The following is a 124,784-nucleotide window of genomic DNA, read 5'->3' as shown; positions in this document are numbered from 1 at the left end:
TAATTGTTTCTTGTCTGGAATTCCCCTGTCTTTTGAGTGTTGTTCTTTATTTACTGTCCTGATTTTAGAGTTTTTTATACTGGTAGCCAGATTTTGTTCATTTTCATGGTTTCTTCCTTTCGGTTAAAATTGTCCACATGTTTGTGGATTTCAATGGCTTCCTGTGTAGTTTGACATGGTGGTTGTTAGAGTGGTTCACCATTTTTGTGTTCTCAAATAATATGCTGTGTCCAGGTTGGTTCATCAAGTGCTCTGCTATGAATGATTTCTCTGGTTGAGTTAGTCTGCAGTGCAACAAAGGATTCCCCCAGGCGAGAAACAGCCAGGCTTTGAAGCTGCCAAGCTATTCAGTACTAATCAATCTGGCCAATTGCTACATTCACACTTGCCTCAGGCAGACAAGAATTCTTTCTCTCACCCTGAACATGCCACAGATATATATAGAACCCCCACTTGCCTTGTTTCCAGCACCTCGCAACCTCTGAGAATGCCTGCCATAGACGTGGGCAAAACGTTAGGAGAGAATGCTTCTGGAACATGGCCATACAGCCCAGAAAACTCATAGCAACCCTATTATTATTATTATTATTATTATTATTATTATTATTATTATTATTTCAACACCACCTAACAACAGAAAACTTTTTCCAGGTGTTTTGGTTTTTAGGCCTGTTCTGGGGTTATTTGGGGCGATGATTCAGAAAATTGCATTGGATAGACTGCATTAGCTCTAGTTTTGTAGATATGGTGAATTTATAATTGAAAGTTTGTATCATAAATCTGAGAAATATATTGTTATTGATAATAATAATGATAAATAATAAACATTATTTATATACCTCCCTATCTCCCCAAAAGGACTCAGGACGGTCTCCAACATAAGCAAAACATTCAATTGCCAATAGGAACCATACAACAGAAGTAAACATCATTTTTAAAAAAACATACAATCCTGCTAAAACAATCACAAAAAATTAAAATCCAGTTTCAGGCTACTCAATCAGATGAGTTCAAAATACCAATGGCCAGAATTTCAGAATAGACATGGCCAACTATGAAGGGCTAGGCAAAGGCTAATGTGACAGAATTAACTAAATTTTTGTGTAGTACACTTTTAATGTTTAATATGCTTCCTTCATGCTTGAAAGATATTACTTTTAATATATGGCATCTGTTCTGTATCTCACAAACTAGAGCTGATAGAGGAAAACTGGTGCCATTTTTGGAATCAGCAGGTGAAATATACCCAGAAATAGGGCTAACATTTGAACCACCATAATGTGTGTTGGCTGCTATTCCACTTTATCTTTCTACAAAGGAACCCAAAGCAGCTAACAACACTAAAAACAGTACAAAATACAATTTTAAACCTAAAAAACATACAAATACTAAAATTAAATTAAACAATAAAACTAAAAAAATAAACAAACTAATTTGAAACCTATTAACATACCTACTTCCAGTGCTGCAAGGCAGAGGAGATAATAGCACACTAGTTTTGTGTTTTGAGGTGCATCTGCATTGTAGGATTAATGCAGCTTGATACCACTTTAACTGCTCTGTATCAGAGCTATGGGATCCTGGAAGCTGTAGTTTGATGAGACACCAGCAGTCATTGGTAGAAGAGGAAAAAGACATTATAAAACTACAAATTCTAGGATTCCATAGCATTAAACCATGGCAGTTGAGTTGCTGCCAAACTGCATTAATTCTACCGTGTAGATATAGTGCTACAAGAAATTATGGAGCAACAGGCAAGGCCATCCAAGAGTTATTGCAGAGCTTCCCTAGAATGCAATGAGGTGAATCAATCATTCAAGTGGAAGTCAGTAGGAGAGCCTAGGCCCAGTAAAGGGCTTAGATAGCAACTGTGGGCACATCCACGCTGACAATATAATACAGTTTCAAACCAATATTGATTCTCCATCATCAGAGCAATACATATATTGGATGGCAGGAGAAGGAAGATTACGTCTTGATACCAAAACGGAATTCAGATAGGTTTCAGATTTGGAAGTGTCCACTCTGACTAGTTTGATTTGTTCAAACATCCCTGGGATCATACTGAAGCATACAAAGGCTTAGTAAAAGGCTGAGATGTGAATGACTTTTTATGCTCTGCTGAATGGCTCTTGTTGGTGGGCAGGAAAAGAGATTTAAAGATGGGCGTAAAGCCAACCTTAAAAACTGTGGCATAGACACTGAGAACTGAGAAGCCTTGGCCCTTGAGCACTGTAACTGGAGGTCAACTGTGAATAGTAGTGCTGCAGAGTTCGAAGAGGCACGAATAGAGGGCTTAAGGGAGAAAGGTGCCAAGAGGAAGGAGTGTCAAGCCAACACTGACCAGGACCTCCTTCCACCTGGAAACCAATGTCCTCACTGCGGGAGAACATGCGGGTCAAGAATAGGTCTCTTCAGCCATCTACAGACCCCCCCCCCCCCGACCCCACAACTGGAAGGCCATCGTCCTCGGCCTACGAGGGATCACCTAAGTAAGTTGGTTGATCCCATAGTTCCTAACCATCATAGATTTTTCTGAGACTTAGGGGCCATCTACACTGACTCTTTAATGCAGTTTCAAATCGGAATTGAAGAAAGTGTTTTTGCCATGAAGATGACTACATAGGCAATTCAATTTGAAGCCCAGATGATGATTATACAAATTGCAGATTCACATTAAAGGCTTTATTTGATTGACTTGGTTATCTTTCAACTGGCCCTCAGAAAAATTACTTTTGTACTGTAATTCCCAGAATAGCCTTGCAATCATGAAATAATAGCCATGTTGGCTGGTGTTGTAATTTAAATTTTTTAAAAGCAATTTTCCAAGGTCTGCCCCATTTACATATGTTTCTCATCCATCTAAGTTCATTATTTTCATCCACTGACATCCATGGAAAGAAAACGATAGCAAGCTCTCTGAAACCATAAAAGTATTTTCCCACAGTGACAAAAATATTGCCTGTTTCTGTTTTTCTGTCCCTCCGAGCCTGTTCATTCCTCCCTTTCCTTTTGGAATAGTTTGCTCTTCTTAGCAACAAACTGCTTTCTTTGTCATCCTCATCTTTTGTTTTTCCTTTTATGTGCTGCAAATATTACCATCAGTATTGTTGTCCCAACCGTGTAAACATTAATCCTTCACTATTTGATGCAGTTTTGACTTGCAGCCAAAGGCTTACTTGGCTACAGTTCCATAGTGTTTTGCAGCCTGCAAGACAAAACTAACCCCAACTGAATTGTCCTGGATGAACATGTAAAAGTTGGCAGGACTTTGGCCCAGACCAGAAGAGGATTTTCAAATGGAATAATGTCACTTGTTCCAAAACGAAAAGAGAATGTGTTAGTTGCGTTGTTTGAGTCCTCTGTGTTACTGTTCAGTCCACTGGAAGTTACTGGCTGACCTTCATAAACCCTTGGTCATACTCTTTCATCCACCTGAAGAAGGGAGAACAGTGAATTGCAGCTCCCAGAATTCCTCACCACTGGCAATTTTGGCAAGATTGTTTGAAGTGTCAGTACCAACAACATCTGGAAGGTCACATTGTTTCTACCACTGATTTTATTGTACTCAGTGAGACTTACTTCTTAGTAGACACAAATAAAATTGTACAGTTAATGTTGATCATAGTAATCAAGGGATTACTGATCAGGCAACGGTGTAGTTAATGTGGTACAAACACAGATAAAGGAGAAGCCTGTGGTCAAAATTTCTTCCTGTATGTTTTGTTTACTTTTATCTAACCTTCAAGTGTTCTCCAAATTATGTCAACCCTAAGGTGCTTTGAATGTGATTTCCTGCTTTTTGGCAGGGGGGTGGACTGGATGGCCTACAAGATAGAATCATAGAATAGTAGAGTTGGCAGAGACCTCATGGGCCATCCAGTCCAGCCCCCCGCTAAGAAGCAGGAAAGCGCATTCAAAGCACCCCCGACATATGGCCATCCAGTCTCTGCATAAAAGCCTCCAAAGAAGGAGCCTCCTCCACAGCCCGGGGGAGAGAGTTCCACTGTCGAACAGCTCTCACAGTGAGGAAGTTCTTCCTGATGTTCAGGTGGAATCTCCTTTCCTGTAGTTTGAAGCCATTGTTCCGTGTCCTAGTCTGCAGGGCAGCAGAAAACAAGCTTGCTCCCTCCTCCCTATGACTTCCCCTCACATATTTGTACATGGCTATCATGTCTCCTCTCAGCCTTCTCTTTTGCAGGCTAAACATGCCCAGCTCTTTAAGCCGCTCCTCATAGGGCTTGTTCACCAGACCCTTAATCATTTTAGTCGCCCTCCTCTGGACGCTTTCCAGCTTGTCAACATCTCCCTTCAACTGCGGTGCCCAAAATTGGACACAGTATTCCAGGTGTGGTCTGACCAAGGCAGAATAGAGGGGTAGCATGACTTCCCTGGATCTAGACGCTATACCCCTATTTATGCATGTCAGAATCCCGTTGGCTTTTTTAGCTGCCGCATCACATTGTTGGCTCATGTTTAACTTGTTGTCCACGAGGACTCCAAGGTCTTTTTCGCACACACTGCTGTCAAGCCAGGCGTCCCCCATTCTGTATCTTTGATTTCCATTTTTTCTGCCAAAGTGAAGTATCTTGCATTTGTCCCTGTTGAACTTCATTTTGTTAGTTTCGGCCCATCTCTCTAGTCTGTCAAGATCATTTTGAATTCTGCTCCTGTCTTCTGGAGTGTTAGCTATCCCTCCCAGTTTGGTGTCGTCTGCAAACTTGATGATCGTGCCTTCTAACCCTTCGTCTAAGTCATTAATAAAGATGTTGAACAGAACCAGGCCCAGGACGGAGCCCTGCGGCACTCCACTTGTCACTTCTTTCCATGATGAAGACGACGCATTGGTGAGCACCCACGACGCATCTCTTCCAACTCTATGATTCTAAGGTTGACCTAAGATGGGGTTTTCTCAGCAAGATTTATTCAAATGAGGTTTTTCTTTCTCTGGGGTTAAGAGAATGCTGCTTACCCAACATCACTGCATAGGTTTCTGTGGATGAACAGAGACCTGAACCCTGATTTCCAGAGTCCTAGTCTATGCTTAAAGGTATGTAACTTTTTAAAAATGAGTAAATCTGTGTGGACAAGGGGACACAGATTAGCTACAACATGCCATTTGGTTGACTGGTAGTTTTCATAACTGCCTAGATTGTAGACTCTAGAAGTACCTAGAGTTATAGTCACAATTCATGCATTTATTTTTCTTAAGTACATTAAATTCTAAGTATTTCATAGAGCAGCCATTTTAAATGCAATAACCATAATTATGAAACAGTATCAGTCCTTAGCCCATAGGCTAGTTATCTACATTCAATAAAGAATGTTTCAAATCATTTTAGCCCATCTAGAGCAATGGCAGTATAAGTGTTCTGCACCACTGATATCAATGACAGTTTTGCCAGCAAATTAATGATACAGAGATTATCTTCTGAGAGTCCATCCTCATGTTGTTTAATTTGTGTTGAGCTGTGCGCATTTAGCACATTAGCTATGACATATTAGCTAACCAGAACGACAACATTAATATTGTAGGCTCTATACATGTAAGTGCATCTGTGCATAGATTTTATCACAGAATCCTAGAGTTGGAAGAAACCACACAGGCCATCCAGTCCAACACCCTGCCATGCATTAAACACAAATTATCCCCGACAGATAGCCATCCAACCTCTATTTAAAAGCCTCCAAAGAAGGAGCTTCCACCACATTCTGAGGCAGAGAGTTCCTCTGTTAAACAGCTCTTACGATCAGGAAGTTCTTCCTAATGTTCAGATGGAATCACCTTTCCTGTAATTTGAACCCATTACTCCAAGTTCTAATCTCCAGGGCAGCAGAAAACAAGCCTGCTCCCTCTTCCTTATGACAGCCTTTCAAAAACTTAAACATGTCTCTTCTCAACCTTCTCTTCTGCAGGCTAAACATCCCCAGCTCTTGATGCTGCTTCCTATAGGGATTTATAGTCTCCAGACCTTTGATCATTTTAGTCACCCTCCTCTGGACACTTTCCAGTAATTCAATATTTCTCTTGAATTATGGTGCCCAGAATTGGAATTTCAGGTGTGGTCTGACCAGTGCAAAACATGGGGTATCATTACATTATTTGATCTAGATACTATACTCCTTTTGATTCAAAAATAATAATAAATCCAATTGGCTTTTTTTACTGCTGCATTACATTGTTAGCTCATGTTAAACTTGTGGTCTACTAAAGTCCTCTTCACATGGCCCTTTCAGACAGTGCCATTTTCATTGCAAATCACTAGCAAAAAGGGAAGGCATGCAGGGCGGCTTGTGGCACCCTGTCCCTGGCCAAACCATATTGGAGAAAGGGGACCTCTGCCCCGCCGCCTATCCCCCATCATATGGGGAAAAGGGGAGGAAAGTGCGGGTAACCCTGTCAGAGCTACCCAAAACCCATTTTCCTCCCCATGGTGCTGGAGGAAGCTCCTTCTGGCGCTTCCCCTCTGATTTGGGAGGAATGTGGGCAGGGCCACCATGTGTCGTGTGATGGCGCTCGTCAGGCCCTGTCCAAGCCATGAATAAAAGCGGTAAAACGGGGCTATTTTGCCCCGTGTGAAGAAGTCCCATGACTCCAAGATACCTTTCACAATACACCATGATTTATTTCTCTATAATACAATTGCAAGTGAAAATCTCAGTATAATGGCAAGGATTCTGAGGATGCCAAAGAAGAAGAAAAGTGCCTGGCTAAAGACAGGTAGTAGGGTTGGAGGGAAAGAAGAGAAACAACATTCTTTTCTCCTATGTAATGCCATTTTAATATAGTTTATTTGCTTCTGCCGAGCAGAAGATGAGCCCTGTCATTATAACAACTGGGAGAGAAGGAGGAAGCTAACTAACTACATGAATAGAGTCATTGCAAGTTGCTGCAAAAGTAGTCTTTCATTGCTGAGCTGGAGATTTGCACACAGTCCTTTCTTCTTGCCTGGATCCCAGCCCAACAGAACTGGAGAATTTGTCCCCTTGTCTCCTGTCTAAAGATAACCCATGAAAACTCAAGATTCGGCTGTCTCTCATTTTCTCTCACAATGTATTATCCTTTAGGCAGAACACAGAGGAGGGCAGCATTTAAAACATGTTGATGATGATTATACATATAGCACAGCCTGTTAAAAGACCTTCTGAAGTAGCTATCAAACCGTCAAAGGTCTGGGTAAACAAAAAATATATATTTGCTCTAAAGTTGGTACCACAGACTTTAATACAGATTCACCACCATCATCCAACTGCCACTGAGACTGGGGAAAGAACGTCATAGATTTGAATCACTACAATGTCTTACTGTCACATCTAGGATTTCTTTGGAAATCTTTTAGGCAGCAACTCATGATTTCAGAGAAAACCCTGTGGAACTCAATGGAACTTGCTTTTGAGAAGGCATACACAGAACTGTGTGTATTATGCAACCACTGATTGTGTCTGCTTGTGTTTAAGTTGGCAGTTCAGGCACTTTGAAAAAAGGAGAAAGTGGGGCCAAAAATCTTCATTCTCCTTGTTTATTGCGACAGAAATAGTTCTGGCATGATGTATCTGGGATGAAGTAATCAGCGGAGAATTAATTGGCAATCAGTGGAAGCAATGTGGGGAACAAATCTACAGCAAGCTAGTTAGTGATTCTGTCTTCCCCAAAGGAAAAACTGTATAGTGGAAATTGATGGAAAGAAGAGGGGCTCTATCGCATGATGGCTGCAACTGCCAAAGAACTGTGAGGCTAGACAGGCAAGGAGCCATGGACCAGAAGGTGCTGCTGAACAGGAGAATCAGCTTTAAACAGGCACTCTGGGGTCAATGACTGACATTTGCAGTTCCATACGGCTCCCATGTGTTGTTGAGGGTGATGGAGAGGGGAGATGTTCAGCTTAAATGGATGGGGTGGGAGGGTGACAGGAGCAGCTGGAAGAACAAGCAAAGTTGGGGAAAACATATGGCACACAGAGAGGAGTAAAACACGTCACTCATGACAAGCTGAGGTCCAGAAGAGTGGTCATGACAGAGAAGGAGAAGCAACAGAGATTTGCTGGAAATTTCACTTCAGGAGGATTGACCCGTGGAGTCCAGGTAATATTTGTATATAAAGTGCCATGCATTTCTTGGCAAAGGATAGTTTGGTGATGGGCATTCCATGACACATCTAAGCTTTTTTTTTTAAAGATTCTTATGGGTAGCTTATGGAAAATGAATAGACCAGCAAGAAATATCTAGGCAGAAGATAGAGAAGATTCTTGGTAAACCTTTTGAACTTGAATATATGTGTAGTTCTTCACAAATGTGGCTAGACTATTTTTTTTCTTCCCCTGTGTTTTTTTCTGACTGTGAAGGTACAATTCCCAGAAAGATACAGACTGCCTAGCTGTATTATGAAGTAACTATAAGCTTCTGCTGCAGCGTGTCCACAGGACAAAGGCCAGGATATTTTTCTTGCTGTAGCAATGCGTGTATTTATTCAAAGATGACTTGTTGCTCCGCATGGGGCCTGTTTTTCTATAGAAAATAAGCTGCAGCAGTTCAGCTTAGATGTCAATCTCTCTTATTGCTTTTTCTATATATCAGGGCACTTTGTATGTTCTTTCATATAACCCATTTTGCTCTATTTAATGGTCCTATGAGTATCTTCTAAGAAATTAGTCCCTTTGAGCTCAATAGGCTCATAATGTCTTTTAAAAAGCATATCCCATAGAATTCCATGATCTTATAGGGACAATGCTTCATGAAATTCAGAGGCATTTTGGGTATGTTGGAACTGCAGTTCAGTAGTGGAGGAAGCCTGAAATACATTTTGCATCCCATGATCATTGAATGTAAAGTAATTACATGCATTGCTATGTAATCAGGGAACAGGGGACTCAGTATATAATTTTATTGCATCAAAATTCAATGGATTAAATTGTGGAGATCTTTTAAAGGTTAAAAGATATAAAGAGTTGCCTCTAGCTTTGTTGGAAATCCAAAAGCTACAATTTCCCAAGCAAATTGTGTGCACACTTAACTTCATATTTTGAGTACAAACACATACACCCTCATTAAATCTAGCAACTGAGCTAATTCTAATATATTTGCCATCAAATCTCAATTACTTTCATAAAGCAAGCTGCATGACAAGAATGCATTTTCTCTTTCACTCTTTAAATAAATGTGTGCATAAAGTATTTGTGTAGAAGCTCTTAGCTAACAGACTTCAACCATTTCTAGCCATTTAATTGTTACATTTCTTCATTGCCCAGGAGCTAATGCTATGTGAGTTTTTCATGAAATGAATAAAAATATAATAACACCTAAAAGGTTAAACACCAAACAAATATTTTTAAAGGACATATCACACCACACAGTTATAGACGTATGATTCCACTGTGCCTGTGATGGTTGTATCCTATAGAATCCTTGTAGCGTGGTAAGGCACTAGAACTAGTGGATGATCTGCGTAGGAATCTCGAAAAGGGGAGTGTGACCCTGTTGGTTCTCCTGGATCTCTCAGTGGCCTTCAATACCGCAGACCACAGTATCCTCCTGGGGCGCCTCGCGGGAATGGGTCTTGGAGGGACTGTTCTACAGTGGCTCCAGTCCTTCCTGGAGGTTTGTACCCAGAAGGTGTTGCTGGGGACACCTGCTTGGACCCGTAGTCATTGACTTGTGGGGTCCCACAGGGCTCAATACTGTCTCCCATGCTGTTTAACATATATATATGAAGCCGCTGGGAGAGATCATCCGGGGTTTTGGAGTTGGGTGTCATCTGTACACAGATGACGTCCAACTCTATCACTCCTTTCCACCTGCTGCTAAGGAGGCTGTTTAGGTCCTGAACCGGTGTTTGGCCGCTGTGACGGTCTGGATGAGAGTGAACAAATTGAAATTGAATCCAGACAAGACAGAGGTACTCCTGGTCAGTCGCAAGGCTTAACAGGGTGTGGGGTTACAACCTGTGTTGGATGGGGTTACACTCCCCTTGAAGGCACAGTTTCACAGTCTGGGAGTGATCCTGGACTCATCACTGAGCCTGGAGCCCCAGGTTTAAGCTGTGACCAGGGGAGCTTTTGCACAATTAATGCTTGTGCACCAGCTGCGCCTATACTTTGGGACTTGGCCACATAGTCCACTCTCTGGTTATATCCTGGATAGATTACTACAACACGCTCTACATGGGGTTGCCTCTGAAGACTGCTTGGAAGCTTCAACTGTCCAATGAATGGCTGCCAGACTACTAACTGGAGCAGGGTACAGGAAGCATACAACTCCTCTGTATACCAACTCCACTGGCTGCCAGTCTGCTTTGTTATCATTATTGCACTGCTTCAAATTACTGGTTGAATGCTTGGTCCCACAACCACGTCTTAAGTTTTTTTTTTCCTGATAGTCAAGAGGGAAGGGCCTGACCTGATTTCATTGGGGAGGGAGTTCCACAGATAAGGGGCCACCAATGAAAATGGCCTTTTTCTCATCCTCACCAATCACACTTGCGAAGGTGGTGGGACCAAGAGCAGGGTGTCCCCCGATAATCTTAACCTCCAAGGTGGGTCATAGATGGAGATACTTTCAGACAGGTAAGCTTGGCCAGAACCATTTAGGGCTTTTTAGGCTAAAGCCAGCACTTTGAATTGTGCTCGGTAGCAGATTGGCAGCAAGTGGCCTAACAGCGGGTTGTGTGCTCCATGTATGCCACTCCGGTGAGCAATCTGGCTGCCACCCGTTGGACCATTTGAAGTTTCCAAAAAGTCTTCAAAGGCAACCCTATGTAGAGCGCATTGCAGTAATCTATTCAGGATGTAACAAGAGCAGGGGTTGAATCTAATAGCTTAAGCATCTTTCCAAGCATCTATCCAAAAGCAATCTCTAAATAATGTAAATTCTACAGGAGAAGCTGAGGGAGGGAATGGGAGTCACAGTAAAACTCACAGCAGAATAAATAATGACAAGCAATTGTTTAGATGTCTATACACCAAGCATAGAGTTTGATGGGGAAAACAAGATGAGCTTGAAGTCCTAGTGCAGGAAAGTAAATATGACTTTATAGGTATAACAAACATTTGGTGGGATGACTTCCATAATTGGAATGTAACAATGGAGGGATATAAACTGTTCAAAAACAATAGAGGAGGAAATAAGGAAGGGGAATAGTATTGCATTTGAGAAGCACATTGACTTGTACAGAAATCCATAAACTGAACCAGTGGAGAGTATTTGGGTAAAACTAAATGGAAGAAGAAATAAAAACCAGCCACCAAACCAATATGAGGTGATGGATAATGCATTTGAGAAACAGATCACAGAAATCTTGAAGAACTGGTAGTTATGGGGAACTACCATTATCATGATATTTGATAAGAGACTAGATCTACCAAGCGTGGGCTGTTCAACAAATTATTGCGCATAATTTTCATTTGGAACAATGAGACCAGCAATCCTGGACTTTATTCTAATCACAATGGAGGATTTGGTCACTGCAATCACAGCATTTGGTACTTTTTTTTGGGGGGGGGGGGGGGGGAAGCAATTGTGAATGCTGGAATTCATGATTGTGGGACAGGCCAAAGAAAAACACAATCAAATGCAAATCTTGGATTTCAAGAAAGCTTATTTTAGCAAGCTGAAGGAAATACTGATAAGAATTCCATTGGTGGTGGAAAGGATATCCAGTATGGGTGGGGTTTCATGAAGAGGGAACTGCTAAATTCACAACCACAAACAATTCCACAGAAGAAGAAAAACCAAGAAACATCTGAAAAGATAATGTGGCTGCTTAGTATGCTCAAACAGTAAGTAAAATGTGTGATGCAAGGAAGGAAAAATCACCAAAGAAGACCATAGATGTGTAGCCCAAGTTTTGTTGTCCCTTACACTAATTGTTAGTCCTAGGCAAGCAAGAGATAAAGGAAATCGTGTGACCCATTGCTAAGCAAGGATAGTAAATTGCAAACAGATCACAATAAAAGACAGAACTGTACAATATTTTGCTTCAGTTTCTCACTCTATGCTTCCATGCATAAACAGAGACCTTGGTAAAGTATCCTGGTTGTACATACATCAAGACTAATAAGAAGCTAGATAGGAATCACACAGTTAATCTGCATGCATTCAGATCAGATGAACTACATCCCAGAGTACTGAATGAACTTGCTGACATACAGACCCATTTGCCATCATTTCTGAGAAATCTTGGAGAGCAGATGAAGTGTCAAAAGATTGGAGATGAGCAGACATCATCCATTTCTTCAGAAAAGGCCAAACATTGTGTTTTCAAACTATAGATCAGTCAGTCTGGCCTCAATACCAGTAAAACATATTGGAATGGATTATACAGAAATCTGTTTCCACGTAACTTGAGGAAGACAATGCAGTGATCAGTAGGGGCCAGCATGGACCCTGCCAAACCAAGCTTATAACTTTCTTTCTTTTTTTTTTAATCAGGGCACTAATCTAGTAGATGGTGGCAATGCTGTGGATGTTAATAATCTAGATTTCAACAAAGTTTCTGATAAATTGTTTTGTAAAGTGGAAAGTAAAGAGTTGTTTTTTAAAAATTGTAACTATAGCATCAATGAAATATCTTCAAGTCTCGTAACTCTCACCACTGTTAACTACTTATAAAAATAATTTCCTAGCCCTAGCCCTGAAGACACCAGATTCCATCGCATCTTTGAAGTCCTGGATCAGGGTTGGTTAGTATTTTGATAGGAGACCGCCAATGAACATCAGGTGCTGTAGACTTTATTTCAGAGGAAGGAACTGGCAAACCCACCTTTGAGTATTCCTTGTCTAAGCAAACCCAGTGGAATTCAAGAAGTCATCATAAATGAACAGGCAACTTGAAGATGGATGTGCACACACATCATAGTATGCTGATCTAGCAGTGCTTTCTCTTTCCTCATAAACAGAAGCAAATAAAAATCAAACTCACATCCTCATATTCTTGTGTTAAGTACAGCATGTTCTCATCAGGCTGCAGAAGGTAAAACCCTCATGGAAATGAAGGCCATATTTGGCAACAGGACAGAATAACCTTGAATATTTGCAGCTGTATTAGGAAAATATAAGTGTTCTATTGTAGAGCAAGTACAGAAATTGAGGAGGTGAGCATTTCCCCATTTTACATGCAGTTGCATACAAAATCTCTCTAGCTGTGCCTTTGCTTATCTGTCATATGCCAGATTAAAATTTATTAGATGAAGGGTACCTTGGGGAGAAAATGCTGAATCAAACAAAAAAGGACAAACTGGGAAAGAATGTGAGGCTGGAAACTGACCTCTTGGTATACTCATTTGCCACAAAATATAGAATTCTGGTGCTCTGACAGCATTGCATATACATGTGATAGTCTGAACACATATATTTTTTGTCATGTGAGGAAGAAAAGAACAGAAGTATTTGAGCAAAGGAGCTAGCAGTGAATTATTAGGACCAGAATAACTTCTAATTCCCCAGGGATCTTTTAGGGCTCATATTCACCATAGGTTTGCTGGAAAGTGTAAAGGGTTAATCATGGTGCTCACATCTGACTGTATTTAAGGTGTATTTGTGTGTGTGTGCTGGTGGAGATCAAACTTCTTGCTCACAGAATTCAAAAGACGTAACATATTCCAGGTATCCTGTAGCACTTTTGAAACTCTGACCCCATCTGCATTTCCATAGAGCGCAGTTTGAAACTATTATATGCTCGGTGTAAACTCATATAGTGCAGTTATATGAGTCTACACTGACTATTAAATGCCTCAGCACCAGGCGCTATGGGGAGTGTTCTACATCAGATTTGGGGGTTATCCAGTTGGCCAAAGCTGTATCAGATGGTCCGCAGCAGCTAACACAATTAATTATAACTACTGCCATCCAAAGGAGGATACAGCCAGCAAGAGAACATGAAAAATAGTCAAAAGTTCAACTGGAGTAAATAAGGTTACTCCTTCCCCGAATCCTTTTTTTTTTCTTTGCAGCTGCCTAACAAAATGTAAACAGAAAAACTAACGAAAGCCTATAGGGACTATTTTCAGATCTTTTTGTGCTATAGTTGAGAAAGGTCTGCCCTGTGTTTTCCATACCTAGTATTTTAAGCAAGACAAGAAAACTTCAGTAGGAAACAGGCAGTCCTTAAAATATCCTGGTCTCAAACAGTTAAATACAGCTATTAGTACCCTCTAGAGTACAAATGAATCAACTGCTGCATAAGGAAGTCAACACATTTGCTTCAACATAGACCTGCTTGTGCCTGGGTGGTAGGATGGGGAGAAAAGCCTCCCCTAAGAATCATAAGACCTGAGCAGGGTCATATGGGGAGATGTAAGCTTTCAATAAGTCTGGACCTATGCCATATAGACCTTTATAGGTCAAACCCAGCACTTTTAACTGTGTCCAGAAATGGACCAGTAGCTAATGAAGCTGTTTCAGAAAGGGAGTTATATGCTTCCTATAAACATCCTCCATCAATATTCCCGCTGTAGCACTTTGAATTGATTGACATTTCCAAAATCTATGTACAGGGAGATTAGGTTGGCTCCCTCTCTACCTTCCTTCAGGAAACAACTGAAGACTTGGATGTTTCGGCAGGCCTTTGAAGATACAGTCATTAATTAATCAGCCCCAGAGGGTTTTTAATAATCTATCCCGTTTTTATTATGATTTTACCATTTATGTGTTTTAAATGCAATTTTTTATCCTGTATTTTTGTTTTAATTGATATATTGTATTACTGTTTTTATCTTTTTATAGTGTGATTTGTATTATGTTGCCTATGTTTTGTTCTATGTTGTTTGGGCCTCTGCCCCATGTAAGCCGCCCCGAGTCCCCGCGGGGAGATGGTGGTGAGGTATAAATAAAGTTGTTGTTGTTATTATTATTATTATTATTATTATTATTATTATTATTATTATTATTACATTGGCGTCCACAGTTGGAAACACAGAGTGGATTGGGGAGTGGTGGTATCCATTGGCTTCACTCAGTTGTCTATAATATGAATGGTGCTTGCATGTAAGTATCTTATTCTGTTTTTCCTGTGGATTTGGCTTCAGATGCCTAAACTTCATTGCTAGATTTTCATACTGAACTTTTAAGTTACTGCAAGGCCAACAATTTGGAAACAAATAAATTTTATTTGTGGTGCAGAATTCTTATTTGGGATGTCAGTGCCCTAATTTTGCCCCTTTCCCATAGCTACATACATCCCTTCATGCCACTTGACACATTGAAAACTCTTATTCCTCTTTATTACACATATACAAGCAATTCTTATTTATAGAAGCCTCATGAAGGCTCACCAATTTCTGAAATTTTTCTCTGTCATCCAGCATATATTTATGAATAGTGTCAATACTGCATATTGTTTTTACATATTGTTTTGTATTGCATGTTTTATGGTAGTTGTACACTGCTTTGAAATCTTGGGTTGTAAGTGGTCTATAAATATTCATGATACATAAAATACATAAATCAGCACAGTATCTGAAGGACAAACACAAATGAAACAATTGTTTCTCCCAGTATTAAACTGTGAGTGGCTAGACACAGTGGAATAGCACTTTTTAAATAAATAATACTATTACCTAACCAGTATCAGAGGAGATTACATATCAAACAAAACAGGAATTTAAAGTATATAGAAAAGAGGGAAGAGGGGATTGGTCTCAGAGGGCCTTGAAAATACAACATCTGGGATTTGTGTTTGATTTTTTTTGTACAGGTGTATGTTTTATAGAGGTCGCAGTCAAGAAGACACATTTTCGAGCCCCAGATGTGAGGGAATTTATTGCTGTCTTTTATATCGTGAATGAAAATAAGATCAAAGCCACCTAGCCTCATAGGACTAGGACTACACTGAAGTGGGGATTTGTCTGGCATTCGCCTCTTTGGTATATTTGACCGAAGAGATTTGCTCTGCAGTTTCTACTTTTTGATATTACAGACTTTGGTCTCTTCTCTTCTGGGAATGGCCGATCTGAAGTCTTCATGACAGAATTAATTTTAAAGGGAAGAGCTGTTTATTTGGAAAGGAAAATGATTACTTATTAATAAGAATTGATAGCAGAAGTCAGTGAAGATATAACTACTCATGAAATATGTTACAACCAATACTTCAAAAGATTAGCAGATTGTAGAGAGCAAAAGTGTGTGTGTTTGGGGGAGAGAGCTACGTATGAGTAAAATAGTACCAGAGAACTAGAAAATAGATTATTGCATGAATGTGCATTTGCAGATTAATAGTAGAATCCAATGCATGCATATTAAGAAAAAAATCCAACTTTGGGACTTACTTCCTCTTCAGTATATTTAGGATTTCAGCCTTAATATGTATTGCTATCTTTAAATTTGGTTCTTTTGATCTTTTCCTGTTTGTCTAGCAACTACTTCTTAAACTGTGGTCCTCTTAGCTCAATGTTGGGGTCATGAAGAATTTGACAGTTGCCCCCGGTGATGCAGCAGGGCTGCTGAACTCGCTGACTGAAAGGTCGGCGGTTTGAATCCGGGGAGCGGGGTGAGCTCCTGCTGTTAGGCCCAGCTTCTGCTAGCAGTTTGAAAACCTGCAAATGTGAGTAGATCAATAGGTACTGTTCCAGCAGGAAGGTAATGGCACTCCATGCAGTCATGCCAGCCACATGACCTTGGAGGTGTCTATGGACAATGCCGGCTCTTCGGATTAGAAATGGAGATGAGCACCACCCCCCAGAGTCAGTCTCGACTAGATTTAACATCAAGGGGAAACCTTTATCCTTACCTAAATCTTTTAGCAACAAGGTGTGGTGTTCACAGTAGACTCTGCAGAAATGCTTCGTCTGTACTTCATAGAAAGAGGTAATCAAACCTTTTAGCAAGCCTTGCAAATGCTTTAAATCACACTGTTGTACTGGGATAATGTTGTTATTTTTCAAAAGGCTTTTTAAAAATACCACTGACATGCATGTGGAGCAAGGGGACAATTCAGATGGATGAGTTCCATAGATTTCAGCTGCACTTCTCAAATCAAAGTGCCTGTCTTTTAATTATAGTTGCATTAACCTGACCAATATGAGCAAATATAATACAAGAAGGGGACTATGTTTTATTAAATACTGAAATGCTTTCACCTTCATATTTGAGCCAACTCCCTATAAATTCTTTAGGATGCAAAGTGGCTGGCTTGGAACTGTTCCCAGATTCTTAGGAGATGGATGCCATGCTTCATTAAAAAAGTAATTTCGTTTTTTCAGGGTTTACCAGAAGGCCAAGCAGTGACACAGGAATTCTATTTCACAAACCATTTGTAATTCTTACTTTCTCATTGTCCCAGTAAAAAAACCTTTCAATTTTAACTAATAACGATATAGATCTTATGAATTATTTTTCCAGTAATCCTGGTTCATTGGTAGTTGGCCTTGTCAAAGCAAGAAAAGATATTCCACAGATTAGGAAAAAAAGCAAAATTAATTCAGCTCCTGACCAACTTAGAACCTCTTGTATTCATTTTATCTGCAATGCAACATAGAGGTAAACCACTCCCAAGGTGAAAATAGAAAATTTGCCTTTTGGATGATAGCTCACAGAATCCCCCAGAATTCCCATGGCCACTGGCTAGAAGAGTCAGGGAGTCATAATCCAAAAGTGCAATATTTCCAAGCTTGGATAAGTAGCCTTTTGTGCCAATTTGTGCCTCCCTGCCATCCTTTAAGAAACAATTGATAACCTGGATGTTTGGGCTGGCCTTTGGAGAGACAGCTATTGGATGACCAGCCTCATTATAATTCTATCCTGAATGTTATTAGGCTCCTTTCTTCGGGGTATTTTAATCTAATGATTTTATCTTATATTGCTGCTATAGTCCCCTGCCCCCCCCACCTTTGAAGTTGACGGATTTGCATTGGTGGTTGTTTGATATTATTACTGTTATATAAACTTTTGTTTTAACTTCTGTTTTATCATCTTCTTGGGTTTTAAAATGTGTATATTGTTTAATGTATTTGTGCTGTTACTTTTGTAACGTTGTGAGCCTCCCCGAGTCCCCACGGGGAGATGGTGGTGGGGTATAAATAAAGTTTTTATTATTATTATTATTATTATTATTATTATTATTATTATTATTATTTTCTATACCACCACCACCACCTCTGAAAAAAAGAGAAGTGGACACTGATTTGCATAAATTTACATGCACACATTTGGAAAGATATTTATTAAAGTTCTGTTTATTTGAGTTTATTAAAGTTCTGTTTATTAAAATCCAGATTATCTGCTTTGAACTGGATTATATGGCAGTTTAGACTCATATAATCCAGTTCAAAGAAGATAATTTGGATTATCTGCTTTGATAATCTGGATTATATAGCAGTGTAGAAGGGGCCTGGCTGTTCTCTCCAAAAGAGAAAACAGCCAGCTTTTTAATCACTCAGTTTAGCCTTGTCTCTTACAATATTTATTAATTTCACCCTTTTACCAAGTTCATACTGAAAGAGACCCGATATGTATAGTTTGTACACCACTAATCACAGTGCCCTGACATTCATAGTAGTTTCATGCTTCACATTTTTAAAGGACTTCCCTGATCAGCACTGCTTCTGTGATTCAAGATGTGATTGAAGCATCCCATGGCATATCTCCATTGACCTTGACCTGCATTAACCAAAGTTGTGGTATACTCTGAATTCTATTCCAAAATTCAGAGCAACCTGTAAACCAGTGGTTCTCTACCTTTGGGCCAACAGTGGGCTATGAGAACAAAAATCCGGTCCACTCTCCTTTCTACAGAGCTGACATTGCATTGGATAGACTACATCAGCTTTAGATTATTAAATATTAAATATGGCAAGCATACAACAACTACTGGATGACATATGTTCTATATCAGAAACTAGAGATGATGTGGTCTATCCAATGCAATTTTCTGAATCAGCACTTCAAATAACAAAACCAAATCTAAAGTTGACCAAAACCTGATTTGTAACCCTTTGATCCTAATGTTAGAGAGTGGTCCCTGGACAAGTGGTCCCCAGTCAAGTGGTCCCTGTTCAAAGTGGTGCCTCTTCAAGTGGGCCCTGGTCAAAGTAGTTGTCAGCGGTGATGACGGGGGGTGAGACCCTGGTGGCCGTGTAGAGTGGGTTCCAAAAACCATCATCCCGGTCTCACCTCCTTCTCCAGGCTGTTTTCCCATGCGGAGAATCAGCACTGGTCAACAAACACTCCAGCAGGCGAAATCCAACTGTTGTTTAACTTTATTTACATAACTATTTACAGTTGCAATTATTCACAATAAATCCCAGACACATGGCTGTGTCTCCTCGGCTACAGAGCATAGCAATCATAGTCCATCTCCAGAGAATGCTCAAGCCGAACACACACACTAACAGACGACACTCACCTGCATTCCACAGACCAAGAAGGAAGTCCCGGTCAAACAAACTTGACCCATTGGTCCTGTGATACATCAATCAAAGCAGGTTCTTATTAACTCCATAGTTACTGAAATGCCTTGCCAAGACTAACACAGAAGGCATTTCTAACAGCCTAGATTGATTTTAACATTTCACACAATTCACAATACCCTGACAATAGTCCCTGGTTAAGTAGGCCCTGGTAAAAGTGGTCCCTGGTTAAAAAAAAAAAAAGGTTGGAAACCACTGCTGTAAACAGTTGGGCTCCACTGCTGTAAACAGTTGAGCTAGTTCTGGGAAGGAATTGGTTGCAACTGTTTACACTGCCAGCCTGTGTTTCCTAGGCTCAGGCGGTCCAGGGATATGGGATGGCATTTATCGTCCCCGCTGGGCATGATACAGGTCCTGTCAGTCGACCGTCACCTGCAGTGTTGCCAGCCAGGATGATCCTGTTACCCCAGCCAACATCATTGCAGGTGACGGTCAACCAACAGGACCCATGTCATGTCTAGAGATCACCATGACACTAGGAATAGAAAGGAGACTGTAAGAGTGGTCTTCAGTAGCACCAAACTAGGTGCTACTGAGTAGTCAGGACTCCCTCCTGCCTCCTCAGCAGCCAGGGGAAGTGGCTATGAAAATCTTCTGGTGCCAATCCAACATACATGCATCAGAGCACCCCTGAAATAATGTGTCAGGCACCTCGACAGGTGCCTGCCCAGCCTCTGCTCAAATATCTCTGATGAAGGAGAATTACCACCTCAAGAAATCTGCTCTGCTCTCAAACTGCTGTGAAATTTTTTCAAGCTTCCTTGCCATTGGTTCTCGCCTTGCCCTCAGGATCAATTCTGTTGTCGTTTTGACAGCCTTTCCAGACCTTCAAGGATGCTGTCATGCCCCACTCATTCATCTTCTCTTCCCCAGGCTAAACATGCCCAGCTCTTTCAACCATACCTCACAGTACTTTTACCAGAAATAAAAAAGAAATGTTATAGGGGTGGGAGTAGAAAGGAGGAAGTATTTGTGAGCCTGGAGCTTACCCTGGCATCCCTTGGGGACATGTATAATTCAAAGGAACCTCTGTAAACGGCTAAAAGCAGGGGATTCCAAGCTCGACTGACATCCCACAGAAAGGAAAAGTAATTGTTCCTGATGCAATTGCCAGAAGGGGAGTCATGTTAGTCTATTTCCTCCAAACAACAGTCTGGTGGCATCATCAAGACCAACAAATTTATTATGGTTCTGCAGTTGAATAATTTAATTCCACATTCAAAAAGTGGGCTTTGAGAAGGATGGGAAGGGAAGAAATGAAATGAAATGTCCCACATCTTCAGTTCTCCAGCTCCAATACCTGCTCTCCAATTTGAATCCACTGCAACAAGCAGAATGAGCAAGAGGAATCAAGGAAAGTCAACTCTCGGATACCAAATTCTTCCTGGACTCTTGAGGTGCATCTACATTGTAAAATAAATGCAGCTTGATGCTGCTTTTATTGCCCTGGCTCAATTCTATGGCATCATAGGGTTTGTAGTTGTACAAAGTATTTAGCTGCAAAATAGTGCTGGTGTCTCATGAAACTACAACTCCCATGATTTCATAGCACTGAGGCAGGGCAATTAAAGTGTAGTCCTATAGTGTAGATTCACCTCTAATCTTATTACAGCATAACAGAAAGTTAGGATGGTGGTGCAGAATGTGGAACTAGAAGTGGTAGGAATGGGTTGGTGCTTTGCCTTCTTGTCCAAACACTATTGTGTTGGCAACTCTGGCACCCACATATCCAGAGTTACTATCTATATATGTTAGATGCTTTCCCGTTTGTTTGGTTTTCCACATCACTCACTGCCTATGTCATTCTAATCTACAGCCCTTCTTTTTCTCATCTCTTTCTTCTCCCACCTACATTAGTAAGAAAATCTACTTTTATATGTTTTACAAAGAAGACTAAGTGTATTTCTCTGCTAGACCCTATGCGTGAGGGACAGGCGTTTGTAAGGGGAACAAGAGATTGGTTGTTGTTCAGCTTTTGCCTTGCCAGTTTGATCACACTGCTCAAAAGATCCATTGTGATCTCTCACATTTCCTAATAGCCTGGGGCTGTGGCGCAGCCGGGAGAGCAATGAGTCACTGACCAGGAGGTCATAAGTTCGAGGCCCGCTCGGAGCTATGTTTGTTTGTCTTTGTCCTGTGTTAAAAAGGCATTGAATGTTTGCCTAATATGTGTAATGTGATCCGCCCTGAGTCCCCTTCGGGGTGAGAAGGGCAGAATATAAATGATGTAAATAAATAAATAAATAAATTGTACATGCTGAAAAGGGGAAAAAAGGAATTTCTGCTTCCTGAAATGTGGGTCCATGTATTTCTGTTGGTAAAAGGTAAACATAATATTTTATGGTAGCATTGTTGTGGCATAGAGCTATTCTTAATCAGCAATGCAATGAAATGGGCCATATACTGCTTGGCTGCCCAGAAGGCATTACACAGATGAGAAGAAGGACAAGCCATTGTAGTGTTAAGCATTGTTACATTGAGATTTCTATTCCATTCACACACATCTCCAATTGTTTTTTGTTCTGTTCTTAAAATTGGTCCACATTCCATAACTATTGAAGACATCTACAATTTCACTGGATGGATTTCCCTCAAATCAAATTGAAATTACTTCAAATGGTTGCACTTCTAAGATGTTTTTTATTTTTCATTTAAAGCATGCATGAGCATTCTCGCACGCATACAGATACACACACAGAGCAATAAATCAAATGTGTGGTGTGTTTTTTTTCTCAGTCAACAGACACTCTCAAATTGATTGATCCAATATATAAGGTTCCAGTGAACAGATAAATAGTTCCCCCATGACATATTAATAAATAATGCACATCATATCAATAAAACATGAATTTCCACTTTATAGTTAGGATTTAAATTGTTCAGAATTAAATGAATTGTACTACGTACCTTTCTGTTTAAAAAGGTTAAACAATAAACATTCTCTCTGCTTCCGACATTTTTTAAAATCAGTGAATGCACTTATATTATAAACAAGTATTTTTTAAATCAAATCTGATTTAAAGGAGAATCCATCTGCCTCCAATTTGTATCCATTACATCAGCCCAAGTAACCCTTTGCAGAACGGAATTATTCAAGAGAACGGGAGCACAGGATATTTTTATTATTACATCTACCACTCTAACAAGCTTGATCCAATGAGATCTAATTTCATCAAAACTGCTGAAATAGGTTCAAACTAACTTACATTAATGCCATCTCATCAGTTTGTGTGTGTGTGTGTGTGTGTGCAGCCGCCAAGAACAAATTCTGAATAGGTTAATCTTTCTCTTTACCCTGATCCTAAAGGTGCTGTCTTCATGCCAATAGAAATTTCCTTTGAAATGCAAACAGAACTTCCAAGGGGCAATTTTGTTGTACACAGGAAAAATGGGAAATTGTTTAAAGCTCTCTCTCCTTCCTTCCCTCCCTTCCTCTCTCTCTAGATCAGGGGTCCCCAATCTTTTTAAACAGGGGGCCAGTTCACGATCCTTCGGACCGTTGGAGGGCCGGACTATAGTTGGCCACCAAACAATAACAACAACAACAACAACAACAACAACAACAAAAGAGCGTTGGAAGAGACCCTTTGGGCCATTTAACCTGACCCCCTTTTGCCTTTGTGCACCAAAAGCACAAGCAAAGCACCCCTGACAAATAGCCTCCCAGCCTCAATGATGATGATAATAATAATAATAATAATAATAATAATAATAATAATAATAATAATAATAATAAAAAGAGGGTTGGAAGAGACCCTTTGGGCCATTGAATCCAATCCCCTTCTGCCTTTGTGCAACGAAAGCACATTCAAAGCACCCCTGACAGATGGCCACCCATCCTCAATGTTAATAGCAACAACAACAACAACAACAACAACAACAACAACAATAAAAGAGGGCTGGAAGAGACCATTTGGGCCATTGAGTCCAATTCCCTTCTGCCTTTGTGCAATGAAAGCACATTCAAAGCACCCCTGACAGATGGCCACCCAGCCTCAATGTTAATAACAATAATAATAAAAAAAAAAGAGGGCTGGAAGAGACCATTTGGGCCATTGAGTCCAATCCCCTCCTGCGTTTGTGCACCGAAAGCACAAGCAAAGCACCCCTGAAAGATGGCCACCCAGCCTCAATGTTAATAATGATGATGATGATGATGATGATGATGGTTGTAAGAGAAGGAGAGACCCCTTGGGTCATTTAGCCCAACCCCCTTCTGCCCTTGTGCTGTGGGGGCCGGATAAATGGCTTCGATGGGCCGCATCCGGCCCCTGGGCCTTAGTTTGGGGACCCCTGCTCTAGATGCATCTACACTATCAAATGAGTGCTGGGTTGCTGTGAGTTTTCCAGGCTGTGTGGCCATGTTCCAGAAGCATTTTCTCCTGACATTTCACCCACATCTATGGCAGGCATCCTCAGAGGTTGTGAAATTTGTTAGAAACTAGGTAAGGGGTGTTTATACATCAATAGAATGTCCCAACAAAGGATTCCCCTAGTCAGGAAACAGCCAAACTTTGAAGCTGCAAGGCTATTCAATGCTAATCAAAGTGATTGATTATAACATTCACACTTGCCTCAAATAGACAAGAGTTCTTTCTCCCACCCTGGACATTCTACAGATATATAAACCCCATTTGCCTAGTTTCCAACAAACCTCACAACCTCTGAGGATGCCTGCCATAGATATGGGTGAAATGTCAGGAGAGAATGCTTCTGGAACATGGCCATACAGTCCGGAAAACCCAGCAACCCAGTGATAACGGCCATGAAAGACTTCGACAACACATGCAATGGAATCCTGGGATTTGTAGTTCGGTGTGGCACTGGCACTCTTTAGCAGAAGGCCAAAAACCTTGTTAAAATGACAACTTCCAGGATTGAGCCATAACTTTATTTATCATTAAGATGTTTGCTGATTTTACTATACTCAAAAGTAAATTCAAATATTCATTATTAGTTACCATATTTGTCATGTATTTCTTCCAGTTACTTCAAGAAATTGTATGAAATTCTCTCATCCCTATTCTATATGCACAAAATTGCTTTTTCTATGCAGAATATGCATCCTATTTTTGCACAGAACATGCTGTTCCCCATGCAATCCCATGCAATTTTTATGCTGAATAAGTTTTGAATTACAAATAGCCTTTGAAAACTGCAAAATAAAGAAATTGCTGAAATTGCTCTTTGCTTCCTCTCAGAACAAATTAGTGAAGAATTATATCCATAAGAAGCATTTAGATAAGCGATTCCTCGCCTGCTCTGTAAAATGTTATAGCCTTAGTGTAGGTCATAGTAAGTGCAATTTGGAGCTATTGTATTGACTCTGAAATTATAAAAATTCAGATGTTTTTTAAAAAGCCTTTCTTGCAGCAGCAAGAAGAAAATGAATGTTCTGGTGACAGTCATCAGAGATGCCCTCCCATTTCTCCTCATTTGCTACCTGCTGCCTGTCGCCCGCGGCCAGAAAGAGTTTCTAAATCAGATTGAGGAATGGAACTACCGAGAAGGAGGTGAGACTTGTCATGTATACGTGTATTTTTCTAAGATGATACATAAGGATGTATTTGTTTACTCTATGCATTTTTTCTGCTTCTAGAATCCGGATTTTCAAAGAATGAGTCCTTTTCTGATAGAGAAGTCTCATATGACTCAATAAATACATAGTTAATTATTTCTTGCAGGGCAACTTCCCCCAACTAAGCATCCTCTAGATGTACTAGATTGCAACTTCCATTATTCCTATGATGGATCACATTTGATGGATACCAGAGGTTGCATTTCTTCCAGCAGAGATATCTGTCCTGGTCAGCTCTGACAGCAAGGACAAGTGGTTGGAACTGCAGACCAACAGCTTTCAGTAGCCTGCACAGCAGAGTGTAGTAGCTGCAGAAGAAGAACCCTTAACAGTAGCAGCCACCATGTCCCAGCAGGAGGACCAAGCAGAAGCCAAAACTACAGGGCAGGCTGCTAAAGAGTTAGCTGCTCCTTCTCATGTACAATTTCACAGAGAGCAAGTTCAATTACGCAGGTCTGCCTGGTTAGCTGAGAAACACACTATCCTATCCACAAGTGACACTTGTGGCCTTAGCATCAAAGACTCTCAAGTTCATAGTCTTGTTGCTGGAGGCAACGTCTTGTTGGATGGTATTATTGTGAATTCGTTGTGTGACTGCCTTTGTGAACCCTGGACTGGACTTTGATTTGGGTACTTTGAATTTTGTCTTTCACTTACTAGCTTGTTTGACCTCGAAACATTGGCACTGACTACTAGCACTCGTATTGTGGATTTAGGCTTTAATTCAAGAACTCTCTGCATATGAGCTCTGGACTTGGATATTAACTCTCTGTGTTTGAGCGTGACTGAGGCACATCACAGTTCTTTTTCCAGATGGTATACATTTCTCAATGCTTAGTGGAACATGATTGTGCCAGTCAGGGCTTTGTACATTATTTTATTGATGTAATTGGATAGCTTGGAAAGCGAGGGTGAGGAGATGCTGGTGGAGTCAAACTTGAGCCCAGCAGTGCCAGGCAGCTCCCTCAGCCAAGCTTTAAAGTAACACCCATAAAAAGAGCTACTACTTCTCATCCTGCAAAACAAGTGCAAACTGGTTCTTTTGAGCAGGTTGAGAAAGCGTTAACTGTTCCAGTTTTCGTGGACCTGTAAAGAGAGAGGTCTGAGCTGTTCAGGTCCTTGAAATTAGCTGAGATGCGAGCCAGCAACAGGTAACACCTGTGAATTTAGGATTTAAGGAATATCAAGGGTTGCACTTTGTTTCTAGTTGCAATAGACTCAGAGCCCTTTCTCCCAGCCATATAACCCAGAATATCAAGGCAGATAATCCACAATATCTGCTTTGAACTGGATTATCTGAGTTCACACTGCCATATAATCCAGTTCAATGTGGATTTTATACAGCTGTGTGGAAGGGGCCTCAGTCTCTTGCTATCTTGTGTTTCTGGACTCTGGACTTACCTTTGGACCTTGGCTTACAGACTTTGATTCAACCTTGTACTCTGGACACTTTGGTATTTGGTTTATAGTCCTGGAACAGATTCTTTATTGCATTTTCCTGCTAATGTTTGTATCACTATTGGCATTTTGGGGTCGAGGCTTCTCACAATTGAATGCAATTTTATTCATACATAACAGAGAATAATGAAGAATAACTTAATTGGAGTTATTGTTGTTGGGCAACAACTCCCAGCATTCCTAACCTGTGGACTGAAGCTTCAGGAATGTTTTTTCAACATCTGGGAAGTTTGAAATGGTCCCATTCCTGATGCCAAAGAGTTGTTGCCCATTCCCATCTAGGGCCATTCAAGTCTTGAATGCTCATGTAGTATTTTTGAAGAAGTGGCAAACAATATTCAGTCTGTCATTCAATATACACACACATGTACACTTTGCACTCTTTAAAGAATGTGAACTCTTATCTCCAAAAAGTAAGCACATTCCATCTTTATTGCATTTTTTAAAAAGCACTGAGCCCAAAACAGCTGTCATCCGTTGTAGCAAGCATATCTCACTAAAGCAGCTCTCCTTCATAGCTCTTATGTGAGGATGAGATAGGACCTAGAGCTGGAAAATGCATTGTAGTACTAAAGATAAAATCCTTATGCTTGGGTTTTGAAAAATTGTCTAAAAATACCTAAGAAATGCTTGCTTCTCCTCATGTCAACTTACCTCCCTCTATTTGTGCTATATTTATTATAAATATTTATTTTCCGCCATTGCATGAAACATGTCCAAGGCAGCTAAAAACAACAGCCAATGCAAAAATATCACAACAGTAGATACAAAAATGCCAATAAATATTTAAAACTCAGATGGAGAGGGGATCAAATGTCAGGGGCAATACTCAGTGAACAAAAATGGGTTTGAAAGATAGCAAACCACATAAGCATTAGTAGAACCATATAAATAGCAGCAGGAGCAACATTTGGAAAATAAAGTAATGGTTAAATTCTTTGCAAAGGTATTTGTAACTACAAGAAAGTTCTCAGGCAGCTGCAAAAGCCAACAATGAAATATGTATGCTAATTTCTTTGGCCATAATTTTTTTATTCCAAGTCTATCTAGCAAAAGAAAATTCTGTGGTTATTCTTTCCACACAGTGTAACTCAAAAATTAGAGAGATGTCCAACATAGTCTACATAGTCATAACCACACTGCACAGCTATAGCAATTTGATACCAATTTAACCACAGCTCCACCCTATGGAATTGTGAGATTTGTAGTATGGTGAAGTATCTTGTGCACTATCCATGAAGAGAAACCATTAGTTAGCACCTTTTGAATTGGTCAGTCAATTAATTACTACTATGACTAAAAGTATCATGGTCATTTTACTATTTATTTACTTACGACATTTTTACCCCACCTTTCTCAACCTCGGAGGGGACTCAAGGTAGTTTTACACATAGGCAACTATTTGATGCTTTAAAAACAATGTACAATTAAAATTAAAATGACCATTTAAGATAGAATTATAAAATACATTAAAACAATTAAACAATTTTCCATCAATATCTTACAATTAATTACGTGATCCACAAGTGTAGTCTGGGCCGGTCCAATAGTCATTGCAAATCATTCCATATCTATCTATTGCACAAGTTCTCCAAAGGCTTGATCACACAGCTACATTTTCATTCTCTTACAGAAGGTCAGGGGGGGGGGGGCAGATCTAATGTCCCTAGGAAGGGAAGTCCATAGCCGAGGGGCCACCACTGAGAAGGCCGTGTCTCTCGGCCCCGCCAATTGCACCTGCGAAAAAGATGGGACCAAGAGCAGGGCCTCCCCAGTTGTTCTTAAACTCCGAGATGATTCATAGAGAGAGATACGTTTGGACATGTAAGCTGGGCCAGAACTGTTTAAGGCTTTATAAGCTAAAGCCAGCACTTTGAATTGTGTTCGATAGCAGACTGGCAGTCAGTTGAAGTGACAAAACATGGGGATTGTACGCTCCATGTTCCCCACTCCATTAAGCAATCTGGCTCCCACCCGTTGGACAACTTGAAGCTTCTGAACAGCTTTCAAAGACAACCCACGTAGCACAAGTTGCAGTAGTCTATTCAGGATGTAACCAGAGTGTGGACTACCATGGCCAAGTCAAACTTCCCAAGGTATGGGTGCAACTGGTGCACAAGTTTTAATTGCGCAAATGCTCCCCTGGCCACCGCCAAAACTTGGGTTTCCAGGTTCAGTGATGAGTCCAGGAGAAATCCTAAGCTACAAATCTGCATCTTCAGGGGGAGGGTAACCCCATCCAACACAGGCTGTAACCCTATACCCTGTTCGGCAGTTGTTTGGATGAATATCATGGAGAACCTTATCAAAGCCCTTACAGAAATCTAAATGTGTTACATCCACAGCATTCCCTTCATATACCAAACTTGTTACTCTAAAAGAGATAGAGAGAGGGAGGGAGGGAGGGAGAGAGAGGGGGGAGAGAGCGGGAGGGAGGGAGGGAGATTAGTCTAGCATTGCTTGTTTTTGAGAACCCATATTGACTTTTATTGATCATGTCATTCCTTTCTAAGTACTTACAGTGTTCATTTCATGATCTGCTCTAAACTCTTTCGTGGTATTGATGTCAGGCTGACTGGACAACAATTGCTTGTGTTCTCTCCCCCCCCCCCCTCCTTTTTTAAAGATGGGGACAACATTTCCCATCCTCTAGTCTGCTGGGACTTTTTCTGCTCTCTGGCAATTCTCATATATAATTGTCAATAGTTCTGAGATTACTTCTGTCTGTTCTTTTAACACCTTTGGATAAAGATCATCTGACCTCAGAGAATTGAATTCTATACAACCTCTCTGCCTATTCTGTACTGTTTACCCCCTACTGCACCATCTGTTCCATTTCCCAAAGGCTGAGCACTATTCCTGTAGGAACAAAAGCAATTTTAATAGTATCAAAGTGCTATAACAGTGTAGTGTGGGCATATTCTACATTTCCCTAAGTGCTGGGAAACGTGATCCTTTAAAAAAGGAAGAAGAGGAGAGCTACTGTTTTCAGAATATTGAACATATTGAATTGTATGTTATAGCAATATCCACATCCATATCTAGAATCACCACTCAAAAACATTATTTTTGGACTGCAACTCCCAGTAATCCAAAAAGTATTTTTTCCAAGTTACCCACAACCATGGTTATAAACACAACATGCTTTAATCCATAAAAACAAAATGTATTGGTAACAGAAAAGAAAACAAGTTACTAAGTGATTTGTTACTTTTGATAGTCTCAATACAACCATTATGGTCATTTGATTTCTGATATTGCAGCTGATAAGGTCAATATTCAAGGCATAAAGAGTATTACCCGTGTGCTGGAGACCTGGGGAAACAGCATCTTCTGGCAACTGAAGTATACCTTGTTGAGTCACCCCAGTGCCTTGCTACCAGAGCTTTCCAGGTAAGAGTAAAAGACATATTCCCTGTCTTTTTTGGCTGTTTTCCATGTAATTTCTTGTTCTTCACTTATCACTTGAGCAGAAAGGAAAAACTGTTTGTTTTACCTATTTTCATGGCCAGCACAGCTAGTTGGCTCCAGACAGAGCCGGCCCTAGGTAATCTTCAAGTGTAGGCGAACAGAATTTTGCCCCCCCCCCCAAAACCAATCACTGAAAAATAAAAGTGTTGAATAAGTGAAAATGTTGGATAATAAGGAGGGATTAAGGAAAAGCCTATTAAACATCAAATTACATTATGAGTTTACAAATTAAGTACCAAAACATCATGTTTTACAACAAATCGACAGAAAAAGCAGTTCAATACATGGTAATGTTATGTAGGAATTACTATATTTACAAATTTAGCACCAAACATTGAACTGGGATATAGGGCAATGTGGACTCAGATAACCCAGTTCAAAGCAGATATTGTGGGTTATTCTGCCTTGATATTCTGGGTTATATAGCTGTGTGGAAGAGCCCTGAGAGTCCTTCCACCCAGCCATATAACCTAGAATATCAAGGCAGATAATCCACAAGTATTTCTCTGTCTACTTGGAATACATGAAGCGTGTTTAGGAACCGGTTCAAGAATCCAGAAGAGCCTTGACTCCCCATATGACCATCATCCCACTTTCTTTGCTAGATAACTTGAACTCAGTATACTTTATTATGCCAATTGTTTGCTTAGATCAGGCATGAGGCAAACTTTGGTCCTCTGGGTGTTTTGGACTTCAACTCTCACAATTCCTAAAAGCCTATTGGCTGTTAGGAATTGTGGGAGTTGCAGTCCAAACACCCGGAGGGCCAAAGTTTGCCCATGCCTGCCATAGATAGTTGAGCAAATAGTTTTCATGGTTGCCCCTCGCTGTTAGGAATTGTGGGAGTTGGAGTCCAAAACAACCAGAGGGCAGACGTTTGCCTATGCCTGCTGTAAAGTAAACAAATGCTTTAAAGTGAAGGCACCTCGGCGCCACTTTTAACTGCCTTGGTGGCCCAGCTGCTGCGGAGGCCAGGCCAGGCCATGGAAGAAGGAAGGCCACGCCTGGGCGGAGGTGCCTCAACGGTGCCCCTTAGGGGATGGCGCCTACCTCAACCGCCTACTTCGCCTAATGGTTGAACCGCCTCTGGCTCCAGATGACTCATTGCTGCTCTAAGAGGGAACTGAAATTAGTATTTAGGTTTCTAAGATTAAGATTCTCCGAATTTAGGATTAATGGTAACATTCTGTATCTCTGCTCTAAGAGCAACTACTCTGAATGTTTATAGTTATATAAAGGAAGAAAAACCCTTATGTTTATTGTTTTAGGAACTCAGTTCAAAGATTGTGCAGAACTTCTGAACTTGGTTACAGAAGCCCCTACAACTGGTTTTCAAGTATGCAAGTCTGTTCATTCAGCTGTTGTGGATACTTCATGTGCTGGCTGGCTGTTTTTAGCTAGTAGAAGTAAAATCAGGACATGATCTCAGATCCAGCAGAGTAATCTGCACATTGAATCAGAAAAAGCAAATGTCAAAATCCTTGTCCCCTGCCAGTGACCTCCACATACTAGTTCTGGTTACTAGGTGTAGTTTCAGTGCTTTAATTTCCAACAAATCAATGGTAGTAACATTTACCATTTGTTAAATGAACTGGTTGTCTGTATTGAACCTACTATATACCCTATTCCCCCCAAAATAAGACAGGGTCTTATATTAATTTTTGCTCCAAAAGATGCATTAGGGCTTGTTTTCAGAAGCAGTCTCATTTTTCCAAATTGACTTTTTAAATGAACTATATTAAGGGCTTATTTTTGAAATAGTGCTTATATTTCAAGCATCCTCAGAAATGCTGAAAAATCATGATAGGTCTTATTTTCAGTGTAGGTCTTGTTTTAGGGAAAACAGGGTAGCCCCTGGTAGCGCAATGGTGCTGGCAGGACTGATGACTTGAAGATTGGGTTGCTGACCTGAAGGTTGACGATTCGAATCAAACCCAGGGAGAACACGGATGAGCGATTTCTATCAGTTCCAGCTCCATGCAGTGACATGAAGGAAGCCTCCCACAAGGATGGTAAAACATCAAAACATCTGAGTGTCCCCTGGGTAACGTCTTTGCAGCCAGTTCTCTCACACCAGTTTCTCAAGTCGCTCCTGATATGAAAAGAAAACCCTACTGGTATATATACAGTGTGTGTGTGTGTGTGTGTGTGTGTGCGCGTATTTGTGTGTACACACATCACAGAATTCTATTACACTTGTCATGGAATCCCTTTTTTTTTTAAAAAAATGACCATTTGATCATGATGCCTTTTGAGCAAAATGCTCATTTGATCATAATGCCCATTTGATCAAGAGTCAAACCACTTTTTATAGGAGTTCAGTCCCAATATAAGTTCACTAGTAGTTTTTCACTTCAAAATATTGATTTCAACTACACTATACCAGTTTTGACTGGCTCAGAAATATTTCATACACAGTGATGTCCTAAACTTTTATAATTGCAGAATAACTCCTCCAGAGTGACTAGAAAGATTAATATTTAATTTAAGGAGAAAAATTGTGTCTTTAATTTGATATTTGCATGAGCCAAAATCTCATCCTGTTAGTGATAAGAAGACTCCCATCGGATCAGATCAAAGGCCTACCTAGACCTATATTCTTTTCCCATCATACACTGACTCACAAACTTTGTTCCTCCATAATTTTTGACTTTGGCTCCCAAAATTTCTGTCAGTCAATCTGACTGGTGCTTCCGGGATGTGAAGTCAAAAACAACTCAAGAAACAAAAGTTAGGAATCAATGGCCACAGTGTCTATCCAGGTCTGTGGGAAAGCTATAAACGGGCCATGAATGCAATAGCAATGTTCAACTCATTTTCCATAGTATTGCGAGGCATATTGTATCTAATATTGAAGGTCCCTTTGAGCTTTCAAATCACCTGCTGATTTATGGTGACCCCATGAATTTCAGAGGGTTTTTTTAAAGGTAAGGAATACTCAACGGTAGTTTATCGTTGCCTTCCCTCGAAATATAGTATCTGGCATTCAAGAGCTAACCACAGCTGGCCCTGCTTAGCTTCCAAGATCATAAGATGATCCATTGCCTTTGTGGTATTTGCACTGTCATCATGATGACTGATACCACCATCAATTATCAAATCTAGAGCAGTATTAAGAAAAAAGCACAAAGAACTAAAAGAAATTACCAATAAATTTAAACTAAGTGACAATGCAATCAGACACTTGTTTAATGAGAGATTCCTAGCAGAATAGAGAATGAGGAGCGTATGATGTAAAATTTAGGTGAGAATATTCCATATCAGAGATTTATTTTTATTTTTTTAAAAGGCAGGCTAGGTCAGTCCAAAAAAAAATAACTTTTCCAAGCCTGCTTCATTTTCAAGGTGTGGCCAGAGAAAAGTAACTCTCATGAGATGCCACTAAGTGACTTTTTTATTTCTTCAAATAGCCTATTCTCAAGCCAGTTAGGCCTTTAAAAGTCATAATTGTTATGAATTGATGATGATAAATGGAAGCTCTTACATGTGCCAGTGATCCAGAGTCACCCACAGAACAATAACATGCCACTCAGATTTGCAGAACAAAAAATACAGGAACTTTACTGATTCCAAGAGATCAAAAACAGTAGTATTTACAATGGTCCCTCTGATCACTTACAGAAGTCCACAGTCATAAATAGTCCTTTCTCAGTCCACAAGTTTGCTTCAGAGAAGAATACAGTCCTCGTTCTTCTCTCTCTTTTCTCAGCAGCAAAAGATACCGCAAAAATAGCAAGGCCTCTCCTGAGTACAAAAGTTCTATTCACGAACAGTACTCAGTCAGCAACTGAAAAACTTGTCCAAACTGCAGCAGCAGAACAGAAACAGTTTCAAATCAATCCCCAGGTTTTTGGAGGTTCAGCCAATCAGCTTCACGCACTTCATTTTCCAGTTAACACACACAGCAAAGTGCCATGACAACAATATGCCATAATGCTATCAACTGCACTCTTGTAAACTGGAAGCCAGTACACTTGATACAATGAAGTTGTCACATGGTGTAGCACTTTTAAATGGATCACCATCTGTGTATCTCATCTTTTAATGCAGTCTCTCGGCTAATTAGACACAGGGTGAAGAATTACCTCCTTCCCTTTGTCTCAAACCTCTTGCTGCTTCCAGCTTCAACTGGATAACCCTGTTGTTGTACTACTCTGGGAGATAGAGATCTCTATAGAGCAGGGTGGAAATGATGCAGCTCTCCCAAAAGTCCTTATTGTTTGCTATGCTGTCTAAGGCAGTTTGGGAAGATGGCTTTATTTCTGTTTCAGAGTATGAAATTCTCATGCATAATTCAAATTCAAATTCACATTCCCTAAAGAAGCAGCTGCCCAGAAATTCTGGGAAAAGTAGAAATGGAGCTGGTTAGCTTGAGTACAAGGGCAGGGAGTGATGACGGGGAAAAAACAAAAATCGATCCTGCTTAGGAAAAGGAACTTCATGGAATTAGCCAATGTTTTGCAAAACAATAAAGAGATTTGAATACGGAAAACTATCAAAATGTTTCCTGTTTGCTTATACTCTAAAGCATTTATAGCACTGCCTGTGAACATGAAATACTCTCATGTGAGAAAATTATGCTCTTAAATGAGTGCAAAGCTGAGCATAAGTGCTAGTTAAGTGTACAGGAGTTTCTAATGGGTTGTTTACATAGGAGGAAATGTCGTGCTAAATATATAATGAATGCCCGCACTAATATGTCTCCTGAAGATTACAAACTAAAAGTTTGTTTCTTTCACATTTGAAATGTTGTCAGATGCTGTTTATATTTGCATATGTTTTAAAGCACATGGGAATTATACATGGAAATATATCAGAAAGATTTACTTTTGTGGAAATATGGCTAGGATGGTACTGAAAGAGTGCTGTGTGCCAGAAATTATTTGGGTCAAATTTCCCCACAGACTGGTGACTTTATGCAAGCTAATGCTCTCTGCCTATTTCAGTAAAATGAGGTTTGTAATCCTATCATTTCCCAGCTGGCCCAAGCTATCTTGCTGTCTGAATCACAACAGCAAATGTACACAAGAGCACACACATCAATTAAAGTTACACATCACCCACAGTGAGCCAAACTATTTTGGCTTATTATTATTATTACTCCGCTTTATGTCCCCAAAGGAGACTCAAAGCTATGTTATGAAGTTGACAGACCCACAACACCTCTCCCTCATGCCTCAACCATAAAAACACTACACTAAAAATACTAAAAGTATAATAAGGTAAAGGTAAAGGTTTTCCCCTGATATTAAGTCTAGCCATATCCGACTCTGGGGGTTGATGCTCATATCCACTTCTAAGCGGAAGAGCCAGCGTTGCCCACAGGCACCTCTGAGGTCATGTGGCCAACATGACTGTATGGAGCACCATTACCTTCCCGCCGGAGTGGTACCTATTGATCTACTCACGTTTGCATGTTTTCGAACTGCCACATTGGCATAAGCTGGGCCTAACAGTGGGAGCTCACACCGCTTCCTGGATTCGAACCGCTGACCTTTCGGTCAGCAAGGCCAGCAGCTCAGTGGTTTAATCTGCTGCGCCATCAGGGGCTCCAAAAGTATAACAACATTAACCTAAATATCTAACTGAATAATATACTCCTCTTCATGAGAACCAACATGCATTGTTGAGTGGCAAGGCTGCCCCAAGGACAGTTGATGGCTTTGAAGTCAATGGAGCAGTGAATTAACTCTAGGTTTAATTCTAAATCTTAAGAGATCTTCAGAACACTGAACTTTCTTTTGAAGATAGAATTCAGCACATTGGACAGCTCCTTTAAAATCTGGGTTGCATTTCCATCCCCACTTTTGAACCCTGGACCACAAAATAGTTATAGTGCTATGGTGCCACTAAAACTGCCACAACTACATCCTATGAAATCCTGAGATTTACAATTTGAGGAAGCCCTTTAGCTCTCTGGCTGAGAATTTCCCCAGAATTGTATAGGAGAGCTCTTTCACATTATACAATTATAGTGGTATAATTTAACTGCCATAGTTTCATCTTAAGGAATTTTAGCATTTACAGTTTAGAGAGGGGGTTTTTTGGGCGGTTTTTTTTTAGAATTTTCATCAACAGAGCTCATAGGATTCTCCAGGATGTGGTTGACACTGCCACTCCAGTTAAATTGGAAGCATAACCCTAAGACTGAATAATGTGAAAAAGCCTCTCAAAAGGATTGTTGTGATGCAGGGCTAAGGCTGCTTTTCTAGCCCAAGGACCAGATTGTTATCCAGAAGACTTCCTAGGACTCACAACAAGCCACCGTATTCTTTCCCACCCCATTCACACAAATATGAAAATATATAGGGAAATATTGTTCAGCTTTTCTTCAGGGAAAATGTCTTTTATCTCTTCAGCTGCTAATCAGAGATAAAGAGTGCTTTCCTAGCTTGAGTGGAGAAAGGTCAAGATTAGGGCTTAGGGTAAAGCATCTAGAGCAAAAACTGTTTGGCTAGTTGAACAGCCGTCTTCCACTGTATCTGGCCATGGACATAAAGTTCTCAATGCTTGATGTAAGAGTGGTTGAGATAACATAAATTGAGCACATTAGCACTCTGGCATTGCCACATGAATCACTACTACTCCTATGTTGGAATGCTTTATTATCTCATCAACATCTGAGCTGGCTCAATGAGCATTATTTGTCATAATGAACTTTTACCCATCATAATTAGCACTCAAGTATCTGCCTGCTATACACTTGTGATAATGAGGATTTTCTATCCAACATTTCTTGTAGGAATAATACTTCACAAAATACCCCCATGTGGTCAGAGCTGTGTTTTGCCAAGGCATTTTAAAAAAATAACATTTTTTAGAAATGGTTGAGTTTTTAAAAAAACTTTATTGTATGAGAGTATTCAACGCTGTAGTAAATATCACACTTCACCATATCAGTGCATAAGTAGAAGAAATCTTTTTCAGAATAAACATGAGGCTAAGGCCATGCTATAGCAACCTTATGGCATTAAAACTATAATGTTATCATATATTAGCTACTTGAAAGAGAGGGAAGGAGGGAGAACTCTTAACATGTCAGAACATATGTGTGTGTGTGTCATAATATTTATATTAATATAAATACTTGTAATATTTCCATCTTTCTGTTTAGAAAAATTGCCTGCTCAGGAGCCTCCTTTGCCCATTGTCTGTGTTCAGGTTATCGTTACAAGAGTTATATTCCACCATTCTGTCAGACAAATTGTACTCAGAATGCTAATAACAATACTATTTAAATAAAACTGAGTACAGTTAAGACATAAAAACTGTTGGAATTCAACCCCACGCTTTCCAAGTCTGCAGTCCTCAGTGAGGAAGAGTTAGTTAACTTAGAATAGCCTGAGGGAAATCCCTTCTCCCTTGACTCCTGGATAACAGTTGGAATGAATCTATTTCTTCTCTCCTCTCTGTTTCTGCTCTCATTTTGATTGGTTAAGTAGAATGGATATGTTGCAGGTGCATGCCTTTTGTCTTTGACTTCTACTTTTACATCTTAGTGTGTGCTGTGTGTTCTGAGACCTCTCTCTGCCTGTGTGTCAGGAGAGATGTAATGTATGGAGATTTCAAAACCCTAGAGAGATGGTTAGACAGAAGCTCAGATCCAGTTCTTTACTACTAAGAAATGTAATTATTATTTTTGTAAATAACCCTTTTGTAATCTTAAAGATTGAATTCTGCATGTTTGCCTCCTAAGCTCTAAATTCTTTTACAGCCACATGACAGTTCACACTCTGCTTGCTGTGAGCTGAATGCTCAATTATAAGTATCCTGTTTTTGCATATTTTGGATGCCATCCCATCGCCTTCAGTAGAAAACTTGATATCCCAGAAACATCTTATGATTCCTACCCAAACATGTCCTTAAAATGCTTCTTAGATCATGGCATAACAAAAGGGAACAATTCACAGCATTCTAAAAAATATTATTTCATTAACACTTGTGACCAGTTGCTTCCTATCAACTGCATGAAGCATGACAAAACCTTGCTTGATGTCATGGTTTCCATCATTTTAGGTGTGAGCTCTCATGCCTCAGAACATTTTAAACTATGGTTTAAAGCAAGACAATTCTTGGCCTATTCCTCAAGTTTAATCTTTCCAAGACATCAGGCAGATATTTCAGAGAGAGGATGATTACATTGGAAATGTCCTATCTCTCAACCGCTCTCTTAAAATGTATACATAAAGTGTCAGAAAAGGGAAGTTACAAGTGGCAGAAACCTATCTAAGATTGAAACACCACAGGGCTATTGACAAAAGCAAAAGTATATGCTTGCTTATTCTGTATGGGACCAACATTTTCTGTCTGTGACTAAAGTTGGGATGGAAATGATCTCACAGGGACTTCCCCAGTGACAAATTATTTGTATGAGCCATATGACAACAATTCTCATGACATAAAACTGAATTCATATGTGCAACCTGGGGTCCGCCAAATATTGCTGACTTCTAACTCTCATCATATTTGTCTATACTAATAAGGGCTATTGGGAGCTGCAATCCTACAATATCTAGAGTTTCACAAATCACCCAGGCCTAGTCGGGGTAACACTTTATAGTTGAGGTATTCTGGTTGTGTAAAAAGAAACCTTTTTTTCAAATCTTGCCTCTAACTGAGCCTCAACCCTCCACCTTGAAATAATAACATGCTCTTTCCCTTGCTATATCTTGCATTGCCATTTACTGCCTCCTCCTTCCTTTGCTGTCCTGCATTCTGGATTATAAATTCATTAAGGCAGGTCCCTTTGCACTCCATAAAGCATTCTGAACACCAAAAACGCTATAAATCCTTACTCTCATTCTCTTTGGATTTTAACCTTCTCACAGTTAATATAAATCATATTTCAGTTTTAGATGCTCTTCTATGCAAGTATATGGTTTGTATTTTGGCATTAAATATTTGGGCATGTTGTATTTTCAAAGCCTATTATTACAGCTCAGGGCATTTTATAGGTGATATACCCTTCATGGGAGTAAGTGATCCTGTTTTTGTCTCAGTATTCATTTTTAAAGTAACACAGATCAAAGGAATAAGGTGGGAATGAGATTTGTTGGACCACTGGGGAAACATTAGTGCTAACCAAGAGTCTTATAACTGGCCCGGAGCATCTTTCCACGAGCACCCTCGAACCACACTGGTGGTTTATCTTCCTCAAAACTGTGGCACTGATTGAAATCTGCTGTCAGCCAATAATTTCCTGAAAATACAGTTTCCTGAAAATGTAATCCTTCAAGTCTTCAAAACAGTGAGAATCCTGGTGGGCACTCGCCTCCATGATCATATTATACCCTATCCTGTAAGAGCTGTGGTGATTATCAATTTGCTTCTTGGAACAATTCAAAATGACCTTGGTAGTGAGCTTTAATGCCCACAACTACATAAATCCAAGATACCTTGAGGAAATCTCCTCTCATGCCGTACAGCCCCTCACTAATACCCTGGAGAACTTTTTAGGTTTATTTTTTTACTATTCCAAAGACCAGTTGTAGGGCACATCAGGCTCAGAAATGCCTTACAATTTTCCAAAAAAATTAAAACCAGAAGTGATCAGAAGCTATCTCTGACAGGTAGAGAAACCAGCTTTTACTCCTGGCAATTGGGGATCCCAAAAAAATCATGCAGGGGGTGCATGGGACCCAAACTCAAACATTGGTGGAAGCATATGGTTATGGACTATGGTTTAGAACAGGGGTGTCAAGGTCACTTTCATCAAGGGCCACATCAGCTTTATGGTTGCCTTCAAACTGCCATTGAATCCATGGATAAATTATTTACATAGTGATTGGTGCTTTTAAGTTTTTATTTAGTTTGGGTCCCCAGATGTTACTGAATGACAACTTCCATCACTTTTGATTATTCATCATATGGACTAGGGATAATGGGAATTGCAACCCAATGGCACTTGTGGCTCTGAAGTTGAAACAAGGTTAAAGGACCTTTTAAAGTCAGGTATCATATCCACAAGTCTTGTAACTAAATTCAAACTCTGAATTTAGGGTTATAAACAGAACAAACTACAGCCTTCCAGATGTCATTGTATCACAACTCTCATCAGCTCTAGTCATGATGACTAATGGAGAGGAATACAGGAGTTGTAGTCTAGCATCTGGAGAGCCATATAAAATGACATGGAGGATTAGATTCAGTCCATGGGATTTGAGTTTGACATATGTGATTTAGATGCTGCCCCAATATGGGAATGAGGAACCCTTCTCTGGGTCCTTGCTTTAATGGAGACATGACTGATTCTCAAGATAAGGCCAACTATACCTTTAGGCAATGTGATGCAAATCAACAAAATAGCAATCGCAGCAAAGATCTCTACCCAGGTGGTACCATCCTGTTCTTTGTCTCAAGTTGGGAGATGACATGTCAATCTCTGGCACAAGCAATACTGCCTTCCCAGGAGACACACCTAAACTTAAAGTATTGTATTCTTCCCCCAAGAGACTAGCTTGGTACTCTCTTCAGCAACATTTCACCACACGAGGAAGACTTTAATTTGGCAGGTGTTTGCTTCACAAGTTTTATTCTTTCATGTTTCATCTGCAGCACTTGTGTTTATGATATGGTTGCCATTTTGAAAGCTATTATATTCATTATCAACTTGCCATGCTCTAAGTCATTCTGAGAGATGTTTAGGTATCAGGAAGGTGAAACATAATTTTATTCCTACAAATAACAAATCGCCCCTCAACAATATACATTCCCCAGTACTGACTCCTTTTTGTTTACAGTCTCCAGCCTGTATCCGAGGCAGTTGACAACCTCCTGAAGCAAGTACATTCAATAAAGAAGAGGTTGGTGGAGCTGAATGAACGACTGAATGTCATGAGCAGGATCCTTTTCCCCATCCGATACAAAGCCTTAAGGAGTCGGAGGCCCAGCAGCATCCGCTGGAGGAGACGACCAGTCAGGCGGGATAGGATGTATGCGCAGATGAATTAGCTTCTTTTCTGAGAAGAAAGAAATGCTGCTTTTTTCTATTGCCAAAGTTCTTAAAGTACAATAAAAGACTGACTAAAAGAAAATGTATATATAATTTATTTATTGGAAACACTGTTTGTTTGTTTGTTTTAATATTAACAATCTTGGTCAAAGTAATAAACATTCAGGGGAAACAGGAGGAAAGAAGTGGGAAAAAGAAAAGACTACATGTATTGTGTGACCCTCATATCTTGCCTCTTTCTCAGAGTTTTATTCAAAGAGAATTTGCCATCGCTTTCATCTTAAGAGTACGGCTTCTCCAAGATCACCCAATAGGTTTCCATAGTGGAATAAGGATTTGAATATCTTGGAAGCCTGGTCCAACACTCAAACCACTATTCCAGGCTGACTGGGGGAAGCAGCTGTGTTGAGAGAATAACAATCAGTAATATTTCACTTTTCAAGTATCCAACAAGCCCTTCGAAGCAATGTTTCCACTGAGAAAAAAAAAATTTCAAAAATGCATGGGGTCTTGGTGGATCGCAAAAAAAGGCTGCACATGACTGGTGTGCAACATGTTTCTTTCCCCCATGATTCAAGTAACACTCACCACCCAAAGAAATAATAAATAATTACAGGGCTATTATTTGTTGGTTGTTCAGATATGGAGAGGACTGACAGAAAGCTTACTGCTCCTACTTTCAGAATACTTTGCCCTTAATCAAAAATGACTAGAACAGAATTTGTCAAGTGATTGACAAGCTCTGTTCTAGTCATCTTTCTTCACCAGCATCTTGCATCCTCAAAACTATAATTACTGCAAATACGCCATCATCCGAACTCCCATGAAACAGGACAGTTGAAGTCCCATTTATGTACTGAGTTAGTGTTTCCCTGGCATGACTGGCATTCTGGTCTGTCTTATCGTTTTTGATGTCACTGCCTTGATTCCTCTGGTGGATTTAAAATTATGCTTGTAAGAGTGTCCCAGATTTTATTTCCATGCCCTAACCTTTCACCTGATCCTTTCACCTGATCACAAGGCTTGATCTAAATCCAAGATGTCATTGTATTTATTGTTGCCACTGGTTCTTTTGTTCTGATGTCACAGGTCTTCCAATATGGAAAGGGTATAGAATCAGCATTCTGTAGCAAGGTCCCCATGACCTTCTGGAGAACAAATTAGTCAAATGTGGTCTAGGCAAAACTACAGTTATGTGGATCTGTAATTGGTTAAGTGAATGAACCTGAAGGGTACTCACCAATGCTTTCTCTTCATCCTGGAAATAAGTGATGGGTGGAGTGCCATAAGCAGGGTTCTGTCCTGGGCCCGGTTCCATTCAACATCTTTATCAATGACTTATGTAGATGAAGGGCTAGAAGGCATGAGCATCAAGTTTGCAGATGACACCAAACTGGGATAGCCAACACTCCAGAAGACAGGAGCAGAATTCAAAACAATCTTAACGGATTAGAGAGATGGGCCAAAACTAACAAAATGAAGTTCAATAGGGACAAATGCAAGATACTCCACTTAGGCAGAAAAAATGAAATTCAAAGATACAGAATGGGGGACGATGCCTGGCTCGATAGCAGTACGTGTGAAAAAGATTTTGGAGTCCTTGTGGACAACAAGTTAAACATGAACCAACAATGTCATGTGGTGGCTAAAAAAATCAATGGGATTTTGGCCTGCATAAATAGGAGTATAGCGTCAAAATTCAGGAAGGTCATGCAACACTTTTATTCTGCCTTGGTCAGACCACACCTGGAATACTGCATCCAATTCTGGGCACCGCAGTTGAAGGGAGATATTGACAAGCTGGAATGTGTCCAGAGGAGGGCAACTAAAATGATCAAGGGTCTGGAGAACAATCCCTATGAGGAGCAGCTTAAAGAGCTGGGTATGTTTAGCCTGCAGAAGAGAAGGCTGAGAGGAGACATGATGACCATCTATATATATAAAAGAGTAATGGCATCAGGGCGACACGCAAAACAACAAAAGTAAAGGCCCTCCAACCTTGAAATTTGGCAACATAACCCATCATCCACGGCTCCAGTAAGATACAGCACAATTAGATGCCAAACACAATCACAGGGCCAACAAAAGCCCAAAAACCGCAACAGGCGATCTGCGCCTGCGCGCACACCGCCCTCTCCTCCCTTCACGCGCGTGCACACACACACATATCATCCTCACCCAGGAGGCCTCACAAACACCTCGCCTCAGAGCTGGGCCTGGGCTGAAGGAAGGAAGGAAGGCAGGAAGGTGGATTAATCTGCCCTCTCCCCCTCAATCTCCTCCCCCCTCAGGCCCCATGGAGGGTCGCCGAGCAGCCCCCTCCTCCCGCCCCTCTCCCCTCCCCTCAGCGCCAGGAAGGCCCCGCGGACCCCTGCCTCACCCTCTCTCCTCCTCCCGGCCTCGGCCTCGGCCTTCCTCCTACCGGGCCCTCCGCAGCGCCGTCTGCACCCTGGCCCGCCTCAAGGACTTCTTCCCCGGTTCTTCTCTGAGGACTTCAAGGTGAGGGAGGAAGAGGACGGCATGGCTCTCGAGCAGGCCTGGACCTCCCCTCCAGTTGTTTTGGGCGCCAACCCCCGCCCTTCCCGACCTCAGGCCCCTTCCTTTCCCCCCTCACCTGGTTAAACGGCTGACGGGGGAAAAGTAAACAGCCTCAGACCAGGAAGGGTGGAAGTTGGCGCCCAAAACAACTCGAGGGAAGGCCCAAGTTGGCCCAGGCTGAGCCCCCCCCTTTTCTGTTGTTATTGTGGTTGTTGTTGTTCTCACCCACAAATGACAACCCCTCCAATGCCTCAGCAGCCCCCCTTTTTTCCCTCTCAAGCCTTCACCTTTCCCTTCCCTGTCAGTAATAATTATTATTAATATAATAATAACTGGTCATCCTTTAAGAATGTAATAGTAACCAATAATAATAGTCATTTATTATTGTTATTATAACAGTAATAATCATTCAACAATGCAATAATAACTAATCATAACAAGTTATTATTATTACAACTATAATAAACATTCAAGGCTGTCATAATAATTATTATTATAACACTGATAATCATCCAACAATGTATTAACAATTCAAAATAAGAGTAAATTATTATTATTATTATTATTATTATTATTATTATTATTATTACAGTGATAATCATTCACAAATTGAATAATAATTATTAGAACATTGATAATCATTCAACAATATAATAATAACTAATAATAGTAACTTATTATTTTTATAACACTCTGAAATCAGGAAAATTGGGAATGCCACAAAACAAACTATCACAGCCAGCTAACACCTCCCAAGAAAGGATTCTTCCAGAAAGGAAGCTCACAATGCAGTGAAGCAGTGTGTATTACCAGACTCATTATTATTATTATTATTATTATTATTATTATTATTATTATTATTATTATTATGTTGCTGTGAACTGTAAAAATGAATACAATCTGACTCCAAATATTCAAAAACAATAAAATCAATATATAAAAATTACTCTGTTATAACAAAACAGAACAATACAATCTCTAAAATCAAAACACTACATAAAGAACAACAATCTGAAAACAGGGCCATTCCACACAGGAAACAATCAGGGCCAGCTAACACCTCCCAACAAAGTATTCCCATCATCAAAGTCTGGCAGATCCTCTCTTTTCTGAGACCCACACACAATAGAAGCACATAAAATATCGCAAACAACACCACTCTCAAAACAAGGGAATTCCAGACAGGAAACAATCAGAGCCAGCTAACACCTCCCAACAAAAAATTCACTCAGCCAGAAAACAGCCAGGCTTTAAAGCTGCAAGCCCATTACATGGTAATCATTTTCCCTAATTCCAACATTCATACTTCCCTCCAACAGACAAAAAACAATCAGAAATATTGTATATTCACAACCTTGAGAAAATAATCTCCCCTGATGGCGCAGCATGTTAAACCGCTGAGCTGCTGAACTTCTGCACCCAAAGGTCGCAGATGAACACAGCCCCCACTATTAGCCCCGCCTTCTCCCAACCCAGAAGTTCAAAAACATACAAATGAGAGTAGATGAATAGGTGCCTCTGTGGCGGGAAGGTAATGACGCTCCATGCAGTCATGCTGACCACATGACCTTGGAGGAGTCTTCGGACAACGCCGGCTCTTCGGCTTAGAAATGGAGATGAGCACCAACCCCCAGAGTCAGACACGACTGGACTTAATGTCAGGGGAAAACCTTTACCCTTTACCTTAACTACCACCAATTCCTCAATACTTTATTCCCCATACCACCAGACTTCGCCACAGCAACGCGTGGCCGGGCACAGCTAGTGTATATATATATGTGAGGGAAAGTCATAGGGAGGAGGGAGGAGGTTCGTTTTCTGCTGGCCTGGAGACTAGGACACAGAACAACGGCTTCAACCTACAGGAAAGGGGATTACACTTGAATATTAGGGAGAACTTCCTCACTTTGAGAGCTGTTCAGCAGTGGAACTCTCTCCCCCAGACTGTGGTGGAGGCTCCTTCTTTGGAGGCTTTTAAGCAGAGGCTGGATGGCCATCTGTCGGGGATTCTTTGAATGCAATTTTCCTGCTTCTTGGCAGGGGGTTGGACTGGATGGCCCACGAGGTCTCTTCCAACTCTAGGATTCTATGATTCTATGATTCTTTTCAAAGCTATCACTATTACATTTACTAAACCCTATAGTGCAATTAACAGTGTTATTCCATCACATTCAAGTGATACCTTCTTCCTTCTGAAACTCAATTCTATTTTACAGTAAAAACAAGGCTGTGTAAAATAGAGCATGATTTATATTCACACAGAACAGATTCCTCAGCCCAGAGATCTTTCTTTCTAACCGTATGTTTTGAGTCCTGCTTTGACCCTGCAACCCAGAAGTCTGCCATCCTTGACATGAACAGTGCTGAACTGGACAGGCTTCCATGTGCATCTTCTATGTACATCTTCTGTGGTTAGAAGAATGACCTTATTAATTTAATCTACTTAAACTTTGTTGCTATAAACATTTCCAACAGTTGAGTTCATGACCGATTAGGAATGTGGAAGTCAAACAAGCTGGATATCTCCAGGCAATATTAGAATGGATCTTGTGTATGGGGATAGATGATTCAGAGTGTTTTTCAAATTGTTCATGCCAAAATATTTCAGAAATACACTGAAAACGTAGTCTATATATGTGTGTTAGCACAAAAAGCACTTGTTTATCACATGGAAGATTCATAATCATGCAACCAAAACTGGCCTCTGATCCTATCATGCATTTCTCAGCCTCTGGATATCAGCAACATATGTACAGCAACATATATACCTGTTCTTGCCACGTATGATCTATTCCTACACAGAGTTGACTGCATGCCAGTTACTACACAGGATTTTATCAGAACTTTGAAAGGTTACATCTTCTGAACTTCCGTTTCTAGAATCCTAAAGCCAGCAATGTCAGCAGTCTTGATCATGAGAGTGGTTGTCCAAAAATCAACAAACAAGTTGCAACATCTCAAGTCACTTTCATTTAAAATCTATCACTTTTTCCACTTATGTGTTTAAAATTGGATCGAAGGGGATGAAAGGGAAGATACATCTCCCAAGTGCTGAATTGTGGCTTATTATTGTTTTTATTTTCAAAAAAAGCCCAATGCATGTTGGCCTATATATACGCGTGAATTGCCTTCTTCAAGGTCAGTATACAATCCAGGAGAAGAATTTTCTGGAGCGCAAAATCTCATTTCATTTGTTGGGCTGAAGGGAAAAAGAACATGAATGGGAAAATGGGAAAAGATTTTCAGCTCTGCACATTTCTGCTGCTATACTACATGCTACCCATGCAGATGGTGACTGGAATTTATACATAGGCAGAAACACACTGGGCTTGTTTCAAACTAATAACAACACCAATGTGCACTTGGAGACATATAACCCCTTTTTCCCAGTGTATTCTTTGAGGTGTTCTCCAGTCATGTTAAAAAATAGGATCTTTTAATTTAATACCCTGGGATTGAAGCTCTCCTCCTTATTTCTTCGGAGTATGTGCACCAGGAACAGCATTGGAGGGTGTATCTACACCAGGCATGGGCAAATTTGGGCCCTCCAGGTGTTTTGGACATCAATTCCCACAATTCCCAACAGCCTATGGAGAGGACCGGTGGCTCAGTGTGTTAAAGCGCTGAGCTGCTGAACTTGCAGACCGAAAGGTCCCAGGTTCAAACCCGGGGAGCGGAGTGAGCGCCCACTGTTAGCTCCAGCTTCTGCCAACCTAGCAGTTCAAAAACATGCCAATGTGAGTAGATCAATAGGTACCGCTCCGGCGGGAAGATAACGGTGCTCCATGCAGTCATGCCGGCCACATGACCTTGGAGGTGTCTACGGACAACGCCAGCTCTCCAGCTTAGAAATGGAAATGAGCACCAACCCCCAGAGTTGGACACGACTGGACTTAACGTCAGGGGAAACCTTTACCTTTACTTTATAATTGCCATTTATTTCCAAAGGGATGTGTGCACTGCCCAGAGACTGGGTGCAGTTGTTTCCAATATGGTGCCTCAAGAAACCACAGATCCCAGAATACCGAGGCATGTCATTGACATTCATTTTATGGCGTAGATCAGGGGTCTCCAAACTAAGGCCCGGGGGCCGGATGCGGCCCTCCAAGGTCATTTACCTGGCCCCCACCCTCAGTTTTAATAATATAATATATTGTATATACATATAATATTGATAATAATATTATGTTATACAATATAATACTAATAATAATAATACCATATAATAATATTAATTATATGTTATATATTACTAATAATATTACAGTGTACTGGTATAGTTCAATATAGTAATATATAATGCTAATATTGTGCTATGCTAATAATATAATATATTGTATGTACATACAGTTGCTCTGAGTCCCCTTTGTGGTGAGAAGGGTGGGATATAAATGTAGTAAATAAATGCAGTAAATAAATAATTCATTTTAGACTTAGGCTCGGCCAAAGTCTGAAATGACTTGAAGACACACAACAACAACAGCCCTAATTAACTTGACTATCTCATTGGCCAGAAGCAGGCCCACACTTCCCATTGAAATCCTGATAGGTTTATGTTGGTTAAAATTGTTTTCATTTTAAAATATCGTATTGTTCTTTCATTGTTGTTGTTGCTGTTTTGCACTACAAAAAATAAGACATGTGCAGTGTGCATCGGAATTTGATCGTATTTTTTTTCAAATGATAATCCGGCCCCTCAACAGTCTGAAGGATTGTGGACCGGCCCTCGGCTTCAAAAGTTTGAGGACCCCTGGCGTAGATGCACCCCAAGGCTTTCCTCCGCTTGACTGGCACAAGAGCACGACCAGGGCAGGGAAAGGCCCCCTTGGGCGACTCTCTCCCCGCCTGGGCCGGCCTGTGGCTCCTCCAGCGGTGTTGTGCAAAGGCTGCCTCCTGCCTCCTCCTCCTCGGCGCCTGGGCTGAGCCTGCAGCTGCCCAACCTCTGGGTTCACCGGGGCGGAGTCCTTCCTCCTCCCTCTCCCTGCCCACTCCCTTTCCCTTCGTGCCAGCGCCAAGAGGAGCGACAGCCCAGCTGCGGCCAACCTCGCCCCGCTGCACCATGTTTGGCATGATCAAGAATTCCCTGTTTGGCTCGGCGGAGGTCTGGCCCTGCCGAGTGCTGAGCCAAGGGGAGAAGGTAGGAGCCGCAAGGGAGCGAAGGAGGCAGGGAGGGAAAGAGCCAGCCCACACGATTGGGATCTAGGAGGGAGCTCTGCACACCAGCCCCTTAAGGGTGCATCTACGCCAGGCATGGGCAAACTTCGGCCCTCCAGGTGTGTTGACTTCAGTTCCAACCATTCCTAACCACCATGTCAGACTACACAGAGATGCCATTCAAAGCATGTGGACAGTTTCAACAGAAAGGAGGAAACCATGAAAATAAACAACATCTGGCTACCAGTATAAAATATTATAGAATCAGGACAGTAAATAAAGAGCAACACAAAAAACGGGAATTGCAGACAAGAAACAATCAGAGCCAGCTCACACCTCCCAACAAGGGATTCCGCCCCCCCCCCAAGACAGGAAGCAATCAGGCTTTGAAGCTGCAAGGCTTTTCAATGTTAATCAAGGTAGCCAGTTGACACATTCACACCTGCCTCAAACAGACAAGAGTTCTTTCTCCCTCCCTGGACATTCTGCAGATAAATAAACCCCACGTGCCTAGTTTCCAACAGACCTCACAACCTCTGAGAATGCCTGCCACACAAGGTCAAAATGTTCCCCCCATTTCCAACAATCACTAGAGCTACTTCTCTACATCTTAGGGCCCTTCCAGACAGGCCTATATCCCAGAACTTGTCTCGGTTTTACCTGAGGCATCCAAATGATGCCTCAGGTAAAACCAAATTAATCTGGAGAAAACTGGGACTTCTCAGTTTGTTCCTGATTAATAAAACACCTGGAAAGATCCAGACCTTAACCTAAGGTCTGGATTTTTCCAGGTGTGACCCTTTGGTGATTGATCCTCTGGATTGCTTCTGCAGTCCCAGGGGTCAGTCCCCACAGCCAGCCTGGTTTTTCAGGCTTCCCCATCCCACCCCCTAAATGTACCCAAAATTCCCCTCCCCATCTCCTGACACGCAGAGGGGTCTATGCTGTCAACAGGTCCATTAGGTAAGTTTTTAGTGGGGAAATGGGTTGGGTGTCATCTATTTTCTGTATTTATTTATTTGCCATATTTGTACCCCGCCCTTCTCACCCCGAAGGGGACTCAGAGTGGCTCACATATGAATCGGCAACAATTTGATGCCATACAAACATACAACAGCAAATAACTCAAAATATTAAAAATCAATTGCTAAAAACATATCATTCATTAAAATCAATTTTAAGATCACACCATCCAATATCATAGTCCAAGGTCATTCCAGTTATCAATTGCACCATTTTGTATTCGCATTACTGCACTGAAGATTTTTATCCAAAAGCTTGGTCCCACATCCATGTCTTCACTTTATTCCTAGCTACCCCCTGAGGGAAAGCCTAGGGTTTTGGTTGGGGGTAAGGACAGAAATCCTTTGGTTGGGGGTAAGGACAGAAAGTGAGTTAAAATAGCCCAGTTCCTCCCAGATTTCTGGCCTGTGTGAAAAGGCCCTTAGAAAGCCTTTCTGGTGTCAAATACCATCTATACATCATCTTATAAAAGTTTCCTTTCAAGTCATTGCTGAATGAAAAATTCAGGCTCTTTGTCCAGACCCTTTTCATCTGTATTTGTTTACCAATGTTTTGTGACCCCCATTAGGTTTCTATGGCTGACTGGAGATTTGAGCCCTAGTCCGCCACATAAACCACTGCACCTTTTAGGGACACCTAAGCAGTTCTGGGTCTTGTTGGGCCTTGGAGGGGAAACCACTCAACCAATAATATTTAAATTGTGAGAGCTGTGTATCATTGACAGCCTTAGTACAGACTCCAGAGGTGGTTTTTAAACATCGTTTCATAATTGCAATAAGATTATCATTTAAGTAGCAAGAAATGTTCTCCATGGCCTCTCCTACTGGACTATGTGCTGCCATAATCTGAGGTTACATAACATCTGGGGCCAATTATGTTCAAAATTAACAAACCTTCCCTCTCATAAATATCAACACTTCTAACTTCCAGAGGTAGACTAAAGTCCAGATGTGCCTTTTGTACTCTGTAGTTTTCTTCATTCATGCAGCATTTGTACAAGCCACTCCCAAGTTCTCTAGCTGTCTCACAATGTGTTTTTTTAAAAAATAAAATAAAATATAAAGCCAAACATGCCCCTTTAGTAATGTATTATATCATAGCCTTAAAATATCCCATGCAGAACTGGGTTTAGACTGTTAGCCAAATCACACAGATAAAATACAGTGGATCAAAACATGCCACAACTTCTACTGGCCTAGGAATATGAGAAAGGTTTCCCTCACCTGACACTGAAATGGCTATCAAGAAAGTGCAAGATGAACTTCTGGAAAAGGGCATGGCATAAGCAGGGTACTAACACTGAAGGTCAACATCATGCCTCACTGCCATTAGTGCCTAAGGGGTCCAGGCGGGGATGTGTGTGTCATCTTCCCATTGCACTGTGAGACTCTACCCAATTTGGGCTGGGTGTGCCGTCGCGCCTGGGGCTGTAAACTCTTAGTGAAAGAAGCATGGACGTGACATCTTTCCCCAGGGGATTGCTTCTTGCCCTCCTTTAGGGAAACTGGAACTCCCAAGGACCAAAACACTGTAGTTAACTCAAAAACTGGGTTTATTCTTCACAAAGGGGGTAAAAGAAAATATACATTACAGTCTTTGATTGTTTAAGTCCATGAAGCTTGTCCAGATCCCTCTTTCTCTGGCTGTGAATGCCGGAGCAAACTCAGCCTCAGTCCAATGACCTATATCTGAAGACAAGAGTCTTCCTCTGTTGCCAAAGGACTGATGTGAAGGTGCTTGAGACTCCTCAACGTTGTTCAGGTTGGCCCTGAACATGAAGTGTGAGTCCCAAGGGTAAGAACCTCAGAATTGGTGCTGAGAGGTAACTTTTAAAGGGCTTTTTGAGCCAAGCCTCTCTTTCACGTCCATCCGATACAGAACTTGCTGATGGAATGAAAAGGAGGAAACACAGTCCTACTCCAGGAAGAGGTGGAGCCAAACAGTTTTGCTGAGTGAGCAATGTAACAGGTACAAACAACATTGATTGACAGATATAAATAACCAATCCAACTACATTTACGGGGTAAGGGCAAAATCAGGCATGATACAGCAATTCAGATCTTAAAACTTATAGTTTGACATATAGATGGCGCCACTCGCGCCGTCACACTCTTGGCCTAGATTTCCGGACTTTCGGAAATCTAAACAAAATGGAGTTAAATACCTTTAACTCTAATAACTTTAAGACTGTATGTCTTCTGAAAATAACACAACCATGTCGCTAATAGGCCTGTCAAATAAAGAAACCTTTTCGTTAGAGACCTTAACCTGGGCCTTATGCACTCTATTGTCAGAGCTAGGATATAATTTTGACACAATACCCTTAGCCCATTGGTATCTAGGAGCATCTTTGTTTAAGTAACACCAAATCCCCAACCTTTACGTTGGCACCTAACAATCCAAAACCCATAGTTTCTTAGGGCAGACTGAGTAATTGACCTTCCTTGGTGTTTGACTTTTGTGTGGAAATGCTGTGTCAACAGCAGAGCTATGTGGCTATGGTGTGGCAAAATAAAAGGATTTTTAACACAGGATCTAATCTTTGCTCTTTTTAGTCTACCTCCAACCCTAAGGAGACCCTCATTGTCCAGGAAGGGGTTCAAGTCCTTTAAACAACTATTTTTGGGCAAGGATGCTTTTCTTTCTAGACAAGCTATTTCTTCTAAAAAAAACACTGTCTTTGAGTGGATCTCAGGATGACTGTTGAGGCTTTTGAAAGATCTTGGGGCTGAATTGCACCACTGTTTTTTGTAGTGATGTAATGTATGAGCCTGGCAATGGCTGCCTGAAGTCTAGTCCATTTTGAAAATCTTTCAAACTTGGCTGGATTTAAACCTTGCCTTGATAAGTCTTGGCCATCGATGGTAGATTTGCAGGACTGAATTTCTGGCAACTCAGTGTCTTTGAGCACGGAAATGCTTTCTGGAAAGGAAGGATTTTGAAGACATTTGGGTCCAGTGATCCAGGATGACTTGGACAACTTTGCGGCTGATGTTCCTCGGGATGTCACATCTGCCGGATTTTCTGAAGTGGATATGTAATGCCACTGTTCTTCTCCCTCCGCACACACGCTGGCTGGTTCAGCGTAGTTGCTTCTGAAGAGGTCTTCCACGAACTGGGTGATCTGGGTCTTTACCTTCGGATCCTTTAGCATCCTTCTTCTTAAGGACAGGAGACGATGAAGGGCAACATCTCTGTTGTTGGGTAGAAATGGTCTTACCGGCTTGAAAGGTAAAGGTGCTATCCAATTATCTTCAGAGTCTTGAGTGACTTGGCTGTTCATCATCTCAAGGAACTTCTGTTCATTTTTAGAGAAGGCTGTTTGCTCATCTCTCTCTGTGACTTCGATGATGGAAGAGTAATTGGGCATTACTCCCTGGCAGCAAACTGAGATGTGGCTGGCACATCCTTGCATTAGTGAAGGCCTTTTAGTGACAGGCTGGAACATCTTGTTCAGGCAGACTGGGCCTAACACCGTCCATCCTAAAGGCAACTGCTGGGCCATGGGTGATCCCTTAGGACCTTCAATCTGGTTGCTAACACGGAACAGTGTGGGACAATCTGCACCGATAAGCATTACGATGTCTGTTTCTAAGTCCAAAGCTGGAATTAGATCTTGAATACCTTTGAGATGAGGATGGGCTTGTACCACCTCTTTCGTGGCTATCTGTTCTTTGTTCCTGGGAATCAGGCTGCATTCTATAAGGTCAGGAAGATCGTATCTGACCTTTTGTCCGACAGGCGAGATTTTGAACTTTGTTGCAACTCTGCCATTCATCTTATTCTTTCCAGAACAAGTGGATATGGTGTAATCTATTGTCTCGGTATGAAGGTTGAACATGTTGAAGAACTCTGGGGTTGCAAGAGATGCGTCACTTTGGGCATCCAAGGCGACATAGACCCTTTTCTTATTCCACGGCTGCTTGTCTGGATACACCTCTGCCAGGCAGATTGGGTGGCAAATCCTGGGCTTGTGGCTATTTTGACAAAGCTTGGTGCAGGCAACCGCAGGAGCCTTGAGGGCTACCTGAGGTTCTGTAGGCTTTTGGTCTTCTTTGGTTTCTTCTTTGGTAGGAGAATTTAACTTTGCTTTGAATTGAGGGGAATCGAAGTTGTGCATTGCAGAGCAATGCTTGATGCTGTTGCAGTGTTGGCATTTAACCTTTTCTTTGCAGTCTTTGGAGAAGTGAATAGTGGCGCCGCAGCATCTAAAGCACACCTTGGCCTTTTGAACTATTTGGAGTAGTTCTTTGTAAGGCTTCTTTGCGAACTCTCTGCATTCAGCTAGGCTGTGTGGCCTTTGATGAATGGGACAGGATATGGTGTTGTTGCTGACTGGTTGAGCAGAAGCTGCAGGAGTTGTGTCTGTCATCTTGACACTTAGGTTCCTTCTAAGATCTTTGCCCTGGGCTTTGTCTTCTTTGGAGGTCTTTTCAGGCTTTAGGTCTTGGTACAAAGCGAGAAGACCTGTTTGATTGCCCGGGATTGTTTGAGTTGGTTTTGGGGTTTTTGGGGGGCATGGTTCTGTGGTAAAGAAAATGCTGGACTTGATGAGCTTCTGGGGTCCCCGGCCACAGCCAGTCTAGCTTTGAGTTTATATCGAGCTGTCTCCAACCTGGTGTCCTTCTGATATGTTGAACTACAATTCTTTTCCACCCATATATATGGGGCAGACAAAGAAAAAGTGGGAGATGGAGTTTCCCTTTACCTACCCCACACCTTTCTAGAAGCATTTCTGTTCAGGGTACCAGCCAGCCATGGCCTTCTCTAAAATTCCCATTCTGTTCTACGCCACCTGTTTTCTAATCCAATTGACATTCATTGCCAGTCAGCCTTTGTATTCCTCATTGAGCTGCTACAGGGATTGTCCCATCACCTGATTTCTCATGGTTCTCCCAGACTGGCCGAAAGAGTTCTCTTTGTAGCTCCTTGGAATTTGCAGTTTATTATCACTTCCTCATCTTCTCCTCATCTTCTGTTAGCTGGCCCTGATTGATTCATGTCTGGAATTCTTCTGTTTTCTGAGTGGTGTTTTTTATTTACTGTCCTGATTTTAGAATTTTTTAAATACTTGTAGCCATATTTTGTTCATTTTCATGGTTTCCTCCTTTCTGTTTAATTGTCCACATGCTTGTGCATTTCAATGGCTTCTCTGTGAAGTCTGACATGGTTGTTGTGAGAGTGGTCCAGCATTGGACCAGCTAATACCTCCAAACAAAGGATTCCACCAGGCAGTAAGCAGCCAGACCTTGAAGTTGAAAAACTATTCAATGCTAATCAAGGTGGCCAATTGAAACATTCACATCTGCCTCAAACAGACAAGAGTTCTTTCTCCCATCCTGAACTTTCCACAGATATATAAATCCCACTGACTAGTTTCCAACATACCTCACAACCTCTGAAGATGCCTGCCATAGATGCATGCAAAACATCAGGAAAGAGTGCTTCTGGAACATTGGCCATACAGCCCGGACAACTCACAGCAGTCCAGTGATTCTGGCCATGAAAGCCTTTGACAACACATTGTGTTGACATGCCTCCCAATTAAAAAGGAACTCATTTGAGAGTGGGGATAAAATGTTACACCTGGTTCTTGGAATTGCCAGAAAATTGTCCAAGAGACCAAAAAAGCTGTGAAAGATGGCTTTAAAAAATAATTCCTCCCCCAACACCAAGAATGAAAACATACATCACAACATCTCAACCAATTGTCCCATCTGAAGGAGCCCTCAGTTATCTGTAACATTAAGAACACAAGCTGAGTTTACTATTAGAGGGAATAATTGGGTCTGATTCTCTCTGCCGCTTAACCGGTATGTGGGTCATTCCTCTCACGGGCTGCTCTAGTGACGAAATCCACCAAAAAGGTGAAGGGCGGGTATACATTTGCATTCTCCTCTTTGTACTTGAACACCTGTTTCCCCCAAGCTTCTCGAAGAGGAAAAGGAAGTTTGCAGAGGATGGCACTCTGCGACGTGTGCTGGTCCAGACATGCTAAACCTGGCAGCTCTGGATTTCCTTTGGCTGAAGCTAGCTCTAGTAAAAGATCACTAAAGTCCCAAAGCTGTTTGCAATCTTTCATCTTCAGTGATGGGAACCTGTTGAGTCGATCCATGAGGGATGCTTCTATCTCAGTGCTCGCACCGAAGCGCTGGTCCAAGCGAGACCACGCTGTGGACAAAGCTCTTTGGGGGTCTGCTACATGAGCAGCATAAAGTCTTTTTACTTGCTCGGCTGAGCTGGGTCCAAGCCACGCCATGAGAAGGGACAGTTCTTCATCTGCTTCTAGCTTGAAATCTCGAATGGCCCTCATGAAGGTGATTTTCCACAGAAGGTAGTCATCCGGTCGGTCAGTGAATTTCTGGACGCCTTTGTCTCTGATGTCTCTTCTTGGATTTCTCAAGAGGGAACCCAATTGAGACTCCAGTGTGTAAGGGTACATCTGAGTAGTGTGATGTGGCGTGACAAACTCAATGTTCTTCGGTTGAACACATCTTGTCGCGATGGTAGGCGATGCTGGGTTCAGCAGATTGCTGGCAGGCAGCACCTCTGAAGCCTTCATCTTCAGCGATGGGAGAATTGACTTGGTATGCAGGGATGAATGTGGTGGTTCACTCCCGGCCATGCCTTGCCAATCTGAATGGACATCTGGATGTTGTTGAAAGACGTCATCCTTTCGTTCCCAAGTAGACAGGTGGTATCTCTGAGGCCTAAGTAGAGGGATGGACTCTGACAGAGATGATGGCACTCTCCCGGCCGTGCTTTGCTGTACTTCTGAGGAATGGGCTAACCTTGAAGTTGCGAACACTGGAACAGGTGAGCGATCTTCAAGGTGGCGAAAGGAGATATGACTCTGCACTACAGGTGATTCCAGTTGCAGATGTGCTGAAACCTTTGCTGTAGGCTCTTGTGTTGGTAGGAAACTAAGGTTTTCTTGGGTTAGTTCCTGTGATAAGGCTTTGGATAGAACGTTAGCTCTGACTATCTTTTGTGCTGTGTCTCTTTTTACTTGAAGCAGATCTAGATCCCGTTGCAGCTCATCTTGCTTGGCTTCAGCCATTGCAAGCTCTATTTCTCTCTGGGCCCTGGCCTGTGCTAGAAGCAGTTTCTGCTTGGTTTTAGCCTGTTGAAGGAGGAGTTCCTCTTCATTGAAGGAAAGGTCTTGCTTAGCCATTTCTGCAGACGCCTGTGCTTCTAAAACCTCTTTTCTAATTTTCAAACGGACAGCCTCTCTGTTGTAGTGGGCTGCTTTGGAAGAAGTACTGATGAATGAATGTATGGATTGGGAGGAACTGCTATGCCTAGATGAATGCTTGGATTTATGGCTAGCATCATTAGATGGAATCTTGAGCAGACTAGATCTAAGGCTTACACATGGGGAGCCTTGAACCCTTTCTTCTGCACCTTTGAATAAGGAACTGGGCTCTGGTTCAGATAGAACCGCGCTGTAGCGCCTCCTCTCTTCTTGTAGGCTAAAAGAAATTTCCTTAGCCCTATCTAAAGACTCTGGAGTGTTAATTTTGTTCAGTACATAGATTATTTCTTCTGCAATAGCACTCCCATTATTGAAGGCCTTTACAAATTCTTGCCTAAGAATTTCCTTTTCCTTTGGGCAAAAGGATGCCTTTATTGCATCAGCTATGGTTGGCAGGTTTTGCCAAGCTCTGTTAAACCTCTGCCTAAGCTGGCCTTCCTGCTGCAAAAGGCAGAGCATTGTTTTCTCTGTGGGGTGCCTTTCTCTGACTGGGCGGGGGGATTTGACCCTTGTTTGCAAAATCTCATTGCTATGACTTGACATTCTGTAATTCAAAAGGAAACTTATCCCAAGTTTCAAACAGTACAAAAATGCAATACTATATAACTATACAATTAAAGGCACACAAAAGGGCAATGCAATATTTTAAACAAGACAATAAAAACAGCTGCTTAACTGAGAAGTTAAGCCTGGGCCTTCATAAACTTGCAGCAGGCTCTGAAGAAATGGCAGGAACTGCAGAAGGTTGGAAATTTATTGCTTTGCAAACAGAGTTCTGGAAGAGGCTTGGTTGAGCTGTAAAGGCTGGCTTCTGGAGAAATGTATCTACTTTGCAAAAAGCTTGATCTTGTGCAGTTGCAAGAGCTGGATGTAGCGATTAGCTGGCTAGCTTGAGATGCAAAAAGAGCGGGAAAGCTTGCAAATGTCTCAATTTTGCAAAGGCTAGGCTTCTAGCAAAATGTATCCACTTTGCAGAAGGCTTGAACTTGCTGCAGCTGCAAGAGCTGGATGTATCAATTTGCTGGGGGCTTGAGATGCAAAAAAAGGCGGGAAACCTAGCAAATGTCTCAATTTTGCAAAGGCTAGGCTTCTAGCAAATGTATCCACTTTGCAGAAGGCTTGAACTTGCTGCTGCTGCAAGAGCTGGATGTAGGGATTTGCTGGTGGCTTGAGATGCAAAAGAGCAGGAAAGCTTGTAAATGTCTCAAGTTTTTGAAGGCTGGGCTTCCTTTGACTTCTTTATCTTTAGGAGACTATGGGCTTGGCAAATTTAAGGCCCTTTCACTCCTTCTTTTCCCTTCTTAGCACTTCTGGAAGGCTTCTTTCAGCAGTTCTGGAAAAGAAGGCTCCTCTCTCAGTACTTCTGGAAAAGAAGGCTTCTCTCAGCACTGTGCCGTCGCGCCTGGGGCTGTAAACTCTTAGTGAAAGAAGCATGGACGTGACATCTTTCCCCAGGGGATTGCTTCTTGCCCTCCTTTAGGGAAACTGGAACTCCCAAGGACCAAAACACTGTAGTTAACTCAAAAACTGGGTTTATTCTTCACAAAGGGGGTAAAAGAAAATATACATTACAGTCTTTGGTTGTTTTGTAGCGGAACCTTCGTGCTACGGTTCTTGTTGGCGCAGTGGAGGAATTTGAAGACGGACAACTGAAGGAATTTCCCAGAAAGCAGTTTTATTTCGCTAATGGCCACTAGGGGTCCCCCTAGCACAAAGTAAGTGCTTCTCCAGGGGAACCGCCCAGTGGCATGCTGAGTGAACATTTATACACACTACAGGGTTCGGGTTATGCCCGCCCACAAGCAAATTCATTGGCTTAGAGTTGTGACGCTGCCCAATCGGTGCTGACTAGCAGGCCGGCTGCACCCTTTTTGTGCCGTGCTCACAAATCTTTCAGAGCGCCTGCGTACGCATGCTCTGTTTGTTTTTCTTTAGCTTTCATTTCTTCAGAAACACATGATTTCCCAGAAGTCACATGTTTCTGTGAGTTTATGCACCCGGGTCGCTAGCTGTCGCCATCTCTGCCCATATATGGTATTTCCTGGGGTTCCTTAACCCCCCCCGCCTCACTCCCCCATTTTCTTTTTGCGAAGCGCATGTACAAAAGCTGAAGCAAAGCATTATGGTTCCATCCAATCCCGCTTGGCTTGGAGTATGGCTATCTTTTTTTCAGGTAAAGATTGTGTGACACACCTAGTACACATTTGCATCATTATTGGAGTGCAACACATAACTATGAGAACAATGAACAATCCTAAAATCCCTACCAACAATATGTTCTTCAACCATTCTATTGAGGGTAACCAGCTAGTCACCCAGGAGAAGGGAGACCAACCTTCTATCTCCTGGACATTATTGTAAATTAACTTTTGTAATGACTCGATGTCATCTTCAATAGTATTATTCAAGTTATGAAATTTCACTACACAACGTCCTCTAACCATGGCGCATAACCCCCCCCTGGCCGCCAGTAGGTAGTCAAGGGCCAACTTATGCTGTAGGGCCATCTGGCTGATTTCTTCTACTTCAGACTGGATTTCCCGGAAAATTTTACCAGTGGCATTTATGGACTTTTCAAGGCGGCAAGTCAGGCCTAGAACACTTCTACGGTTTGCTTGAGCTACAATCCCTGGGTAAGCACCCAGTGTCAACAAGCCTGTGATCAGGCCTCCTCCTACACGGGAGGCTTCTGAACCTGACAGGGCCTTGTTGATAATGACCTCATCCGAGCATTCTGGTCCTAGAGGGCCTGTTTGCACAATGTCCCGTTTCAGGCGCTGATGCCCTTTGTGTAAGACCTGAACTGGGAATGTCAAATAACCCACACCGACACACTGGTAGTTGCCGGGGTGATAATTTGTGGCCCATTTATCAAAGAAAAACCATAGATTTGGATCCCTAATTTGCCATAACGGACAGAGGCTTTTACCTAGGCTCAGTTGGGTTAATTGTTGCAGTATGTTCATATAAGATTTTAGGCCCTCAATAGAATCATTCACACTAAATGTGGGATAATCTGGATACATGCTAGCCCACTCGGTTGCGGTTAGATTTAATCGTGAGACATAAGATGTATTAAATCGTCCATGTAGATAGAACCGGTCTCGACAATGGGAATAATTGCCTAATCGGGAAAAGAACGCCTGCCTAGTTCCCCAGTGTTTCCACTCAGAATTCCATATTCCCGATCCTCCACAACAGAAGCACAAACCCCTGGTGGAGGTATGGTATCTAAACCGTCGAAACCGAGTTTTATTTATCCTTTGCGGTATGCTAGAAAACACGGTAGGTGGACCCTCCTGAGCCTTGGACAATCCCTCCAACACAATCTGTGGTTCATCAATTAAATCGGGAAGAAATGAAAAATCTCCTACGGTGAGGGGGTGTTCATATATTAATGCTACCTCTTTCCCGTGCTGCTCAAACATATAATTGGCATGTTCTTTTATCCAATTCCCATGTGCTCTTTTTCCAAAAGAGAGAATAAAACTCAGCACAAATAATATACCAAACACAGTGCGCTTTCCTCCCCTCCTCATAGCTTGTCTCCCACTTTTTCCTCTCAAAATGTCTAGCCACCATCTCCCGGAGAGCGCCTTTGTTGGGCCATGCTGCGACATACTTGACCACCGACGCTCCGTTGCACCCGAAGGGATCAGCTTCATGGCCTTGTTGACCCCTTAGGGAGTTGCCGGATGATCCTGAGTCTCAGGTCCTCACCAGGAACTCGCTCCGTCCGCCACTCCTCAGGTGCTAGTTTTACACGGGTGTAATGTATCCACGGCTTAATCTCCTTCACCTTCACTGCAGTGGGGGTAGACAGGAGCACAACATAGGGTCCTCGCCACTTGGGTCCCAATGGCTCAATCTTCCAATCCTTGACCAGAACCTCGTCACCTGGTGAAAAACAATGTAGAGGTGTGGTAGGGAATGGTGGGTTCAATTCAGAAATGTATTTTTCTAACTGCTGCATTTGTCTGCCCAAAGCCTGAACCTGGGCCAATGTCTGTTTCTCTCCTATGAGGTGCTGCTCAGCTCCTGTCTCTAAGGCTCCCTTCAAGTTCAAAGGGGGTCGTCCATAGAGTCTTTCAAAAGGGGAGAGTCCTGTCCGTTTGTGTGGTGTACATCTGATTCCTAATAATGCCATGGGCAAAACCACCGTCCACGGCAATCCTGTCTCTTGGCAAAGTTTCCCAAGCTGAGCCTTTAATGTCCTATTCATTCTTTCCACTTTTCCAGAAGATTGGGGTCTATATGCACAATGTAACTTCCATTTTATGCCCAAAATTCTACATAATCCTTGCACAGCCTGTTGAATATATGCGGGGCCATTATCTGATCCAATTTCTAAGGGTATGCCAAATCTGGGAATAACATCTTTCATTAGAGCTCTTGACACCTCTACAGCCTTCTCAGTTCTTGTAGGGTAAGCTTCCACCCATCCTGTGTATGTGTCCACGAACACCAGTAAATATTTGTATCCTTTGTATGGGGGCATTTCTGTAAAGTCAGTGACTAAAGCTTCAAAGGGTACCCCACCCACATGTTGGACTCCTGGTGGCTTGAGGGGTCCTTCTCTGGGGTTATTTTTGATACATGTCCAGCATCTTCGGGCTGCTGCTGCCGTTAGGCTATGTAATCCATCGATATACAACTGTCGTCCTAGCAGATTTGCCAATGCCATTTTTCCTAAATGTGTGTTTTGGTGCATGTGTTGGACTAAGTGCCATGCCAAGTCCTTAGGGACGTAGACACGGGCGTCTGGCATCACTATGAGTTTTCCTGACCACTGACCCTTCTCCTTTAAGGCCCATTCTTCTTCCTCTGGTGTATATGTAATGTTATGTTCAGTTAATTCTACCTGTAGGGCCATTACCTGATGTTCAATATAGGGCAGCCTAGCTGCCTCTTTGGCTGCCAGATCAGCCTGCCTATTTCCTTGCACTACGGGATCGTCTCCACGTTGGTGCCCTTTACAATGCATCACAGCCACCTGCCTTGGCTTCCAAACCGCCTCCAGGAGATCCACAATCTCTCCAGCATGTTTCACGCACTTTCCTCCAGACGTGAGGAGCCCGCGCTCCTTGTACAGTGCTCCATGTGCGTGGAGGGTGGTGAAGGCATATTTTGAGTCTGTGTAGACGTTAACCCGCTTTCCGCTTGACAATTCCAACGCTCGGGTCAGGGCAATCAATTCGGCCTTCTGGGCAGACGTCCCCGGGGGCAGTGACTCTGCTTCCAGCGTCTCTCCCCCCCACCGAACAACCGCATAACCTGAGTGTCTTTGATTATTTTCCATAAAGGAGCTTCCATCTGTGAACAGAGTGTCGTCCACCTTAGTTAGTGGCACATCCTTCAAATCCGGTCGACTGGAGAATACCTCATCCATCACCTGGGCACACTGATGGATCATGGTGTCTCCTGGAGTCGGGAGCAAGGTGGCCGGATTCAGAGTGGAGCAAGTCTCCAGGGTCACCAGTGGGTTGTCACACAACAATCCCTCATATTTCATTAACCTCTCACTTGTGAGCCAGCGCGGTCCCTTAATGTCTAACAGTGCCTTAACGCTATGGGGCACCTTAACTGTCAGTGGCTGTCCTAGGGTCAATTTATTCGCTTCTTTGATTAAATCTACTGATGCTGCCACAGCCCTCAGGCAAGGTGGCAATCCACGAGCCACTGTGTCCAATTGCTTTGACAAGTAGGCAATCGGCCTTTGCCATGAACCTAGTGGTTGGGTCAATACTCCAACCGCTGTTCCTTCCCGCTCTGCAGCGAACAGAGTGAATGGTTTTTCCAAATCGGGCAGTCCTAATGCTGGAGATGACATCAATGCTTCTTTTAATGCCTTAAATGCCTGTTGACATTCTTCTGTCCACTCAAATGGATCTTCTCTTCCACCTCTCGTAGCCTGGTACAGTGGCTTAGCCAACACGGCGTAGTTGGGGATCCACTGTCTACAATATCCTGCTGATCCCAAAAATTCCCGCACCTGTCGCCGGGTACTGGGAGTGGGGATGGCACAAACAACTTCCTTTCTTTCAGCTCCTAACATCTTCTTTCCTTCGGTCAGATGGAACCCCAAATATTTCACCGTGGGACAGCACAACTGGGCCTTTTTCTTTGACACTTTGTAACCCTTTTCTTCCAATGTCTTGAGAAATCTCAAAGTATGCTCTTTACAGCCCCCTAGTGTCCGGCAAGCGATAAGCAGGTCATCTGCATATTGAAGCCAAATTCCCTCTTCCTTAGGTATTACAAAATCCTGTAAGTCTTTGGCCAGGGCTTGACCAAAAATGGTCGGGCTGTCCCGGAACCCCTGAGGAAGGCGTGTCCAAACATACTGGGTCCTTTGCCCTGACTGCTGAGATTCCCACTGGAAAGCAAAGATCGGTTGGGATACAGGGGCCAATCGAATGCAAAAGAATGCATCCTTTAAATCCAATACAGTAAACCATTTGGCAAATGCTGGTACTAGACTCATCATGATGTATGGATTTGGCACTACCGGGGTTAGGGGAACGGTGACTTGATTTACAGCCCGCAAATCTTGGACTGGGCGATATTCTCCTTGTCCTCCTGGTTTCTTGACTGGGAGCAGGGGCGTGTTCCATGGGGAACTGCATGGTACCAATATCCCATGCTGCAGAAGTCGCTCTAGATGCTTTCTGATCCCCTGCACTGCCTCTCGACTGACGGGATACTGTGGCTTGCATATGGGCCCCATTCCTCTTTTCACTTCCACCACCACCGGTGGAACATATTTAGCTAATCCTGGAGGATTATCTTCTGCCCACACTAAAGGAGTCTCATGCCATGGCCATTGTATTTCTTCAGTAAAAATCCTAACTTGAAACAGTCTCCATTCCTCTTCCATGGGAAATGATAGCTCCACTTGTCCATTCTTCATGAACTGGAGTTGTGCTTGTAATTTTGATAAAATGTCCCTTCCCAATAAAGGGACTGGGCAGTCTGGGAGATATAACATCTTATGCTTGACCTGATGTCCGGCCAGATTGCAGGTGCGTTCCTTAAGGAAGGGGCACTTCTGGGTCTTCCCAGACACCCCTATTACTTTCGTAGTTTCCCGAGTTGGTGGACTAATTTTTGTATTTACTACTGATTTTTCGGCACCTGTGTCCACTAAAAAGTCCAATTGTTGGTCCCCGATTTCAAGTGTGACCATCGGCTCCCCGGGGTCCAACAAAACAAGAGCCTGGCTTCCTCATTCCTCTCCTCCATCCATATCTTCCCATTCTTCTTCCATCACAGCTGCTGCAGCTATCACCTCTCTTGCAGGAAAAGGTACGTAGTTCCCACGTCCTCTTCCCCTTCCTGGGTTTCTTCCTCTCTCAGGCCTTCCTCTTTCTCTCGGTCCTTCCTGACTTCCTTCTCTTCCTTCTGGGCATTCACCTTTCCAGTGTCCAAACTTCTTACATTTAGCACATTGGTCTCGACCTAACCTCCGAGGGGGCCCCCTTCTTCCTCCTTGTCCCCCTCTGGCATATCCTCCTCTTCCTCTCTGTCCACTTGCACTTTGTTCCATCATGGTAACTAATGCTTGGTATTCCTGCTTCTTCTTCCTGTCCTTCTTCTCTTCTTCTACCTGGTCCCTCGCCATATAAACTTGATCTGCGAGTGCCAACAATTCATTCATAGTCTTTCCTAGAAATCCTGGTTGCTTTTGAATCTTTCTCCGGATGTCAGGAGCCGCTTGACTGATAAAAGACTGTTGAATCGCCCTCCTACCGTTTTCATCCTCCAAATTATACGGGCTATACTTTCTATATGCTGCCTCCAGCCTTTCCAAAAAGGCTGTTGGTGACTCAGATTTTTCCTGTACCACTCCCTGAATTTTTACAATGTTGACGGGTCGCGGCGGGCCCCTCTTTACCGCTTCTACCAATATACGCTGGAATCCTTTCAGTCTCTGCAAATGTCCTTCTTCTGCGGTGTCCCATTGGGGATCTATTTCCACAGGAAACCTCTGTGCTCCCCACTCGGCTGCATCACCATCTTGTGGGGCACCAACCTGGGCTATGGCTACCCCATTATTCAACACTGCTCTTCTCTCCTCTGATGTGAACAACATATTCAACAATTGTCTGCAATCTTGCCAGGTGGGATTATGGGTTGCCATAATCCCTTCCAATAGCCTAGCCATAGCTTGGGGTTCTTCACTATAAGGTGGAGTATTATTTTTCCAATTCAAAATGTCACTACTACTGAAAGGCACTACCTGGTATGCTTGAACTATCTCATTCCTGTTGTTTATCACAGGCACCGTTCTCAAGGGCATCTGGAGGGCCGGTCCGGTCGGTGAATCACCAGACCACACCGGAGCTCCATGTCTCCGAGTTTGTGCCGGAGAAGCATCACTGGGCATCCGTTGTGACTTCTTCTTTTCCTTTGTTTCCTCCTGATATTTTTCTAGGCTAGGATAGTGTTTCTTGGACGCTTCGGTTGACTCCGAAGAGTAGGGTGGGGGTCTCGTTCCTAGTGTGGGGGCTGTTCCCTGGGGTGGGGGGGGCGGTGGCAAGGGTGGCGGCAATAATTCCTGTTGTCTAGCCTGTACACTCAACTGTAAATCTGGGTAGTCCTCCTCATTGGATTGGAAAACTTCCTTCTTTTTCCCCTCCTTCTTCACCACCATACATTTGCCATTCCTGCACTGTCGAACCCAACCTGGATCTTCTCTAACTACCCGTTCCCACGTAGCAATATAGACCCACTGGTTCGGATGATTCACAGCACAATATTCTTCCACTGTTCGGATCAGTTTCAGATCCCACGTTCCTTCTACTTGCCAACCTAAACCAAAATCTGGCCATTCTCCCTGACACAAATTTCTCAGCCTATAATCTCTTAGGTCCCTTGGATTCCCTGCTACGGCTCTGCTAGCAAAAGAGCCAAAATTATCTAAGATGCATTGTAAGGGAGTGGAGCTCTTTGAATTTTTCCCTCCCATCCTGCCTAATAGAGGGGACTGTCCTGGCCTGGGCACCCGGCCACTCACGGCATGCGTCAGGAAACACAAGACAGAACCCCTTTCTACCTCCCTGGGAACTTTTTTTTGTCCCTCCCAGCGCTGGCGTTCCCTTAATATCTCATGCAAACCCCTATACTTGCCAGATTTCTGTAGACGTCGGACCAACCTTCGCCCCTGGGCTTTTTCCCCTGGATCCTTTTCCTCCTAGCCGGTTTCTGTGGAACCTCGCTGATGTTGCAGCTCTCACCGTCAGTCGGCGTTGGCATTCAGAGGCAAGCACCGCAGCCGGTCGTGTAGTATTCAGGGGCCCCTTCTCGTCTCACGGTAGTTGCCTCAGGCCCCCACCGCTGAGTTGAGGCCGTCCCGCCAACGGGATCCGTCTCCAAATCTCCTGGCCCGTCTTATAGGAAAAAAAATCACGTCGGGGTCACCAGAAAATGTAGCGGAACCTTCGTGCTACGGTTCTTGTTGGCGCAGTGGAGGAATTTGAAGACGGACAACTGAAGGAATTTCCCAGAAAGCAGTTTTATTTCGCTAATGGCCACTAGGGGTCCCCCTAGCACAAAGTAAGTGCTTCTCCAGGGGAACCGCCCAGTGGCATGCTGAGTGAACATTTATACACACTACAGGGTTCGGGTTATGCCCGCCCACAAGCAAATTCATTGGCTTAGAGTTGTGACGCTGCCCAATCGGTGCTGACTAGCAGGCCGGCTGCACCCTTTTTGTGCCGTGCTCACAAATCTTTCAGAGCGCCTGCGTACGCATGCTCTGTTTGTTTTTCTTTAGCTTTCATTTCTTCAGAAACACATGATTTCCCAGAAGTCACATGTTTCTGTGAGTTTATGCACCCGGGTCGCTAGCTGTCGCCATCTCTGCCCATATATGGTATTTCCTGGGGTTCCTTAACCCCCCCCCCGCCTCAGTTTAAGTCCATGAAGCTTGTCCAGATCCCTCTTTCTCTGGCTGTGAATGCCGGAGCAAACTCAGCCTCAGTCCAATGACCTATATCTGAAGACAAGAGTCTTCCTCTGTTGCCAAAGGACTGATGTGAAGGCGCTTGAGACTCCTCAACGTTGTTCAGGTTGGCCCTGAACATGAAGTGTGAGTCCCAAGGGTAAGAACCTCAGAATTGGTGCTGAGAGGTAACTTTTGAAGGGCTTTTTGAGCCAAGCCTCTCTTTCACGCCCATCCGATACAGAACTTGCTGATGGAATGAAAAGGAGGAAACACAGTCCTACTCCAGGAAGAGGTGGAGCCAAACAGTTTTGCTGAGTGAGCAATGTAACAGGTACAAACAACATTGATTGACAGATATAAATAACCAATCCAACTACATTTACGGGGTAAGGGCAAAATCAGGCATGATACAGCAATTCAGATCTTAAAACTTATAGTTTGACATATAGATGGCGCCACTCGCGCCGTCACACTGGGTCACTAGCATTTGCTTTACTTGGCAGGTGCCCTGCACAAAATCTTGTAGAAAAAAAATCCCCAGAGTTGGACAAGAGAGAAGCTGACTCATATATATATTCTTACTGCACAGTCTAATCCCACAGTAATTTGGCACTAGGTTTGCTAACATTTTTATGGCAGGCCACCAACTCTCAGCTGGGAGATGATGACCTGAACAGCACCTGCTGAATGTTGCCTGGGGTGCAGATGGGAAAGCACAAAATATCCCCAGGAAACACGGAGGGCAGCATGCCAGTTATGTTTGTGGTAGAGGTAATTATTCACAATTATCTGCAGAGAAACCATGTGGTTTGCCATAGCATTTTACACATCAAGACGTATAGCAAAAAGCATCTCATAAATCCTGCACAGCTCCCTTGGGTAGTCTTGTGGCTACAACCATTCAATAAAAATAAAATGACATGTTATATAATGTCTTCATTTTCTCCTCCCTGTATAAAACTAATTTCAGACCAAAAAGTCATAAATGAAGAGCTCAGTGCCATGGCCAAGTGGCGTATGATATTAGCTTAAGCAGTGTTATGGCTACCAAAAGTCATAACTCTTCCTTCCACAAAGAGAAGCATGCAAGTTGCTTGCTGTTCCACAGTTGGAAGCGTCCCCTTCTGACCAATATGCATATTTTCCTCTGAAACTTCTCATTTATAATCATATCCCCTTCCTTCTAGGGAGCAAGATGCAAAGATGAATATAATGTACAATGACAATTGTTGGAACTGTTCAAGCCCATAGAACAGCAGTGGACAACTTGTATCCCTGGAGTCACATGTGGCACCAAGGCTGCTTTGAGCCCTCCCAATACCCTCTTGAGCTCCTCAAACCATCTTTCACATAGCACATTGCAGTGCTATCATTCCCATGGATCCATCCTGTGGAATCATAGGATTTGTAGTTTAGAAATGGGTGTTTGGTATTTTCTGTCACAGAGTTCTCGTGCCTCACTAATCTAAAAATCCCAAGTTTCCATAGATTTTTGCCATGATGGTTAAAGTGGAATCACGGCACTATAATTGTGTGCTGTGGAAACCTCTCCTTTGCCCCTCAAAATTAAGATGAATTGTCTTTTCTTGAAGGATGCAGGAACATTTTAAATAGATAGCATGAGTTGTCTTGTGTTGTTTAACATTTTAAAATAAATCAATTCTTCAAAACAAGCAGTGCATTGCTAGGCCACACTGGATCTCCTCTCAAATTTTGGCACTTTTGATGGTCTGTTTTTTTGAAATCCAGGGATTTGTAGTTGTTGAACTCTCTGACAGAGAAGGCCAAATACCTTACAAAACTGCTATAATTGTTTGAGTATAGATACAGCCACCTACAGATTAAAAAGCCAAGGGACTCATTGACCTGAAGGTTGCTGGTTCAAATCCACGAAACAGGGTGAGCTCTCATCTGTCAGCTCTAGCTTGTGGGGACATGAGAGAAGCCTCCTGGGCATCCCCTGGGTAACGTCTCTGTAGATGCCCCATTTTCTCACACCAGAAGCAACTTGCAGTATGTTATCAAGTTACCTCTGACACAATTAAAAGAATTATAGATTTGGGGGGGGGGGATATTCTCATGGCCTGTTCACAGGCTTCCCAAAAGTGTTCAGTGGGCTCCTGGTAAATACCAGGATTTGGAATTAGATAGGCTGTCTGGTCTAATCCAACACAACACTTCTAACCATATGTTACCTGTGGTCCTGCCTTATGAACTTCAACTTCAGTGGGATTCTAGCATAAAAGCCAGTGTGCACGCTAGAATACCATGCCAGCCCTGTGTTTTGAATTTCTCCTTTTTATTTCGCTCAGCAACTTTTTTATTTTTAAAAAACAATTTTAGTCCTGATATATCATCCTACAGAAACAGTGGACCAAAGTCTATATCTTGTGTTTGAGTCTTGTGTCTTTTCAGAATAACCAGCAACCCCACAGCAGCATCACATCATGTGCTAAGATTATATGATCTTTGCCTGTCCTTTATCGTCTCTTCTCTCTTCTCAATAGCTTGTCAAATCCACACTCACACAGCTCTCAGGAGGCCCAGCTGAAAGAACCTGTTTATCAACTACTATTGCCTCAATCTTTTCTTGTTGAAACAATGACCATGAGTACTTATAGACAGACTGGTGGCAGGTCAAGCAGTATTTGATTACCTTATGCATTGATATGTAAATAATGAAAGCAAATACAAATTTATAACCAGCATACTCCTGACATGTTTTAAAAGCAGCTGATTTTTGCAATCTGAAATGTATGCAATAGCTTGAACATTTTTGTCTGGCTTGCTATAGCAGCTATGACAAACCTTAGACTGTCATTGTGGTTTAAGAGTCTGATGAAAACATTTGCTTGATTTGCCAGCAGCAATGAAAAGGGTAAAATCAATGCAAGAAGCTATTACAAAAGAGACTAAACATAAAGCTGTGATATTATAATGAGAAATATATGTAACAGTAAACTGCCCAGGCACCCTCCAGCTATGTTGGACTATGTTTTCTGTCATCTCTGGCCAGGATGACCATTGTGGTCTAAAGTATCTGGAGGGCACTGACTTTAGGAAAACTGTGACAGAGATTTGAAAAATGGTGTAGTAGAGAATGTGGACATGGATACGTTTATTCGTCTCTCATGCAGCACTCATCTTGGGGTAATCCTACAGAAATAAATTTGCCTGTGGAACCAGGACAGATTAAAGAAGTTCTTCATCCAGTTCATAATAGATTGAATTCACTACCACAAGATGCAGCGATTAGCTAAAAATAAGTTGTTTTTTGTGGCCCGGGATTGTTTGAGTTGGTTTTGGGGTTTTTGGGGGGCATGGTTCTGTGGTAAAGAAAATGCTGGACTTGATGAGCTTCTGGGGTCCCCGGCCACAGCCAGTCTAGCTTTGAGTTTATATCGAGCTGTCTCCAACCTGGTGTCCTTCTGATATGTTGAACTACAATTCTTTTCCACCCATATATATGGGGCAGACAAAGAAAAAGTGGGAGATGGAGTTTCCCTTTACCTACCCCACACCTTTCTAGAAGCATTTCTGTTCAGGGTACCAGCCAGCCATGGCCTTCTCTAAAATTCCCATTCTGTTCTTCGCCACCTGTTTTCTAATCCAATTGACATTCATTGCCAGTCAGCCTTTGTATTCCTCATTGAGCTGCTACAGGGATTGTCCCATCACCTGATTTCTCATGGTTCTCCCAGACTGGCCGAAAGAGTTCTCTTTGTAGCTCCTTGGAATTTGCAGTTTATTATCACTTCCTCATCTTCTCCTCATCTTCTGTTAGCTGGCCCTGATTGATTCATGTCTGGAATTCTTCTGTTTTCTGAGTGGTGTTTTTTATTTACTGTCCTGATTTTAGAATTTTTTAAATACTTGTAGCCATATTTTGTTCATTTTCATGGTTTCCTCCTTTCTGTTTAATTGTCCACATGCTTGTGCATTTCAATGGCTTCTCTGTGAAGTCTGACATGGTTGTTGTGAGAGTGGTCCAGCATTGGACCAGCTAATACCTCCAAACAAAGGATTCCACCAGGCAGTAAGCAGCCAGACCTTGAAGTTGAAAAACTATTCAATGCTAATCAAGGTGGCCAATTGAAACATTCACATCTGCCTCAAACAGACAAGAGTTCTTTCTCCCATCCTGAACTTTCCACAGATATATAAATCCCACTGACTAGTTTCCAACATACCTCATAACCTCTGAAGATGCCTGCCATAGATGCATGCAAAACATCAGGAAAGAGTGCTTCTGGAACATTGGCCATACAGCCCGGACAACTCACAGCAGTCCAGTGATTCTGGCCATGAAAGCCTTTGACAACACATTGTGTTGACATGCCTCCCAATTAAAAAGGAACTCATTTGAGAGTGGGGATAAAATGTTACACCTGGTTCTTGGAATTGCCAGAAAATTGTCCAAGAGACCAAAAAAGCTGTGAAAGATGGCTTTAAAAAATAATTCCTCCCCCAACACCAAGAATGAAAACATACATCACAACATCTCAACCAATTTGTCCCATCTGAAGGAGCCCTCAGTTATCTGTAACATTAAGAACACAAGCTGAGTTTACTATTAGAGGGAATAATTGGGTCTGATTCTCTCTGCCGCTTAACCGGTATGTGGAGACGTGCATTTTCTTTCCCCTGAATGATACTAAATGTGGGAGAAAGTGAAATGTGTAGAACAATTGTGCCATTGATTGGTAATTTCTATCTCTCCAAAATTATATATTGAATATAGTAGCCATACTTGTATTATGTCTTTGAACAGCAGGGTTTCCTATATAACATAGTGTTTGTTGTGAAGATTGACTTTTTTCTTTCAAGACATACAGTATCGTGCTTGTGTCTGTTAGGGGATTTATTTGTCTGATGATTGTGTTTTACCAGGATGAGGTATCCTATGAAGAAAGGACATACGAAGGTGGAAAGTTTGCCACAGTCGAGCTCACTGAAAAACCATTTGACGAGGCCAGAAATGAAGCTGTGCTGAAACTTCTCAAATACGTTGGAGGGAGCAATGACCAGGGTGAGGAGCTCTCCTGGGAGAGATCACAAATAACACAGAGATTCTTCGTCCCATGCTCAGCTACCCGCCCCCCCCCCCCCCCTCGCAACAGATAAGCTCTGTCTGACTTTCTGGGATGGTGGAATATTATTTTAGGCTGGGCTTTGGAGAAGTGGCAGGGACTCCTTCAAACCTTCTATGACCACATTAAGTTCATGGACCAAAATTCCTCCCTCCTCTGCCCATTCCTTCCTACCTCAGCCATTTAATCATATATTTGCTAGGCTTGGGGAAAACACCACTACCTCCACCACAAGTCTTTGTACATACAGAGTTACTATATTACAGTCCAATACCACTTAAAATGCCATGGCCCCATGATAAGTGAGTCTTGGAATTTATAGTTTGGTGAGAATTCTCTACTACCAATCTGTAGCCACTCTTAAATTTCATTACTAGAGCTCTCTAGCAGAGAATTCTAAGTACCTCACTATGCTACAACTCCCCAAGATTCGTAGATACAGGTGTACCAAGACACACCCAGAATCTGTGATTCATGTTTTTCTTTTAGGAGCTGGGATGGGGATAATGGCACCAATCTGTACGACTGTATTTCCTGAAGACGATGGGTCCTTGCAGCGTAAGGTGAAAGTCTTGCTACGGATTCCAAGTCAGTTCCAGACCAGTCCTCCTTCCCCTACTGATGAAAGCATTCGAATGGAAGAATTGGAGGAAATAAGTGTTTACTCCACGTAGGTATCCTAAGCCAGTTCTGAGAAAAACTTGGTATAGTCATCCACTTTTTAGATTTCATGAGGATCTCTAGCATGATTTATAGGTCACTGTTTTAGATATACAGGAGGCAGGAGAGTATCTCCCTCCATCATAGCTTCTTTTGTCCCATATATCTGGAATGTGAATTCATGGGGGGGCAGGGATGTAGAGGGCATTTGTATGAGCCAAAATCCTGGTTTTCAAGTGTTCAAGATCATTAGACCAGTGGTTCTCAACCTGTGGATCCCCAGATATTTTGGCCTTCAACTCCCAGAAATCCTAACAGCTGGTAAACTGTCTGGGATTTCTGAGAGTTGTAGGCCAAAACACCTGAGGACCCACAAATTGAGAACTACTGCTATAGACTGTGAAAGTTATCTTTTTCTTAAAGTTACAGTTTGAAATATGGTGAAGACAACACTCTCCCCTTCCTCACAGTTTTACACTTCCCAATATCCTTGAAAATCTGCACTTCTGGAGGCATAGGTTCATTATGACAATATTCATGGCTATCATAATGTAAACTGGAAACATTTCATTGTTGGCTTGTTGTTTTTTACCTGGTGTCAAGTCAGCTTCAATTTATGGCAGGCCTATCAATGAGGGTTTTCCAAGTCACTCTGTTACCAACAGCTCTGCTCAGGTCTTGCAGACCTATGACTGTGTTTTCCTTCATTGAGTCTATCCATTTGTGATGTGGTCTTCAACTTTTCCTACTGCCTTCTACCTTACCAAGCACTGTTGTCTTTTCCAGTGAGTCATGTCTTCTCATGATATATCCAAGGCGCAACAGTCTCAGTTTACTCATCTTGACATATGCCATTATAAAGTGCCACATGCTCTGAAGGCACAGGTTAAGTTAATAGGTATTCATTTGTTTCTTCTCTGCACATACAGCCAAGACTCAGTTGAACCCCATTCTGTAACTAGAGTTCAAAACTCCACTGTGAAAGATATAATGGAATGCTGCTGAACCTGTTCAACATACTCATGTCTTTAGAATCCCCCAAGAGTCTATCTTTGGAAGGAAAAATAACTCTTGAGCATAAATGAATTCAAAGAGCAGAGCTTTGTGTGATAAGTACGTATTCTGTATTGTGCTTTTGACCTGGGGGTCACTATTGTTTAATATAAAAACACAACAGTATCCAGGTTCCGATACACGTCTCTGTGTGATTTTGGTCTCTTTCACATTATACATGTTCCACTTTAGTTGCCATGACAACCTACTATGAAATGCTGAGGTTTGCAGTTCAGAGGGATATGTAACTTTCTCCGCCAGAGAATTTGAGTATTTCCATTTACAAACCCCAGCATTCTATAGGATGTTGCAATGGCAACTAAAATGGTTTATAGCACTGTAATTGTGTAGTGTGAAAGGGTCCTAGGTTAGCCATCCTAGAGCCCTTAAATCTTTAGATCTGCCCTGCGGAGGATTTGTGCACTCTTTGTAGATAAGGTTTGAACACTCTTTTCAGGACACAGACACTGTTCAGAATACAGATGTATAGAGAAAGGGATGTATCTTTGCTTTGCCACCTGTTCCAGTTAAATATGTACACAGATGTTAGGTTTGTTAATTGAAAATCAGTTTCTGTCTTACTTTACAACCTAGAGATCTCTATATCTGTAGTGGCATATTCCTGACATCCTGTGGCTATGCTAAATGTGGTTTATGGAAGTTGTAGTACAAAATATCAGGACAGAAGCAAGCTGAAAACCACTTTACAATGACTCTTATGCTCTGGGAAATTTATTTACTTATTTACCATACTTATATCCCACCTTTCTCAACTCTGACTGGCAGCCAATGGAGCTGACGCAACAAGGGAGTTCTATGTTCCCTGTACGCTGCTCTCATGAGCAATCTGGCAGCCGCCCATTAGACCATTTGAAGCTTCCGAACAGTCTTCAAAGGCAACCCCACATAGAGTGCTTTGCAGTAGTCTATCCGGGATTTAACCAGAGCATGGACTACTGTAACCAAGTTTGACTTACCAAGTTACTGGCACAACTGGCACACAAGTTTTAATTGTGCAAAAGCTCCCCTAGCCACTGCCGAAACCTGGGGTTCCAGGCTCAGCGATGAGCCCAGGATCACTCCCAAGCTGTGAATATAATAATATAATAATAATAATTTTATTTTTGTACCCTGCCTCCATCTTCCCGAAGGGACTCGGGGTGGCTTACATGGGGCCAAGCCCGAACGACACAGTTTAAAATGTAATGCGTTAAAATGCATAACAACAATATAAGACAAAATAAAGCAACAACATTATAACAATATATAAAAAGGCATCAAACCAACAACCAATAACAATTTCACTAGTGCAACAATAATTTAAAGGATAGCCTAATGAGTAAAGTGGCAGCAGTGAGGATAAGAGCAATAGTAAAGTGCGAGGACAGATTTTTGTCGAATCTGTGTCTTTAGAGGGAGTGTAACCCCATCCAACACAGACTATAACCCTATACCACTGGTTAGTGGGAATCTGCTGTGATTGTCAATATTGAGGAGAAATATCCTGAAATTAAAATAATACAAGGCTCAAGAGCAGCGTTGAGTTATTTGAGCTTTCTGAACTATTTATTTACTTATTTACAGTATTTATATTCTGCCCTTTTCACCCCGAAGGGGACTCAGGGTGGATCACATTGCACACATATAAGGCAAACATTCAATGCCATGACATAGAACAGAGACAGAGACAGATGCAGGCACGGGCTGGCCTCGAACTCATGACCTCTTGGTCAGAGTGATTTGTTGCAGCTGGCTGTTATCCAGCCTGCACCACAGCCTGGCCTACTTGAACATTTCTTCCCCCTCTTTTAAAACAGTATTGTAACAGGCTCTGGAGTGCTAAATCTATTTGTAATAACTTCATGGAGAAAAGACAGGCTTGTCAGTTTTGATGTGACAGTTCGTTTGAGCAAAGCCAAGGGAACGTGAACAAATTCTTGGCTGCTGCTTCCGGTTGGGAAACAGGTTTATGCACATCCAGGGAAGTGCCAATCTGGATCATCCAAACACAAGTGGCCTTTGGGTGGCACTCTTATGTCAAGAGAGAGCTAAACTTTAGTGTGACTATTATAACAAAGTCTGCTGTCAAGAATCATCTTTCAACACACACTCTATCCAAGAAAAGACTGGGGATCAACGTTAATTATATGGACACCGTGAATGGAATATGAAGCCATGATTCCCTCATTCTGTCTGAATGTCTGACATGGAATGTCATGTTGGGGCTTTCCAGCAAATGTTCCCTTCAGATCAGTTGCCTTGGCCATCATAACACTTCATGCCTTTATGGTAGATGGTTCTCTTGAATGACATCTCTGGAAATTGGCACTAAATACACATATCGATTCTGGCCATGACTGACACTTGGGCAAATAGGAGTTGATCCTACTTTTTTTTTCTTCCCCTATTCTTTAAAAAAAAAAAACACCCAAAGTCCCTCAAAGTTCTTCTCATGAGTTCTTACCCCATAACTGGGAATGTATTACATTTGTCATTTGACTAATTGGATGAAATTTCTGTTTGCGAAAAGTGATGAGTTAAAAGGCAGGATAAATGAGACATGTTTTGCTTTTTTTAAGCAAATTATCAGTTTTATATGCTGTACCGTGTATGCCTCCCTCGACATTTCTTTGATGTGATAACAGCCTTTTAAGGTGTCATCTCAGTTATTATTGGAGAATCACAGTAAAAAAAAACCCTCCTCAGCCTTCTGTTCAGTATACAATGAGACACAGTGTCAGAAGATCATATGCCCTGTATGTTTGGTTTAATAGCAGCCACTCTCCCCCATGATCCATGTAACTATGACTGATACTTTCTAGCATACTAGCATGATATAATGGGCCCTGTCTACATGGCCATTCAATGCACGTTCATAATGCAGTTTAACAGCATTGAACTGGATTTATATGAGTCTACACTGCCATATAATGTAGTTCAATGCAGTTAAACTGCATTCTGAAATGGCATTATATGGCAATGTAGATGGGTCATGGTTTGAGCATTGGACTACGAATCTAGAGGCCAAGGTTAAAATCCCTGCTTGGCTATTGAAACCTTAGGCAAGTCACATTTTCTCATCCTCAAGGGCATGAGAACCAATCCTGCCAAGAAAACCACATGATAAGGTTGAAATGAATTAGAAATGACTTGAAGGCACATAATAACAAGCAATAAAAACAGTAGGAGAAAGGTGTAATTTCCTTATTTAAATTACTGCAGTTGCAGAAGAGACGGTCCCTTAGGAAAACAGGACAGGGAGAAAGATAGACTCCGTTTCCCACAGAATTATAGTCTCAGCTGGCTCATCCTGTTGGTCTTCTCTTTTATTGGAGGGGAGGGAATCAGTTGCACATTTGCTATCACATTAGTTTTGACCCAGACAAATCGGGTTACATGCCAACCTAACCTTTTTCTCCTTCATCTAGTGTTTCTGGGAGACTACAGCTCCCAGAATTTTCCAGCCCTCGTGGTCAGTGACCCTGCTAGCAGGTGGATGCTAGCAGCTGTAATTAGAGTTGTAGTGATATATTTTGAAATGCAGGCCTACACTATGACAATCTTCATAGCAGCACCTCTCAAGGAGGGTTCAAACAGACAGCTATATAGTGCTGTGTATTATTAAAAATACTCCAGCACCTTTTTATCTCCCCCAACTCCTGTCCACACCAAACCAAACAATCTCTGAATGCTTACAGCAGGAGTAGCTTATCATACATCGTTTCTAGGAAAAATCACTTCCCTGTTCAGCTGCTATGGGTGTAACCCAGCCAGAGAGTACAAGTGAGTAGAAGAGGATGATGAATGGTATCATAGTCCTGTGTACTTCACCTATTGATTTATGGCTACCCCATTAATTTCATAGGATTTTCTTTGTGCACTGTAGCCCACAACACATCCAAGTGCTAAGCAAGGCTGATCCTCTTAACTTCCAAGATCAGATAGGGACTGGTGCCTAGCTAATCCAAAGTTCCACGTCTTCAACCATATGAGCCCTGGCTCCACAACACAACTGGTTGTGATCCCAAAAAAATGACATCTCCAAACTATGTGGCTGTCATTAGTCTGCTTACTCTAGAGTACTCTGTGTAGCAATAGGGACCATACTATATTAATAGTATAGAAAATGCATTCTGCATATCCCTCAACCAATCAAGATGATGCACAATCCAGCAGGCAGTTTTCCTCTGCAAATTACTCTGGTGCAAACAAGGCTCTGAAGGGCTCCATAGAACAGGCAGTTCTTTTACACAAATTATGTTGTGGTAAACAGGGCTCCCCAGGATCTTTTTTCTTCCTGAAGAGAAATCCAAGATAGTCCTTCTACATTTCATTCACAGAAGCTGATTGGAATGGCAAATGAATCTTCCTTCAATGCTGTTAATGGGAAAGGATCCTCCTTCAAATCTCAGATCACTTTAGGCCAGAGTTTCTCAAACTGTGACCCTATAGGTATTTTGGACTTCAGTTCCAGAAATCCCAGCCAGCTAACCAGCTGTTAGGACCTGTGGGAGCTGAAGTCCAAAATATCTGGCAGAGCACAGTCTGAGAAAACTGGTTTAGGCAATGCCAGACAGTGCTGTGGTCAAGGAACTCAGGAGACAAAGCTGGATACAATTGCTTCAATCTATGTCACATTAAACCAAAACTAGGGCACAACCACACTTTTCTACCATATAATTCCTTTTCATTTCAATGTGATTTGTAAATAAGATTATATCTTATGATTCAGACATAATGTATCTTCCATTCATTCTTCCAGAATTTGCCTCCCGAGACAAGTGTGACAAAACTTGATATAAAAGAGACATGCAAAAGAAATGGAAAATGGAGGTATCACCAAAGAGGAATTCAAACAAATAAACAGCATATGTAGGGAAAAGGTTCATAAGGCCAAGGTATAAAATGAACTCAAGCTTGTCAGCGAGATTAAAACCAGTAAGAAGGGGGTTCTTTGGTTATTTCAGTAGAAAAGGGAAGAGAAAGGAAATGGTAGGGCCTCTGCATGGAGAAGGTAGTGAAATGTTAAGAGGATAGGGGAAAGGCAGAGCTGCACAACACCTTTGCCTCAGTCTTCTTAGTAGATGCAGGGAATGCTGTGGATGTAGCATATCTTGATTTCAATAAGGCCTTTGACAAAGTCCCTCATAACCTTCTTGCAAGCAAACTAGTCAAATGTGGGTTAGGCAATGCTGCAGTTAGGTGGATCTGTAATTGGTTAAGCAACCAAACTCAAAGGGTTCTCACCAATGGTTCCTCTTCATCCTGGAAAGAAGTGACTAGTGGAGTGCCGCAGGATCCATTCCTGGGCCCAGTTCTGTTCAACATCTTTATTAATGACTTGGATGAAGGTTTAGAGGGCATGCTTATCAAGTTTGCAGATGACACCAAATTAGGAGGGATGTCAATACTCCAGAGGCCAGGATCAGAATTCTAAATGACCTTAACAGATTAGAGAGCTGGACCAAAACTAGTAAAATGAATTTCAACAAAAACAAATGTAAGATACTACACTTAAGCAGAAAAAAATGAAATGCAAAGATACAGAATGGATGATGCCTGGCTTGACAACAGTCTATGTGAAAAAGATTTTGGAGTCTTTATGGACAGCATAAGCCAACAGTGTGATGCAGCACCTAAAAGCCAGTGGGATTTTGGGCTGCATCAAAAGGAGTATAGTGTCTAGATCGAAGGAAGTCATGGTGTCTCTCTGTTCTGCTTTGGTTAGACCTCACTTAGAATACTGTGTCCAATTCTGGGCACCGCAGTTCAAAAAAGATATTGACAAGCTGAAAGGTGTCCAAAGAAGGACAACTAAAATGATCAAAGGTCTGGAGAGCATGCTCTGTACGGAGCATCTTAAAGAGGTGGGTATGTTTAGCCTGCAGAAGAGAAAGTTGAGAGGAGACATTATAGCCATGTATAAATAAGTGAATGGGTGTCATAAGGAAGAGGGAGCAGGCTTGTTTTCTGCTGCCTTAGAAACTAGGACTCGGAGCAATGGAATGGGTTCAAATTATAGGAAAGGAGATTCCACCTGAACATTTGGAAGAACTTCCTGATCATACAAGCTGTTCAACAGTGGAACTCTCATCTTGGAAGAGTGGTGGAAGCTCCTTCCTTGGAAACCTTTAAACAGAGGCTGGATGGCCGTCTGTCAGGGATACTTTGATTTTCTTGTATGGCAAGGGGTTGGACTAGATGATCCATGTGGTCTCTTCCAACCCTATGATTCTATGAAAACCTCCACCTTAAGGTGAGATCTGTCCCTGGCTAGATATGAGGCACATTGCAGAAAGATGCTTAAAACAGCTCTCTTAAGAAAATAGTCCTGTTCTTTTCCTTCCTTTTTCTGTCTGTCTTGTATTCAGTTTCTCTTTGGGATCAGTCCAAACTTTGTCTACTAGTATTGTTTTTGTCTTTGTTCCTAGGCAATTTGGAGGTTACGCCAAAGAAGCAGATTATGTGAATTATGCAGCCAAGTTGACTTCTGCCTTGGGAGACAAGGAGGCCTACCATAAAGACTTCTATTTTTGCAATGGCTATGATCCTCCTATGAAACCTTATGGGAGACGCAATGAGGTTTGGTTAGTGAAAAAATGAGCAGTTCAAGAACCCTGCACTAGGATTTCCTTAAGTAGGCAGGGATAAAAGGAAGGCATCCTCATGCTTGATATGATGTGTTATTTTTGGCAGTTCACCCACTGTGTTTTGGGTGTAATGTTTGATTCAGAAGCTGTTTGGTTTTTCTTCATAAAACATGAATGCAATGTCATTGACTGTTCCCTATCCAAAACAGAATGGTAAAAATGAAATGCAGTTGTCCCTCCACATTTGCAGTTTAGACTTTTGCAGATTTGTTGCATTGGGGAGGGACTAAGCTTATTTAATGCTGACCTAGAGACTAGAACATTAATCAATGGACTCATATTGCAGCTAAAGACATTCCGCCTAAACATGAAGAAGAACTTCCTGATGATAAAAGCTGTTTGGCAGTGGAATATGCTGCCTTGAACATGGTGGAATCTGATCTGGAAGTTTTTAAGCAGGGTGTAGGTGGCCTTCTGTCAAGAGTGCTTTGATTATATTTTTCTGCCTGGCAAGGAGTTGGACTAGATGGCCCATGTGGTCTCTTCCAGCTCTAAGATTCTGTTAGTGATTCTATGATTAACATGTTCTCTAGGAATCTCTAGTATCTATGGTGTGACTATATGGTCAACTTCCTCCAGTCATGCTGAAGGACCTAGACATTTCAAGAGAAAACACCAGTCCTAGAATCTCAAGGTCCTCCAGAGAGATTCAACTTCCAGTGAAATTCAACTGTAGAGTTCAGAAGACCGAAATGTTCCTAGAGATGTGTTCTCTCATGTAAAAAAATAGTTTCTTTATTCGCGGGCTTTCACTTTCACAGTGTCCTGTGCTCCTGACTCCAATGAATGTGGAGGGCTGACTGTACATTTCAGGGCTGGCTGCCCTATTATATAGAGCAGTGGTTCTCAACCTTACCAGCTGTTGGGATTTCTGGGAGTTGAAGGCCAAAAACATCTGGAGACCTCAGGTTGAGAACCACTGATAAAGAGAAAGGGAATAGCCTCAGTCAGCAAATTTTTGGAGGCAGCTCCTATTTAATCATTTCTCCTCATTCCCACAACCATTCCATTCATGTGGACTACTGAGTGATGTGTTTTATATGGCCTGTCATCCCTATATCCAAACTACTCTGCTTCTTCTGCATAGTGATAGGCATGGGCAAACTTTGGCCCTCCAGATGTTTTGGACTTCAACTCCCACAATTCCTAACAGCTGGTAGACTGTTATGAATTGTGGGATTTGACGTCCAAAACACCTGGAGGGCTGAAGTTTGCTCATGCCTGCCCTATGCCATCACCAATGTTGACATAAAATGCAACTGGCAGTCCTTTTCCATTGAACAGAAGGAATGGGGGCATGTGCACCATTTTGTCCTTTTTAGCACCTCAAAACAGCTTGAGCCATTTTGGCCATGCTAAAAATTTCACTAAACAATCTTTAATGAGGATCAGTGTCCTCGAAACATTTTAAAAGAACTTCAGAAGTGAGAATTCTGTCGCACCAGAGAAAAAGACTAGCTTGATTTCCTTCTTGTTGTAGAACAAAGTGCCTAATTTCAAACTAGCCTGTCCTGTTTGCATTCCACCAATTCCCCTTACACTGAAACTGAAATACAAATTATTCCAGGGATCAGAAAAGGCTCAGATCTTTGACTGAATGTGTTTACACTTCTTCCTGACATGTAGCCTCACTGTGTCAAACATTGCTTTTTCCAGAGCTGCCCAGAGAGATCATGAACCAGCTGTACAATCTGCAATCCAGCAGTGTTGGCATCTGCTAACAGATGGGTATTTCCTGAAGGCATTGCCAACCTGTTGCAGTCACCTGAACCGGGAGAGAATTTCTGTCCAGAGTCCAAATCATTCCCAGTAGCAGTTTTCAAATATGATGCAGAAATAGATGATGAGCAATGATACTTCAACAATGCAATTCATTAAGTGCCTAAACCGTGTCCTTAAATTTAAGCCAGGGTTTGTTGTTTGTTCCTCATAGCTACAATATTAGTTGCATTAAAAATGAATAGGAAAAAAATTGGTAACAGCTGCCACCATCAGCAGCTGCCATGCGGCAATCTTGCACCATTGGAGAAAATTCACATGGCATCTAATAGGCATTTCAGACACTTAATTTATTCCTGTGATCACTTCCAGTTGCAGTCAGTTGTCCAAGAAGTATGGCTTCTCTTTTAAAGGCTTTATCAGACCTAGCCACAAGAAACAGGGTCTTCACCTCTGGGGAAGGGAGACTTTAGATAAGCTTTCTGAAATTTATAGAGTTTGGTTTAAGTGCTGAAGTAAAGGAAGGGGGTTGTCCAGAGACTATGGCAAAGGGGGAAAGGATGAAAAGAAGTGGTTGAAAATTGGCTGTTAAATTAGTGACTTATATAACAGAAAGTAATCCTCCCAGAATCCACTTTTTTTCTCTGTCCTTCATTCTTTGCTTTGTAATGTCTTTTTTTTTTTTTGCTTTCATGTATTTCTTTCTTTGCCGTCTTTTGCCCATTCTTCTTCATTCCTCCCATCGATGTTATGTTCAGTTCCTCTATCTTGCATCTTTTTTCTTATCTTTATGCTTTTGTTGTTTGGGCCCATCTAGACATGCCTTTAACCCAAGACCTGTGTCAGTTTTACCAGAGGCATCCTAATTACGCCCCTAGTAAAACTGAATTACTTTGGGACAAGGCAGATAAACCCTGCTTCATCTCAAATTAATTCGATACCTGGTAAGACCCGGATTTTTGATAAGATCCAGGTCTTTTGAGGTCACGTGATCCCTAGGCCCAATCCACACAGCTGTCTTGGGATTTTTGGGGTCTATAAGCCCGGAAAACTAAGCAGGCACCCACCCCCTCCCCAAAAAACCCAAAATAACCCCTTAAAATTAAAACTTAGCCAGACACCATTAAAGTACTGCTGGAGTCCACCTGGTGTGTGGAAATGATGCACCAGGAAAGGGGGGCATGAGTGGTATCAGGAGGGGGGGCAGGACTTTAGTGGTGACTGGGTAAATTGATTTAATTTTAAGGGCTAATTTTGTCGGGCTTCTAGGTATTTGGGTGCCCTTCCGGAAGGCAGGAGAAGGACATTTAGACACACACACATACTGGAAAGCATGGGTTTTGGGCGGAGGTGTAGGGACTTAAATGTGCACCAAAGGGGGTTTATTAAACCCGCTTTGGCACGCATTTAAGTTAAGTCTGGAAGTACCCTTCTTTGCCATGTCTACCAAACCAGGACCTCCCTGCAGTCCTCACTATTGTCTTCCCTGGATGAATTCCTATCTTCTTAAATGCGTGATGAGAAATATTTTTAAGAATGCCTCAATAAGTTCTTGAATTTTGACCAAATGGAGAAAACAGCTAGCATTTTTTCCGGAAGCCTGACAGCTTCTAAATGACTAAGTAGTTTTCAGTCTAAATTTGATGGACTATTATTAAACATCCATTTTTATAAGAAAATAATACTTTTTTATATAGGTAGGGGTGTAACTGCTGCTAAGTAAAACTTTGTGGAATAAACTCATTGTTTACCTGTCAAAAACTACAGCCAAGAGAACAGTTTGAAAACTGAGGTGATGCACACATGTGGTCTCTTGAAATGCATGTTGACTGGTGGCAATTTTATTTTTATCTTATTTTATTCCATTTATTTCATAATGTTCTAACAAGGACAGAAATCAATCTGACAGGTGAATATGTAGGTTTCCTATTCAGGGAACATTATTAGGTTTCAACCCAAAGGAGATAATAACACTCCCTTTTGAAATATTATTTCAAGTTGCAGCAAGACCATGCACTCTGGTTTTTGCTGTTACTATAGTTAATATTTCTATCTGCTGCATCATCTTACAGTTATCCCAACAGCCCTTCCCGCCCACACCATTATTCCCTAAAGTAAATCCAGTTCAAGTCTTAGCAATGAAAAACTGTTGGCTTAAGAATACAATAGAGTGCAATGATGTAAATGACTCCTGAAAAGAGGTTTCCAACAGTTATAGGAAATGTAAACAAGAGGAGACTTTTTAACACACGTGGTGGACATGTAATTGTGCCCAGAAATACTGGATTCAAATCCATAAGTTGATTCAGAAATTTGGGGGGGGGGGGAAATGTCCAGTTAAAGAGTTATTTTTTTACTTGGAATGACTGATATAAATGACTATTATAAATTGTTGCAATATGTGATCACAGTGGCAAGATTGGTCGATGCCCAGAAATGGAAAAACAGAGCAGCACCAACAACTGAAGATTGGACAATAAAAATGATGAAATTGACCAAGATGCATAAATTAACTTGCTTATTAAAAGAAGAGACATTGTGAAAAATTTTGAAAGATTTGAAACCTTTTTCTTTACTTTTTGCATGAAGAAGAAAAGGATTTTCCAATTCTCTGTGTTGCTTTCTGTTTTCTTTCTTTTTCTTCGTACCTTTTATATTTCTAGTCTATAATTCTTAATTATTTTTTTTTTGAAAAAATCATTTCTATTGTAATTTCTTAAATCTGTTAATAAAAATAAATTTTAAAAAATATTGTATGTAGAGTCATGCTGGAGGACATAGAAAATATCTATCCTGTGATTACACGGATTGTATTGCACATAATAATAATAATAATAATAATAATAATAATAATAATAATAATAATAATACTAACAACAACAACAACAACAACAACAACTTTATTTGTATTCCACCCTATCTCGCCAAGGGGACTTAGGGTGGATTTCAACATACAATGGCAAACATTCAATGCCTCGGTAAACAAACAAATACTAACAAAAATCCCAGAGAAATCTGTGTCACGTTCTCAGAATTATCTTCTGCTTGTCTTCATTCTTCTGCTGCAGTTTATGTTCAACAATAGTCTTACATCAGTTTTTTCCCCAAATGTATTGGATTGCACATCTGGACTTCCATCATCCCAAGAAAGTAAAGATTTCTGTATATATTTCAGATTTCAATATTAATGTCAAAAATACGTAGTATGATTTTACATAGGATTTATGCTGCATTGGAACAGTAAAGGCAAATAAAAGAAATATTAAATAACAAAAAATAAAATAAGATGTAAACACTAAATTAATCGGAGAATCTGCTATGGCAACACATCCAATGAAATGGTTTAAAACCAGGGTTCCACAGTTTAGGAACCACTGGTTTATAGTCTCTCTGCTGGAGATCCCCAGGGAATCACAAGGGCAAAGCAAATTATACCCATATCACACCCTGTGCTGCCAATATCCAAGGAGCCAGAACAAGACATTCATATATAGGGTCATTAACAATTAGGGAAAATCAGTGTACAAATGACCCAATAGTAGTATAGGACAGCACAGGGAGAGTTATGATATCATGTGGTAAACTCAGGCAAAGATTACAATACGTAATGCACTGAAATGTAACATGGTTGTGTGATAAACTCCACTGCACTGGATGAGAGTTCTATGGATACTGTGGATTGCTGAAAAACAAATCAGTGTGAGAACATATTAAGCCTAAACTCTCACTAGCGGCCAAAATAACCAAACAGATTATTGTACTTTGGATCTCTCATAAGGCAACATGATAAGACAGGAAAAAATAATAATGTGTTGTCAAAGGCTTTCATAGACAGGATCACTGGGTTGCTGTGAGTTTTCCAGGCTGTATGGGCACGTTCCAGAAACAATCTCTCCTGACATTTCATCTACATCTATGGCAGGCATCTTCAGAGATTGTGAGGTCACAACCTCTGAGGATGCCTGTCATACATGTGGGCGAAATGTCAGAAGAGATTGCTTCTGGAACATGGTCATACAGCCTGGAAAACTCACAGCACACCAAAAATAATAACGCTTGGTAAAGTGGAAGTCAACACAAAAAGAAGACTGTACTAAAGCTGGGTTGACTAAGGCTTCATCTACAAATAATCCAGTTAATCTGCATCCTGAAACTGCATTTTATGGCAGTGTAGATCCTCAGTAAAGGAAGCCATGATCTTGAGTTTGCAATATCCAAGCAGCCCAATTGATTATCAGGGCTTATGGGAGTGTCTCATTCATAGGGTTGTCATAAGTTGATTTCACAACATAAAACAGCAAAAAAAATAATGTGTTGATTCAGGATATGAGAGAGTCAGCCTAGAGTAGTGGTTTTAGTGTTGAGATGAGGGTTCAAATCCCTGCTTGGCCATTGATACCTACTGGGTGACCTTGTGCAAATCACACAAATTATCAACCTGAGAGGAGAGCAACGACCAACCTCTTCTACCATGAAAACTCCATGAAAGGTTTGCCTTAAAGTTTCCACTTCTAGTTGGAAGCAACTAGAAAGGCAAGGCACATTACAACATGCTTTGTTCCAGCACAATCTGTCAGTAAAATACAAATGTGCTCAATTTTCTGGGACACTTTCCTAAATCTCATTGGTAGTCTCATCTAGGCCCCATCTACACTAGCATAAAATGCAGTTTGAAAGCTTTATATGGTCAGTGTAGACCAATGATTCTCAAGCTGTGGATCCCCAGGTGTCTACAACTCTCAGAAATCCCAGCCAGTTTACCAGCTGTTAGGATTTCTAGGAGTTGAAGGCCAAAACATCTGGGGACCCGATGGTGTATCCTCATTTAATGCAGTTTCTATCTTCCTTATATGGCAGTCTAGATTGGACACTAGAATAGATCTCTTCCATCAAGGGGCCTCTTCATTCAATAATTAATTTAATGGGTTTATTTTAGTTGGGACCACAAGTAACATTCATATCTCCACCTCCTAGTAGTATATTACACTGCCTGACTGAAAATGCAGAAAACTTTCAGGTAAGTGATCTCTTCAAAGAGCACCTTGTAAACACTGGGCATATTTTTCAGAGAGAGAGAAAAATAAGCACCACTGCAGAGTTGGCCACCTCAACATAGACTTGACTTTCATCTGTGCTCATTAACATGCATTGATTTTTTTTTACCCACATATCAAAGGACACAAGCAACCTGTGTGTTTCTTGTGCAAGGCTTGAGGGAACAAATTGTTCTCTCTTGTCTGAAGACAGAAGATTGCAATTTAATTGCAAAATAACTTAAAATGGAGCTCTGCAAAGCTATTTGGCCTAGTTAATTAGCACCTTTGTTCGTAGTCTTAGCAAAGGAGTAAATTGTGCTAATGCCTGTTTTCAACAGATAGGTGCATCTAGCAAATAGCCCAAAGCATGGAGCTAATACAATATACCAATAATTTATCAAATCATATTTGATCTTAGAAGTTATGCAGGTTCAACCTTGCTTAGTATTTGGACGGGTAATTGCCAATTAATATCAGCTGTAATAGGCTACATTTCAGAGGAAGGAACTGGTTAAAGCTTGCTCTGTGTATTCCTTGCCCTATGAAATTCATGAGGTTGACATAAGTTGAAATGTGACTTGAAGACACATGCACAAAGACTGAAAAAGAGAGAATCATCCTTGCTTATTATTTACATTTATATCCCATCTTTCCTAAAAGCAGCCTATGACAAGAGGGATGCCATTGGACTCAGTCCTGAGTCAGTATCATTTACGACTTGGATGAAGAAGTAGAGAGGATAGTCAGCAAATCTGCATATACAGTAAAAAGAAGTCTGGAAAGGTAGCTAATACTTGAAGAGAGAAACAGGGTTCAATATGACCTCCCTCCCAGACTGGTCTAAAAAAATACAAATTTTCATGGTATGGTTCCTAGAGTTATGATGACATTTACCCTTTGTCATCACCTTAAAATCCACTCCTTCTTTTATGGGGTTGTTTATAGTATTCCCAGGGGTCTTTACTAGGGCTCCTCCAAAGGTTTCTAAATGATTTCACATGATTTCACATGATTTGCTCAAGTGATCCTATTGTTTGAAGGGCCAATTTGCTCCTCTAGTTTTTAAAAAATCTAAGCCTTATAGTGTTATGGCTGCATTGAGGAGCTAATGCTAAGAACAAATTAAGAAACAGGAGAAGAAAATTAAGAAAATTTTCTTTGTTTTGTCTCAGAATATAAAGAACTGCAATCAAGGCTTAACTGGTGCCAGGAATTGCCAGAAAATGGTCTATAACAACAAAAATGCTATTGTCAAAGGCTTTCATGGCCGGAATCACTGGGTTGTTGTGAGTTTTCTGGGCTGTAAGGTCATGTTCCAGAAGCATTCTCTCCTGACGTTTAGCCCCCATCTATAGCAGTCATCCTCAGAGGTTGAGGGTTTTGTTGGAAACTAAGTAAGTGAGGTTTATATATCTGTGGAATGTCCAGGGTCAGAGAAAGAACTCTTGTCTGATTGAGGTATGTGTGAATGTTGCAATTGGCCACCTTGATTCCATTTTTCTGCAGGTGAAGTTGTCTATTTTATCCCAGTCCTGGGTATTCATCTTTTGATCTGGTGTTGATATGGAGGGGCAGCAGTTTGGATTTAAAAACAAAATAGAGAGTGAACTACAGCAACCAATGCCACAACTTCCCAACTCACTTGCCATGTCTGAAGCAAAGCAAATATTGGATGACTGTCTATCACTGTTGCTGTAACTCTGTATTTCCTGTGTTGGGTATTGGAACAGTCCCTATAATAGGAGAAACACAGGATATATTTTAAAAACATATAAAACTTTAAACAAACAAACAAATTATGTGCAAGTTCTCTCCCAGGTCCAAAATGATGTTCTGTGCATGGGTCTCCTTCCCACATTATTCTCACAACAATGTTGTAAGCAACATCAGGCTAAGACAAAATGACTGGTCCGAAGTCACACCAGGAATGTCATAATTCAGTGGGTACCAGAATTTCATAATCCAAGTCCAACATGCTAGCTATTTCACTACTCTGGCTTGTCAATCTTAACATCCCAGTCCTATCCAATGCCAAGAGCTACATGAGCAGGACAGGATTGTGTATATACAGGGTACTTCTTCTCTCTGCTCTGTCCAGCACCTTGTGCAATTGGAGAAATGACAGAACATGAAGTGCATTTTCAGCAATGACAGAGACAGGCTGACCAGGCTATTGAATTAAAATAAGCTGGCACTGTATCTCAGGTGTGATTGCACCATGAACAAAACAAAATTGACCAATTCTATGTAGCTGTGAGTCATTCCAAAATGTGAAGATGAATGCTTTTAGGTGACAGTGAACACTATAGTTATGGTGTAAAATGAGTGCTGGAAACAAGTGTCAATGCCTATAGCAACACAGTTCCAAAACAGACATCATTGTATGCTTGCATCCTTTGTAATTGTAGATGGTGTAATCCCGTAGTCAGTCCCTCTATTATTATGTCAGTAATATAAGGTTAAATACAGTGAAAGGCAAACGTAGATTTTTTTAATTTTCTATTTTTGTATTCCTTTTTCCAAAGGATAGTCATATTACTGTATTCCAACAAAACAACCAAGGATCTTGTGGCAACTTTAATAGGTCTAATATGGTAGCATTTTTCAATCTTGAAAAGCTGATGATAAAATAAAGTTACCCTTAAAGCTACCATATGGCTTTGGGAGAAGGGACTATACCTTCCAGAATTCTATCATGGCCACCATTAGCCCTGCTGGTTGGCAAATTCTAGTTTGCATACTCAAAAGGTAACATTATCAGTGTGGTTCCTGGATCTGATAAAGGCTTCATTGAGGCCAACTTTATGCCAAAAAAATCATATGATTCTAGAAAGTTCCAAAACAAAGCAGGATGGCAGCAATCTTCTTTCACCTTTTTTTTTTTTTTGCTGAGATGCTGGGGTACAAAATATGCACCTGGGAAAAACTGTGCAGTTGGCAAGCTGACGGATTTACATTTGGAAGGCAAGGGGAGTAAAACTTGTTTTGCACTTAATACTGGGTATTGGAATAAAAATTTATAACAGCACAAGTAGGAGGAGCCTTTGCAAAAACTTTAAAAACACTCAAAAGATTTTGTGAATTTAGAGGGAAATAAACTCTTTTTGACAGGTATCAGTACTGGGGAGTATAGGCCTAATGAGGCAAACAGAAATACAGATAGCTTTGTTACTGAACTAAGACAGATCCATAAATAAATGTTTAGTATCTAATAAATAAGAACTATTGATTTCAGTGAAGAAACTGCTATTGATACATGGTACGAACAAAGCAAAAATCATTCTGCATTCAGAGTTTTGTTGTGTGGAAAATGGATGGTTGTCTGAGGGCATTTTATACTACTGGAAATTCTACTGAAAAGGACATTCTATCTGCAAGCAACCATAGGTGCTTTCAAATATGGATTTTAATATGCAGTTGGCCCACTCATTCATTCAGTTTGGGTAGTGTATATATCAGACATCATTGTTTCCTTGCAACTCTCGAGATTTCCCCCACCCCAAGCCATATTCCTTTCTTCATTCCATCTAATATTCTGCTAAGAAAGAAAAGACAGGTAGCTGCACATTGTCATTTGAATGGCAACATTGGTTTTGGAAGAATATATCAAAGTGTTGTTAAGCTATCATGGCTGATGTTATGTCATTGGCTGTCCTGTCTTCCAAGAACAGGTCAATTTTTACTTTTATATCTCTCTAAGCTGCTGCCTGTCACCATACCTTGTGGCAGTAAATTCCACAGGTTAACTGTTAGAAGAAACACATCCTGTTCTTTGTTCTGACTTTTCCACCAATCAATTTAGAAAGGTACCGACCCCAATTTTAACTGTTATGGGAGAAGTAGCATGATTTTTATCTGTTTCATTCCATGCACAATTTTGGCAACTCCTTTTACGTTCTCTTTTAGTTGTCATTCCCCTTAAAAAGCCATTTTTCAGATAGAGAAGATGCTCCAACCTTTTTGATCTTTGTGACTGCCCTTTTTTGCAACGTCTCCAGTGCTCTGTGAGAAAACACAGACCAACCTATCTGTGATAAGCCCTTACTTTCCCCACAATCTTTACACATGTCTTACACAAACAAAAGTCAGAGAACCTCCTCACTTCCTTTTTGGAGGGTTGCTTAGCAAGTGGCAGTAAAGTGGGGCAATTGTGATGATCCAGCAAAACAAAAAAGAGTCACATCTTCATCCTTGCTTGCTAAAAGATGGCAAGGTTTGGACCTGAAGGGAACATTATTTCATTGTGTCCCCCATCCCATGCCTGTCAACCGATTTTCCTAAGGTCACCATCACTAGTTTAGTGATGAGAAAGACATTCTCATTCAGGTAGCCCTGTAAAATAATGAAACAAGTGGAAATTTGCCCTGAGCCCTGAGATCATCCGGGGAGGCGCTCCTCTCGCTCCCGCCTTTGTCTCAAATGCGGCTGGTGGGGACGAGGGAGAGGGCCTTCTCGGCAGTGGCCCCCCGGCTCTGGAACTCTCTCCCTAAGGAGATCAGGTTAGCTCCTTCCCTGCCCATTTTCCGCTGGGAATTAAAAACATGGATGTTCCAGAGCGCGTTTGAATGAACAGGCCCAATACAGCTGGCATTAGAATGCTTCTCTCTGTTTTAAGGGCATACAGCACTTTATCACTCATTTCCATGACACAGCACTTTATGAAACCTGTCCCCGCTGGTTTGTTTTTAATTCTCTGATTTTATTGCTTGGATTTTAATGTATTTATTATTTATTTTGTGAATCGTTGGAATGTTTTTGGTCAAATGTCTTGTGTTGTTGTTTTCGGGCTTGTCCCTGTTGTAAGCCGCCCCGAGTCCCTTCGAGGAGATGGGGCGGGATATAAAAATAAAGTTTATTATTATTATTATTATTATTATTATTATTATTATTTAACAAATGTATTAAGCTGGTGTTCTTATCATAATAATAATAATCATCATCATCATCATCATCATCATCACCATTTATAACCCACTTCCATCTCCCCAAGGGGACTCGGAGCAGTTCACATGGGGACCAAGCCCAATCAATAGATAAAACAATACAACGCTAGCATATATAATTAAAACAATAACAATAAAATAACATTCATAAAATACATCAGTGAGCATCAGGACTAAACGGTGGGGCTATTAAGGAATTACAAGGGAAGGCAGGCATGTGCAACTATTTAACTATAATAACTATTTAAAGATGACATAACAATATATACTTTTATAATTGTAATGTACTATAGTGTTATAGCTGATATTTTGAGATGTTGCAAGCTATTTGCTATCCCAATCTTGTGAGAAAAGTGGGTGAGAAATACATAAAATTAAGAGTTAATTAAAAATAATGATATAATAGTAATTTCCACCCCTTGCTGTCATGGGCAGTATGCAAAGATTTTGTTTTCCCCTCTCCTCCTGATCTGCTGGGGCAAAATGCCAATGCCTAGTTCTTAATGAATTACCATCATTAAGCAAGCACTACTAATCATTTAGGACAATGAGAAAAGAAATTAATTGGCTGGACTTATGAGTAAACACAGTTAAAACTTGGCTGTCACTTGCTCTTCTGTGCTTTTGCAGGATTTGTTCCTGGTCTTGCTGTGCATATCATTAATCAATTTAAGCAGTCCTTCATTATTAATGGACAGGGGAAGTATTTGGAGAAATGGAACTGAAAATACACTTTAAGGGAGGCTCAGTATGTTCTCCAATCAGCTAATGAAGGTGTTTACATTCAGAGTTTCAAAGAGCCCTGGTGTTAGAAAGAAGTCCTTTGGTCTCACTACCAAACAGACTAACCAACCCAGCAGGATCCTATATTCATTTTTATTCCCCATCAGTCACCAGGGTAAAGGGCAGCTGAGTAGATTTTATGCCTGGGCTGATCAATTTTCATGGTAACTTTGGAAGACTGCCGCAGGGGTTGCTGGACTGTAACCCGACTGTAGCTGTAAGTCACAGCAGTTCTTCTTTTTCGCAATAGGATTATCAAGCACAACTGCTTGCTCTTCAGAAAGAGTATTTCAAGTACATCTATCTAAAGATGCATCAGTTCCGGGCTGTAAGTAGGCAGAGATGTATAACACCTACTATAAAGCTGTTCAAAACCCTAATTTATTGTATCAGGATCATTGGTAACAACAGTGTCCTTGACAAAAATAGATGGAATGCCACCCATCTAGGTGCTCCATCTTTGCCGGGTGTTCACACCAGCCACAAACCATTTTTGGCAGACCATTCATAACCTTTTTGCTTATCTCAAAATAAAGTATATTGTGCTGAATGGATCTTGGTATTGCTGAACCTTATTTTCCAATCTTTAACTGTTAATACAGATAAGCCTGCACAAAACATCTATTTGATTTTAGCATCCTGTAAACATATTAATGAAGGGACCTTTATTTTCAGTTGCCATTGCATCTGCTTGGTCTCATCAAGGAGAGCCTTTTTGGGTGAAAAGAGACATACTTTAATTAAGTGACAATCTGTCTGAACATTCCAGTCAGTCAATCAATCAATAAATCAATCAATCAAATACTATATATTAGGCTTGAGCGATCCATGAAAAAATTGATTCTAAACTCGTTTCAAAAGTAGGGGGCACCAGCGTTTCGTTTCTGATGTCATTTCCGAATTTCGCCCCCCAAAAAATTCGAAATTAACGAAAATTCGTTAGTTTCAAAAGTAATTCGTTAATGGTGGACGCACATGTGCAGTGGCCAAAAAAAAACAGCACGAGGGGAGATTTTACAGGACTCTCCCGCCCTCATTTTTTGAGTGATCTTCTTCAAACTTGGTACAGTGGTAGAACACATTTAACACTGATAGCTCACCAAAATTTGGAACGTTTCCCTTATCCTCTGATTTTTGGCGAATTTTCATAGCTTTTATAATAAACCATTTTTTAATAATTGCAGAAATCTGTTCCTGGTTTGAAAGTCTTATTTCCTGTTAAATTGGGTTGTCTTTACTGTGAAAGTCATTGTTCTACTTCAGAAACTTTGTTTTTGTGGCTGAAACTTTGTTAAATTGGTGTGTGTGTGATATATACTGTATGTATATATATATATATATATATATATATATATATATATATAGTCCCTGCATATGTGTGTGTGTGTGTGTGTGTGTGTGTATGTGTACACTCACATTGGCATGTTTTCAAGCTGCTAGGTTGGCAGAAGCTGGAGCTAACAGCGGGCACTCACTCTGCTCCCGGGATTTGAACCTGGGACCTTTCGGTCTGCAAGTTCAGCAGCTCAGTGCTTTAACACACTTCGCCATCGGGGCTCATGTATATATAATATACATACACATACACACAATGTGGAGAATATGTGGAAAGGTAGATAGATAAGTTGGGAGCCACAGCGAAGGCACCTTCCTGGGAGCAAGGTCTAATAATAATAATAATAATAATAATAATAATAATAATAATAATAATAATAATAATAAAAAATCCCTTACAATATCCAAGATGGCCCACTGCTACAGAATCTTGGGAGCTTTAGTTTGGTATGGTACCATTATTGGCAGAGAAAGCTAAGCTGTAGGAGTTGAAATCCAATCATTTATCCTCCCTATAGAATCAATTTTATATGCATTTTTAGCTACAGAAAAGCTAAAATCAGGACAGTAAAAGAACAACACCCAGAAAATGGGAATTCCAGACAGGAAACAATCAGGGCCAGCTAATACCTCCCAACAAAGGATTCCCCCAGGTAGGAAGCAGCCAGGCTTTGAAGCTGCAAGGCTATTCAATGCTAATCAAGGTGACCAATTGCAACATTCACACTTGCCTCCCACAGACAAGAGTTCTTTCTCCCACCCTGGACCTTCCACAGATATATAAACCCCACTTGCCTAGCTTCGCACAGACGTCAAAACCTCTGAGTATGTCTGCCACAGATGTGGGTGAAACGTCAGGAGAGAATGCTTCTGGCACATGGCCATAGAGCCCGGAAAACTCATAGCAACCCAGCCAGTAGGCTGTTGCTGAACAACCTATGAACTTTTAGCATTAAAGGAAAAAATGCCCAAGATTTTATCACTTAATACTGTTGGCATGTCTGGAGAAGAAGAATAGAATGCTTCTATACCAGGCAAGGGCAAACTTTGCCCATGTCTGGAGTTAGGAATTGTAGGAGTTGAAATCCAAAACAATTTGACAGAAAACTGGGAGTTGTAGTTTGGCATGGTACTGGCTCTCTTCTGCAGGGAAGGCTAGGGACTTTGTAAAACTACAGCTCACATGATTACATGGCACTGAATCTGTTGCAATTGAGCTGGTGCCATAATCCTTTCCGGGAGATCTCCTCAGTGGAGATATCTCTTAAAGGGATATCCTCTGGCTCTAAGGATTCCGTTTAGGAAGGCAAGCCTGGTTCTGGTATTCCCCTTTAAGCCAGTGGCTGGAAAGTCTGGAAAGAAGCAAAACCAAACACGTGGCTCCAGAGGAGAGAAGGCCAAGCGCAGGCAGGCATGTCTCTTCTCTCTTCTCTTCCCTCCCTCCCTCCCTGCTTCTCTCTCTCTCTCTCTCTCTCTCTCTCAGAGAGAGAGAGAGAGAGAAGCAGGGAGGGGAGAGAGAGAAGGGAAGAGAGCAATGCGGAAGGCTTCTACGGGGCCGCGTCTCAATGGCATTTTTAAAATGCTAGCAGATCAATGGCCATGCCTCTCCCTCCCTCTTCCGCTCTGATTGGCTGAGAGGCATGCCAACATGGCTTCTCCTCTCAGAGGGGCTACAGCTACATCCGAAGACATCAGAAACAAACGAAAAAAGGTACTTTTATTATTCAAATTCGTAATATTTGTAAGGCAGTGAGCAGATGGTTCAATATCAATTCAAAAGTAATTATGAAACAAATTTTAAACGAATTTAACGAACTAACGAAAAATTTGCTCAAGCCTACTATTTATATCTCGCCTTTCCCTCAAAAATGAGATTCAAGAAAGCTTACAGAATAAAAAGTGTATAAAAGTAAAAATATACAATGTAGCACTAGAGCCCTGAACCACCTTTCCCACCATACACAACACTTTGTCTAAACAGTCCAGTAAGATAAAGTTTATGAATATATAAAGAAATCAGTAACTTTATAAAGAAGTGTCAAAGTTCAAAAAGTCATTCCAAAATAATCCCAGAAGCCCAAAATCCATTTATAGCACAGTCTTTATCATTAATCCATAAACATGATAGAAGGAATCCAAAGCAGGCAGCCTAATCCACACAGGAAGTAGAAACAGGAACAAACGTGAAAACTTGGATACATGAAATGAAACCTAAGAACAGGAACCAAGAGCTGTTTTCCCCTTGAATTCAATGTTGCTTTCACAAAGAATTGTACCAACAGAAATTACTTAAAAGGCCTCAATCTCTCCCATTACATCATTCCTCAGACACCTGCTTTTCCTCTCCTAATCTCTAAGCCGCTGAGAAAAGCGAGTCTGTCTCTGTTGTACTCTCTGCCTCCAAAGTTCCAAGAATCTTGGTCTGGACAAACATTTGTCTCTCACATTTCTCTCAGCCTGCACTTCTGGCAGGTTCTCATGAGAACTGATATCACTTTCTCCAGTCTCATGGGAACTGCCAGGAGATTTCAAAACAACTCTCTCCGGGCCACTTCTAGCCTTCTCTGGGCATTCAGGTTCTATCCCAGCATCCGCTTCCTCATCCTCTGAGTACTCAGAATCTGACCAGGGTACAACAAACAACAATTTAAGTTTAGGATAATAATAGACTATAGAATTACAACTATAAAAACATAAATTTAAAAGCATACATAAATTAAAAAACAATACAGAAAGACAGATCAGAGGAGCCAGCCTAGCCTCCTAAGAAATGGAATATCAAAGTATAGACACAGCCATGGAGAAGGTCCGCTCCTGAATTCCCACCACACATGATTGTGAAGGTGCAGTTGATGGAAGTGTCACCCCCAAAGGACGTTGAATTTGGGCAGGTTCATATGGGAAGTTAAGGTCCTTGGGATAATCTGGACACAGGCTGTCTAGTGTCTAGATCTTAATATGTCAAAAGCAACATTATTAATTGTACCTAGAAACAAATCAGCAAAAACTGGAGCTAAAAGAGTGGGACCCCATCTACACTGCCTTGTAATGCAGTTTCAGAATGCAGTTTAACTGCAAGGAACTGGATTATATGAATCTGCACTGTAATGCAGTTCAATGCAGTTAAACTGCATTCTGAAATTGCATTGTATGGCAGCTTAGATGGGGCCTCATATGCTCCCTATAACCAGCCCCTGTTAAAATCTAGCTGTGGATTTTTGGACCATGTGGTTTTCTAGCAGTCTTCAAAGGCAGCCATGTGTAGAATGCATTACAATAATGCAAACAGGACACGACTAGGGCATATGTCCATATGGTCAAGTGAGATGCCCTAAGGAATGGGTACAATTTGTGCATTAGTTTCAATTGTGCAAAGGCACTACTGGCCTCTACCAAAACCTGTATATCAATGTTTAAAAACTAAGTCTGGCAGGGCCTCCACACTGTGAACCTACATTTTGAGAGGAAGTACAACTCCATTCAACACAGTCCTATTTTTATATCTCTTCCAAGCACAGAATTGTTTTGGCCTGGTTTCCAAGAGTTCCAAACATTCCTAGTTTTGGATGGCTTTCAGATGTAAACATCTGGGGATGCAAACAAGAGTATGAATTCTATTAGTCCCACCTAGAATACTCAATCAATGGAATTTACTTAGGTTCGGCACTGCTTTAGTTGGGACAAACTAATATTAAGCCAACATCATCAGCATATCCTGTCATTATAATATTCATCCTTTGCTGAGCTTGGAAAGTCACTTCTTAAAGATAAACTAATTATGTTACTTACAATGCTTTAAAGACCAATAAGATACCATCAATTTTTTTGCATACTTATTCCTACATACATGTGTTTTGCAACTGCATATTAAGCTAACCTGCCAAAGGAAACTATTAAATGTTATTGTGCTCATCATTACATATGACTTTATATAGAAAAGCAATGGCTTTTACTCTCAAAAAAGCTAAAATAGGGTTTGTCAGAGTTGGATGCGCATTGGGTGTTCACCATGAGTACAGCTTGTGTTAACATTTCAAATGATTTGAAAAGAATGAGAGATGTGCAAGAAGAAATACATGACATATACAGCAATTTGTTTCTACAAATGACCACAGTGACTGTGGTGGAACCCGAATAGGTGTGCCCTCCTTGATTTTCAGTTGTCTTGGGAGTGTTTTCTGGATTCCCAGCTCCTCAAAAAGAAAACATGTCTAACTAATAATAATGTTAGCATTTATAGATTTGGTCCTTCTAAGTGCTGCTCAGGCAGGCTCACGACATTAGCAAGGACAGACAAGACCAAGCACAGTTTGGGCTTCCTTTTCTTTCTTCATGTTGGGAGCTGTGTAAATTCCTGATTTTCCCCATCGACAAAGTCTTGCATTACAACCGGTTTACAGCAAAGGTAAGCCAAAGAAGTTGGGCCAGTGAATTAAAGTTTTTTTCTTTAAAAGATGCAAGATGGTTTAACAAGATTGCTTGTCTGCTTTATAGGCCAGTCATATTTGGGAGCTCTGTCCAAAGTATTATTAATAGTTTTTCTTGTACTTATGCTTTTTTATGCACACTTTTCTACCATTTTTGCCTTTAGTTTCATACACACTGTTGTGGAGGTAAATGGATTTTACAGACAACAGAAATAGAAAATATGCTTCAAAAGTCAACAGGGGCATCTAGTTTTACACACACAAAAATGCACAATGTTATTTTCTTGTCTTGTTTCCTTCTGAAACCTGGACCTGTGATTTAAAGGGCTATATTCCAAAATAGTAATAATTAATTTTATGTATCACATTCATATCCTGTCTTTCCTTCAAGGAGCTCAAAAGAAGATAATTCCATGTTAGGCACATAACCAACAATGTGAGGTAGGTGAGAGTGTGAGACAGAACAATTCGGAAATTCCTAGCTCATTAAATGGGTTTCACAGCTAACAAGAAACTGGATTTCAGATCTTCCTAATGCAATTGCAACACTGTCCATCAGCCCTCATGTCTATCCTCCTATTCCATAATAGTGTTACCAGGTATCCAAAATTATTCAACTTGGCTAATAGCATGTGCTATTAAAAGTTAACAGTGCAATAGTGCTATAGTTCTTGAGCCCACTTGAATCAATGAAAAGAATATTGTGTTGGTAGTGGGAGTGGTAAATATTGCATTATTATTCATTTTCATTAATTGCATTCATAGCTTGTCTGTTTTCCAAAGAGTTCAGGGCAGCGTACATGGTTCTTCTTCTCTTAACTTTATCCTCATGACAATCATGTGAGGGAAGTCAATCAGAAAGAATGGATGGTTAGTAAGTTTCTGAAACCTGGCTCTCTCAAGTTTTGGTCCAAAAATCTCATATCATTCCCACTGTTGCTGCTGCTGCTGTTATAACAACATCACTTACCCCCCCCCCCCCCAAGTTTGGACTATACTTGATGGAAACAATGACCATAAAACTAAATGATCATTTTATTCTATAATAAAAGCAATAGCAAAATACCTTGAAACCACTGGGCACAATTTTCCTTGGGGAAAGCCAACATTAAAATACAGTTTTCTTTTGAAAGTCACCTCATGTCAATGCTAATTTTAACCTATCTGTAAAATTAAGATTCATTTACCTGCCTGACAACAGCGTTACACATCAGCATCAGTAATTGCACTCAGATTTTAGGATCACCGAATTTTATCACAATTTCTTTTTCTTCCCTGAAGTTGCTCCCTCCAATTAGGTCAGAAGCACCATTTGTCATGGCTACCACAGTGGCACCCCCGCCTTCTCCTCCTCCTGGTTGTGGCAACATTGACCCCGATTATTATTTCCTCTGTGACACCTGTGAAGCCTGGGGCATTGGACTGACGACTGTGGCCGCTGCAGGCATCCTGACCTCTCTGATACTCTTGCTGTTATTCACCATGCTTGCTTGCATAGTTGAAGACAAAAACAAGAAAAGCATGGTCCCCATTCAGTTCTTCTTCATCATGGGCACTTTGGGAATCTTCAGCCTCACCTTTGCATTCATCGTCCGACTCAATAAGAAGACTGGCCCTGCTCGCTTCCTCTTACATGGGGTCCTATTTGCCCTCTGCTTCTCCTGCCTTCTGACCCATGGCTTCAACCTCATTAGGCTAGTGAGAGGGAAGGTCCCTTACTCACAACGATCACTGCTGTTCTGTGTTCTTGGATTCACATTGGTTCAAATTATCATAGCTGTCAAATACATTGTCATTACAGTAGAAAGAGATAGTATTGATTTGGCCAGAATGGGAAGACAACAACGCAACAAGGACTTTGTCATGCTGGCAATCTATGTGGTTGTCCTAATGGTCCTTGCTTTTGTAACTTCCATGTTCACTTTCTGTGGAGCATATAAAGGGTGGAAGAAGCATGGGACACACATCTTTGTCACTCTGCTGTTCTCCATGGTCATCTGGATTACATGGATCTTTGTATTCCTGAGGAGCAGCATGTCTTATGAGAGTACGCAAAGCAAGTGGGATGACCCTGTCATTAGTGTTACTCTGGTGGTGAATGGATTGGTTTTCCTGGTGCTATATATAGTGCCAGAGATCTGCTTTCTTGCTTCCCCATGCAAGCCTGAAGACTACCCCCCAAAGAAATCCACAGTCACACAACTGAGTATTGAAGCAGGAAGTACTCAAGGTATGCAGCGTTATGTGCTCTGTAGCTACTCTGATGTGCAAGTGTAGATGAATAAAAAAAATGTGTCACAATGACAGAAATATTTTTAATCAGGGAAATGGGAAGAAAACAGACATTACCATTTTGGCATATAAAAACTCAAAAGGAAAATTACTTTGGCTTAGATCTGGACTACATTAGGCTTTAGTCCCATCAAAATTAACAGTAAGTTAGACATGTCTAAATTGCTCTATTGACTTTAGGGAGGTAAAATGTGGCTAAAGACTGATCTAGCTTTTTAAAAAGACTGTAAAATAGTTATATTAATTTTGAAAAATGAGAAGGCAAGAAATGTGTACATTTTGGAGTTTTTTTAAAAAAAATACATATATGTTATTAATGTAGGAAAATCAAGTCAATAGATAAAAAGTGTCAATCAACCATTTATCTATCTAAAATGGCTATTTAAGATTAAAATATGTTTAGAATGCTACCCAAATGCTTTGAAAGCATGCAGTCTCTGGATGTGTCAGAATGAAAGACCAGTCAGCTCTTGTCAGGTTGAGTGCTTCTGTGACATATGGTTTAATGTGGATCATTCAGTGAATGAAAAGAATGTTGTAAAAATATCCACCAGAACCATGCCACCCATATTACGCAAAGCGCTGTTGCCAGTGACAGTGATAGATGAGCAGTTTGTAGCAACCACAATACAGCTGTTGGGAAATATGAGGGATAGTCATAAATGTCTCAAGCAAGACAGAAGCTGAACAACTGGCAAGGCAGAAGCTGAACAACAACCAGTCCCTCACCTACCCACTTATAGGATCTAGTAGAGAAAGCAACATGCTACGTATTCTTTGTAAAACATGTAAATGTAGCTTTACTTCATATTATTTGTACATAATCAAATCCATGGTCTAACAGAGGAGAGAGAAAGAAAAGAGGGAATGGCTGCAGTGATGCAGAAAGAGTGTGAAAAGAAAAGCAAACAAACAGGAAGTCAGCAAATATGTAAACCAGTGATCAGTAAGAAAGCAAAGTTTGTTCATTCTAAAAACTGCAAGAGTAACATACACAGAAAAATAGGCTGCATCACATTATCTTGTTCAGGAATTTCAGTAGCACATTGTAATCACATACAGTTTAAGTCTAAATGAGGTTCTGTGGCCTGGCATCTGATGTCAGCAATTCCTGTGTGTAATCCTTCTGTTATTTCTGCCCTGTTTGTTAGCACCCGATAAAGAAGGTACTGAGGAAGACGTCTTGCTTTCAGCAAATGAGAATTGTCTTCAGCCAAAGGTAAATTTCCCACACTTCATATGAAACATGGAACAGATCAAATACTGTCGTGGTAGGCTCTGGCATGCATAATCTATGAATCAAATGTGTATGTTGAGTCCTGCGGAGGCTTTCAATCAAGTGGAATCTTTTAGATACTGAAATTAGGTTCATGAATTGAAGCTCTTTGTAATTCCATTTATAGTGGGACAGAATGGCTTTCACTTAAATTCTGAGGAAAAGGGGTATTGTATTTTTTATGGTGTACATTTGAGAGTCCAAAAAGCAGCCACCTGTAATCTCCCTGACCTCTCCAGCCCAAAATATCTTGTCATCAGGCAGCTCCCTTGTTTCCCTGTTTTGGGCTCTTCAAGGAAGAAATGATGCCTGTAACATGTGCCTTTTCTTTATTTTTACACACAATCCTGTACAGCATACAAAAACACTATTTAGCAGTAGCTATGAGATTCAAGATCCCTTCTCTTCTACTTACAAAGTTCCTGAAAATTTTCCTTCAGGAGTCTCTGATGTGTGAACTAAGGAAGGGCATGAGCAACAGCACCATTTATGGTAGATTCCTTTTGCTCGAATCCATCAGGACACTGCTGGTCAATGTTTGGAGCTCCTCCATCAGAAGTTCAATTATTGCTAAGTTTCGTTCTTCTTTTATTATCTATTCTTAGGCACACCTTTAAACAGAAGTGGATGCAGATTTTCCAGCTTTCTTTGGGCCATTTCAAACTAAAGTTATAGCACTCTAATTCCACTTTAAGCCCAATGGCAACAACCTATGCAAACCTGGGATTTGCAATTTGGAGAAGGGCATTTGGAATTCTCAACTAGAAAGCTCTAGAGCCGCACTGCAAATCCCAGAATTCAATAGGAATTCTGCCATACCAATTAAAGTAGAATCAGAGCACTGAAATTGTGTATAGTGTGAAAAGGTACCTTTCTTCACTCTTTTCTCACCTGCGAACACAACACTATATTCGGCATTTGTTTTCCCTTGATCTTGCAGATGGTTGGTTCACTCTGATTTTGTAGTGATTTTATTTCTGACATCCTGTCATGGTTATCTACCTTTGATTATTCTAGTTACATGGTTCATGAGTCAGTTTGTTTTCTACTTATATTGAGATTAATGAAGTAAAATCCAAATTTCTTTCCAGATCCTAAAATCCAAACCACGTATCTCAATCCCTCGGGCAACATTACTTCCAGCCTACAAGCAAGATATTGTGGTGTGCTCTGAATCCAAGACAGGACCAACCAGAGAAACACTCAAGCAATACTTCTGCTAACCATGAAATCCAGAAAATAGTTGATGTTTTGTTCAATGATGACTGTGCTTTTGTTTCTAGCCTTTGATTCTCTGTCTGTTGACTTCTGCCCAATTAAAATGCTCAACAAAAGATTTCTAAATAGAACATGAACATCTTCTAAACATATTCTAGCCATTCTTCTTTGTTCCCTTTTAAAAACTCACTCAACCTTGCTGTTCTAAAATCTCCAAAAAGTCATTGAAGATTGTGGCCTACTTGTCACTCTAGTGACCAAGCTAACAATTAGAAATGCTCTTAGTAATATATCTTGTGATCTATTGCTGTGCTGAAATCTGGTCTCCATTTCCCCAGAAATTTGGAGGTTTTTTTTTGGGGGGGGGGGGGGGTGTCCATAAAAAAGGAAGCAATAATTCTATCTCATTCATGGGGCACTTTAAAATTCCTTTGCCAGAATCCTGTTGGGGCCTTACATCTCCCTAGGTGCAATTACCACTGTATGAAGTACAACTGTGCAGTTGCATAATATCCACATCCAGTAGAGGACATTGCAGAGATGACGTGCATGGCTATGTGATGCACATCAATGTACAATGCACCCCTGCACACTCTTGATGATATCCCATTATGTCTCTTTGCAATCCAGAAAAGGGGATTTTTTAGCATCTCTGCTAAACTGGATGGCTTCTGTGGTCTCTTCCAACTGATTTTGCTTATCTTTCCATAGCTTCTCCAGTTCATTGCATTTCCTGATCTTAAGCTTCATTGGAGAAGTTGGGAATCAGTGTGGCTTGATCATTGGGCAAGGACAGCAGGAGACCAGGTATGAATCCCTGATCAGCTATGGAAACTCCATGGGTTGATCTTACTTCGTCAGATTAGCTGGGAAGTGTTCGGAAGAAAGGAGTTCAGACTGCAACTCCCAACAGCAGGGAGGGAGAGAAAGAGAAGGGATGGAGGGAGGGAAACCCTTTGGAAAAGCAACAGCACTGGCCCTCCCAACACAGGACACAGACAAATCATGGAAGGAAGGAAGGAAAAAAGGTACCCTAAAAGGCTATTTTATTATATTATTCTTTTTGCAAAGTAGAAGCGTTATGAGGTAGCTTACCACCAAACATTCCTGCTTGGGGAACAAAAGGAAATGGCAGAAATTGCGCCAAAAGGTTTTTTGACTCCTCCCCCAATTTCTCCTCCCACAAATTGGGTGATCCTAACCTGAGAGCAACAAGTGCTACTTCATTAGAAATTTGGCAAAACATTTGGAGTTTTGAGAAAAATCCATTTCTTCACCTCTTCCTGATACGTTAGAGAGAGAGAATGCGTTTAAACATTTAAAAGACTCAAAAAAGGCTATATCCTACACTTTCACCAAATACTAATGTGGTGAACCCAGTGGATTATCAGATTTTAAGTGTAGAGCTCAGTAGAATTTAAGTTATGTGATAAAGTGATTGGACAAGTCACATTCTCTGAGCCTCAAAGGAAGGCAATGGGAGCACCTCTTTGAACAAATCTTGATAACAAGGTTCCATAACAGGTTGAAAGCATATCAGCATAACAACAATTGAGTTACTTCATGCTAACTTCTCCTGAGCTTTCATTGAAGCTTAGAAAGCTGGATAGGGTGAGGGTCACCAGAAAGACAATTCTTTAATGGAAAACTGGACACCTCCAAATACCACTAGCAGCTATGGTAGGCACAAGAACCAAGCAGGCACTCCATGCTTGAGATGGTAACCAAGAGGAGGCATGAAGGACATTCTAAACAATTTGTGCAAAATACTTGTACTACTTTCACAAAGTACATGGCTCAACATAGTGACACACAGTAGGTGGGTAGTGAAATGTAAACAATGAGAGATCAGCAAGGTTATATAAGATGTTTCTCTGTGAATACCACCATCAATTGGGAGGGGGGGGTGACACCTGTGCAGCCATTCATTTTTCTCAGCCTCTGCCTAGCACATTAGAGGTTTCTAGTGGGGTCACAGCTAAAATGTCCTAAAGCTGTGGTTCTCAAGCTGTGGGTCCCCAGATGTTTTGGCCTTCAACTCCCAGAAATCCTAACAGCTGGTAACCTGGGGACTCACAGGTTGAGAGCCACTGTCCTGAAGGCACCAGATCCCATCTGATCATGGAGGCTAAGCAAGATTGCAAGTGTAGTCCAGGTGCTGTCAGCTGTATTTCAGAGGAAGGTACTATCAAAACTACCCCTGAGTATTTCTTACCTTAGAACTCCTTGTGAAATTCATGGGGTCACATTAAGTTGATGGGCTACTTGAAGGCACATATGTCATATACACACAAAGGTAGCATATTTATATTTGCTCGTTCAGCACTTACGACAGATAAACTGTGAATTCTCATGGATTGTTAGAGAGGCTACTGGCATAATAAATAAGTTATTTTCCACACAGAAGGCCACTGAGTACTGGAAGGATTGTAATGCACCAAGGACTAGCCCTCGTGTATCCAAAAGACAGATTTATCATACTTAACAAGCCAGTTAAGGAAGAGGTTGTTGACTGTTCATCCATGTGTGCTTAAGCAAGGAGAACATTTGATTGCATAACTGGGCTGCTTCCTTGATGTCACTGCCTTGCCTTTACAGAAGCTGCCTCATTTTCCATGTCTGTTATATCTTTGATGATTAATAAGTGAAAAGAGGGCCGAGGCACGTTGCCAAAACAAATGGGAAAAAATCTATGTTAGGAACTGCACTGATACAGATGGAGAGGTAGAGATCATTAAAACAAAGAGTCCTGTGCATCTGGCATGCCTTATGCCCTCTCTCCTGGTTGTCTGGTCAGAGGCATCCCTAGCCCTGAGATTTCAGGACCTAGACCTGAGAGGGTTGTCACCTGGTGATGGCATGGCTGTAACCCAATAAAATAAAGTTTTCTGGAAAAAAATACCCCGTTAGCAATAGTCTCAGGATGAAATATTTTTGAGGTATTGTTTATAATTCTGCATTAGCTTAAGGTTATCAGCAGTTTCCCAAATGGGAGAAAGGTGGGATGCATATACAGGTAGGATGCAGTCTCCCTGAGATTCCTTCTTCTCATCCTGAGACAGGAGAAGGTTGTTTACACTGCCATATAATCCAGAATATCAAAGCAGATAATCTACATTGTCTGTTTTGAACTGGATTATATGAATATACACTGCCATATAATCCAGTTCAAAGAAGATAATCAAGATTTTATATGGCAGTGTAGATGGACCCTCAGACTCTGGGACCCGGAGTCAGTTTCTGAAATTTGAGAACTCTATCCAATCGTTCTCAATAAACAAAACCTAGAAATATTTTTGCATCCTGAATCAGGTTCAACCTAAGCCCAAATGGTTGGCTGGCTAAACTATGACCTGCCCTCTCCAGAAGAAGATGGAGTAAAACCAGAAAGCCTTCAGCACTGGCGCTCAGATTCGCTTCTCCTCCTTGCCTTGTCATATAGTGAAGAAATATTCTACATACTGTAGGTTGTGTTTTTTAATTTTTTATAACTAGGAGACCTTTTAGGTCTGAATATCATTATCATTGTTTTGTAAAAGCCATGTAATTGCACGACCAAAAATCCTGATATTGTTGAAAGTCTGCAACTATATATTTTAAGAGAAAGTGAGATATAAACAACTACAACTACAACAACATCTCATGCACTCATGACAACAATGCTATTAACATTTTCACCTAAGGAAAATATGTGGTTTTACTGGCAGGCTCCACATCTTCTCCCCACAAAGTGCTTTTTGTCAGTTCTCTCTTGATTCAGTTTTGGTTTTGGAATCAGAACTGAGCAACATTTGCAAAATTTAAACACAGGAAAATACCTGATGGAGAGATATGCCAGTTTGTAGAGTCGATTTCTATAAGCTTTCTCAGAGATCGGGCAGCAGGCAGAAGCTAAGGGGGAAAAGGAAGGGGTCTGAGGCCAGGAATTGTGGGAGTTGAAGTCCGAAACACCTGGAGGGCTGAAGTTTGCCCATGCCTGGATTAGACTCTGTGTTTTAAATTGAATGTGCTAGCCAATTGAGGCTAGCCATGATGTAAAACTAGTTTCAGGACAGGGTTCAGCCCTTTGGATAGCATTCTGGGATTGGTGATTTCCCACATTTTTTAAGAAGTGTGACTTCACCAATTCAGATATTGATTTAAATTGTCAGTAGCTGGTGATTTTCATGTCTATGTTTAGCTTTAAAAGAGTTTTGTAAGGGGCTGCGCTTATTTGGGAAAGGGAAAGGGGTCAGCACCTTAGATAGCATCTTCAGAGTTTGAACTTCAGATTCAGCATCTTCTATTGTTGTTTTTGTTGTTGTTGTTGTTGTTGTTGACACAACAATATTGTATGACACAGCAAACAAGATAGATATGCTGGATTTCGTATCACAAAATCACAAGTCAAACACTTCCCAAGGGTCTAGGACTGTGTGATGTATTTTCGGATGATGCACGCAGATCCCAGTAGGATGGCCTTTTGCAATTGGCAGATCGTAATTTTGTCAATGCCTATTGTTTCCAAATGCTGGCTGAGATCTTTTGACATGGCACCCAATGTGCCAATCACCACCAGGACCACCTGTACTGGTTTCTGCCAGAGTCTTTAAAGTTCAATCGTGAGGTCCTGATAACGGCTGAGTTTTTCCTGTTGTTTTTCGTCAATGCGACTGTCACCTGGGATGGCAACATCAATGATCCAAACCTTTTTCCTTTCCACAACAGTGATTTCTGGTGTTTTGTGTTCCAGAACTTTGTCAGTTTGGATTCGGAAGTCCCACAGTATCTTTGCGTGCTCATTTTCCAATACTTTTGCAGGTTTGTGATCCCACCAGTTCTTTACTGCTGGGAGGTGGTACTTGAGGCATAAGTTCCAATGGATCATTTGGGCCACATAGTTGTGCCTCTGTTTGTAGTCTGTCTGTGCGATTTTCTTACAGCAGCTGAGGATATGATCAATGGTTTTGTCGGTTTCCTTGCACAGTCTGCATTTTGGGTCATCAGCTGATTTTTCAATCTTGGCCTTAATTGCATTTGTTCTGATGGCTTGCTCCTGGGCTGCAAGGATCAGGCCTTCTGTCTCCTTCTTCAGGGTTCCATTCGTGAGCCATAGCCAGGTCTTCTCCTTATCAGCTTTTCCTTGAATTTTGTCAAGGAACTTTCCATGCAATGTTTTGTTGTGCCAGCTGTCAGCTCTAGTTTGTAGTGCTGTTTTCTTGTACTGGTTTTTTGTCTGCTGTGCTTTGAGGAGTTGTTGTTGTTGTTGTTATTATTATTATTATTATTATTATTATTATTATTATTATTATTATTATTCCCCACTTTATCTCTCCTGCATGAGACTCAAAGTGGCTAAACATTTTTAAAAATCATCATACAATTTAAAATATACAAATATACAAATACTAAAAGAGCATTAAACATCATTAGTATGAAAAACAAACACAACTGACATGGAAGCCACCACAACCTCTTCTAATAGGCTAATTCAGTTTTCAATTTCACCAGTGAATCTTTAAGTAAGCAGTCTTAAGTCTTCAAAGGTAATCTATGCCATAAACAACACATGCAACTGCCAGGCAGAAGCATATCCATTTTTATTGCTGTGAATCTGCATAATTCATTTGGGACTCTGTCACAGCAGATTTGTCCTAGATCTGTGGCAATGAAATATTTTTCAGTGTAGCACATGTCAAAGGCATTTGCTTTTCTTTATTTGCTTCATGAGAATGTTAACAAGACTGCCTTAATCTCAGAGAAGTCGCTGGTGGGTGGTCTCAAGTGAACAAAAGTATTATTTTAAAACAAAGCCAAGAAATTCATATTGCTAAACAACATTGAAAAACAGGCCAATGGAAGACTGGGAGGCTTACTTGAGACATGCTTCTTTAAGACGAAGGAAAGTAAAAGGCGCGTGAATCCTGACTGTTCTATTTCAACATTTTCGTTTCCTGGAGCTGCAATAAATATGTGATTTGTAATCATGTTTTCTATGCTTGCTTAATCACATATTTTTCTCCATGTAAGCTGTAAGTATTTTCGGAAGTGACAAAAATATAATTTGGCTTGTATGCCTTTGTTCTATCATTACCAAGTTCTGAACCAAAACTTTGATGGCTATTCTGGGATTTGCTATGGCTTTGACAAATCTGATTATGTATCATAGTTACATAAATTCATATTCAATATTTTTTTAAAAAAAAATATCTTTTCTCTCAGTGTATTTCACACTCTTTGCACTTAAACTACCATTGGCCTTCTGTATCTACTGATTCTGTATCTACAGCTTAAAAATTTGTTTTAAAATATCAGAAGCAAACCTTGATTTTGTCCTTTTGCATAAGGGACATGGTTTTAGCATGTCATTGTACACAATGGGACTTGGATTTTGGTGTCCACAAAGAGTCCTGGAACAAGACACCAACAGATACTGGGGGGGGGGGGGGCACTGTATACAAGTGTTTACCTCTTTCCACCAGAGCAAACTTGTTCATTCTCATGGAAATCATGTATGTGAGAACAAGATAGTCTATTGTGTTGTCGAAGGCTTTCATGGCCGAAATTACTGGGTTGCTGAGTTTTCTGGGTAACACCAGCTAACACCTCCCAACAAAGGATTCCCCTAGGTAGGAAGCAGTCAGGCTTTGAAGCTTAAGGCTATTCAAAGCTAATCAAGCTGGCCAATTGCAACATTCACATTTGCCTCAAATAGACAAGAGTTCTTTCTCCCACCCTGGACTTTCCACAGATATATAAACCCCTCTTACCTAGGTTCCAACAGACCTCACAACCTCTGAGAATGCCTGCCACAATTGTGGGCAAAATGTCAGGAGAGAATGCTTCTGGAACATGGCCATACAGCGTGGAAAACTCACAGCAACCCAATAGTTTATTGTGTTCATTGTAGACTACAATGCCTATGATGTAATCACTACATTGTAGTGTGCTGACTGGGAAAGAATATGCATGCGTAACTCTTCCAGATGCTTTGGCTGCCTGAGGAAACAGAAGCAACTGATACTGTAAAGGGCTAATTTGCCATGCATAGCTGGTGCTTAGGAATAATGGAACTGAAAACGGAATTGGGCTTGCAGGTTTCACATACGCCATGCATTCAAAACCGTTCTCAATCTAATAAATATTTTAATGTGTGCATTATGGAAGATATTTATGTAAAACATACTTGCTATATACTTGTTTTCGATTTAATTGTAGCCACTCAAGCACCAAATAATGATTTATCATTTATACAGGATTAAATACAATGCAGTTTTGCTTAGAGTTGGCCCATTAGAATCCATGAGAATCATAAATGAGTTGTAATTCTCCTTTTCAGTTCAGAGGGTCTGCACCAGGTGAGACTAATATTGGATTTAACCTTCCATAGTTCTGATGAAAAATTGAGCTCATGCTTATAGCATCTTGATTGAGTTGTTGTGAGTCTTCCGGGCTGTATGGCCATGTTTCAGAAGCATTCTCTCCTGATGTTTTACCCACATCTATGGCAGGCATCTTGATTGTTTTGCTATTCTCACATGGCATTGCAAATGCTTCCGTAAATTTGCTAAATAGCTGTTCAGGCACATTGGCTTAGGTTGCATCTGCATTCTAAAATTGATGCAGTTTGACACCACTTTAACCACCATGGCTTAATTATGGGAGTCATAGTTTTATGAGGCACAAGAACTCTTTGGCAGAAAAAGCTAAAGATTTTGTAAAACTACATCTCTCACAATCCCATTGCATTGAGCAATGGCAATTAAAATGACATCAAACAGCATTAATTCTGTAATGTAGATGCATCATTCAACACTCTAAGATCATAGAATCATAGAATCATAGAATAGTAGAGTTGGAAGAGACCACATGGGCCATCCAGTCCAACCCCCTGCTAAGAAGCAGGAAATCGCATTCAAAGCACCCCCGACAGATGGCCATCCAGCCTCTGCTTGAAAGCCTCCAAAGAAGGAGCCTCCACCACGGCCCGGGGGAGAGAGTTCCACTGTCGAACAGCTCTCACAGTGAGGAAGTTCTTCCTGATGTTCAGGTGGAATCTCCTTTCCTGTAGTTTGAAGCCATTGTTCCGTGTCCTAGTCTGCAGGGCAGCAGAAAACAAGCTTGCTCCCTCCTCCCTTTGACTTCCCTTCACATATTTGTACATGGCTATCATGTCTCCTCTCAGCCTTCTCTTCTGCAGGCTAAACATGCCCAGCTCTTTAAGCCGCTCCTCATAGGGCTTGTTCTCCAGACCCTTAATCATTTTAGTCGCCCTCCTCTGGACGCTTTCCAGCTTGTCAACATCTCCCTTCAACTGTGGTGCCCAAAATTGGACACAGTATTCCAGGTGTGGTCTGACCAAGGCAGAATAGAGGGGGAGCATAACTTCCCTGGATCTAGACGCTATTCCCCTATTGATGCAGGCCAGAATCCCATTGGCTTTTTTAGCAGCCGCATCACATTGTTGGCTCATGTTTAACTTGTTGTCCACAAGGACTCCAAGGTCTTTTTCGCACGTACTGCTGTCAAACCAGGCGTCCCCCATTCTGTATCTTTGATTTCCATTTTTTCTGCCGAAGTGAAGTATCTTGCATTTGTCCCTGTTGAACTTCATTTTGTTAGTTTCGGCCCATCTCTCTAGTCTGTCAAGATCGTTTTGAATTCTGCTCCTGTCTTCTGGAGTGTTAGCTATCCCTCCCAGTTTTGTGTCGTCTGCAAACTTGATGATCGTGCCTTCTAACCCTTCGTCTAAGTCGTTAATAAAGATGTTGAACAGAACCGGGCCCAGGACGGAGCCCTGCGGCACTCCACTTGTCACTTCTTTCCATGATGAAGACGACGCATTGGTGAGCACCCTTTGGGTTCGTTCGCTTATCCAATTACAGATCCACCTAACCGTAGTTTTGTCTAGCCCACATTTTACTAGTTTGTTTGCCAGAAGGTCGTGGGGGACTTTGTCGAAGGCCTTACTGAAATCCAGGTACGCTACATCCACGGCATTCCCTGTATCGACCCAACTCGTAACTCTATCGAAAAAAGAGATCAGATTAGTCTGGCATGACTTGTTTTTGGTAAATCCGTGTTGACTATTAGCAATGACCGCATTTGTTTCTAAGTGTTCGCAGACCACTTCCTTAATGATCTTTTCCAGAATTTTGCCTGGTATTGATGTGAGGCTGACCGGACGGTAATTGTTTGGGTCGTTCTTTTTTCCCTTCTTGAAGATAGGGACCACATTCGCCCTCCTCCAATCTGCTGGGACTTCTCCCGTTCTCCAAGAACTCTCGAAGATAATTGCCAGTGGTTCTGAAATAACTTCCGCTAGTTCCTTCAGTACTCTTGGATGTAGCTGGTCTGGCCCTGGGGACTTGAATTCGTTTAGAGTGGCCAGGTGTTCCTGGACAACTTGTTTCCCTATTTGGGGTTGGATTTCCCCCAATCCTTTGTCCATTCCATGTTGCTGAGGTTGAAGATGGCTTTCTTTTTGTGAGAAGACCGAGGCAAAGAAGGCATTAAGTAGTTCTGCCTTTTCCCTGTCCCCTGTCGCCATCACCCCATCTTCTCCTTGCAATGGCCCTATCGCCTCCTTTTTCTTCCTTTTTCTACCAACGTAAGCAAAAAAGCCTTTTTTGTTGTTTTTTATGTCCCTGGCAAGCCTGAGCTCATTTTGCGCTTTAGCCTTGCGAACCTTTTCCCTACAGGTGTTGGCTATATGTTTGAATTCTTCTTTGGTGATTTCTCCCCTTTTCCACTTCTTGTGCATGTCACTTTTGAGCTTTAGCTCAGTTAGAAGTTCTTTGGACATCCATTCTGGCTTCTTTGCACTTGTCTTATTTTTCTTCTTTGTTGGCACTGTTTGCATTTGCGCCTTGAGTATTTCACTTTTGAAAAACTCCCATCCATCCTTAACTCCCTTGTTTTTTAATATCGGCGTCCATGGAATGCCGCTCAGTAATTCCTTCATTTTTTGGAAGTCAGCTCTCTTAAAGTCCAGAAAGCGTGTTTGACTTGTCTTAGTTTCAGCATTCCTTTGTATTGCAAACTGCAGGAGCACATGGTCACTTGCCCCTAAGGATCCAACCACTTCAACTGTATTGATCAGGTCTTCCACATTTGTTAAGATTAGATCAAGAGTTGCTGATCCCCTTGTTGCCTCTTCTACCTTCTGGACCATAAAATTATCTGCAAGGCAAGTGAGGAATTTGTTGGACTTTGTACTCTTGGCTGAGTTTGTTTTCCAGCAGATATCGGGATAATTGAAATCGCCCATGACTACTATATCTCTTCTTTGTGCCTGTTTGGTCAGCTGTTGACAGAAGGCTTCATCAAGTCCTTCATCCTGACTCGGAGGTCTGTAGTAGACACCCACGACAAGATCTTTTTGAGTCCCGGTTCCCTTGATTCTTATCCAGATGCTTTCAAGCTGGTTTCCCGGATTACAGTCTTGTATTTCTTCTGCAACGTAACTGTTTTTGACATATAAAGCTACCCCCCCTCCTCTCCCCTTTGTTCTATTTCTGTGAAAGAGGTTATAGCCCTCAATGGTTAAATTCCAGTGATGGGAGTCATCCCACCAGGTTTCAGTGATGCCTATGACATTGTATGTGTGGTGCTGTGCTAGGTGTTGGAGTTCGTCTTGCTTATTTCCCATGCTCTGAGCATTAGTGTAAAGACATGTAAGCCCCTGTGACCTCCCCTCGAACTGTTTATTTGGGATTATTGTGCTCTCTGTACTTGGTCCTTGCTGTGTTTGTGCAGCCCTCCGTTTAGCCTTTTGGCGGTTCCCTGTGGTCGTGGGTAATATAGTGTTCGCCAGGCTGTTGTTCCCCTCCCCCAGTGGATCTAGTTTAAAGTGCGCCTGATGAGGTTTGTCAGTCTGTGTGCAAAAAGATGTTTTCCTACTTGTGTGAGATGCACCCCATCGCTTGCCAGTAGTCCATCCTCTTGGAAGAGTAGACCATGGTCAAGGAAGCCAAAATGCTCCTCTTGACACCATTTTCTGAGCCAGTTATTGACCTGTACTATTTTTCCGGCCCTTGTAGAGCCGTGTCCTACAACGGGGAGGAGGGATGAAAAGATCACGTGTACATTATACAGTTTTAGCTTTGTTCCCAGAGCTCGAAAATCATTTGTGATCTTTTGAAAAGTATGCCTAGCGGTGTCATTGGTACCTACATGAATCAACATAAGGTGGGGAGGGTGATGGGGCTTTAGGAGCCTGCTGAGCCTCTGAGTGATATGGTGTATTTTTGCCCCCGGGAGGCAGCATGTTTCTCGAGCCATCCCATCCGGTCTGGAAATGATGGCTTCCGTTCCTCTAAGGAGGGAGTCACCTACTACCAAGACCTGTTTCCTTTGAGGATTGACAGGGTCCCTTTTGTGCAAGACAGTGTGTATGTCCCCTGAAGAGTGTTCCTGTTGAAGTGAATCATGTAGGTGTAAAGTGTTGTCCTCCTCCTCAACATCCCCAGTGCATTCATCAATGACAATCCATTGAGATACATCCGAGAGCCCATTACTCTCCCAAGGATGTTCCTGTTGCTCCTGGTCTATGATTGGGGATGGAGCATTTGCATGATTACATAAGTGTGACTGTGGTGATGCACTGTCCCCGGCAGGGCTATCCCCTGCGCATTGATCCAGGGTGGTCCACTGAGTGGTATCTAAGAAACTGTGGTCCTCCACAAGATGTGTTTCCTGATTGTATGTTAATGATGTAAGAATTTCAAATCTGTTGTGTAAATGCAGCTGAGCAGAGGAGTTCTGCGGAGGCTGCCTGGTCCTGCGTCTCCTTCTATGGGTGACCTCCTTCCAAGGCTGAGGGTTGTCTACCTTTGAGTTGATCTCCCCATAAGGTTCCTGATCATGGTCTTGGTGTTGGTGTGATGCAGGCTGCAGATCTACAGCAGCGTGTTGTGCAGTGTCCAAGAAGAGCTCGAGTGCCTGAATGTCCTTAAGGGTCTTAATACGGTGCTCGAGCTGTTGGATCCTCTGCTCCATCAGAGTCATCTGTTTGCATTTGGAGCAGTTGTAGTTGTCTAGTTTTTGTGTGAAAAAGCGGAACATGCCACAGCTGGTGCATGTGATGTGAATGTTTTGCTTTTGTTGCATCTCTTGGTGAGCGTGATGGCCAAGTGGGATCTTTGTACAGTTAAGTAATATGCACGCACTTTATGTGCAGACTGCAACAAACCACCTCTTTGTGTATTTGTTTATGTTGCTTTGTTTCCTGTATGTAATGCAAAGGATAGTTAGTAAAGGTGCCTGACGGCGCGCGCGACACTGGCAAATAAAGCTTTCCCAGAAACTCAATTAACAGGGGACAATGCCTGCTGTCAATCAACTTAAGTACCTGGCTCTCTTTCAACACAACAGTCACACAACAGTTAGACTTTGACCACAGGAGCCAAGCCCACACTCAGTTTAAAATCTTAGCCAAATCTTAGCCAAATCCTACCTGAAGCCAGGGAGCAAAAATGTCCTCCTGCTGCCTCTGCTTCTGCGAGAACCAACTGCCCTTCTGGGATCAGGCCATCTGGGATCAGATGGACAGAACTGAGGCAATCCAATTCTTTTCAAGCCTTCAATCATGTTTAGACTCTCTAATAATACATATGAGGACCTTTAGATTCTTTATTTGCACTTTACAATTCTGAGATCGAATACTGCTGTTTTATCTACAGCAATTGTTGTATTTTATTGTTTTTTCCAGGGGGTATTGTGAATTTATGATGTTGTGTTTGACTGTTTATAGTCTATGTTTTGTTTTACACTTGTTGTGTTTCGTATGTCACACCTTGAGTGTTCTGTAAGCTGCCCCGAGTCCCTCTGGGAGATGGTGGCGGGATATAAATAAATTATTATTATTATTATTATTATTATTATTATTATTATTATTATTATTATTATGACACAGCAAACAAGATAGATATGCTGGATTTCATATCACAAAATCACAAGTCGAACACTTCCCAAATGTCTAGGACTGTGTGATGTATTTTCGGATGATGCGCGCAGATCCCAGCAGGGTGGCCTTTTGCAGTTGGCAGATCGTAATTTTGTCAATGTCTATTGTTTCCAAATGCCGGCTGAGATCTTTTGGCACAGCACCCCCGCAGGTGCCACCTTGACGTGGTGGGGAGGCTTAACCATTCCGAGGACGCTGAGGGCTGTGCTGGCGGTAGTGTAACTACCGGCAGGTCCAACCAAGCCAGAGAGGCCTCAGCTGAGGAATGGAACCAAGAGCACATAACCCATTAGCATTATGGAGAATCAAACCAAAACGAAGTCTATACTGGCTCGGTCGTTGCCCAGGATAAAAAGGACCGCGGTGGATGCTGCTGATTCTGGACATCCATCGACAAGTGGGCTACGGAATCATCAAAACCCAAATGAACAGTCACAGAAGCGGCAGAAATATACAATGCCAGAAAACCGCACAATTATTATTATTATTATTATTATTATTATTATTATTATTATTATTATTATTTTCTAGCCTACAGCTTGGTTGGCTTACTTGAGTCATCACCAAGTTTCAGATGGGCTGCCTAATCTGTTATGGTATGCCAAGCTGGAATTTGCATTTGCTTTTTATAATGGAGAAAGGGATGTCTATCTATGTAGAAACGAAAGGGGTGAAGATTCTGGATATTTTCTCTATAGCTTCATAACATGATTCAAACTGCTAGCCTAGATAAAAGGAAAGCCAGAATACAGATCTTCATTCATTTTTTTTCACTCCCATGCTGTGTTCAGCCTTACTGCAAACTAATTAGCATGTTCTCCCATGATTCTAGCAGATTGCAAAACAGATCTGGAGGAACAATCCAACAATTCAGCCCATATATGAGCAACAAGGTTATGTCATGGCAGGAGAGGCTGGCAGAGATACAAATCAAAGACAATTGTGCACCAATGCATAGGGCGCCACAAATTTGACTTTTGTACTAGTCAGATCCAGTTTAAGAGCAGCCTGTGTGGGGGGGAAAACCCAGTGAAGCTTTTTGGTGCAAGCTTGCCATCAAGTGGCCAATTGAGAAAGTGCTGCGACTCAAAAAGCCCCAACCTGGTTTTCCTCCTATGCGCTTGCACCACTCGGCAATCAGTATTTATTCAGATATCACCTGTTCAATTAGCAGGAGCTGGCAGGTTTATTACTAACCACCTGTTTCCAAATATAAACACTTATCAAGGCTGTAAAAACATGCATGAAGACAATGACAATTCTTTACGAGCAAGTTCTCATTAGCACTATTATGAAGTGAAAAGCATTGCAGTACGGTCGTTGCCTTTTTGGGTGCAGAAGGCAGTTAGTGATTGAATTAATACTCGACGTGAACTTTCGGCTTAACGCATTCAGTATCCAGCTAAGCCAATTCCTTGTGATATCAAAAATGCTGCACCATTTAATGTTCACAATGCAGAGGGATGACTGGCATATTCATTTTGGGAACAACAGTGTGCCCTTGATTCTTTATGAACAAGGAGTCTTACAGCACCTCAAAAATCAGCCTTCGTCAGATTCTCATGATCCTTTTTGTTCCTGATAAAAGTTTTGCTAACCCAAAAAGGGCAGGAGAGAGGTGGAGCAAAGTAAAAGCAAAATTCCTGGGATTCAGATCTCCAGCAGATCCATGCCTCTGGAACCCTAATACAAAACAGTACATTGAAATTGCCTCAGAGCTTGGAAATGCTATTTTTTTTTGTTTTTTACAACTCCTAATCCTCCACTCCACATTTTGTTAATGGTTCTCTCAAAAAGTAACTTTTCTTAACTCTGAGTTAGGCACAAAATGCAGGAGAGATTATTACTTTGTTTGCAGTGGTTCCCAAACTTTGGGCCTCCAGGTGTTTTGGACATACTTCCAGCTGGTAAGCTGGCTGGGGTTTCTGGGAGTTGAAGTCCAAAACACCTGGAGGTCCAAAGTTTGGGAACCACTGGTTTATAGCGATGTTCATAGGATTTGGGGGCTGTTCTCCCTGAAGTAGGGAGGAATGTAGTTGCTAGTTCTAGTCTACTAGCATAAGTTTGGGTTTAGGCAAGTATCTCCTATACCAATGTAGATTTCTTTCCTGCAACATCCATGCCATTTCCCGGGATCTTCTTGTATGTTCTTCCTTTTTGGACCCATGGTGTTTATTTTCAAGGAAACTGTGCTTCATGTGTGTGTGGCATCAAGTTGTGCTCTGTGTTGCTCAATGTTATTTGATTGTTTCTCTTCCAAGCACAGGTGCATTTTTCCATTGCTTTGCTGATGATTCTTTCCAATGTCTAATGCAAAACCATGCTGGAAATTCAACAGTGATTATCCATTTCTGTTCAGAAAGCTGGCTAAGGCCACACCACCATTCTTATCCCGCTGCCCATGTTAGAAATTTGAGACATTAGCAGCAATTGAGGGTCAAGCTATATGTGACATGAAATGCATTATTAGGAATCAGATTTGCATCTGTTAATTGAATGCTTGGTGTCTTGGGGAGGAAGATGGGGGAGATGTTTAACCCTTTCCTCCACAGTCATGATCCTGGTAAGAGGGCATTACTTTCACCTACTCCCATCCATGGTGAAATTACCTTTAATGAGATTGCTCCCATTAGAGAAGCAAAAAGTGGAGTTAAATTGCCCCTTTCTTTATCTTCACTCTTGCCATCTATAGATACCAGCTTAATTCTTACATCAATATTTATAACTACATTTGTATTCATTTCTAGTTATACTCAATTATCAGAAAGTCGTTCAGTGTACCTTTTGACCCAGGTAAAAGCATTTTGAGGCACTCTTTCCCCTTCTTTCCTTGTACACATTTGAATCTTTCTCCTGAATGAGATCCCACAGGGTGAAAGGTGTTGCTAAATGCCACCAAAGGAGATTGCTGGAAAATCTTGCAGAGTGGATTATAATCCACAAAAGGTCGTGTTAAATAAACATGTTGGCATTGAAGATGCCAGAAGAGTCCTGCTGCTTTAGAAATGCTCTGAAAATGGGACCTTTCTCCTCCTACCATCACATCCCACCACACAGATCTCTGCTGAAAAGAAAAATTACCATTTTGAAAATGCTGTAGAACATCACTATGTTGGAGTTTCCAGGTAGGTTTTGGTGGGACAATAAAAGCAGGTAGGATCAAATGAATGTGGGCCATAGAAGAAATGGGGGAAATATTTGTTAGGCTCCAAGACTGAACCAATCATGATTTATGACCTGGCACTGCTTGAAGTGAAGCCCTCTCAGCTGATCTACTTAACAGGATTGTTCTGGGACTGAAGTGTATAGGAAGTTATGTATTCAACTTGGAGCTCAGAGGAAGAAAGCACAATATAAATGTACTACTTACATGGTATCTCTGTTTACTGTGGAAACTGTTTTATCAAAAACTTAATAGCCGTAATATCTAAAATCCCCTCTCTCCCTTTGAATATTTAGAGGATGACTCATGCTCTAAAGGTGATCCTTATATTTTCAATTTGTAACCTTTAGTTATATACGATGAATACACAACTTCCTAGTTTCTGGAGCAGAAATCTTCCCCAGCCTAGGCACATAATACCCTTTTAACTCCAGTCAAGGCAGCTGTGGGCATCCAGTTGTATGTAGTCTACAATCCATATAAGACATAGCCAGCACACCCTATAAAGAAGGATTAAGGGATTGCACTTTAAAGACTCCAGAAAGGTTGCAATTGCCCAATCCTGTCTGGGTAGTGCTGAATGGGAACTGACCAAACCTGCAACCCAGGGCTGTATGAAAGGTGGGAACAATTGTGTACTGCCTCATCAGGAACAATGATCCACCCCACCTAGCAATGTTTTCCTCATAACAAAACCAACAAACTTTTAAAATTTGTGGTTGAACAACTTCTATATAAAGAATGAAAAGACACCCAGAAGGCTTCTGTAATTGCATACCAGAGCGTATCCTTCCCTTTCAGTACCTGGAGCACCTGCTGGTTGAGTCACGTGCTAGAAAGCAACACCCAAGGCCCTGTGTTTGAAACAGTCGCTGGTTGTGCTATGTAAATGTTCCTAACATTTATTTCATGGAGCCTGGTATTCACTCGGGATCAAAACCAACTCTTCCCACAGTGTTTTGCTTCATTTGTGGTGTTGTCGGCCAACAACTGTAAGACTTGATATTTACAGAGAGATTGGCCTAAAGGGAGTAGGCAGAGCTGTCTATAACTTGCCTAGACCTCCTTGCTGTCCATCTTAAAACCCATCTGCCAGACTGGATGAAGGTCATCCATTCAACCAATTCAAGTAGCGAAGAGGGCGATATTTCTCCCACCCTCCACCAGTGAGTGATAAACTTTAATAAAGGCTTGTGATGCTTGTAATCTCACTCAGTGACAGCAAGGGGGTGGAAACATTATGCTCCTTGCACCCCAAACACCAGCTGAATGGGCTTCCTCCACCCAACCCAGAAGCTGGTTCTTAAAATGGATTGGGTGGGTGTTTACATAGATTAATAGAGAGCTAGCATGATGTAAGCACTGGATTATGACTCTGAAGACCAGGATTTGATTCCCTACTCAGCCATGAAAACCCACTGGGTGACCTGGGTGAGTCGCACACTCTCAGAAAAACCCATGATAGGTTCACCTTAGGGCCACCGTAAGTTGGAAACTAGTTAAAGGCACACAATGACAAGACTACATAGTCTTTATTGAATGCAGATCAGTTACAAATCCATAATCCTGGTTACAAGTCCATAACTGTAATACTGAATATTGAAGAAAACTGTTCTTTTCCGTTCTTGTTTCTTACAAACAATGGATGGTATTCAGTCCTGTAGTTACAGATTCATAACCTAGAGTAACCTGTATTCATAACCACTAAGGATATGCTCCTTCTCTGGATGGCGATTATGCTGCTATTAATATCCTCTTTGCTGTCCCATCTTTCCTCCAGTTCTCTCGTATTATATTTCAGTCCACTCCCTATCTTTCACTCTCTCACTCGCCAGTTTCCTTCTGACATGGGATGGGCATGCTGTACCATCAGGCAATGAACCATGAACTTTGTCTGTCTCTCCTCCGTCCATCCCTCCCGGCATCTCTTCCATTCTTTGCTATCCATTGTACACCCCACTGCTGCCACTCAGCATGGAGTTTAACATTGCAGTGAGTATGACAAGGGAGGCAACAAAGGGAGTAGGAGAAAACAAAATATCAAATGAAAATGTTGTGGTTCATATTCTTCTCTAGGAATTATGTGGGCTCTGGATCTGTTGGGATTCAGTTCCAGGACACAAACACAACCAGTAGATGCCCCAAAAAGCAGATGATTTTATTCCATATTATTAAATGGTAGTGACATGTATAAAGATGCTCCAGCATGTCTGTGTTCACATCACTTCCATTTTATGTATAATGATCCATAATCAGGGAAATTGCAGATCCAGATATTAAAGATATGGAAAGGTTTATTGTACACTAATCTCCTTTGACTTAACGTGCTTAATGTCTTTAAAATGCCATTAAAGTTAAGTAATATCAAGAACTCTGGCACGAGCTGTTCCATAAGGTCACAAAGAGTCGGAAGCGACTGCAGGAATAAACAACAAAATATCATCACATACATTCCAGTGTATGGGCAAGGAAATTGAGTGCTTTCCTACAAGTTCCCACAAAGCTAATCCTATTCACAGAGTGATTGTGCTGTATTAGTATCTTCCTTTCTCATAAAAAAAGAGATAACAATCATTGAGTTCAAGGTGTTCATAATTAATTTTCCACAATACTTGGCTTTCATGTAGTCTGTGTAAACTCATCTATAAATCTATCCTTTTGACACAAAGTGTTGATTCATGGAAGGAGTTCATTTTTTAGAAAATAATAAGCTTCTGAAGTTAAAGACAACTTCCTATTACACATACATATTTCTGGCATGAAGAATTCATAAATACTGAATACATAGTGATGTTGAAGGGTTGGTGGAAGAAATTGTGTTAATCAGGAACAAATCATAACTCCACACATTATTATTATTGTTATTTACAATATTTATATTCCACCCTTCTCACCCCAAAGTGGACTCAGGGTGAATTACAATGCACATATACATGGCAAACATTCAATGCCATTAGACATATGACATATAGACACATAGAGATGCAATTTAACATTTTCCAGCTTCCAGCCTCATGAGGGTATGCTCAATTCCGGCCACAGGGAAGCTGCTGCTTCACCGTCCACTTGTGACACTGAGTCCTTGATGGTATTACTTCCTCATTCCTTTCCATGTGCTGCTGGAAATTTTATGGTGTTGTAAATTAGTTAAATTAACCTCCCCGCATAAAGCGGCACCTAAATTTCCTACTTGACAAATGCAACTGTCTTTCGGCTGCTTAGTCAACAGCAAGCTAGGCTATTAATGGTTGGGGGTTTAACCCGACCCAGGTTTCGATCTCATGACCTCTCAGTCAGTAGTGAAATATAGCGTACAGCACCTGGTTTGTGTTAGTGGTCTCCCATCCAAATGCTAAACAAGGCTGACCTTGCTTGTTTCCAAGTTCAAACAGGATCATTAGCACATATATACCCTGTCTAAAAGTACATACTCTTCAACACCTGCCAAAATTTCACAAATGAAAATTAGGGAATATGTGGACAAGCAACATCAGTGTGGGACCTCTGGTGACGCATTGGGTTAAACCGCTGAGCTGCTGAAATTGCTGACTGAAAGGTTGGTGGTTCGAATCCAGGGAGTGGGGTGAGCTCCCACTGTTAGGCCCAGCTTCTGCCAACCTAGCAGTTTGAAAACCTACAAATTTGAGTAGATCAATAGGTACTGCTCTGGCGGGAAGGTAACGGCGTTCCATGCAGTCATGCTGGCCACATGACCTTGGAGGGGTCTTTGGACAATGCCGGCTCTATTTTAACATCAGAGTGGAGTAAAAATATCCAAAATTATTAATGAGGAAAAACATGGAAACTAGAAGACACTGCAGCCGTTTGCTTTTACTTGGAAATACATGGAATACATGGAAGGGCAAGAATCTGTTCCCTGTCCTCTTCTCTTACCCCGCTGTGTTAATAAATTTCAAAGGTAATTGCTGAACTCAGTTTGCTCAATGGAAGAAAGTTAAGGTCAAAGAAGGGAAGTACGTAAGCAGAGGAGATAATGGCCATTTTAAAAGCAGCTGAAAAAATAAGAGAAAAGAGGAATAAATCAGTACAAAATATCTCTACAAAATATTTACCGTGTGTCCATATGAAATAACACAACTGAACTACTGAATTAGCCTTCAAAAACCCACATTTATATATGAAAGAAATTACACTCATCTTCTCACTATACATTTTGTGCCATTATGCAACAATTTTCTATATATAATTTTTCAGGAGAGAGTTATGAACAAGAGCTTTTTTTCCCTCCTGAGAGTGTCAGGGTTGGGTTGCTGTGAGTTTACTGGGCTGTATGGCTATGTTCTAGAAGCCTTCTCTCCTGACATTTCACCCACATTTATGGCAGGCACCCTCAGAGGTTGTGAGGTCTGTTGGAAACTAGGCAAGTGGGGTTTATATGGAATGTCCAGGGTGGGTGAAAGAGCCCTTGTCTATTTGAAGCAAATGTGAATGAGGCAAATGTGAAGGTGCAACTGATCACCTTGATTAGCATTGAATAGCCTTTCAGCTTCAAAGCTTGCCTGCTTCCTGCCTAGGAGAATCCTTTGTTGCAGTGGTTCCCCAAATGTTTTGACCTTCAACTCCCAGAAATCCTAACAACCGCTAAACTGGCTGGGATTTGTGGGAGCTGTAGGCCAAAACACCTGGGGACTCACAGGTTGAGAATCATTGTGTTGGGAGGTGATTAGCTGGCCCTGATTGCTTCTTATTTGGAATTCCCCTATTTTTGAGTGTTGTTCTTTATTGACTGTCCTGCTTTTAGAGTTTTTTAATACTGGCAGCCAGATTTTGTTCATTTTCATGGTTTCCTCCTTTCTGTTGAAATTGTCCACATGCTTGTGGATTTCAGTGGCTTCTCTGTGTAGTCTGACATGGTGGTTGTTAGAGTGGTCCAGCATTTCTGTGTTCTTAAATAGTATGCTGGGTTGGCCTGTTTAAACATGGTTTTTATTAATATTTATTAATAATATTGTGTAACTTATGTTATTGTTTTATGTGATTTTTGTTTTGAATGTTCTGTACTGTCTATTTGAATTTTTTAGTCTGTTGTTGTATTTTAGAGCATTGAATGTTCGCCTTTTATGTTGTGAGCCGTCCTGAGTCCCCACAGGGAAGTAGAGTGAGATAGAAATAAAGTTTTACTTACTTATTTACTTCAGAAGGGTTCTGTGAAGAAATCCTTTCAGAGAGACCCTGGATTAAATCCAAACTGTTTGAAAAGTCAATCTAAAATAGTTGAGACCACTTGAGATACAAACTTATGGTGATAGACATTGTTCCTTACCCTTATCCAGCCAATGCTGTATTTTCTGAGTTGAGCCGAAATGATTTTAAAAACAGCAAGACCACTCTGTACCAGTTGTACTCATGTGCTTTCATATGGGAAGGGTGTATTCTTCATTACATAATGCATTACTATGTGCAA

At 41.4% G+C, this 124,784-nt stretch overlaps 4 protein-coding genes and 1 long non-coding RNA gene across 5 annotated transcripts; 2 read left to right on the top strand and 3 right to left on the bottom strand.

Annotated features, from left to right (window-relative positions):
• Window positions 1-40,540: 40,540 nt before the first annotated feature.
• LOC107983407 (uncharacterized) lies at window positions 40,541-43,594 on the bottom strand. Its single transcript, XR_001730848.2, has 3 exons — window positions 43,233-43,594; window positions 42,093-42,206; window positions 40,541-40,859 (listed from the first exon to the last, which is right to left on the bottom strand). It is a non-coding gene; the product is annotated as an uncharacterized LOC107983407 (long non-coding RNA).
• A 4,758-nt stretch (window positions 43,595-48,352) lies between these two features.
• On the top strand, window positions 48,353-84,486 carry hebp1 (heme binding protein 1). Its single transcript, XM_062982873.1, has 4 exons — window positions 48,353-48,527; window positions 71,659-71,797; window positions 72,348-72,528; window positions 80,003-84,486. The coding sequence occupies exons 1-4, from the start codon at window positions 48,450-48,452 to the stop codon at window positions 80,172-80,174; spliced, it is 570 nt and encodes a 189-aa protein (XP_062838943.1). The 5' UTR covers window positions 48,353-48,449; the 3' UTR covers window positions 80,175-84,486.
• Window positions 58,478-66,745, bottom strand: LOC134299599 (uncharacterized). The gene is made up of 2 exons (XM_062982871.1): window positions 65,978-66,745; window positions 58,478-60,719 (listed from the first exon to the last, which is right to left on the bottom strand). Exon 2 carries the CDS (start codon window positions 60,485-60,487, stop codon window positions 58,943-58,945), a length of 1,545 nt encoding a protein of 514 aa, XP_062838941.1. The 5' UTR covers window positions 60,488-60,719; window positions 65,978-66,745; the 3' UTR covers window positions 58,478-58,942.
• LOC134299600 (uncharacterized) lies at window positions 60,730-65,978 on the bottom strand (the record flags this gene model as incomplete). Its single annotated transcript, XM_062982872.1, is given in 1 exon segment — window positions 60,730-65,978. A coding segment is annotated over 1 exon segment (5,061 nt), but the record flags the coding sequence as incomplete, so codon positions are not given.
• A 14,655-nt stretch (window positions 84,487-99,141) lies between the features above and the next one.
• On the top strand, window positions 99,142-103,449 carry LOC100562486 (retinoic acid-induced protein 3). The gene is made up of 3 exons (XM_062982870.1): window positions 99,142-100,694; window positions 101,908-101,975; window positions 103,124-103,449. The coding sequence occupies exons 1-3, from the start codon at window positions 99,782-99,784 to the stop codon at window positions 103,253-103,255; spliced, it is 1,113 nt and encodes a 370-aa protein (XP_062838940.1). The 5' UTR covers window positions 99,142-99,781; the 3' UTR covers window positions 103,256-103,449.
• Window positions 103,450-124,784: the final 21,335 nt, after the last annotated feature.

This window comes from Anolis carolinensis, chromosome 5 (assembly GCF_035594765.1).
Source record: "Anolis carolinensis isolate JA03-04 chromosome 5, rAnoCar3.1.pri, whole genome shotgun sequence".
Lineage (NCBI taxonomy): Eukaryota > Metazoa > Chordata > Lepidosauria > Squamata > Dactyloidae > Anolis > Anolis carolinensis.
This window is presented reverse-complemented; position numbering and strand designations above follow the sequence as displayed.

Excerpts from the sequence above, each read along its gene's own strand:
- LOC134299599 (XM_062982871.1), bottom strand. The coding sequence starts at position 60,487 with ATGAAGCTGATCCCTTCGGGTGCAACGGAGCGTCGGTGGTCAAGTATG.
- hebp1 (XM_062982873.1), top strand. The coding sequence starts at position 48,450 with ATGTTTGGCATGATCAAGAATTCCCTGTTTGGCTCGGCGGAGGTCTGG. Across the intron at positions 48,528-71,658 it reads TGCTGAGCCAAGGGGAGAAG|GATGAGGTATCCTATGAAGA; the intron begins GTAGGAGCCGCA and ends GTGTTTTACCAG. Across the intron at positions 71,798-72,347 it reads TGGAGGGAGCAATGACCAGG|GAGCTGGGATGGGGATAATG; the intron begins GTGAGGAGCTCT and ends TTTTTCTTTTAG.
- LOC100562486 (XM_062982870.1), top strand. The coding sequence starts at position 99,782 with ATGGCTACCACAGTGGCACCCCCGCCTTCTCCTCCTCCTGGTTGTGGC. Across the intron at positions 100,695-101,907 it reads TGAAGCAGGAAGTACTCAAG|CACCCGATAAAGAAGGTACT; the intron begins GTATGCAGCGTT and ends CCTGTTTGTTAG. Across the intron at positions 101,976-103,123 it reads AGAATTGTCTTCAGCCAAAG|ATCCTAAAATCCAAACCACG; the intron begins GTAAATTTCCCA and ends ATTTCTTTCCAG.